We start from the raw sequence: 142,828 nt of genomic DNA, 5'->3' as shown, positions 1-142,828 counted from the left end.
AATAACAATCTAGAAATCAAGAAAATGAACTCGTGTGAAGTCTCTTTTTCCCTTTTCTTCCCAATAAGACATAAACACGACACTCCCCACCACTTTATATCTACGATTTTGGCTATCGATTTGACTATCCTCACCCCAAGATCAGAGGACTTACTTTCTCTAGGTTGAATGTGGGTCATGTTCATATTACTTTTTAAGCGTCTATTTCCACGGGCTTGATCCCGTGTCTTAGATGGAAGGTGCTTTCAGTCGGTCTTAAATATGGGAAATTAATATAGACATTTGATATGCCGTGGGTGTGTGCAGTCCAGTATTTTTTCAAAAAGTACAGTGGACCCACTTCATTGGATGATCCAAACCGTTCATTTGTTGCCCCACAACGTAAATAGGCTGTGGCTAATAAATCATCTCCCTTGGATCAACTTAAACCTCCGACTTGTAGAGGGACTGATTACTATATAAACCTCAACAGATTAGAGGGTTAGGATTGTCCTGTGAAGATTATTTAAGGGGTACAGCCTATTTACCCTTAACAGATTATAGAGTTAGGATCAACCAAAGAGATGATTTATGGGGTACAATCTATTTACGTCATGGCTCAAATGAGCGATTTGGATCATACTATGAAGTGGGCTCCATGGTACTTTTCGAAAAACACCGTACTTACGGGCACATGATGTAAAATCACTATTAAAGTATTAATATACATACCAGAATCCGTACATTTACATGTTGCCGATGTTGGGAAAGTTGCCTTATTTCCTACCCCTCGTGGGTTACTTGGGTGGGAAGGCAAAGGCAAAGAAATAGAAATTGCCTTTTGAGTTTTTTACAAAACCCTAGTATAGAGAGAAGAGTTTTTCCTCTTTAGGCTGCGGCAAGAGAGTGGTTGAGGTGTGTCGGCTGCCCCAAAGGGTAGAGAGAAAAAGAGAGAGAGAGAAATAGAAGGGAAGAGAGACAGAAGGAGAGAGAAGGAGGGAGAGAAATGGAGGGAAAGGGTTTCTTCTCGGGTTCCTCTCGGGGTATCTTCTTGGGTTTTCTCTTGGGAATTTTCTCGGGTTTTCTCTTGTGTACGATCTTGGGTTTGAGAAGCAAGGAAAGGGTTGCGGGTTTGTGGGTTTTGGTTTAATCCACTGTAATCCTTTTATATTGTTTTTTCTCATAGTGGAAGATCGTGTTTCTTGCCCATGGACGTAGGCGTGGCCGGACCACATGAAATCTTGGTGTTAATCTTGGGGCTTGCTTCTGTATTTTACTTTTTCGTTAAATTTGTGCACGATCACATTAGATTGCCCGGAGGAATTTCTCAACAGCCGATAATTTGAGATTTTTTGGGATAAATTGTGAGGTAGTGCTGAAAATCACAACATTGGACCGATATGGCCTATATATTGGGAGTTTGGGACCATCAAACCTTTTTTTATGGGCAAGCAAATAGTTCATGATATGCAGGGGGTTGCTGCATGAACAACTTGGTTTGGTACGTGTACCACTTTCAGCACAGTGCATTGGTTTAGATATGGTTGTTTATTTAGAATTCTTAAAATACCCTAATTAGATGACAAATTTGATCAACTTATCTATATATTGAAATAATATTTCCACCTTTTTGCTTGTTTTTTGCCACAAATGATTGCATTTTTACTCTCTTAATAAAAGGGGTGAAAATGATGTATAAGGGCGTAGAAATATCATTTTACAAGATATATATGTACAATTGGAACTCTAATAATTAATCCTCCATAAATTTATAATTTCTTATATCTTATTGTTCAGACCAGGAACCGAGACTAGGAACCGACACTGTTCTCTTATTTTTAGTACTAATTAGTATTAAAATTTAGTGTTATAAAAGAGAGTACCTTTTTAGGAAGTATTGTTTAAAGTACATACAGATGAACATCAATGCATGCAAGTACATACTATATGTAGGTAGAATAAAAACGGTATTCAATCCCTTTAGTAGAATCCATTGTTGTGGTTGCAACATCCATGAACTCTAGTGTGGTAGTAGTAGTTGCACCAATGACCGATGCATGCAGAGCCACTCCTACTTGGCCGTGGCACTAGACAGGTATAAAGCCTAGTACGCCAGCAAAGACAAGGGCAAATAGTTGGAGGAAGGAACTGCCACAAGGGCAGGGGTAAGGGCGGAGATGATAGACAATACCTATTTAATAATTAATTCTTTCTAATATCTCATAAAATGTGGCCACCGGTAACATTAATTATTGGAGCCCCAATTGTGTATATAGTTATTTTTCAAAAAATAAACTTGCCCATATTGCTAAGGGAAATGATATTTTTCCCAACTTGTCCCGCATCTGCACAGGTTTTTGCTTATCTTTTCTTGTAATTGACTTTAGTTTCAAGAGAAGTGAAACAAAAAGGAGTGGAAATGCATTCATTTTAAAGGAAAGACATATAAAGTGGGGGTGGATATATCATTTTTCCTATTGCAAATTACAACCCCAACTACTATTACATAATAGAATGACCTTCATTCAGTGGGCCAGCATCCCTCTGTCTCTCTCATTAGTCATTATAATAAGAGTAGCTTACAGTGACGTAGAGAAGGTTCACACCTTGAAAGTTTCTCCCGTGTTTTTATCTCTTGCGAACTGAATCGCGCGTTTTATTGTAACGCATCTAGAAGAATAGAGGAGTGGAGCTAGGTTTTATCGATGCGCTTGGATACTTGTGTGAGACAGAGGCCAAGATACCCACTACCCAACAAGGCCTAAATCTTTATCACGCATGAGGTGGACCCCGCACCTATACCACCCAACCTTTAGTAATAAAGGGAAATATGGCACCACTTTTCCAATTCATTCCTCTAAAATGTATAGTTCTCTTCCAACTCAATTACTATATTGTCCATTTCTCTTTCTTATATTTCTTTTCTTAACTTTGTTTTTTTATAAATATATTAAAGAGGATTACATGCACCTTTGTATTTACATTAGGGGTTTTTGCAAAAAAGAGTCTTCCCTGTTGACTATTTGCAAATAGAGTCGTGAAGTTTGAAATTTTGCAAAACAAGAAAAAGCGCCCGCCCGTTTGGGGCGGGGATTCCCCGATTTGAGAGGGGAAGGGGAAGGGGATGGAGTTGTCCCCGCCCCGCCCCGTTAATCAATGCCATTTTTTTGTATATTTTTAAGTGTTTTTTTTTAGGAAAACTACTAGAAACTCTGTGGATCGGCTACAAGATTCCCCCAAACGTAAACTTAGCTTGTCTTTTCCTTTTAATTAGCTTCTGAGAGCATTTTGGGAACTATAATAACCTTTTGACAGATGTTGAAATAATAAAGACAAGTTGAGTGTATGCAATTATCAAAAAATCGTAGTGCCAACATCGGTAGCCAAAACAAATTGCATTTTATTATTAAAAGTATGGTATGGCAAGCACCATACGCTGATCCAAACCATCCATTAGATGGGGCACACTCTAAATAGGTTGTGCCCCAAAAATCATTTCCATAGGTTGATCCTAACCCTCCGATCTATAGAGGAATACGATCATTCAGTACCTCTACAGATCGGAGGGTTAGGATCAACCTAAGGAAATGATTTTTTGGGCGCAACCTATTTAGGGTGTGCACCATCTAATGGATGGTTGGGATCATCCTATGGTGCAGGCCATACCTTACTTTTAATAAAGTCAGGAGTGCGATAATCAGAATACAGCAGTGCTCATAACATTTCCCAAAATTAATGATCCAAAATGGGGTTTGGATGTTGGGTACTCGAAGTGGCTATGATACCACTTGATCTAAAAACTTATGGGATGGTTGGGATCATCAAAGCGCCGTGGTCTTGGACCAATGGTCTATTGGACCAATGGTCTATAAGTATGTTATAGACCAACTTATGGGATGGTTTGCTATCTTCTGAAGAGTAAGAAATATATCTCCTCCGTCTATAAGTATGTTAGTTTATAACATTTTTATATATTGAAATTGCATCAAGTTGATTAGGGACACCCAATATTAGTGTATCAATGACTAAAGAGGGGGTGATGTTGGGGTGGGGCGGGGAGGGGATTTTGTCCCCGAAGGATGCGGGGAGGGGAAGGGGAGGGGGGGAATTCCCCGCAAAGGGGAAGGGGTAGGGGACCGCAACATCCGGCCCCGCCCCGCCCCGTTGCCAGCCCTAGCCATGGTTTGCAAATGGAGTAAATTCCACGGTCAAATCATGGAATTGAAACGGCATATTATTTTAGTTAGAAAAGGACATAAATACCCTTTATTTAAAGAGTACTAAGGGTAGCAGTATGATATTCCCACCTCTCCTTTGGATTTCGGGAATCTTGTGGAAAAGTTTGGAAAGAAAAATTGTAAAATTGGCCGCTCCTTTTACCCATGAAAAAAAATAACCTGAACCAATCTTGTTCGTTTTTTATTTAGAGGGACATTCAATTAAAGATGATATTCCTCTAAATTAACCATAATCACATTATTTCCCTCTAAATTGTGGGAAGAACAAAATTTTCCATCAGAAAAGTTTTTTCTTGCAATCCAAACAGGTGCGGGTGGAGTATTAGAGGAATTGTTTCAATCCAAACCATTCATTTGTTTGCCACATTGTGAATACCTTAGTACCCCATGGATCATCTCCATAGGATGATCCTAACCATCCGATTTATAGATGTTTTTTATATGTTGTTCCTCTACAAATCCTAGGGTTAGGATCATCCTATGAAAATGATCTATGGGGTACAACTTTTTTACGTTGCGGCCCAACAAATGAAATGGTTTGGATCTTCCTAAAAAGTGGGCCCACATACGTTTTGTTAAATACTAGACTTCACATGCACACATCACATGAGGTCTCAATTTTCAGTCCAACAGTGATTACTGATTCAAAATTGCAATTAGACCAAATTAATTTTAGATTTTGAGAATTGATTTTGAGTTCAAAACTAAATATCAGACTAAATGCAATTTTGATTCTAATAATTAGTTTTGGGCTCAAAATTGTATCTCACCGGCTTACATTTTGAGGTTTTTGAACCAAAAGGCTATTGGAAAGGATTTTTTATCGTTTTTTGGCTTGTTTTTAAATTTAAACAACATCAGGGCATGTCTGGCAGCCTTGAAAAAAATATTCCATGGAATAGGGAAGCAATTTAGAGGGAAATAATATGATTATGGTTAATTTAGAAGAATATCATCGTTAATTGAATGTCCCTCTAAATAAAAAACGAACAAGATTGGTTTAAGTTATTTTTTTTCATGGGTAAAAGGAGCGGGTAATCTTACATTTTTTCTTTCCAGACTCTTCCACATGATTCCAGAAATCCAAAGGAGAGGTAAAATGGACGTGTATAAACCTTCACAAATTAGTCCATTTTTGGCCTCCATAGTTTGAATGGTTAGGGGATGATCCTATGGATCTGATTTTTTGTGGACACCCTATCTATGTGAGGACCATTCAAATGAATTGTTTGAATCACCCAAACAATATGGGCCCCCACTATATTTTAAGCTAGTGTGTAGGTAACTTACCTACACAAGTGTGTAGGAAATGTTCTCTCATATATATATATATATGAGAAAACGGTTCCAACACATGTGTAGAGAGTTCTCTACACACTAGCTTAAAATACAATGGGGGCCCACATTGTTTGGGTGGTCCAAGCCATCCATTTTAAAGGACCTCACATAGATAGGGTGTCTACAAAAAATCAGATCCATAGGATCATCCCAACCCTACGATTTGTGGAGGTAAAATGGATGTCTTTAAACCTTCACAAATTAGTCCAATTTTTGCCTCCACAGTTCGAATGGTTTGGATGATCCTATGGATCTGATTTTTGTGGACACCCTATCTATGTAAGGGCCTTAAAAATGAATGGTTTGGATCACCCAAATAATGTGGCCCCCACTGTATTTTAAGCTAGTGTGTAGATAACTTATCTACACATGTGTGTAGGAACCGTTTTCTCATTATATATATATATATATATATATATATATATATATATATATATATATATATATATATATATATATATAAAATAGAGAGATTGTAATCCTTGATTTTAGGCATTTTTTTCATTCCATTTTAGGCTATTTAATCGAGAGAGATTGGAATCGTTGATTTTATAGTAGATTTGGATAGAGATAACATATATGATAAGGATTGCAATATTTTAGGACAATATTGGATGAGGAAACTATTTGATTGGATTTAGTGCCATGAAAAATAGGCAATAAATCATGTTAGAGGGATATCGATGCATAGGAAAGTTAAAAAAAAAAAAAGAGCAAAAAAAACATTTTCAATATTAAAGTTTTAAATTCCGGTTGCCACATCCCCTTAAAACGTTTTTAAATTACGTGTGATAGAGGAAAACGTGTGACACAGTGTGCCACATCACCTTAATGCGTTCTTAAATGTGCGTTATACACAGAAATTCAGTATATATAGATTGTAGACGTTTTTAATTAATTATTTTCTTATACACAGAAATTCGGTGTAAAGCTGAATGTGGGCGTGACACGTGGCGCAGCCTTAGCTTCCCACATTCAGCTTTACTTATATATATAGATTCTGTATTATCTCTTCCCTTAACGTAACCTTTTAAATAATCCAAAATGGTGGTAGCTTGGTTGAAACTTCTATATTGGGTCTAGGTTTGGAGAATGATAGATAGATCCAAACTCTCCATTTGAAAGGCCACAACATAAATATGTTGTGCCCAAAAAATCATCCAAACCTTACATATGGAAACCTCTATAGATCGGAGCTATAGAATCGGAGGACTCGGATCATCCTATGCGCATGATATTTTGGGCACTACATATTTACATTCTGGCACATCAAATAGGGGTGGCAACGGGGTGGGGCGGGGCTGGATGTTGCGTTCTTCATCCCCGTCCCGCCTCAAGAAAGATTCCCCGTCCCAGCATCGTGGGGAAAATCTAATCCCAATCCCCGCTTCGCACACTGTAGGGAAAAATTCCCCGCCCCATCCCCGCCTTTCTATAATAAAAATTTCTACTTTTTTTAGTCTAATTAAACACTTATTATATAAGAATCCAAATTTCTAAACAAAAATATAACAATTTATGGAAAGACAACCACTTATAGGGATATTTATGTAATTTTATAGATGAAGATTACAGGGCGGGTTCAGAGGCACCCACATCCTTGCGCCGTCCCGCTTCGGGGAATTTTTGCAATCCCCGTCCCCCTTCCCGTTTAAGTCGGGGCATCACACCCCGTGCAGGGCGGGGCAGGGCGGATCCCCGTTTTCGTGTGTTTAATTGCCAGCCCTAACATCAAATGGACGGTTTGGATCAGCTTATGGTGTAAGCCTTACTGTACTTTTCAAAAAATACTGGACAATACGGGCATACATACACCACAGAAAATCTCATAATTCCCTTCCTAAAATATCAGTAGCCTATAGATAAGGGCATTTAAGAACCAAAGGGCAGTTTTGTCCAACGGTCAAAACAGAACAAAAATGCAGCATCCGTTCCATAAAAACCAAACCCCACCCTTTCTCTGTCGTCCTACTTTCCTCTTCTTCTACTTCACCTCGTCCTTCTCTATCCTTCTAGAAAAGCGTCAAACAAATCAGAGAAAAGTAAAAGCAGACACCTCAGAAAAGGAAAGATTGAGGAAAAGATGCAGCCCCTGTAGAAAAAAAAAAATCTCCTATCCTTCTCGAACCCCGAAAAGTAAGTCTCCAAACAACCCACCTCTCTTTCCATCCAGATCGATATAATGCCTTACCTCATCACCACTTCAAACCCATCTCAAAATACAAAGATGAAGATGTTCGGATTGAATGAGCCCACCCAATTCGAATTTCTGGATCTCCCAGAATCCGATTCCGATGAAGCTCTCTCATTCTGCGACCTACCCATAACAGAAAATCCAGAATTCGAATTCGAAAACCCAAAAAACAGAGAGAATCAAGCCTCACAAGATCAAGAGCTCTTCGAATTCTTTAATGAATTCAATACAGAGATGTGCGATGCAAAAGATATCTTTCTCAGAGGAAAGATTCTTCCCTATAAAGCTCCAGAAATCGGGAAAACTGATTTTGATAATAAGAAATTAACGAAAAAGGAATCAGAATCTTCAAAAGTTGTTCAAAGTTCTAACTTGAAGAAAAGGAATGGCTTCTCAGTTTCGAGCCCAAAGACATCTTTTTCACAGAACCGAAATTCAACTTCGAAGTGTAGTGATTTTTCGATACGGAGAAGTGATTCTTCAAAGCCGAAATGGAAGAATCTATTTATGTTTGGATTGGTTAAGGCGCCCGTAGCCGTAGAGATGGAGATGAAGGATATTAGAAACCGTCAAAGAAGACGGAATCCGTCAACTTCTTTCATCTCGTCATTTGACAGTGGAGTAACGGTTTCCGTGAACAGCGATGAGGAGAACAAGAGCTCTTGGAAGTTGATTCGGGCTTTGAGTTGCAAAAGCCATGCAGAGAGCGCGGTGGTGGCGTCCTTGGTCGCTATTCGCCCCGCACGTGTCAGAACGTATTATTAAGTGGGAGATTTGGTATTAGCACCTTACTTGTTTTGATATTCCCACTCCCTATTAATTTCTAAACTCCCTTTGATTTAGTTACCCTTGTACATTATTTAACCCAGCAGTTGTTTTAGTTAGATGAGGTTATTATGGTGATAAACTCCATACCTCCCCCCTGGAAGAAGATAATATTCATATCGGGACCTCCTTTCGCATTTCAAAAAATGGCGCATCACCCATATATGGCGAGAAGGTAACTCTGCGGCTGACCTCCTCTCCAAAAGATCATTCCCATGGAAAGGTTGCCCCACCTTCTTCTTTCGGCCGTTGACGCGGGCCGAAATGGAAATCTGTTTTTAAGATTGTAAGCATTGGTTGCCTCTTTCACTTGTTCTTATTTTGAGATTTTCATCCATTTGTTTTGGCTTTTAAGGCCCTCCTGATGTACTTGCTTATTCATCTATGAACCTGGTTGGAGTCTTGCCTAAACCTAGCTTACCCATAAAAAAACAAAAAAGAAGGTTATTATGGTGATTTGAGAAAAGTTGGATGGTTGTAGTTGTAGTATGGAAATAGAAATGTGAGTAGGTTGTGGCCAACTAGAAATTAAATGAATATTCACGAGAACCCCCATGTATTGCGTGAAAGGTATTTATTGTTAGTTTGGATATTTATTCTGTTTTCATCCTAGAGGAATTTTAATTTATAACCAACCAAAAAAATAGGAATTTAATTTATATCTTGGCCGTCCCTTTTGTTTTAACCTTGGATAGACTCGTGAACAAGAGGAGGACAAGAAAAAGGTATTGTTTCCAACAGAATGACCCAACTACTCCTTTCTTGTAAATATCGTTTCTCCTAACCTTTAACTGAATGGCTAGGACTGTTTCTCATCAGCTGGAACATATCCCGCAATACCATTTTTTTCTGTTTTTTGTTACTAGTCCTTTCATATTAACTTATCATGGTTAAGAGAATCTTAACCATCCAATCCTAACGATCAACCTTTTCGGATTTCAAATGAGGAGGGACATTCATGCGTAATAAGGCAACAACCAAGGTTTAAAATTTCGGTTTCGATACCGGCTTCAGACCCTGAAATTTCAAAAAAATCTGGTACAAAACCCGAAACTAATATTTTATTCAATATTAAATTTCGGCCGAAATTATCAAAATTTCGGTGAAATATTAAATTAATATTTTTTTAAAAAAAATTGGGTCAAATTTTGGAAAAACCGAAATTTCAGTCAAAATAAATGACCGTTTCGGTGTCCGTCTCCATCGGATTTCGGTCGAAATTTAAAACCATGGCAAAAACTCACATGATCCTGGTCCCATGTCCGGTGAACATCCCATACTTAAGATTTAAGGCCTGAAAGAAATCAACGACTTAGCTTCTCTTGATGGAAACACAAGGGCCATTTATTTTCTCTTGGCATGAGAACAATAATGACATTGGAAAAAACCGCTGAGATAGGCTGTTCTGCATTGGAATCGAAATCCTAGGATAAGTTGTACCTGGGATTGGCTACTTGATGATTTTATCAGAAATAAAACCACTGAGATAGGCTATCCTGCTTGTTTAGTGTAACCAAGGATAAAATAAACTCCGGCTTCCTGCACACTTGGAGAACAGACCTGATCACCACAAACATGGCAGTAGGGCCAGCCTTCTTTTTTTCTTTGTTTTTTGAATGGCAAAGGTATTCATTAAAAAGGAAAGACTGAGGTGGTCCAAACAAATACACAGAAAAAGATGGATAAAATACGAAGCCAAAAATAAATAACAGGCCCCATCTAAGATAGGGGGCATGGAAATCAAACAGCTCCGGACCCACTTTAAAGACGCCACCCTTAGTTAGCTTGTCAGCTATGCTATCAGCTGACCTCCTCACGTGCTGAAAAGAAATTCCTGAGCCTCCCACTCTATCTTGAGTCTCATAAAACACTCTATCTTGAATCTCATAAAAGAAACGGGCAAATCTCCAAGGAAAAGCAAGGGAACCACTAAGCCAATGTATCACATTGAGAGAATCCCCTTCCACTACTACCTTGTCCAAATCAACTTTCACAAGAGCATGATCCTTGATGACCTGCTCGCACCTTTGCTTCACTAGAGTCTGCAACCCCTATAAGACCCGCAAAAAACCACCTCGCCGACCCAATTTCATCTCTAAGGAGGCCTTCAACTCATGAAGGTCCCAGATTACCCATGCTAGAGCCGTCAAAATTGGGGGCATGTGGCTCACAATCTTGCACAATCTTAGTACCCTACTCAGAGCCGAAGCAAATTACCCTCCATCCATGCCAAAGGTCAAAAGCAGACACAAAACTGAAACAGGGCACAATCTTCACCCAAGAGATCGTAAGGGCTATCACTTTTGAAAAAAGGAAAGCGGGTCTCTTAGCATGCCCTTTAAAGATGCGAGCATTTCTCTCATTCCAAATCATCCATATCATTGCAAGAAGATAGACGCTACACAAAATCTTTCCTTTCTTTCTCCAGGGGACCAACGACCAACTTTCCAATAAGTCTAATAATTTTGCTGGAAAACCCCATGACGTGCTAAACTTGCCCAGGAACCTACTCCACAGCTCTTCGGCAAACCTGCAGTGCAAGAACAAGTGATCGTTTCTTCGATGTCAATGCTATAGCACAGAGTTCAATGATCATCATTTCTCGCTTTCGCAAGAAATCCACAGTTTGAATTCTTTCGAGAAGAGTGGCCAACCAAATGCACATGCTCTAGGCGGCGCCTCTAGAGGATGCAGGGCAAGACACAAGGTGAAAGTAGAAGGATTTGACTGAAAATTCCCCAAATGAGTTCTAGATCCAAACCCTTTTATCCACATGGACTGTTTGATATAACACCCTTCTAGCAACTCAAGGAGCTAGGCCACTGAATTAAGTTCTCTATCAAAGAAGTTCCTTCTTAACGTTAGCATCCACACCTTATTTTTGCAGTGGTGTAAGGCCAGCTCTGTACCAAATTTTTTTATCTATCTTAAACCCCAAACCGTAAACCTAAACCCCCGCCTTATTCATTCATCTTTTATGAAGCTCTTGAAGTAAGCCACACCTCTGTTTAGCTTGCCAAGAAGATTTATCAGCAACAACAAACACATGAACCCAATTACCCCACTTCAATCTAACTGCCCCATGTCTGTTTTTAGGCACTTTATCTTTCATCTTTCATCTTCAACCTCACCTCCACAGCCTCTTTCCACAGACCAGCCAACGCATATATGGATAAGTCCCTGCATTTTCAGGCTCTACCTCCGGAAGCCTCTTTAGCTGCAAGCTTCCATATTCTCATATCACCACGAACATTATACCCACCAAGAAAAGAACCCACACACACAGCCACTGCTTAATCTTTTCCCAACTCTTTGCTTTTTCTTTAAATATCCGGATGTTTCTTTCCTTCCAGACGTGCCAAATTAATGCATACGGGTCAATCCTCTAGGTAGCCTGGCCCGTTTCTCCAAAACAGTCCACCGCCCCAGTTAAATAAGATATTCTTATAGATTTTTGAAACACCCAACCTGGGGAATCGAGATTGTTGATCTGGTGGGCAATCATAGGGCAACCCACATGGTCTTGGTCCCCTGCCAGACGAACACCCCATCTGTAAGATTAAGTTCAACAAAAACCAACACTTCAGATTCTCTTGGGGGAGCCCTAAACAAAGCCTAATATATCAAAGGCTAGAATCATTCGATCAACGCGGGCCAACAGCTACGGGACAGACTTGCGTTCGGTGGGATCAATGGACCCAATCACATCCACTTGGTACATCCGGGGGCCCAAAAAAAAAAAGGATAGTTAGGAAGTAGCTTAATGGGGACACCATCTTTAGCATCTCATGCTGCAAATATTGTTTATCAGTCTCTGTCCAAGCCAAGGTAGCGTTTTGACTTTTGGCTGTAGTTATCCAGTTTTGTCTAGCTGAAAACTTGGCAATTTTTCTGCAGTTTCCCAATACGACCATGTCAAAACCATTCTTTTCCTCACAATTATGGAAATGGCCAATCCTATATCATGAATGGGAAAAACCTTTGTTCGGCAGAATGCAATTGTTAAAGGTCAGAAATTAACAGGCAGCCTCGAGACAGGCTACCAAAGTTAGCCTCAGCATTGGAGCATTATACTCTGAAGTCTGATCACCTACTCTAAAACGGGCCATTCAGGTTTTGGGTGCATGCTTGACAAAGCCATTTTTGCTACAATCCAACAGAAAGCGCATTATCTACACCAACATAATTAAGTACAAAGCACATCATTGAGCCTGACTTTGCAAAAGATTCTGTGATGAAGATATTAGCTCTCATTGGTAACATTTAGTCCACCCCATTGAGAAATCAGATCTTCCTCCACAACACCACTACGTTTTTCAGAGTGATCTGACGCAATTCCGTCAAAGAAAAGCACTGTCTCCATAACTAGCCAATTCCATTAGGGGAAAAATAATCTATTCGTTCAGAGTAGTGCAGTAACTCATTTTTTATAACATCATACCAATATCACTTTACCAAACAAAAGATAAGATGTTTACATCATAACACTACTATTACCAATTCTCTCCTTTGCCACGATGACTTGGAACGTTTCTTTAACCTTATAGGTTGAGGTTTTGAGGATTGGTGCATGCAATTCAAAAAATCATAATATTACTATTTTTTGCAACAAGTTGCTCGATGATCCATCAGAATCGAGGTTTTGAGGATTGGTGCAGGCAATTCAAAAAATCATAATACTACTATTTTTTGCAACAAGTTGCTCGATGATCCATCAAAATCAAGATCAGAATCACAATTCAGCATCATATTCCCCTCAATGCATTGGCAGGCCAAGGCCCGACTAAAATCACTTTCAAGGCCTACAATCAAATATATACGACAGAAAAGTAAAAGCAATCCACAAAAAATGAACTAGAAAACCTATAATGATCCTACAGAGCACTCCTTAGCAAGATAAGATAATCCTTATTAGCTTTCCCATGGATGTGGTAAGAAATCTGAAGAGGAACAGAAACAGGTTTTTGAAAGAAAACAGAAATTTATTAGGAACAAACAAAAGATATTACACGAGAAAAAGATTGCATCACAACCAAAACATTCAAATGTAACCTCTCTTGCCAATGGATTGATACCTTTGGACTCTCTCAATACATGCATTAATGAAACAGCCAAACCCCTACAAAAATCTACATCTTGATCGCAAAATGAGCAAGCACCCAAGGAGCTTGGGCGACAACAAAGTGCCCACAAGATAACATTAGCTGAATCGCAGCCTTACACCCACCTAACTCAGCAAGAGTCACTTGATTGCTAGTAAGGAGAGCACGTACCACAGATTCATTAAAATCCACGAATAAATTGGACATGAGAAAGCCTAATTCACATTTATAATCTCTGATCCTAAACACTTTGCGAATTCCAATCGGGCCCGGATTTCCGGAACAGAATCCATCAAAACTTTTTTTTGAAAATTGACAAATATATTCATTCCAATAAAATTACAATGGGGACCAGTAGTCCCACCAGATTTACAAAGCATGAACTGCCCAGGAGCATTCTCCTTGGCCCAAAAGAAAAACCCATTACCCCTTCCATTACCCAATAGCCTCAATTAAATCGAATCCAGCAAAAAGTGGCATATTTGTGGGGCCCACTAAGTCAAGATCGTGACCTGCCACGTCACACCGATTTCTTCACGACAATCCAGCTGGCAAATTCGATTTTCAAAAATCCCTCTCGAAGGCCCAAAGCTATTGTGCGCCCCTAACTGTACACGATAGCCAACCACCCAACATCATCATCCGATCTCCGGTGGCCTCCACCTCAAACCACCACCAAACACCGGCAACTCCCCATTAAAAATATATCAAATACTTCCACCATCCTCTCCAAAACCTACTTCCACTAACCCAAAAATCAGAATCCTCCTTCCCACTAGAATCAAATCATTCATATCCCATCCGAAAGTATACTCCATGCCCTAACCCTAAACCGTAACCCTAAAGACCATAATACTCTCCTCCTTCTACCTTCAACACTCACCCTAACAACCCTAATACTCCCCTCCTCCTCCTTCAAACCCTAACCCTACATGGCTACTAATGCGTCTCATTGCCGTCGTCCACAACCTCCATCACCTCTACATCCAACCTCCTCCTTTTCCCCTGAATCCGGACACCCTGTTTCCTTACTTCGGCCCCTTCCACAACCTCTGACAACCCCCCCACCCAGTTTCTCCATCAACCTTAACCAGATTCGGCCCTTTCACCATTAAATCCGGCATTCTCGAGCCCAGATCCAGCCATTCCGCCCCTCCAGCCACTATCTCTGCAATTCCTGCAAAATCGGCCCATCTCCGGGCAACATCCGGCCACCATCTTCTCCCTTGCCTATCAAGAGAGAGAGAGAGAGAGAGAGAGAGAGAGAGAGAGAGATGAGTGAGTGAGTAAGAGAGATAGATTAGAGAGAGGGATAGATCTGAGAGAGAGAGAGAGAGAGGGCAAGACGAGAGAGAGAGAGAGAGAGAGAGAGACGCCTCCCTCCCTAGGGATTCTGTCGACCTAGGGAGGGAGGGAGAGAGCCGGTTCTGGTGTTATTTGGTTCTAAAAGAAATTCAAGGGCTGTTTTTAGAATCCATCAAAACTTAATTTGATGGTACCATACAGAGGCGGGTTTCACTTTGGAGTTTTCTTCTCCTTTGGCTTGCTTCCAAGAACAATCTCACTCCATACATCGTAGGTCGTGACCGCCAAAACTCTATGCACAAGTGTCCAAGGAAAGATCAAGGCCTTAAGTTTAGAGATAATCTTCCTCTTCAATATGCAGTCCTTTGATTTCATTCTTTCTACAGGGCCCAAGCCAGCGCAAATGGGGGATGGTCCAAAGAACATGACCCGTCTCGCAAGGTGGAAGCACCAACATTCCACCTAAAGGTTAGGAGCCGTTTGGATACGCAGATTTTAGAATCTTGGATTTCCTCAAAATCCATGGGAGACAGGAGAAGAAGGAGACCGTCCCTCTCACTTCATTTTAAGTAAGAAATCAAGGTTTAGAAATCTCTCCTCCCATCCCGAGATTTCTAAACCTGGAAACATGGGATGATCTCCTACTCTCTTGCTAATGGAAAGAAGAGTGAGAAATCAGAAAATGACGGCTGGTCTCCTTCTCTCGTCTCCCATCTACAATTTTGAGGAAATCCAAGATTCTAAGGTCCGCCTAACCAAACAGCCCCTAAAGGTACTAGAAAAACCCAATGCAGTCCATAGTCTATACCATCCTAGGTACTAGAAAAACCCAGTGCAGTCCATAGTCCATACCATCCAAGAACCATGCTCCAAATTTTCTTTGCCACCAAGCGATGAATAAAGAGCCAAGTGTTGGACCCCCATCCTCTGGCAGCCACACCACTACTTGATTTGAATTTTCGTTGGACTTTAAAGGTTGATTACCATGTAAAACTGGAGTGCATGCACATATGTTCCAAAATAAATTATGAGACAAAAGTAGTAGAAGCCAGATTGAATTTTGGTGAATGGTGCTCCATAGCAAGGCCGGGCAATAAATGGTTTGGATCATTGAACAAGTGGTTCCCCCACTTGTACTTGCCCATATTTTTACAAACCAAATATGCACCTACATCACTGAACAACTCATAAAAGTGAATCTTAGAAGTGCACTCCCATGCCTATATAAACCACCAACACGGATAGACACAAGTTGCTAAAGAACTACCATAAAAATCTAATTCCATGACCCCTTTAGGAGTCAACTTTCACCTTTACACAGATTAAATTCATCATTAGCAAACACCTTCTGTACCCTTAATAAATCAACTAGCTCAATGTGAAGAAATTTCTTACAGAAGCATCTAAAACTGTTTTAACAACGTAAAGAAGACACATACCCAAAGCCATTTAGCATATCATCCTCCTCCCACAACAACATACCAATTGAAAGAACCAAAAGACTCCACTACATCCACAATTTTAGAGGCACATGCATAGCAAAAAAAAGTGTCCCTAAATATCTTTTAGAACACTTTGGGTTAAGATGTTACGTGTCTGTGGCTCCACTTACAAATAATTCTTAGTGGAACAACAATCATACTTTTTATACAAATTGTGGTGTGATCTGGTCACAAAAACAATAGGATATAGAAGGACATTCTTGGTGGTCAATGCCATCTCTCTATCAGCCCTCTTCACATCATTATCTCTCATTTCACAGCATGCCCTGATGCTCATTTCTTCTCAACATCTCTCTAACAACTCTCTTCACATCATGATCTCTCATTTCATACCATGCCCTAACCAATGAAGATTAGATGTCAATGCCAGCTCTCTATCAGCTCTCTTCACATCATTATCTCTCATATCACACCATGCCTAATGCTCATTTCTTCTCAATATCTCTCTAACAGTTCTCTTCACATCGTTATCTCTCACTTCACACCATGCCCTAATGCTCATTTCTTTTTCTTCCATCAGGCAAGCCATATACTTTTGAGGTGTTTGTTTCCAATCCAATCACTTTTTTGTGAATGATGGTTTTTAATGCAATCATAATTATAATGAATGGATGAAACTAAATCCAGCTACCATTCTACAAAACTCAGTCATAATATGAAGTTTCAACTTAAGAAATACAGTTTCCCCCAAATTTTCTAAGTTGCACAAGGTAGCTAATTGTTCACCAAAACCTTCTATATTAATGTATATATTAGTAATCCAGTATAGTGTCATCTACAAGAGTATTTTGTTGATAGTATCATAGTTTCAAATGATCCTGTTGTTGCTCCCAACATTTAGTCTCAGCATTGCTAGGTACACCATATTTATGTAACTTTTCTTACTGATACTTTTGTAGCTTTCAAGTGAAGCTCAAGAACATATTAAAAAGGAATGTGTTCTTTGACTAACTTAAGCATTTGAAATGAAAAACTTTACACACACAGACAAAACTCCATATAGTTCTGATAAAATTAAAACAAACAATTTGCTCATAAATTTTGGCAGCTTTTACTCAATTTTCAATAACTATATAAGAATAAAAATGGTAGCCCCAAAGCAGTAACTGAGAACTGGAATTCTTCACTGTTTTGGATCAATTCCTATATGAGAATGAATCAAAATAAATTTTAATGATACCGGATTGATACCAATACAAGAATAGGATGGAGAGGGAACTGAGATGGCATCGTTGATAATAAAATTAAAAGATTAAAAATCTGATATGTGAAGAGCTCTGCATATAACCTACAAGATGTAAAATTCTCACTCCAGGGATGCTACAATTAATTGTCTCCATTCTGCCTTTCCTTTGGTTTCAGTAGTCTTCAGTTATTATAAGCGAAAGGGATACTACTAGTTATAACACAATGGACTGTTTACAGCAGGAAAAATACAAAAGTGATCATACTCCGCCAATAAAATTGTACCGGTGACAACTTTAATAAAAATCTAACCACGCTCGATCTGAGAGAATTCAGGTGCTACTCTCTTAGTAAAGTTTGCATCAGAGACTATAATTTTGCTAACAGAGATGTGAATTGCGCCCATGGATAGTTAAAGAAAAACATATTTGACAATGTAGAAAGCTATAGAAGGTACAGTTTATTAAGCTGGTTAAAAACATCAATAAAAAAACAAAAACTTTCCACGTAAGAATAGACTCAATACGGTTCATCAAACCAGTTCCAAAAAAAATTGCTAACATGTCCAAAAAATTCCCAGGACACTACAAATAATAGGAGAAAAGGAGAAAGGGAGAAAAGACAAAAAGCAATACACGCAGCAAGAAGGCAGCCATTTATCTGGATCAATTGCACATATAAATCCCACTTGCATGCCTGTGGCTAGCCAGATAAAAGTCCGTCTGATCATCGGAAACTGGCCTCAGAGTAACCCCAGATAGTGTACTAGCTCCTTGAACAGAAAATTTGACCAGTCCAACAACTTCAATTTCTTCCCCAGAAGTATTATTTGAATCTTGGTTGATAGGCATTCGCGCTCTTAGACAGCCCGGAGGACCCTTTAGAGGAACATCCTGGATATGCCATCTCAGTTCCCTCTCTGACCTATTCAAAATCGCTTTAGGTGACACCTTCAGCAATGTGGGGTCAACTGGCAATTTCAAAATAAATGTTACATCGTTTATGGGAGCCAGTAACTCTGGGTTGGAAGCATACTGTACCATCACAGAAAGCAAAGTCCCACTGTGACGCTGAATCAGACGAACCCTCAAAGGAATTGGAGTAAATTTCGGTTGCAAGCTATATTTCAAGATCGGTAAGGGCTCCTCGGCAGATGGAGTTCTCACATGAAACAAACCGTTTTCAAGGCTGCTTATTCGTGAACTTTGCATCACAAATCTCTTAACTCCAGCAGTACCTTCAACACGAAAAGAGAACACAGTCTCTTTCCCGTCTGAATTCTTTGGAGGCAAAGTTTTCAAATAGACCACGCCTTGCAAGCCCACCCTTGCAAGCAGCGACTCCCTGAATTCTGCACTGATCTCGTCAGAAATATACATTTCAGGGCCCTTCATTTCAGGTGTTTTCTTCACCAAAAGGTTTTCAAGAGGAATGCCAGTTCCACTCGCAGTAGCTGTAGATGCCCCTGTTGTGGCACTCTTTCCTGATTGCAACTCCTCTAGCCCACCTAGCCCCTGCGGCTTAGCAAACTTCATGGGTCCAACAAACTCTGATGCATCCAGACCTCCACCAAAAGCATCATTGAACCCTTCAAAAGCTTCCGAAAGAGTCGCCTCCTCATTGCCAAATTCAACCCCACCATAGTCCCCTTCAAAACCCTCCACCCCAATGAACGTCGATTGAGTAGCAGCAGCCGGAGGGAGAGTCGTGACATCAAGACCCGCCAGAGCTAATGTCAGATCAGAGGCAGATGCATCCTTGTTCTTCTTAAACCCCCCAACTAGTTCTTGAGGCTTATTAACCACATCACTCGCCGCAAAAGGATCCTTCTCCACATTGGATTCTTCATCCTTCTGCTGTTGCTGCTGCTGATCCTGCTGCTCCGGTAATGCCGAGCTCTGTGGAACGAGACTAGCCACGACCTCATCACCAGCTGCTATAGTCTCCAATGGCAGCTCGAAATACGCATTCGAGAAAACCTCGACATTCGCCTGGTGCTCAAAGGAGAGCACCTCAGCCCCACCGCTCCAACTCTCCGCCCCCCTCGCCCTAGTCTCAGCATCGATTGCCGAATGCACCATCTTCGCAATCCCCTCACCGTGCATCGATGACAGAATACCCGCGAGGCGGATGCTACTCACACCGCGGAGGACAATGTCCAATGCCATGTACACCTCTGCGTACTTACGATGGAGCTTCTCCGGGGTCACATCGACCCCGCGACAGGCGGTGACTACAACGCTCACCGCCTGATTCACAATTCCGATACACTCAAAGACATTATTGATACAGACATCGTCCTGATCGTCGACGGTGGTAATGCCAAGGACATAGATCCCGTTGACGAGGCGGTAGACTATGCGGTACTTGCTCTCCACGCCCACAATCACCTGCCCGCTGGATGCGGCCAGTGGATCGTCTCCGAGGGCGGAGTCCGCATCGTCTGCGGTGGTGGTGGGTTTACCAGATGAGAAGACGAGACGGGTTTGTCGGAAGGAGGAGAGGGTGGCGAGGGCTCGGGCCGGAGGGAACCATTCTCGGGTTTGGAGAAGAATGTCGGATCCATTGGAGGGTTGCAGAGACAGAGCTAGGCACGCCATTGTTTTTTTTTTTTTTTCTAGGGTTTTGGATCGTTCGAGATCTAGCTAGGGTTTGTTGTTATTTTCTGGTTCTTGGGAGGAGAGATTTGGGGGATTGTGAGAAGAAGTAGGGGTTTGGTCTAATAATCATGTTGTTGGAGGATGTGTTCTAGGGTTTGTTTGTGATTAGGATCTGAGAACGAATTTCTCTCTCAGAAGAAAAGGTGTGGAATTTAAAAAATGTGGAAAGAGAGGATTTTGTTTTCTTTTCGTGTGTTTTTTTCTTCTTATTCAGCAGTGAGGGGAGAAAGCGAGAAATAGGAAGAGAATATGAACAGGTGGTCGGAGAGAGATCCGATCGGTTTCTGATCGACTTTATATATTTTGAAGAGATGTTATTTACAAATTAGAATGCCCTCTACTTTCAAACTAATTACAAAGATCGGTAAAGTGATACTGTCAGTCGCGGCGGACATAGAGAGTGGTTCGTGTCACAACTCACAAATCACCACACCACACGTACGAACTCGGCAATACTCGTTGGAGATTTCTGTGTGCTCTATGCCTCTCGCGGATGTTTAGAGTTGCTCACTTTATGAAATTTTGTGCAACAAATAGATGGTCTGGATCATCCAAATCTAACGCGGGTGGCCCAGGCAACAGAGTTTTAAGGTGGGTGCTGATATCGAGAGTGGAACCAAACAAATCCCCACATGCCACTTAGAAGGGGTAGTTTTGCCATTTTAAGGATTAAAAGCAAAAAAACAACAACATTCTAACGTGTGACAGAGGCTATTTGTTAGGTTTCACACCCTCTCACCTCAACCCGGTTACCATTTTATTATTCTTTTTGAGGTTGAACCGATAGAGAATGGCCCATTCGTGGCCATTAGTTTATTAGAGAAATGATCAATTACTGTTACATACATGTGGAGAGTTGAAAAAATGACGAGAAAATGTTAGAGTTTTTAAAAAACACTAACAAATGCTACTTTATTAAAAAATGACTTTTTAGGACGGAAATACCCCTAACCTTTATCTTTCTCTTCTTTGTTTTTACACTTTATCTTTCCGGCGATAGAAGCCTTCTTCTCCGGCGAAACATCTTCATTTCTCCGGCATATGCTCATTTGTCTTGAGAGGTTAGAAGAAGTTCTCTAGAGACGCCCCTTTCTCATTTTCTTTTTCCTCCTCCAAATATCCAAAATCTCATTATCTTTGTAAGTATTTCCCCTTTTCTAGTGGCTGTAGCCAAAATCAGTTGCCCAAAGAGCTTTTACTAGGCAAAAGGGTAGTGGAAGCCAAAATGGTACTCGCACGGGTTACTCATAACCAAGAAATAGGTTACTTGAAGCTAAAATAATGTAACTCGAATAAAAAATCGATAGCTCAAACCCACAAAGTGATAGTCGAAGCCAAAATAACAAGCAAGGCACTCGAAGCAAAATGTAAGTTAGGCAAAAATGATAGTCAAAGCCCAAAAAATGCTAGTTGAAGCCAAAAAAAAAATTACTCCAAGCCAAAAATGATAGTAAAAGCCAACAAATATTTCTCGAAGCTAAAATATATTAGTTAAAGACGAAAAAAGTTCCAAATGTTATTGGAATTCAAAAGTTTTAGTCGTAGTAAAAAACATGTTAGTTAAAGCAAAAAACCAGTTATTCGAAGCCTAAAAAAATTTAGTCGAAGCGAAAAACACAACGGCGAATGTTACAGGAAACACATTTTTCACTTCGACCAAGTAAATTTTAGCTTCAAATCTCCTGTTTTGGCTTCGAGTACCTGTTTTTGCGTTGAGAAGAAGAGGGGGAGATCTCGAAATACTTAGAAGTTAAGAGAGGTAGTGGAGTTTTCCATTAGCCACAGTAACACAATAAAAAAATTATCAAATGGGGTTTCTCAACATGTCCATAATCCAATCTCTCCTTCTCATCTTCCCATTCTATTTTATTCCTCTGCTCACATGACGATATAAACACTGATAAATCGGTGCTCTTGACTTTCAAGAAAGGCATAGTTGTTGATCCTCAGAATCCCTCAAGACAAAGGAGCATCTGCCAGAGAAATAAGATGTTTCGCTAGAGAAAAAAGCTTCTATCGCCAGAAAATAAGGCCATTTCACACAAAATGCATCGGAGTAAAACCTAAAAATGAAAGAGTGTAAAACCTGCAACTAAAACAGTAAAATGGTTAAAACCAAGAAGAGAAAGATTAAAGTAAGTTGAGGAGTATTTTCGTCCTAAAAAGTCTTCTTTTAATGTATGCTAGTAAATTTTGGGACAGCTTATAAGAACAGTCTCTAATGGCTGTCGATCGTTACGCTTGGTGTTAAAGTGGAAGAGGACCCCTCACTTCGAGGTAGTTCACATAAAATCGTATGATTGTTAGATAATGGTCCATGAATTGAGTCATCTGTTGAGAAGAAAAAAAAAATTAGAAGCAAAGGAGGGTAGGATGAGGTTTGGGTCTCTACTAACACATGCTATTTGTTTCATTTCAGGATTATTAGGTTGACTGTTCGGCTGAATGCCAACAGCTTTTTCTTATTTACCGTAGGGATTATTAGATGACCTAGCGCACAAACAGATCTCTACCAAACTTTTTAATGTGTAGAGAAACAATACATGCAGATCCTCCAAATCAGTCTTACCATTGATGATTAACCAGCAAATAATCAGAGAGGACTTATTATAAATTAATTAGGAACAAAACTGATTTACAAGGGAATTGTCAATTAGGATTGTATTGAGAACGAAAACAAATAATTAGGCTTTAGACATCGAAAGAAAGAGATTAGAATTCATTGCGGTGGATCATGCTCATTAGAAATCAACATTATCACAGTTAATCCACCAAAAAACCATAGCATGATCCATAACCCTAAAAAGGGTTACATTGGTTAACATCAGAATCCATAACCCTAAAAAGAGTCACATTGATTAACATCAGAATCCATAACCCTAAAAAGAGTCACATTGATTAACATCAGAATCCGTAACGGTAAAAAGAGTTACATTGATTAACATCAGAATCCATAACCCTAAAAAAGCCACCATTTCTGAATAACCATCCCAAACAACCCAAAAAAAAAAAAAAAAAACTTTCTTCAAGGAGAGAATTTTTACAAATTAAGCAGAACTAACAATAACCTAAAACTAAAAGCACCACCAAATCAACCCCCAAATCCATAGAGAGTCCTGCCCTGGCGCTTGAGGGCATAGACAACATCCATGGCAGTTACAGTCTTGCGACGAGCGTGCTCAGTGTAGGTAACAGCATCGCGAATGACATTCTCCAAGAAGATCTTCAAAACCCCTCTCGTCTCTTCATAGATGAGGCCACTGATTCGCTTTACGCCACCACGGCGAGCAAGACGACGAATGGCAGGCTTGGTGATGCCCTGAATGTTATCTCGAAGCACCTTCCTGTGGCGCTTTGCTCCGCCCTTTCCCAACCCTTTGCCTCCCTTTCCTCGCCCCGACATCTCTGAATCGGTTTCTCTGCTCGAACTACTTTGTGTTTCTGCAGGGAGAAATTACAGACTTGGATGGGGGGTTTCTTACGTCTATGCCTTTTTATAGTTGCTTGTGTGGAGCGGTAGGCGTTGGATTAGGGGTGATCCGTGTGAGGGTACTTTTTTGTTTTGAACCGTTCGATTTCTTTCTTTGAAATTTGATTGGTTGAAGCGACAAGTCTCGGATTGATGGCGTTAGAAAACACAAAACCAAGGGAGAAAAAGCACACTGTTTCTTAAACTCTACGGTATGAAGACTTGAAGAGGTCGCCTGGTCGAAACTGGAAACCGGGAGGAGGAAATTAGTTGGTGAAAGTTCGTACATGCGAATGTAAGAAGTGCAACTCGGGTCTGGCTCAACCCGGAAAAAATGGGGTCGGGTTGACTTTTCCCAGCCCGGGTTGAGTTCGGGTCGGTTCCAGTTGAGGGTTTGGGCAACTCGACCCGAGTGAAATACGACATTTTTTTATGAGTTTTTTGTTTTTGCTTTTGTGAGCTTAAAAACTCGGTTTGGGTCGGGTTGAACTTTGGGTCGAGTCCGGTTCGGGTTGGAAAAAAGGGTTCCTCGGGTTGGGTTGAACCACATTGAGTTGAACATCGGGTTGGACCGGGTTCGGGTTGGAAAAAAAAGGGTTCCTCGGGTCAGGCCAACCCCCGAGTCGCACCCCTAGAATGTAATTGATCTACGACACTTGGAGCCACCAATAAGAAGCATATGTTCACCCCCAATTGGTCGTGGTGGTGGTGGTGGTGGTGGGGGGTGTGGAGAGGATTATTATGAGCACTAATTTTATAGTGCCAAGGCCTTTGATTCTCGAATGTAAAGCTCTTTTCGTGGGGTAAAATTTGACACCCAATCAAAACCCGTCACATGGCATCAAAAAGATTCATAGGCTGAAAACAGGGTAATTTTGACAGTCACATGGAAGTCCTAGAAACCCCAAAACTCACGGACCTATAAAGGATAAGCTTGGACACCAAAATTCAGGAAAACTTGCCCAATCTGGAGAGACTCTAGAAAAGGCAACATTCCTTTGTTTGCCTTGAACCTTACTCTATAAAAAGGGGACTAAACTCCAAGTCATGCATTCAACACTTAACTTTCATATTCATGAGCTCTCAAAGAGAGCTTAGCTCATACTGTTGTCGTGTTTGACTTAAGCATTAGAGAGTCCCCCGTAGTCCGACTCCAATTCTCTTTTCGATGCTCTTCTGTGTAAGCAGGTCGTATGAAATCTTCCTATGAGCTAGCTAAGCACGATTTGGTTTCCGAGCTCCACTCTAGATTTCAGCGGCAACCACCATGAAAGTTCTACACACCCAACAACTATTGTTGCTTTGCATATGCTTATGATCTCCAAGTCGTTCAAACCTCACACACGCTACTTAGTTTGCTCTTGTCGTGCTCTACTTTGAACCTATTTTTCATGATAAGCCTACATCACAAGTTCATTAAACGCAGAAGCTTGCCACTCACAAATCTGTCAAGTATCGTAATTTGACTGTTCAAGGCATAGACTTATGCCATGTACCAATCCACTAGGTCAAAGCCCCATAGCACCTTCTGAAACAACCAATTACTCCAAAAGCTTAAGCAGTTGGATATGGTGTTATTTGATCTTTTATACGTCAACACTCCCCCTCACATGTGGCCCCTCTATTTTTTGGGGTTGGCCTTACACGTGAACCTTTTAATATCAAGGAGTTGTGAGTTTTGAACCAGAACCTGTTGCCCTAATACCATGCGAAACAACCAATTACTCCAAAAGCTTAAGCAGTTGGAGATGGTGTTATTAATCCTTATACTTCAACACACCTAAAGCCATCTAGAAGTGAGGCCATGTCCAATTAGACTTTGCTTTGCCAAGCCCAAAGACTTAGGCACTCACACCACCGCATCAAGGGACCACCTGTAAGATCACAGGGTGAGGAAAAGAAAAAAAGGAGTTTGTTTCTTGTTTTTTTTTTTTTTTTTCTCTATTCAAATGTAACATAAACCTCTAACAGAGAAGTGAGGTGAGGGCCTCTGGACCGAATGAAACGACTCAACCCGTTACAGGCGTCCCTTCCTGCATCACTTTAGAAAACTCGCAGTCTGCACCAAAAGCTCTCGTAAGATACACTTACAAGTAAGACAATGTCATATTATGCCTTACACGCTCAAGTTAAGTTCTTGCACGACTCTTCAACCACACCACCAAGGTTCCGACCCACAACTTGCTGTGGTTGAGGGGTTAGAACGTCACAGGTTGTGGAGGCAACCACTCTGCTTAGCCAGGAGTGCCCAACATACATCTTGTGAATGCATACTTTTGGAGACGCAATGAAACAATGGACTTTTTTTTTCTTTTTTTAAAAAAATACGAACTATATCCCACGACACTAGGCAAACTGATACATTCACCCCTAGTATGTGGAATCAGAAATTTTATGCCACCCCTTTTTAATACCAGCTATATCCGAACCATACATCTATGATAAAATATACAATTTGACAAAAAAAATTAACCAGAGGAGTCAAAAATTGAATGGCGCCCTTTCAAAAATCATCAGCAAGGGCGCATCCATTGGATCCGCTTAATCAAATTGCATTTATAATAGTACTGAAACATGTTGAATCAAATGAATTATTAATGTATTTTGATTATGTGGATCCAACGGGGGCAGTCTTGCGGTTGATTTTTCCAATGCGCCCTTCAATTTAGCATTCAACAATGAACAAGATAATGTTAAGATAAACTTATCCTAGCAAGATGGTCCAATGGAACAACTTATCCAAGAATTTCTATCCCCGTGACAAAGCAACCAAATATGTGTGAATATAGATGGGGAGGGCCAGCAAAAATCACACTAATCAAATGCTTAAAAAAAATGCTAATGCTTCACATTCAATGATAATGGCCCATTGATCTAACGGCTGTGACCGGCTAAGATTATGCGTCACTCATTATGGGCCCCACCGTTGGAGGCTACTCAATAGTCAATAGTTCAGGGAATAAAAAGGGCTTTTCAGTAATATCATCCACTCCCGCCATTAAAAGTTTCAAAGCTTCAAGCGGGGGCGTGATTAAAAAAGAACCAAACTTCCCATTCTTCTTTCCAAAGATGCTCGAACCAGAAAATCTCCTCAGTCTCCAAACCCTAAAATGCACACTCGGTTGCCCGATCCTCGACCGCTTTCTCGATGGCGGAATCCCCTGCAATTCCGTTACAGAAATCTCCGGCGAGAGCAGCTCCGGCAAGACTCAGCTCTGCCTCCAACTTCTCCTCTGCGCCCAACTACCCATCTCTCAAGGCGGCCTCGCCTCCTCCTCCTTATACATCCATTCCGAATTCCCATTCCCATTCCGCCGTCTCCGCCAACTCTCCCTCTCATTCCTCTCCCAATCTGATGACCCTTGTGACCGCATCTTCGTCCACCCAGTCCAATCCGCGGATGAATTGCTCTCTCTATTAGACCGCATTGAAATCTTCCTCTCCAATCCCCCTTCTTCATTACCCGTCAAACTAATTGTGATTGATTCCATTGCTGCATTATTCCGATCGGAATTCGATAACAGTCCGGCGGATTTGAAAAGGCGGTCGTCTCTGTTCTTTAGGATTGCGGGGAAGTTGAAGTCGCAGGCGAATAGGTTTGGAATTGCGGTTGTAATTACGAATCAGGTTGTTGATTTGGTGGAGTCTGATGGGGTGAGTGGATTGAGGATTGGGAATTTTGGTTGCTTGTATTCGTCGGGGAGACGGGTTTGTCCGGCTTTGGGGGTTTCGTGGGCTAATTGCGTTAATTCGAGGTTGTTCTTGTCGAGGAGAGATGAGATTGTAAATGGAGATTCTGGCGGCGGTGGAACAAGGAGGAAATTGCAGGTAGTTTTTGCTCCCCATTTGCCTGAGTCTTCTTGTGAATTTGTTATTGTGAGAGAGGGAGTATTTGGGGTGGGTTTGTAGCATCTTTTGTTAGGTCAGAGGGGTGGGTTGTTGATGTTTGAATCTCTGTATTTATATGGGCTGTTAAATGTGAAGTGTGGAAGGGAAGGGAAATTTGTCTACTTGAAGATTTTGAGAGTTTGTTTCTGGGTTCTCATTCATTTGAACTGCCAGAGAGAACTGATCATGCAAAATAGAGGAGCAGAGTTTCCCTGGTAGATTTTTCTTTCCCTTTCTATTTTTGAAATGTTGAAATGCCTGTGAACATTACAGAATTGATAACATGTGTTTCGCTTATTGGAACATGACTAGTGAACAGCCAAATTTCTTTCTTCTTTATTTTCCTTAGTTCGTTTGTTATGGATTTCGAGAGCTAATTGTGAGTCCAAAACTGATTATTGGACTCAATTCTGATTGTTCACTAGTTGTTTAAATTCAGCACGCAACTTTCGTAGTTATACTTTATTTGAAACCAGTGTTGGCTTTTGTTAAATTTGCAAACTTGAAGGGAAAATCCGCACTCGCCTGTGGTATCAAAAGGTAAAATACTACAACATTTCTTACCCTTGAATTCCACTCTATGATTTATAACTCATAATATCTGCTAACGATTTAGACACTTTAATCATATATCATTTACAACAGTGCATTCTTTAAGCTTGTCACACCTCGATCATGAGTTGAGGCTTGAAAGGATTCTAAATGAGAAGCACAAGATGACCAGAAATTTACAAACCCAAGTACGCATTCTTGTAGATTTGTTCCACAGATGTAGCTGTAATATGATCTGTGGGTTTGAGTAACATGAGTGTAGCCTCCAAAGCCCCATGTCCTAGAACATTAGCTTGTATTGAAAAGAAGAGGACAAAAAAAAAAGAGAAGAAAATAAAATCCAAATATCATGTAGCAATGATGGCTGTGGTGACGAGTATCCCACAATCTTGACTTCAAGCATCTTCAGATCTGCTTGCATCCAATTTGGAGAATAAAATATGGTTGATTCCTTCTTTTCACCATTTGTTTTGGGGGAGAATGAGGAGAGAGAGAGAGACACATAGGGGGTCGATTTATCACTGCCCTTTGTTTTGGCCTTTACTGTACAATCCAGTGACTAATAGTAAGACCAGGAGGGCAAATGGGCAGTCCTGTACCAAGAGGAGTTCTGATCCACAAGCAGCATCTTCACAATTTCCCTCATATGGTGTGGGATTTTGAAACCTGCAGAGAACAAAATAAATAAGAGAACTAACATCATTTCTGAGAAATTTACTTTAAGATGCATAATATCACACACAAATATATGTACACATGATTCCACACGTATTGAGTAGGAAATTTGCCTGACCCAAATTTCGTGATGTGATTGCATATTTGCAACACTGGACTGCACAATTTCCATGCCATGCCATAAAATATAAGGCTTACTATACACCCATGTATTCATGAAAAGATTTAGTCACTAGCGCAAAACAATAAATTACCTTTATTCAAAAACAAAAATAAAAATGGGGGTTTCTTTTTTGAAATGGAAAAATGGGGGTTTCTCTAGTTAAGTCGTTAACCTTCATAGAACTACAAGGTATTCAGTGCTGGATGATTCAGTTTTATCTGGAGTGGTCACCATAACTAGTTGCAAATGAAAAACTAGTATTAATTGAATAGAAAATATGCTGTTATCTTTCAACAGTATCATCATCACCACTGCCATTAGATAAAAATCAGTCTTATTTAAAGTTAGAAGAACATTTTCACAGGTGAGATAGTGGAAATTCCATTATTCTATAGCTGATGGTATCAATTTAGCAATGCTTTTTCCCCAGGACCTATTGCAAGAAAGGGATAATGTGAAATTCCGAGTTGTCAATTATATCCTTTATAGAAATGGCAAATCAATTCGAGGAATTTATTACACAAGTATTCAATTAGTTCGTACTTGTTTAGTATTGAATTGGGACCAAGACCGAAATGGTTCTATAGAAAAGGTTCAGGCTTCCATTGTTGAAGTCAGGGCAAATGATTTGATTCGAGATTTCATAAGAATTGACTTAGTGAAGTCCCCTATTTCGTATATCGGAGAAAGGAATGATATGGCAGGTTTGGGATTGATCCCAGATAATGGATCAGATCACACCAATATCAATCCCTTTTATTCCAAGGCGAGGAGGATTCAATCACTTACCCAACATCAAGGAACTATCCGTACGCTGCTGAATAGAAATAAGGAATGCCAATCTTTTCTAATTTTGTCATTATCCACCAATAAGGAACATCAAAGAAATTAGGACCCACCATTTTTTTTGGAGAGACAAGAACCCAGCAATTTTGAGAAACAAGGGTACTGGTTTCAACCATTTGCAACAGCAGAGATTTGCATCATTGCCAAAAATGGTTAGTATATTATTGTGAAACAACCAATTACTCCAAAAGCTTAAGTTGTTCCAGTTGGTGTTATTTTAATCATTTATAGCCCTCCCCAGATCCCGCAATGGCGGGAGCCTCATGCACCGGGCCGCCCTTTTTTTTATACTTCAACACTCCCCCTCACGCATGGCCCCTTATAGCCCTCCCCAGATCCCGCAATGGCGGGAGCCTCATGCACCGGGCCGCCCTTTTTTTTATACTTCAACACTCCCCCTCACGCATGGCCCCTCTTTTTTGGGTTGGCCATACACGTGGAAATTTAAAATCAAAGAGTTGTTGGGTTTTGAACCTAGTATTTGTTGTGAGTCAATAGCTCTGATACCCTTTGAAACAACCAATTACTCCAAAAGCTTAAGCTGTTGAGTTGGTGTTATTTTAATCATTTATACATCAACAATTATTCTTATTTTTTGTCAAGTGTTTAATTTACAATATATGATATAGATACACAAGGTTGTTAAGAGTGAAGTACCTCTCACACTGACCAGTAACACTGAAATAACTCCTTCATAATGCATAGACCATAAACGGTACTGCACACAAATTAAGCAACTGTTAGAATCCTCTTCAACACTATTTAACCCATTTATCAATTTAAAAGTTTGATGGTCATAGCAGATATAACTGAAACACAATTTTTTTTCAAACAAAATTAACCCCCAAATGCTTCAATATTTTTTCATAAAGAAATTGGAGCAATAAACCACTGAAGCAATTCAACCGATTAAGTAGTGATCTGATGTGGTACAGAACCCTATGCCGTCCTTTAAATATGAAAGCGAAGATAATTGGGGTCTAGAGAGCTTTTCTGGGTGTGAAGGATCTAGATGTTTGGTTATTCTTGTTTATGGAGTTGAGGTAAATTTAACTGAATTTTTTTTGGGAAGGCAAAAGGAGCTATATCAAACAGAAAGAAGATTACAGCAGCCACCCCATGCCTAGAAAGGCAATGAAAGGGCCAAGAAAACAGATACAAGAATATACACAAGGAAAATGAAAAGCCTGCCCTTAAGGTGGGAGGAAATCAAACAACTCGAGACCCTCTTTAGCCACTCCCTCCCTAGCTAGCCGGTCTGCCTCGCTATTGGCTGACCTTCTCACATGATGGAAGGATATGGACCAGCCTTCAACACAATCCTGGATTTCATTGAACCAGTGCAAAAACCTCCAAGGAATGGGGCAGCTACCTTTTTTCCATCTTATAACGTCTATGGAGTCCCCCTCAATGACTGATCTGTCAAACAAATTGCGCTCCAAAGATCGCAGGCCCTATGAACCGTTCTGACCTCAGCCTCATTGGAGTCAGAGAAGGCCCATAAAGTAGCACTTGTCTCATCCCTTAGTATGCCTCTAACCCCTGCCGGACCTGGGTTTCCAAGACTAGAGCCATCAAAGTTGAACTTCAACAAACCCGGATTAGGTGGATCCCATGATGGGGCAGGATTCTCAACCTGCTCACTAGAGTTGCAAATCGTATTCCATTGATACCATACAAACCGACCCATGTGATAGTAAGGGCTATTATCTTTGTATACACAAAATGAGCGCCTTTGACCTCAGAGAAGGCCCACAAAGTAGCACTTTTCTCATCCCTTAGTAAGCCTCTAATCCCTGCCGGACCCAGGTTTCCAAGACTAGAGCCATCAAAGTTGAAATTCAACCAACCCGGATTAGGTGGATCCCATGATGGGGCAGGATCCTCAACCTGCTCACTAGAGTTGCAAATCTTATTCCAGTGATACCATACAAACCTGAAGCTCAGCCCCCCATTCCCCGCCGCAGAATTTCTTTCCTTCCATAGACCCATAAGAAGGCTAGTAGCACTACTTTCCAAAGAAGCTTACCCCTCTTTCTCCAAGGGGCAAAGGACCAACAATCTAGTAAATTTAACTGATTTTTAGGACTGATTCAGCTGGCTATTAAGTTGGGTCCCATTTGAAGAACGTGAATAGTACTTTTCTTCTAAATTGAGCTGTAGGGGTCTTTAGGCCCTTCGTTTTGGATAAAACTAGGCACTGGAAATTATATTTATTTTAGTTTAATACTATTGATTTTTAGTTGAAGTTAGGAGTATGTTTTAGTTCTGACAACCTCATCCAAAGAAAATGTGTAGAACATGTGCATCTTCCTTTTTTATTTTAGTTTATTTGAGAATACAAGCAGGTTTAGGAAAGTGAATTTAGGGTGCCTTTGAGAGTTAGTAATAAATAGATTAGAATGGAAAGCTTGGGTCACTGGAGGAGAAAGTTAGGGTTTTGAGGGCTTGACCTTTCTTCTCATGCGGAACCAAAAGGGAAGAAAACTAAATGTGTAGTTCGGATACCAAAAATTAGGGTTGCAACTCGGGTCGGGAGGGTCGGGTTTTCAAGAACCCTACCCTACCCTAGGAACTATCCCGGGTCAGGTTGGGTCGGGTTTTTTTTAAAAAACCCATGATTCTTAAACCCGGCCCTACCCGATATAGTTTCTCGGGTCGGGTCGGGCCGGGTCGGGTTTTTTTACATTTTCGCCTTTACCATGCTTGTAAATGTCATTTTCTCCATGAATGGGAATGGGAAGGCCACCAACTGTGAATTTATACAAATGGGAGCAGAAAGCACCTCAAACACTCAATCATCAACTTCAAAATTTGCTTTACAAACAGGTAAAAGAAATGCTAACATGTGAATTGAGACATGTGTGATGGTGCTTATGTTAAAAAACATGTCGAAGATAAATAAAAAGACCAGTTTCAGACAAAACAAAAGAAAAAAAGAGTTTTTGATCCTCTTCTCTAACCCTAGTAGCTTTTTTTATCCTCTTAATCAGTGTTTACACTTCATGTTTGTGGAAGGGATGTGAGGAGATGGTGCTTCATGAAGGGAAGTAGGGTTCTGGAACAATGCACTACCTTAGAAGGACGACAAACATAATTTGGGGGAAAAGGTAAACAACGAGAAGAGCAACAAGTAGCAAGTTCTTTGGGAAAAAGTTGAAGTATGAGAGCGACAGCTAGCACTATTGAGAGCTGACAGCTAGTATGATTTTTTTGACAGATATGTACGGGTAGGAAATGAAAGGAAATGGCGAAAGTAACCCCAATCAAGTTGAAGAGGTGGGAAGAACAACCAAAACATTAACATGACATGGAGGGAATTTAAGGACAAGATTGGAAAGAAATGTTTATTAACTTTAAAAAACGAAAAAGCGGGCAAGGAATGCGGGTCGGGTTTTTTCGCTTTAAACCCGGCCCTACCCGAGGCCTGACCATTTTGAACCCGACCCATGCCTTTTTCGGGCCGGGCTCAAGCGGGTCGGGTTTTACCCGACCCAAGTTGCAACCCTACCAAAAATGATGCAGAACCAAAGGGGAAAGGTTTTTTGATGATTAGGGTTTGGAATAAAATTGAGGGATGTAATATGATTCGAAATGACAGATATAAGTCCTAATATGCAAACAAAATGAAATTAGGGCAAATATGGGGTTTGAACACAATCAAACAATGAACAACCCAGATCTAGCGATCATGGGGTTGGAGATGTATATCTAAACCCTAGTTGAATGCGAGTTTAAGAAGAATGAAACCACTGAGAACTAGAAGAAGAATAGAATATAACTAATGGGATGAAAGAGATCAAAAATAGAAAACACCAACTAAAGAGTAGATATATGAAGAAAGAAATGGACAACTGGTAAAGAGGGTAGTTAAAACTAGAAACAAAAATTAAATAAGAAAATACATATAAGAACATACATATGTATGTTCAGGCAGTTTATGGTAAATGTTAAGAACCAGTTCGTGACATTCTTCAAATATGAATGTTCATATTGGAAATGTTCAGAACTTGATTTGCTTGATATAGCGTAGGCATAGAAGATCCAAATTTTTGATCTACTAGCCTCGGTGTTCTAATACAACCCAGATATAGAATAGGCATAGTAGAAAAAGATTTAAAATTTTACACACCAGTTCATGATAATGGGTCGATATATAGCAATGACCTGCCAATATGCATGTTTACCATTTTTGTTCTCACAGAAATAAAAGATAAAAACATTAAGAACCAGTTCATGACATTCTTCAGAAATGATCAAGTCATCCCACAGCTATTGTTAATTTTTTGAGAACTGAAGAGACTACTCCTACCCATACAAAATATGTTTCTAACAACAGAGGAATGAATTAAAAATTTAATTGTACAAGATTTTGCAAGTACCAGATTTATGATATTAGTTTGATCAAAAGTTGGTTGATATAGAATGGGCATAAGTAACACGTGTAGTTCAGGTTTAAAAGTTTTGCTTGCGTTACGAATTTTCCTCATGATTTTATAGAAATTATTACAGCCAATTCAACTGGAGCCACACAAGTCCTTGGGATTAGGGTTCTGTACAAGTTCAAGCAGCTCAGTTACTGAACGTACCAATTAGAAAAATAGTCAACATGAGCACCAAGGTGACTTGTAGAGAACGACTAAACTGCAGGTAATATTGTGAGCCTTGTACTTGTCGCTGAAATCCTCCAATGCGGCCAAAATGTTGCCAAACACGGGAAGTGTTGGAATATTCCGAACAGATACCAAAACAACTCCTGCTTCTTTCATTTAACAGATTCAGTCCCTGCTTGAAAACACAAAAACGAAAAACACCAGATCCAAGAGAAAATATTAGCAATAAGTTGAGGACCCAAAATGCTAAAATGGAACACATCTTTTTTTCTCTTAAACACAGTTACTGAGAAATAAAATCTGTTGTGAGTGGATTCCAGTGAACTATTCCATAGGATATTGATGGTTGACTTCCACATTCCTGAATTGTATAAAGTATAAACAGTATCCAAGCTGCTGAGAAGTATAGCATGAAATTCGAGGGCAATGGAATTCCAAATACTCAAGCAACCACAATTTGGTAGACTTTTTTTTAACATTATAGGCAGGCAGCCTTTATGAAAAAATAGTAAACTATCATTGTTAACAAAAGTAATTCCAATCGAAAAGATTCGAGGTGAATAAAGAACTGTTAATGTTACAACTGCTAGTTTATAGCACCAAACATAATTCTTCAGGAGCGAATTACATGCACAGATAATATGCATGGCATTAGTAAAGAGACATCTATGGAAAAATGGGTCTCACCTGAGTAAACCTAGTAATTCCTCTGAAGTCTCTGTAGCTCAATAATTGTTTTAATGGGAGATTCTCCTCACACTTTGCCTTCCAAAAGCTGGTTCTAGACCACCTTGATTTGGTTGGGGATTCAACACTCTTCAAAAGGCCACACAGATTAAATGCGGAACCAGGTGCCTTCGTGCTCACCTCTGGTGTCTTCTTCTGTACATCCTTGTCAGCAATTACAATCTTCCAAGCACCAATGTCTGGTGAACTCCATGTTCTCCTTTGCTCATTTAATCTCTCTCCATGTATGTGTATCTCATCCATGGTTTTGGGAAGTTCTTTCGCAGCTAATTCTACTACATACTTAGAATCCTTATTAATCGTTACAATTTCTTTGAAACCCTTTAGACATTTGGGTGCACCCCCTACTCTGACTGCACCCACACCAAGGTCTGCATTCCCTCTCTGTTGATTTCCACGAACATTTCCCTCAGAAGGTCTGATGCCGACACCCTCATTTTTCGTATCATGGGAGGTTCCGGACAGAAACACAGCGAGATCATCTCGTTCTTCTTCATCTAATTGTACCCATGGGAGAGGTGGCTTCCCTTCCTCGATAAATGAATCCCTTAACGCCTTTTCTATACGCGAGATTTGGTTTTCTAGCACGGTAACAAATTGCCTATGTCTGGCATTGGTATTATCCGCAGAACAATTTCCATGGCTATTTTTAACAGCCTTCTCAAACTCCTCCAACTGCTTAAGCCATTAACAATCATCATCAACACTCAGATACTTGTGAAAAGAAAATATCAGACTGAAGGAACCAATGCAAAGACAAGAACACCTTAAAAAGAATGAACAAACAAAAAAAGAAGAGAAAAAAACAAAGTCTACCACTAAAAACAAAACCAGGAACCGACCTGCCACTTGGTTGTGCCTATAGCAATATGGAGTTCCCTACATAGCTCCTCTGAATCATCTGATTTAAACCCGTCTCTTCGCTCCCGTTCCCAAGCCCGATACACAGATTCCAGTCTGAAAAAAAGGTTCACAAGGCCTAAAATCCCAGAAATTCACAACCCAGAACCCAAATCACCAGAAATTCAAAATTAAACAAATCCTTCTCCAAAATACCCAAATCAGAAACAATTGCACAACTGGAAATCCATAAGCATAAAAATAATAAATAAATAAAATAAATAAGGAAACATGTTGTGGTATGAAAACACCCCAAAACCAATTTTAAGAAAAAAGCCACCAAGCAAGGTATTCCAACCATAATCTGCAGCACCCAAATAATCAAATTCCAGAACAAAACATAGAACATACATATCAGCAGATTACTACAAACCAACAATACCCAAAATCATAATAACAACAATAAATAAATAACCAAACATGTTGTGCTATCAAAACACCCCAAAACCAATTTTAAGGAAAAAACAAAAAAAAACCCACCAAGCAAGACATTCCAACCATAATCTACAATACCCAGAAAATAAAATCCCAGAAAAGAGAACATAAAACATACATATCTGCAGATTCCTGCACCTCCTCTGCAGCAGAGAAGAAAACATCTTTCGTCCACCGATCAAAACTATTCTCAACCATCATTCCCATGTCTGCCCGAGTGCAACAAAGCGTGTGTTATGTAGAATTATAGAGCTCGGACAGACAAATAGGAGAATTCTCTTACTTTCCTCCAAAGCAGAGAGAAAGCAAGAGAACCCAAATGAAAGGAAAACCCAAAGAAAGAAAAACGTAGAAGGAAAAAACTGTGTTGGCTTCTTAGAGAGGGCACGAGCGAGAGTCGGCGGTTGAAGAACCAAAGAAAGTGGTTCGTCTATTCACAGCTATTCTGATTGGGAATCCAGCTACTTTTCTGCTTAGTGGGACCCACCACTTCCTACCTCGAGATTTAATAAGTGTCACAATTTTTCGCCCCCTTCCCTTAGGATTATGCGCCCTCCTCTTCAAGTGATTTGACGTCAAAAAGCGTTAAAAGTTTGCCCACAATTCACGTGCAAGGGGGGCGAAAAAATCAACTACCTTTTGTAATTGCTGCTGAACAACGCCAAGAATCTCCCATTCAGGTTTTAACCCAAATCTATCTCTCATTTCTCCTGCCAAATAATCATATGTCGCCATTAGAATAAGAAACAAAAAAAATGCTATTCGCACCTCCTTATCTTGATAACGACACTCCTCACTTCATTAGAAAGGACAGACACAATGGTCTGAAGTCCAAATTGCAAACTTGGCCAGATACATTGGTCTAAGGACACCTCTGATGAGATGATCCCGAGCCGTTATCCATCAAGCCTTAGGGAGTGAGTTTTCCAATGTTTGGTACACTCCCTTCCATGGATTTTTTATTCAAAATTGAAAGTTTTTCGCATTTTCATTTTTCAAGGAAAATCACAAACCAGGTAGACGCTGGAATTTAATTTCTCATTGAATATTTTCCATAGATCCAAACAACCTATTAGGGTTCTCCCAAGAAAAGCTGAATTATTGAGTTTTATAGTCCTTTTCTCATGCGGGCCACGGCAATCGCCTCACAACGTTCTACAAGATCAATGGTCTTGATTTAACATACATGCCTCCTATGCCTTTCATTACCATTGATTGTAAAAGTGACTTTTTTGGCTAGGTACCTTTATCTACGATGTTATCCCACTAAAAATAAGCCACAATCATATTATTTTTTTGCTTAAAAGAAATTTAAAAGTGAGGAGACGAGTGTCGTTACTAAAACAAGGGAGTGAGGATAGCATTTCGCTTAAAACAAAGACAGGTATCACGTAATATTCCTGTAACCACCACCACAACTACTCGTTTAATCTGATAATTATTTTTAGGGGGAAGATCCGTTTAGTGGTCCGCGAGCCACCATAGTCGGTGGCATGTGGAGCCCACAACTCTTATGTCTTATATTCTCTCCACAAACCAGGGTCCTATTTTCTCTCCATTGTTTTAATAATGATACTATCTCTTCACTTTACACCTCTCTCTTTAGTTATTAACGGCTGTTTCAATTTCCAAAAGGTCATCAACAGCCATCAGAAAACTGTTTAATTAATGGAGAAGCGTCATTGCCGAGACAAGTCAGGGTCCAAATGTATTTGAGAAAAACAGTGGGGGCCCACTCTGATGGAAGATCTGAACCATTCATTTCTTCAGCCCCAGCGTACATAGGCTGTACCTAGAAAACCATCTACATAGTATGATCCTAACCCTCCAGATCCTAGGATTAGGATTATCCTAGGAAGATTACTTATTCTAAGCCCAACAAATGAATTATTTGAATCTTCGAATAGATCGCACTGTATTTTTGTTTAAATATGCAGACACCTTATAAAAACTCCGCTCAACTACTCACGCTAATCTTCTTCTTTTTTTCCATTAGTTTCATTCTGTGAACGATATTTTCCTATTTTTAAAAATATACCATCATCTCCGACGGCCAGGCAAGACCCAAGTCGAACGAAGTCTCCCCTTCCGGTAATTTTAAATTAATTTTCTGGTGGCCGGCGGACATCCTTTCACTCTATGGACATTTCTTAGATGCTGTATTGGCCAAGCAAAAAGTAGTGGGTGTCGACAAATCCACCTATGTATTGGTCATGATCCATTAAGATCCCTTATCAGTCATATCCTTTTCAGAGTGCTCTTCGAGTCACAATGCATGTCAAATTGGATTGTCTATCAGAGTACCCTAGGTCCTACTTATGTTGTACACAGTTAAAGCTTTGGGCTGATGAAGGAAGATGGGTGAAATCAAGAGAGAGAGAGAGAGAGAGAGAGAGAGGAAAATCATTATTAAAACGCGAACAAAATGATTTATTTATTTTTTGGTGGGGTGGGGGGGGGGGGCATATAATAAGCTTACTATAACAGGTACCAAAAGCCATTCAGTGAAGGTTGACATCTTAAGCTTACTATAATATATAAAGACTTATCCAAAGAGTATTTTGATAACCTTCGAAGCAAGTAGCATGCCTTGTTTGAACTCTGTAGTAGTGTTTTTGGTCATCTTAAAGCGTTTACACGTACATACGTATCCAAAGGAATGATCCAGTGCAACTCCCATGTGTTGACAAGTGAATTCATAGACATTTCAGTCACCAATCTAGACCGTCCATCCGCTGGGACCCACCTCATTGTTAGTAGTATAGAATGTAGAAAAGTATTCTGCTGGTGGCTAATTATTAAAACATTCGAAGATAAGATTAAAAGCATATGTTTCAGGATTGTAAAATAATCTGATCAGGAGAAAAGAAAATTAGACATGATGCATATCTCATTAGTTTAAAAATTGGCAGGTCATTCATAGCTAAGCATATTGAAGAGTCAACAATTTTCTGGATATAGTTAATTTGACGGCCAAGATGGTCCATGAAATCATCATTTTGATGGGTCCCAGATAAACTCTGTGATTTTCGAAGTAACAGCCTCTTTCCAGCTTCAAAACAGATGAACATTGGCGGAGCTGGGCACGCTTCATAGCTCACACCAAGAGCCGGTGCTGGCAAGTCTATTCGAATGAGAATTTTACACTTGTCCAAATTTTCTGATTGTTTCCTCCGAAAACTCACCGATTAGAGACGGTCCAACAGACGCAGACCAGCAGAACAAGATCTCAAAACTGAAGAGATGATTCTTCTCTGTACATCTTTAAAGTCCAATGCTAACTTTATGTCCCAACTGGAACTCTCCCTGTAATGTTGAATGGAGGGAATTCAGATTGTTCAAACTTTTCAAAAAAAAAATCAAACTAGAAATGCATTGTAAAATTCTTTTGAGATATGTTTACCTGTCAATATCATCTAACCCACTGAGTCCCTCCAGCATGGGATCAAATATGGAGATAAGCAATTCCAGCACTGCCCTTTCATTGTCTTTGTTTATCTGTGCATGCACATGGCAATTTAAATAGAACAGATGAGCATAATCTCGACTCTCGTCCAACCCATATTAGAAAAGAAAATGGAAGTTAGTGTAAATGACACCAGATATGGTTCCCACGAATCCAGGGGTTGTTCATACGAATCATGTTGCAATTAACAGGTTACTTGAGCTGCATAAAATTAAAATTTGAAGAATAGAAGAAAATGAAGCATATAGAAGAACCTTACAGCAGTCCTTCCAGGAACATTGGGAGGGAGAATATTGTCATCATCTTGCAAAGCCCGCCGGAGATGTGCAAGTAGTGGGGGAGGCAACCCATAAGTACACAGCTGATTGCTGTTAGATAGCCATGTTCCCCGCACCATGTGGGTGCTCCAAACAGCTTCATCAGTCTTGGGTTGATTGACGGAATCCTCTGCGCAAGGGGCATCTATATCTGAAACAGAAAAAGTTCAATGTCTTAGGGTCATGGGACCTCTGCTTTCACTCACCTGCAACCATGGTGCAATTACTGAACTTTGAAAGTGATGTTTTCCGATCATATGCGGTGTTTTCACTACTGAAACAAGGTGTAAACACAAGGGACATTTACAAATTACAGGTTAGCCAGGCTGAGCAGACATATGGTTCAGCTCAACAAACTGTAGAGGTGAGGTCCATTGTTCTGTGATCTACTGGGGCTCACTTTGGACAAGCTGTGGGGGCCGTGCCCCCAAAAAAACCTATCGGATGATTCCAGCGATCAGATTAATGGGTTTCCTTATTGAATTGGATAATTGGCTATGTTCTTTTCAGCATCCACTTTGTACTGTGTTATAGGACAGAGAGAATTATCAAACCAGGAAGTTTTCGGACGTTGCCCACGCACGGTGCACTCATTGGTTGTTGGTTGATCTAGTTCACTAGACCATGAAAAAACACATGAACAGTTTGCTAGGCCAAATGAATTCGTACGTTTGCTCAGCCTGAGGATGCATATTCCTCTTTGTAAGGTTTTTTTGAGGAAAAATATAGCTCTTAGAATCTTCTAGGATTGGTTTTCCTACAAGAACTTGTGAATTTCATATTTTTCAGATTTTCAAAAATATGAGGATGTTTTCTTATCCCCTTGCCTAGTTTTAATCATTTTATAAATTGGTAGTTTGTCACATTTTTATTTAAAAACTATTATATGTAGCAACTCATCAAAGCATTGCAATGTTAGATATTGGACACATTAAAGAAACAGATGTAATACTAGGATGCAAATATATTGATTAGTTAACTTAAGCCACACTTAAAAGTAGTTTTTGATTGACTCAGTAGGCCAAAGTCAGACTCATGAGAAGTAAAACTGAGTCAACTCAGGGAGTTGATAGCTGACCCTAGCAGTTTTAAAATATTGGTCATAGCATGTTGTACCAAGCAATATGATATTCTTCCAGTAACGCTGATGTTTGACAGCATTTAAGGAATAGCTGGTAAGTATAGTCCCAACCATCTCAAAGAGTCATGGGCATAGCGGGTCAGAAACACGGGTTATTTTGATCTGTTTCAATAAAAGGAAATGTGTTAATGGTACAAAGTACAAAATACCAACAACAACAAGAAACCTACCCAATGGAATGACGTCATATGGGTTGTCCCCTTTTGGCAAGAAACCATAAAAGTTGACAAGATGAGAACCAGAGAAGCTCCCATAGCTAAGATAGCACTGCTCACCTCCTTTGCAAGGCCTCAATACCCGAAACTTTAAAGACTTTTCTGCTAAATCTACTCTACCATAGTGCAGTATGTGCGGGCATAGCTGCAATGGTGAAGAAATTAAAACCATGGTTTTAAATTTCATCCGAAACCCGAAATTGCGGTCCGAAATTACGGATTTCGGTTGGACCGAAACCGAAATTTTGGTGATTTGAAAAATCGTTTTTTTTTAAATATTATTATTCTGAAATTTCGGCTGAAATTTGGGAATTACTAAAATAATATTTTTTTTTATTACCGGATTTCGGCCAAGGGCGAAACCAAAACCGAAACTGAAGCTGAAATCTAAATCCATGATTAAAACAACTGCAAAAGACATTGTAACACTGACTGCAAAGTTACTTAGATAGCATACCGAGTGATTGAGAAAGCCCGCAATAGGAACCAAGCAAGTCCTCAACTTTCCGTCAGTGAAAATAACTTTCATGCTATTTGAATACCAGAGCTCACAAGCCCACAGAAACTGGTCCCATGTATATAGCTCTGGTCGAAATATATTTGGATAATTAGTGCATAATGGAGGACATAATGCATCGTATTGCTCGCGTAAGTGCTGGAATGAAATGATAAAGAAATGATGAGAGAAAGTTAGCCAATCCACTGTAAAATGAAGCAATAAAAAGTAAAGTGTGATAACCTCTCTTGCTTGCACTATCTCTTCAACTAGCAAAGTTCCCTCTAAAGCAGCAAGTGCATCAATCCCGAAACTCAACCCTGGAATATTTAAATAAAAATGGAATGAACGATGTAGAAAACCACCAGGAGCCATTAGCTCTACTAACATTAGTATCAAGTTTTCCCTTTTTTCCATTATCTTTTTAACCAACACTGACTAAAACAGTTAATTAAAATGAGGTAAAAGAAACTAAGAAGGAGGCGAGCTTGCCCAACACACTAGTAATTTTAAATGGGGGATGCAGAAGGCAAAAGAACAAGTCCTTTTATTAAAAAAAATCTAGGTGTGTAAAGGAAAATCAAATATACAACTGATATTACTGAAAGAATTTTGTACTGTGGTTTGTGAAGGGAAATGGAACAGGCATAACCTAAATCATAAAAGGCTACAATTACGGTGGGAGTTTCTCTATAGAAAGAAGAGACAAATAAATGATTTATTCTGTCTTTCATGGATCTTATCAGTATTTACTAATACTAGAGATTTGGCAGCGTCATTCATTTTGCTTAGAATATGTGAACTGGAGATATAGACCTCCTCCAAATCATTAACCTTGCCAATGAAGAATGATAAACACAGATCATTAAACTTGGCAATGATAAATGATAAACATCTGAACCTTGATTGAAGCCCATCCAATCCAATCAAGCACGCCCAGGTCGTAACAATAGGAAATGACAATAACTAAGAGAAGATCCCCAATCCCTCTAAAAACGTCCTACCTCCACTTCATTAAAGTCAACACCTGTCGAATTTCTTTCCAAAACTCAAATGCACGGAGAAATTGATAATCTCTTCTTTCATTTGTAGCAAATTACCAGCATGAGTTAGTGACTCAATAAAGCACATGCAAAAACTCTAGTAGTATGAATTATCAATCTAGGATAGTTACAAACATACAAAGTTAAAAGTTTAAAACAACCATGACATCTTCTCAAACAAAAAAGTAAAAAGGCGCAAAACTATTAGCAAAAACATGCTAATAGATTTCCCAATAATGCAAGATTAAATGTAAAAAAATCCAAAGGGTGAGTGCTAACTCAAGAAATATAGTTGATGGACATGCATGCTATATGTTCAGTGACTGTATTTCATGCAGGTTCTATAGTTGATCGACTCCTGAAAAGGAATTTAATTTGTTTAGCATGTCAAACTGAAATGACAATCTTAATTCTAAATGATCAATATCATTCTATAAACCCTGCATATAATTTTTTTACCACCCTTAATTTGTTTGCAGGTAGAGATGTATAGCCTGGTGGCAAAGATTTTTACTTCTTTCCCTTTGGTTTTGAGTTCGACTTCATGGGTAAATAATTCAGAAAAGTACAAATAAGCTGATACTAGTCCAAATTGTCATTTACCATGACCCAGATTTCCCCTCTAAATTGATTTGGTAGAGTGCCTTAGGGATGCAATCATGCAAGTGTATGCATCATATTTTACCTTGATTCGCTAGGCAATACAAATGTGATCAATCGGATACATTATAAACTGTAAACCTTCCATCAAGTATCAACAATCTATGCAATTTAAAGACATCGATTAATCAGCCATTAATAAGCAGACCAGTTACTACGATACAAGGCTTGTTAAAGACGTTATGATCTAAAAGTAAATGGATAAAGAGACAATGCAAACAACATAGAGGGGACTAGGGGTGGTTATTCGGTTTAAACCGAACCGAATAGACCGAAATTTGGTAACCGAAATAACTTCGATTACCAAATTTCGGTAACCGAAATTATCTGAAACCGAACTGAATAAAAATTCGGTTATTCGGTTATAACCGAATAACCGAATTGTGGGAGAAAAAGAGGGAAAAAATCAAAATCTCGGTTTAGATCGGAGGGCTAGGATCATCCGATCGAAATGATTTTTTGAGCACAACCTAATTAAGTTGTGATCAATCAAATAGACGGTTTTGATCATTCTACAGAATGCACATATAGCACTTTTTTTTGGAAAAATATGGTTTTCATCCATAATTTCGGTTATTCGGTTAACCGATTTTTATTTTTTTTGAGAAAACCGAATAACCGAATTTCCAAAAAAAAAAACCAAAACCGAACCGAACCAACCAACCAATTCGATTCGGTTATTCGGTTTTAACCGAATAATGCTCACCCCTAGAGGGGACCCTAGAACCTCTTAAAGAAGAAGGCAGGCATAACACATAATGCTACTGTTAGAATTTTTAGTGATTTAAAATTTAATAAATCAAGTTTGTTATATCTTTTCCTATTTATTAGGAAAGTTAGAAGGCATTATACGTTAAGAGATATTTTGGGGAAGTAGGAGAGATTTTAGGGGCGTGAAACCTATGAAACGTCTCACCCCTTAAATCTTTGTAACGGCTCTCTCTCTCTCTCTCTCTCTCTCTCTCTCTCTCTCTCTCTCTCTCTCTCTCTCTCTCTATTAAAATCTCTTAAAAAAACGGAAACATCCTTTTTCTCCTGGTGAAGACTCTTCTCCAAAAACTAAATAGTTTTCATAGAAAAACCCCCCATAGGTTGTTCTTGATTTCATATTTTATTTTTATCTTTTATTATGTTTGCGATTGACGAGTTCGTGGGATCAAGTCCCTGCATGGAATAGATCTTGAAGGATGGTTGAATCTTGGGAGCCAAACGCCAGTGAACCCAGTGCACACGGGGGCGTTTTGACTCTAAAGAGAGTAGGGGTGTCAACGGATCCACTTCGGGTCGGATCCACCTATGTCACAATCACGATCCATTCAAATTCCTTATCGGTCGGGTCGGAGTCGGATTGTTCTTCGGATCCTACTTTCCACGTCATGATCATGATCCATTTTAATTCGGACAGTCCATCGGAGTGTCCTATTATGTACCACTAAGCTAAGTAAACAATTAATTTTTTTAAAAAGAGATAGAATGGCAGTCCGCTATTAGTGTGTCTCTATGCATTTTCTTCAACTAAATTAAAATTTATCTATGTTTAATCTATGTGTATAATATTGCTTGTAAACAATAAAACTAATCAAAATTACATACACAAATAAAATGTATAACTATTATCAAATAATATGATGCATAAAGAACAAAACCCCTCTCTCTTTTCCTTTGTGAAAGTATGAAATGAAACGACTGAAATGAGTGAAATCGCATTCCCATCCAATTCATTAAGTGATAAGAGAGGTTTTGACCAAAATACCCTTCATAGAATGGTTAGCATTAACAAAATTTGGAGGGTATTTTTGTAAACCATTTCGGATCGCGACTATCCAATGGGCATCTGTGGCGTGCCCATACACAATCCAAAAATTTTCGGATCCCAGATTTGATGATCCGAAATATGCCCATGGATCCCATTCATATGTTTAGATCCCGTTCATTAACGTTCGGATTCGGACGATCGATCGGACCGTCTGGATCCATTGACACGCCTAAAAGAGAGCGTCATTTCTGACGTGCCTCGATCCATTAAAACAGGCTATTTCTAACCTTTCCTTGATCCATTAGATCTATATTAATTAATATTAACAGAAATTCCTAAAGATAGATTATTTGACAAATTTCTCCAACAACCTACATGGGTACAAGGACAAGTAATTGTTCATGAAATGTTGAAGGTGCCATTTAGATAAGGAATATGCTTACCTGTATTAAATTTTGTCGGCAAGGCCTCAAAGTAGAACTTGAATTTTGAGTTGGCATTGTACCTTTCCTTCATGCTCCACAACAACAACATTGTCTCAGCAGTGATCCCATCCATATCCTTCAATACATGAAACTACGGGCAAGAAATTATGAAGGTTTATGTACTAGAATAACATTCTAAACATGGAGAATTTATATGGTGGCTGGCCGTGCATGCTCATGCAGCCCCAAAAAAACAGTGGGTCCCACCATGTTTGGGTGATCTAAAACATTCATTTGTTGGGCCCTAATATAGATAGGGTGTGCCAAAGAAATTTTCTCCATAGTATACCTCCACATATTGGAGGGTTAGGATCATCCTAGGGAGACGATTTCTTGAGCACACTTATCTAGGTCAGGCCCAACAGATGAATGGTTTGGATCACCCAAACAAGGTGGGCCCGTGTTTTGTTTGGGCTGCACGTGCATGCACGGCTGGCCACCATATAATTTCTCCTAAACATGAAAGCTGAATAACAGAAGAAGAGGTCATGCTAAGAGTTTGATAAGGTTAATTTTTTGGGATGAACTAAAATAGAAACTAAGGTTTATTAAGGTACAAATTAGAGTTTATTAAGGTTGATGCAAGGGGTGAAATAGATCACATAGAAACGTTTAAGAGCAAAATAGGGGTTTAAGGTATATATATGAAGTGGTGATGTACTTTTGGGGAGGTCGATGAATAGTTACAAGATTACCCGTTTGGGTTTGGGGTTTTACCCAACTTCAATTATGTTTTGATCAAATATATTGTCAGTTTGTCACTTTATGTCCCTGTCTCTTATCATTGTTTCATCTATTGCATTGTTTGTGTGATTATTCAATTATCTAGCAAGTTTTCTACTTTTGAGGGATTCCTAGTAAATTTACTAGCATAAAAAATATCTGCTCAAATAGCAACTGGTTTAATTAATCGCAAACACTTGCCATAAAATCCTAACACTCGTAAATATTAAAGGAATATCTTGTCAACTCAAATTAAGTTTTCAGAAAGAAGCTGTTGTTGCCACCTGAAAAATTAGTCATTGCCACCCATATCAGTAATGTCTATATGTTAAAAAGTAAAAGTTTATCATATAGTATAAACTGACATGGGTGGAAGAGCCTTTTTTATGGCATTACCAGCTACCTTCATAAAATAGGTTCATATGTTTTTTGCATGTAAGAGAAGCCTCAAGATGTACAAGTAACAAACTACAATTGACTTCTGAAAAATTAAAAACTATGCAGCTATCTGTCTAGGTACTTCTGTCTAAGTTTCAAACTGCAATAGGTAAAGGTATCTATGAGACCTATAATCATGGCCCTGAATGCACCAAACACAAACGGACGAATCATCAAGAACAGAAGACAGGAAAAATAAGAGCTGAAAGATTACAAAATACCATGTCAGATTCGTAAACAAGCTCCTCACAAATGATGATAGACTCGGGGATTTCCAAAGCAGTGTCCCCAATGTTTATATCTGCTACAGCCACTGCTCCCCTTCCTGCCCCTTCAAAATCTACACGAAGGATTGTAAGAAAACAAGATCAAGACTGATGTATTGAAACTCAAGAGTATAACGTAAAATATGTAGAATGCAATGAAAAGTACTACAAAACTAGATCAATCAGATCACCAGAAGAACTTTCATGGTTTCTAGTACAAAATGTGATCAGATTATGTATAGAAAGGGAAGTATTGGCAGTGGTTATCGAAAAAGAAAGATGGAGTATCAAAAATTACATCTATTATTTTTCCCGTGTAGGTCAGCAGTTACAAAACCAATCCAACTTATGGCGTGAAGTCCATTGAATGGCACAACAAAAGTTAAGTGAGTATATACACTATATAATTCATAGTTTCAAAAATAATAATGTAAATATCATTCTGATCCATAGCATTGTCTCAAATCAAGCAGGGTAAACTCTGATCACTCGAATTGAAGTACTTGGGATGCAACCAATACTTTGGATGCCTATACACGATTAGAAAGATAGACAAGTGCCGAGGAGAGCATATCTGGAGTTTGGGGAGTTCATAACCTTGAGATCCCCAAGCCCAACTGATGCAACCACACAGTACAGAGTTAATTCTACGTCAAATTATTAAGATCTGCCAACAAGAAACTACAGGATAGACATTCACCATGGTGAGACAATCTGGATCTATGGGACCTGTATGCCATATCTAGGAAACAATATCCACCTCTGTGTGGTCAATAAACTGTAATGGATTTAACTATGATGTACTATTATGTTAAAGTTGGTGTTCATAAACTAAAACATTTTAGTGCTTTTTGTATGCATAGGACACCTCCAGTTTAGACTTTGAACCTTCCATTTTTATTTTTATTTTTGAAAATTAGACTTTAGACCTATTGAAGCTACCTATTAAAATTTCTTCCATAAGAACTTACAGTTTTATCAAACAACAAAACTGAGTGTAAATTCAAAGTTTCAAACTATATATGGCATCCAGAACAATACAACAATCAACATATAGGAAAAGGGAGGGGGAGGAACAATACAACACTGGAATGATGCCAGTATCTTAACTGCAATTAAATTTTATATACCCACAATCTATAGCATCAAATTATCTTTAAGCCCATGAAAAACCAAGGGCCAGCCCTAGAAATGGAAGAGCTGGAGTTTGCCAGGTTGATTGATGTTCTTCGTTGCTTCTGGTTAAGAGGCTGTGAGTTTAGATGTTGTGGCAGTGCTCACACCTTCATCTTCTCTCTTCCTAGTGTTTAGTCACAAATGACGGCCATGTACTTGCAGATTCTAAAAAATAAAAAGTAAAAATATGCTGTCGAAAACTCATGGGGATAGGAACAAAATGGTCTGTTTCCCCCTTCAAAAGATATGTATGTCCATGGAGGAAAATGAGTATAAGCCACTCCAAAAATTATGGAAGTGCTTAAATAATCATCTGAATAGTTCCTTGGAGATTTTTTTTTTTTTTTTAAAAGCATGCCTTAAAATGTGTCATATAAATCATACCCATAAAGCTGCAAGGACTATAACTAATAATTTACATAATATCAGAGCTTCAATTCTACTTGCAGTGAAGATGATCCTACAATAGAATCTCCAATACCATCCCTAGGACCCCGTTACCTGATATCCTTATACGATGGATTCACATATTTTTCAAGGAAAAATATGAGCAGCCAAAAGTAAAGTGGGGACACTGGCTCAATGAACCAAACCATGTATTTCATAGGCCTTGTTATGGATGGACCATGGAGAAAAATCCACCCCCATAGGATGATTCTAACACTCCATTGGATCATTGAGCAGCTAACCCCCACTGGTGCTTTTGGCTGCTGATATTTTTTCTTGGAAAAATATCCACATTCATTGTATAAGAATCCATTACCTGAAGACATTATTACAAATTACAGCTAAAATAACATAGTTTATCTGCCTGTGCAGGGTCACTTACCAAGCTTGGAAATTTTAACATATCTGCTACATCAACTTATCATTGAAATGAAGCAATCTTGGCATCTATAAAAATAGAGAACACTTAAAACCAACACTCCCGAGAGGTTAAATTCACTTCAATAAACATGTACACAAATACTTACAAGTTATCTGCAACTTTGATCTTACACCATGATCTTTTCCCCACTGTAACAAAAGTTCTTCAGCATCAGAGGTACATTTCTCAATGATCTTATTCGCAATATTCTTGCCACCTAATGATTTGATCATATCTACAGTCGCATCATGTAACTCTTGCAAAACTTGCACTCTGTCATCCGTAATACTCGGGAGCAATAAATTTATGACTGAGAGGACAGAATTGAGAGACTCCAGTTCATTCTTAGGGCTAAAGGGGCCAAACTCATCATCTCCAACAAAGTAAAGCTCTGTCTGCAATTATCATGGTTGCATTAATACTTCATGTAGAGAAGCTCTGGAAATGGAAATGAAAATGAAATTGATTGATAAGAAATGTAGTATCTCATAAGCACAGTGTACCTCATCTAAATGTAGGATTCTTGCGGCTCGAACCATTTCATCCAATACTTGGAGAGCCTCTTCTGGGGATGAGGACCTGGGAAATGGAATCTGAAACTCAAGATCAACATTCCTTGCACTTAGTAACTTCTGTCAAGAGAAAACATGAATGATTAGTACTGGAGATGCAAAACTTCAAACTTGCACATGATTTGAACACAAAACAAGAAATCATTTGAAAATACATAATCACAATGGCCATAAATGATCATTTTCTAGCCTTACGGAAAGCAAAGGCAAAAACAATATAAGAAAAATCATTGATGAACTACACAAAAACCAATGGCTCACAATCACAATGTTTCTTATTAAAAAAAGTTAATTAATTCTTTGTCAATTTCAGGAAGCACTCAATTCGACTAAAGTAAATCAACAACAAATGCCATATAAGCTCCAAATTATTCCCAACTTTGGAAGGGCAGTGACACCAAGAATGAAAAAGAAGAAGAAAAAAGAAAAGAGAGAGTGAGAGAGCATAATGACACAAGGGATGCCCAAATAAAACATAACTTCCTATAATGGCCTTTTACGCTTACAAACATAAACATATAAATTGATTCTTATTTGGTGCCTCTGCAAACATTATTATGAAATACCGTCTCTGCTTTAGTTTGTATGGTTAGTATAGATTCATATGGGGTATATAAGTATTAATAGGATCTATACTAACCATACAAACTGAAGCAGAGACGGATATTATCTGATTTTATTTTTTTCATTTCAATATAAATCCTAGCATTATTGTTATCAATTACCATAATGATATATCAAAGGACATTAGAATCCTAATAACAACAAATGCAATAACTAATCATTCAAAAAAAAATGCAATAATTACAAACCTTCTTTTTTTCGAACAAGGGGTCTTTTTCAGAGAGAGGTGGAAGAAGCAAGGAAATTGTACCAGTCCGCTTTGTGTTCCGAACAGGTGAAGGTAGCTGCAGCAAACACATAGTTCATTCAGCTCTATATTGGAGAACTATGAGAACATAATATATCCTCTCTATGGCACCAAAACGAAAAGGATCCAAAAACCCGCTATGGCACGGGGATCTTACAGAAGATAGTAGAGTTACTAGAGTTAGAATCCTGATTAGGGTAATTGTCACCCAATCGATTCTACCAAAAAACTACTGACAGTATGCAGGGAAAACCTCGGAAAATTGGTAAGAAATACAAGGGAATATGCCAAGTAGATTGGAAGTTTGATGGAAAGAAGATGGATTAGGGTAGTAATGCCCACCCTATATCGATTCCTTCGTTGAGCAAAACCCTATATCGATTCTACTAAAAAATTACTGACAGAAATTCACCTTCAAAAAATTGGTTAGAAATACAAGGGAATATGCCAAGGAGATTGGAAGTTTGTTGGAAAGAAAATGGATTATGTTAATGCCCACTCTACATCGATTGTACTAAAAAACTTACAGACAGTATGTAGGAAAACCTTCATAAAAATGTTTAGAAATACAAGGGAATATATCAAGCAGATTGTAAGTTTGTTAGAAAGAAAAAAGGTTACAATCATAAAGAGTGAAAATCAGAAAGCTTCTCCGTATTGTGTTAAGCTCATAACACTGCATTCAAAGTATTATGAGCTTAGCTTTTAAGAAAAGAAAAATAAATCCCCACAAAGTATAGCTGGGAAACAAGCGAGATTACATATTCGAATTTTCAACTACAAACGATTATAAGACGTGAGAGGGTGACCTGGGTTTGTTGCCGGCGAGAATCCATGATGTCGCAAGCCGAAGCGGAATCCAAAAGAATGCCTAAAGAGTATCAGAGAAATTATATGGTGTGTGCACGTACGTTGGATAAAATATCAACGGTAGCACCTTCTTACGAGTAAATAGGCGGACCCCATAGAGAGAGAGGTGGATAGAGGGTAGAAGTACAAGTGGGATACACTTATTCTATGATCCAAGCCCTTCAAATTTTCGCATATCAGAGGCCTAGCTGATGAATGGTTTGGATCATAGAATTAGTATATGATCAATCAAGAAGCCCTTATCATAGGCCACGCGTATGATCTCTTGAAAAGAACTTACTATATGCCTATATCATGTAAGGAAATAGGAGCAGGGAAGACTACAAAACCGTTTTATCATATGTTTCCAACAAAAATAGAAACGTAGGGCACGAGTTTCAAACATTGGAGTGAAAGGTTATGAGGCAACCATGGGACCCAAAGAAACCTTGCCTTTATGTTGCTTCAAGAAAGAAGACCGGTGACCCAAACCAGATCAGAAAGATAAGGCTCACATGCAATCCTAAAACAGAGATGTCAAGGCTTGAGAATTGCAATAGAAACTCTGAAACTCTATGGGCCATGAGCATTAGCCTTAACGAGCCCAAGGCCTTTTTGTTTGGCCCTGCGTGGCCCTGTTGCTTATCATGTTGGCCCCGTCGTTCGCCACATGGGCCCGTTGTAGGCCATCCTTGCCTAAGCGTGTGTAGAGGGGGAGTCAAGCACACTTCCTGTCTAGGGAAACCAAACCCGAAAAAGCACCTCCCTCCGGCTAGCCTTGCAAGAGCGGGTGTGCGGGAAAATAGAACTGACTAACTGAGCATCAAGGCTGAAGGAAGGTTAGTCAGTTCTATTTTGAGTCCTATAGTCGGTTTCGGTTATCAAAACACAGAGTGCTAAAATCATTTCCCTTCATTTAATGACTGCTAAATAAGCCTTTGTTTATATTTGGGTTATAAGAACTGATTGTGAGTCCAATACCGACTATAGGACTCAAATTTACACTTAATTTCAAGTCCAATGATTGGTTTTGGGCTCACAATCGGTTATCAAAATCCAAAACAAACAGGACCTAAGGGGTTAGAATCATCCAGGGGCGGATTGGATTCCACTCCAAGCTTACCTGTAGCAAAGCCTAGAAAATAAATGTTACGGATCATTGAACAAGTAGTGCCAACTTGTTCTTTTGCCGCTTATATTTTTCTTGGAAAAATATGTGCATACGTCATATAAGAACAACAGTGATATTCTTTTTTAGTTTAAAATAATAAGGAATTAGTATATATAAATAAAGAAAGATGGTCGTCTGATAATCGATCTAGTTGCTTAAAAAACGCCTAGACTCGTAATGCGCCCGTAAACGTCAAAGCATTAAGCCATACGTCACGCTTTCATTTATTTTTAAATAATATTAGACGTGCTTATAGTTGAATTTTGCATAAAATTTGAGACATAAAGAAAAACTAATTTGTGGCTTGATATCTCGTATAGCTTGATTTGCGCGTGGTAACACCCAAGCTATATATTTAAATCCTTTGTTAATTGAAAATACATTTCAAAAGAGCCTCTTGCGTGTCCATTATTGTATATATTTTTTATATATGTTTAATCTTTAAGTATAATATAAGATATAGCATTCATCTTCATCATTTCTATTTCCTGTAAGGGAGATGATTTTTTCACCCCCTCCCCTGTAGGATTATGTGCCCCTTTTAACGGAATTGTGGGCAGAATGATTTTTGACTTCAAATCAAGTTAACATGGGGGCGCATAATCCTACAGGGGGGGTATATAGCCTTTGGCGTATTAGTTATCATCTGCATACAATAAGCAATGAAGGCCCCATGTATGTATGGAATGCCTTCTGCGATGGTCCCTAGCAAATCCCATATTTGTATTATTAATAAGTTGCACGATGGCATATAGTGTATTCAGTAATGCAAATATGCCTAATTCACTCATTCATTAAATGGTTGACCGAACGGCCTTTGAAAGAATAAAGTTGGAACTATAATTTCTCTACCAAAAGTTAGGTCTAGTCCCACCACAACGCAAGGGTGTGCCACTCTTTCTAGTGCAAACTACGAAACCCCGGTTTAGGGAGCGAGATCTATGGCTGTGATAAATGTAAAGTTTCGAAAATATCCTCATCACCACTAAACTCATAATTAAAACATTCATTAGTTGCATAGGGCACTTTGGTCCATTAAATTTTAAGCGTAGAAAAGTCAAGATGAAAGACTAGAAAGCACGAAACTCCTAACCATTGCTTTACGAAGTGAAAGTTAGAAACCACGTGGAAATTGGACTTGGAATGCTAAAGGGAGGCCATTTCATCTCCCTCCCTCTACATATATGTGTATATAAGTGTATCACTTTCCATGTACAAGTTCTAAGGTCCGATAATGAAGATGAAGCAATTTGAATCATCATATTCCTTCATAAAGATCGTCTTTACACTGTCATCGTTCCTCATAGTCACCGTACTGGGCATCTTCGTTTGCTTGAGCGAAATCCAACTCCAGAGTCTAATGACACTCGGCCGCTCCACCTTCTTCTCTAGTTTCAGCTATCAAAACTTCAAGTCCACCTCTCGCTCACTAGATGAAAAATCTTCCTCCCCACAGCCAGATTTTCGATTACTCATCGGAATCCTAACATTGCCGGACCAATACCCACGTCGCAACCTTCTCCGCCAAGTTTATGGCATTCAAACACCCACAAAAGCCCAAATTGACGTGAAGTTCGTATTTTGCAACCTTACAAAGGATGATCATTTGGTCCTTGTGGCGCTTGAGATCATGCGTTACAATGATATTATCATCCTCAATTGCACAGAGAACATGAACTCAGGTAAGACGTACACATATTTTTCGAGCTTGCCTGACATATTGGATAGTTCCGATGGTGAGGCCTATCCTTACGACTATGTCATGAAGGCAGATGACGACATTTATTTTAGATTGGACAAACTTGTGGAGTCCCTTAGGCCCATGCCTAGGGAAGATATGTACTATGGTTTTGTGATCCCATGTGACGAGATGAACCCATACGGTCACTATATGGCCGGGATGGGGTACATAGTCTCTTGGGACTTGGTGGAGTGGATTCGGACCTCGGACTTTGCTAGAAATCATACAAAGGGCACAGAGGACAAGCTTCTAGGTGAATGGTTTGCAGCGGGCCACCGCGCAAAGAATAGATATAACACCAAGCCGGCCATGTACGATTACCCTGTAAATGTCGAGGGGGACAAATGCTCGCATGAGTTAACGCCGGACACGATCGCCATTCATCGCCTCAAAAACCAGGATAAATGGATCAAGACTTTGAGGTACTTCAATGTCACAAGCCAGCTTAAACCCTCTAAATTATACCATATCCCTTAGCCAAATGTTGTTGATCATTTTGTTATTCTTTTCACTAATGTCATCAACCTATTGATTCTTGGTGACCTTTCACTTTTAAATGTTGTTGGAGGCATTGAGAAGTTTTTCCTAGAGTGCAGAAGCTAGAATTCCAAAGGTAGAAATGGTTGAAAGTCAGATTCTTGGAGTGATGAGATGTAAATGAAATATTGTAGTATCATTTCCCTTACAGTATGTATACTCTGTTTCTTGGGAAGGTCGTTGAAGATATTTTTTAAGTCCAGTCTTTGTTAATGAGTTCAGACTCTCTGGTTTGGTGCAAAAGCATATTGAGTGCTTAATGGTTACGCTTATGTATAGTTAGTGAGGTTGCCTAATTTTTTAAGTGTGGATTCAAAGGGGCATACACTTGCCACGCCACCACATATTATTCCAAGTTGTGGAAAGATAACAACCCAATACATAGTGCGACATCTTTCCATTGCACACGAAGTTGGTTGGTGGCTGCCAATAATTTCCAATGTCGCTTAGAAGCCTTTGAAAGCATGTGTTAGAATCTCCATGGCGGCATTGTCGGTGTGGGTTTTCAGTTTCGAGGAGACATTGGAGAAAGGGAAGGGGAAGGTTTCGAATTTAAAAGATAAATCTCAAATGATCCAATGGAGTGGAGAAAGAGGGATTTGTATGTATAGTATAAATAAACAAAAAAAAAGGGCGGCCCAGTGCACGAGGCTCCCGCCATTGCGGGGTCTGGGGAGGGCTAAACAGGCACAGCATGAAAATTATCTTTTTGTAATTGGGAGATATACCCGAGTGAACTGAAGGGATAAGCGTAGTGAAAGGAGAAGAGGGGAGATTTTAATTTCAAATGAGGATACAGTCATAATCGTAGTTTTAAATTTCGACCGAAATCCTAAATTTTAGACTTCGGTGGGGACCGAAACCGAAATTTAGCGAAATTTCGAATTTCGGCCTTTACCAAAATTTTGGAATTTCGAGAATTTCGGTCAGAAATTTCAAGAAAATGCTATTTTTGAAAAAAAAAAAAAAAAGATAAAAAGAAACGTTACAAAATTTCGGCCGAAATCTTAGAATTTCGATCCCAAATTTTAGAATTTCGGAATTAAATAAGCTTTTTTAATTATTACCAAATTTGACCGAAATTTCAGGGGTTCGAAATTGGTACCGTAACCGATATTTTAAACCATGGTCATAATCATAAAAATAGTAGCTAACAGCATATGACGGAAATTGGGTAATGGGATGATTTAATTGGAAATAATTCTCCAAAATCCAAACTTTTTTTATAATTAGTAATTTTTAACAGCCAATTAGCCAATTTTTATAAACCAGGGACTAATTAGCAAAATTAAATCTCATATGATTATAAAGAAATGTGCACTTACAAGATATTTATGAACTAAAGAGATATATTATAAGGTTTTAGATAATCTTGGGTGACCACCCAAGTTTTCCTATTTATATCATTGGCAAATAACGTTTACAATAGTTTATAAATGATATACTTAATGGCTTCAAAAGAGACCTTGATGTAGGGGTGTTCGTTCGGTTATGACCAAACCAAATAGACCGAAATTTGATAACCGAAATAATTTCGGTTACCAAGGTTTCCAAAAAATGAACTGAAACCAAACCGATTAAAAATTCGATTATTCGGTTATAACCGAATAGTGGGAGAAAAAGAGAAAAAAAGGCAATATTTCGGTTTGGATCAGAGGGCTAGGATCATCCTATCGAAATGATTTTTTGAGCACAACCTAATTAAGTTGTGATCAATCAAATGGATGGTTTTGATCATCCTACGGAGTGCCCATATAACACCTTTTTTTTCAAAAAAATAATGGGTTTATTCATAATTTCGGTTATTCGGTTTGCCGAATTTTTTTAGATAACTGAACCCAAAGAATTTCCAAAAAAAATAACCGAAACCGAACCAAAAAAGGAAAAAACCGAACCGACCAAACCAATTCGGTTCGGTTATTCGGTTACGGTGGTATGTCACCACGCTTGATATTTGATCCAACAGCATCTCCTCAAAAAGTGAGCTGCTGTTGAATCAAACATCAACGATGGGATGATGGGTACATGTTCATATGGCACTTCATCATATAATTTCTCTGAAAATAAGATTAAATTAAATAATCACATTTCAAAATAAGAACCAACTTTTTTATTGTAGATCATCTACAATGGGCTCCACTGGATCACCAGTTCCAATTACCATTCACAGTGATGTGTATGGACGAGATAAAGGATCATCATCAAGAGGAGCACCAGGTAGGCATGTGGCAGTGATTTTGTCATTGTATCAAATGATCCCGACCAATTGATCTTTGGTACTGTTCATGGGGAGCACAGGCTGTGTAGATTAGGCCAGAAGAAACTGTCTTAATCTTATTTCTTTAGAAAGGGGCATAGCAGGCACAAGGCCACCCACGTAAATAGTTTTAAGTTGGGGCAATCCAATAATTTATCTAAATTTAATCGTATCAGGGAATATATACACAGAAGAATACCTGTAAAATATCTGTACAATGTCTTTAGCCATGAGCATTGTAAATTTGTAACCAATCAGAACAATGAAAAGCACTTGGATTTACATTTCTGAAAGTAAATAATTTGATGCAGATGTTGCAGAATTATGAAAAGTGAGGCTGGTGACTGATGTAGTTGAACCCATATTTACCAGAAGAGGCAAGGAGCAAGACACAGCACAAGCAGCGAAAAAGAGAAGAAAAATAAGCCATTTTTACAACCCAATTCGCATATGGGCTGACCAGAATCTGAAGTGCTAGCAGAAGTCCAAATAGAATATCCGTGAGAATGTAATAAGAAAAACCAGGTTTGATTCCCATGAGGTGTGTTACTTATGTGAGAGATGGCCGATCGTTGCTCCAGTTAATGCTAACATCTTATAGCTTTGAGTAGAGGTCTTCCAGCGCAGAGTATAAGGGCTCCGCAGCCTTGGGTCTGTCTACTGTCCCAATAAGAATGTCAGTAGTAGTAAGATATGGATCGCCATAGAAGCGTAAATTGGTATCCATCCTAGTTGCAACGAAATTGCCTTCCAACGAAACTCCCACAAAGGCACCTGCGATTTAGTTTTGAACATAACACCGCACCAGTTATCAAAAAGCCAAGGGTCCACATAAAAATATAAGCACACAAAATAAGATTTCCAGGCCATGCCCATACATACTTCCCCAATTTCTAGGTTTCTTCTAGGGGTGCAACTCGGGTCAGGTTGGGCCGACCAGAGGAACCCATTTTTCCAACCCGGACCTGACCCGATTTCCAACCCGACGAGGCTCGACCCGACCCGACCCGAGGAACCCTTTTTTTCCAACCCGATCCAATATTTTAAGCTTGAAAAAAAATAAAAAATCATAAATAATGGCGGGTTTCACTCGGGTCGGGTTGCCAAACCCTCAACCCAAACTCAACCCGGGTTGGGAAAAGTCAACCTGAACCAGACCCAAACTCAACCCGGGTTGGGAAAAGTCAACCCGAACCCGAACTCAACCCGACCTTTTTTCGAGTTGCACCCCTAGTTTCTTCATAGTTCATACCCTAAACTTCTGTATAGTTATCCTTTTTAGCTAGCCTAACATCTATAACAAAATATATTAGCCCAACTTTATATTTTAGCGGTAAACTTCAACAAAAAAAAAAATCTATAAAATATATATTTTAGCCCAACTCTCAAATCATAAAGTGCAATAAATCCTCATCATTTTTTTACTAATGATATCCAACACCGGCCCACCAGGTGCTTGAAAATGTTCAAATAGAAATATATAGCATGGCAAGCAATTGAGAGCACATTAAGTAATACGGATCATACGGCCACTGGCTTCTATCATAGACGAGATTCGTGACATAATACAGATCATACAGCCACAGATAACACATATGAGACGTTTTGCAAATTCTCTGGCAGATAGTTTGGCAAAGGAGGGAGTGACACGCACGGAAACTACAGTTACTGTCAAGGTGCCCTTAGTGCTGGAGTTAAAACTCCCTCTGTTGGTTGTTAATTTGGGTCTTCGATATCATGTAACCATTACGGGGACATCTTTTGTCCCTATGGAATGTATCTCTCTTTATGAAATAAAATCGTTATCTTTAAAAAAAAAAAAAGGAGCACATTAAGTAATATCACCTTTACTGCAACTGTAAGTATAACACATGCCAGATCCTGCATCTCCAGCTCGGAGGTCTGCTTCCAGCACTCTTCCTACGGGTCCTGCCGCAGCACTCAAACCAGCCCCAAGAGAAAAATGCATGCGACTACTAAATGTTTTCACAGTTTTAGAATCATGGAGCACAATGATAAAGTCTGTCAGCTCACCTCCGATCTGTACAATTATGCAGAAATGAGAAAATAATGTTTTTTTTTAATGTAAGAAAATAATGTCGTTCATGTGTGTAACAAATCAGGACTTGAATATTGATTTAGCCGAATTTTTCATACATAGTTGAGATAACAGAAGCCAGAAACAGGACATTTTATTACAGTGTTTGCTCATTTGTGCTTTAACATCTTAATGATTGTTGGGCTGCTTCGCAACTTTAAACACTATTCACACCTACTGGAAAAAATAGTGCGAGATAACAAAGGATAAAAAAAGCAAATTTTCATGAAAAATTAAAAAAACGTGAAATATGATTCTTCTGGGTTTAACATGCAGATTAGTGACTAAGTGGGTTCTTAAACATTTCATATGACCCTTTTTTATTTATTTATTTATTTATTTTATTTTTGGCTTCATATGACCCAAAATTGCTAGAATAAATCTGAACATAAAAAATGTATATGCTTATTGTATTTCTACCTGTGCTCCCCATCCTAAGCCAAGAGAGAGTATGGCAGAGGGTGCAGACCAAGATCCATCTGCCCTTCGAGCAACTACCAGACCAGTTCCAAGTTTGTAGGTAAGAAGCATGCCTGCTTTAGCAACCGTTAAAATGGCCAGTCCTTTAGCTCCTTTTAAGACTGCCGCGGGTATGGATCTCTCAGGATTCAACCTAATAACCTGCATATTTCAAGTAAAGGAATAGAAACCCTAAAATACACATGAAGTTCATGCAAATCTACTAGTAGAATCATACAGATTGCTCCAACATTTGAAAATGTGACCTCCATAAAAACCCTCATCCAAACTTTCTAACAAAGAACTCAGCAGGTGAAATTCACAAAACGAACTGTGATCTGAAGAAAAGATGCACCTGGCAGTAACTCCTCAAAGCATTTGCTGACTTGTATATATCATGCTCCATAGATAATCCCACAGGTGTATTTAACCACCCTCTCATAGACGTCCAATCCATCACATCATGCTTAGCTACCTGCATAGCATTGCTGATGGAGTTGATCAATACGCCTTGCAATGGATCAAGCCTATCATAGCAAGTGTCGCACACCCTCTGAGGGTCCCTCTTTCTGAACTTAATGGGTAACAAACATCTTCCCTTTGTGCATACTCTACAGAAAATACCTCCACAGAATCTACAATGATGCCTTCCACGAGTAAGGGGCGTGAAAGGAGAAGTGCACTGCATGCAGATCTTAGAAGAACTATCTGGCAACCACTCAGGGGGGTCTGCTTCCAAGACCTCTCTATAAGCACTGTAATGTATAGTATCTGGCTCGAGCAGTGGGGGTGCACTTGGTATGTAAACTGATGAATGCAAGAAACTATCTCCATTCTTTCCGGATCCAAGAAATGACATATTTGAAAGAGAATTCCCATGACCTTCAATACCAATGGGACCTTTGTTTTGGCCTGTCAGAATTGCTAATATCCCACCTATAACATTTTTTAAATTCACTTCTGGAGGAATTTTAGGCTGCATAGAAATACATGGATCCTCACTTGAATCATAATCTCCATCAAGAAAGTCAGACTCGAGAGATGATGGATAAGGATAATTCTGTTTCAAGGACATAGACCCTGATAGGCAAGGACTTCTGCCCTCAGGAGCAACCCAGACATCAGGTTCGTAGTCATCATCATAGTGACCTTTAGTATTCTCTTTATCAAGCTTAGAGAGTGAAGAAAATGAGACTCTTCCTTCAGATTTAGCCATGCATTAATGGTAAAAAAAGGACCAGATGCCACAAGGAATGTCTACTGCAGATCACAACAGGTTTACTTGTTAGGACAGTATATATGAAGCAACACAAATACACAATATTGAATCTACACAACCATTGGAGCAATAGTAAGAAATGCATTAGCACAACAGAAAAGAACTACTTGTTACACAAGCCAAAGGCCTCTCCCGAAGCAAGGGAATATATATATATATATATATTACATGAGAAAAGTGTTTCTAGTCTGCCGACTAGAGATCATTCTCTAGTCCGGCGAATAAAAAACATGGGTCCCACCTTATTTGCGTGATGCAAAGCATTCATTTGATGGGCCCTGACATAGAGAGGGTGTCCACAAAAAATCAGCTCCATAGGATCATTCCAACCCTGTGATTTGTGGAGCTTAAAATGGACGGCTATAAATCAGCACAAATCTGTCCATTTTTTTAGCTTCACAAATGGAAGGGTTAAGATGATCCTATGAAGCTGATTTTTTGTGGACACCCTATCTATGATGGGGCCTATCAAATGAATGCCTTAGATCACCACAAAAAATGTGGGGCCCAAGTGTTTTTGGTCGCCGGACTAGAGAATGATCTCTAGTCGGCAGACTAGAAAAACACACACACACACATGTTCGTTTCCTTCGTTATATGCTTTTTTCCAAGACATTTTTTTCAAAGAGTTTTTCCTCTACAAATTCGCGGGCGAGAAAGTCGGTTTCAGTAACAAAAAGTCAGCTCAAATGAATAGAGCGCTGAGGGTATTCTTGCCAGTTGTTAACTTAGTTCTTGAACCGGCCTTCAATAAAACGGCTTTTCTTTTGTTCGAATATATCCCGCCACACTGTCACTCCACTACATCTGAATCTGTCCTCTGACAACCAGTGACCCGGCTCAGCCCATAAATTGCTTCAATCACCCTAGTCCACAAATGAAGCCTTTCCTCTTCAGATCACCAGAGCCATTTTCCCAAAAGAGGTTTATTAACATTTTCCAAGCTTCTAATGCCCACTCCGCCTGACTATATAGGCCTGCAAACCTCCCTCCAACTAACAAGGTGGAACTTTCTCCTTTGATTGGAACCGCCCCATAAAAACCTTCTTTGAATCTGCTCAATTTTGTGAATCTTGCTCATGGGGCATTGGAATACTGATAGATAGTAAAAGGGAATGATGGCTATAAACGGGAATGATGGCTAAGACAACCTTGATTAAGGTTATCCACTTATCCTACCTCCCAATGAGACCAAATTGCGCTTCCAAGGGTCCAACCGGGGCTCCACCCTCTCTACAATTGGGTCCCATGCTTTCTTTTTCAGTCTCCCCATCTCTCCCTACTAAGTAAAACTAGTTGCAGTCCCGTGCGATGCACGGGGCGGCCGAAAAAAAAGAGATTTATAGCTAAAAAAGAAAGCTTTATAACATTTGTTTTTTTTTTTTAAAGAAAGAAGAAACATTCATAAGAAGATATAGAGAAAATTTCAAGAGAAGTTCACCCTAGAAAAATAAAAGGGAAAATCGATTAGAGAAAGAGTTGTCGAGAGATATCTAGAGAGAAATGGAGAGCTCTTTCGACACTTTTTGACGTCAAATTAGGTTAAAACGGGTGCATATTATCCTACGGGGGTGCGAAAAATCATTTTCCTAAAAGTAAACTGCCATTAAAGAATTTGTCAAATCAGATTCATAGCATGGCATGAATAAATTGGAGACACATGAAAGAACCAAGTAGAAACACATAAGAATTACATAAATTGGAGAACATAGTATCAAAGATTGAAAGAGTTTCTTTGCACCTTTTGAAGCACTAATATCAACGAACCCAATTCCACAATCAGCTACTTACGAATGTAAAAGGCTGAGAAGAGACAATTGAAGAATCTGCCTTAAGAGAAAAAAAACTGAAAGTCATTGCTCCATGTAGATGTTAGGATTTCGAAAATCACATATAGAAACTAATTAAGCTCCCTCCATCTCCTCTTGCGAGAGTCCAGCCGCAATGAATACATAAGTGTACTTATGCCATGTTTTTTTTTGGATTTTGAGAACTAATTGTGAGTCGTGAAATGATTATTGGTCTCAAAAGTAAACTTAAATTTGAGTACAATAATCAGTTTTCCATTCAAAATTACGTTTAATTTTGAGTCCAATAATCAGGTTGAATTTTTTAGTCCAATAATCAGGTTCGGACTCACAATCGGTAAAAAAAAATACAGGTTATTAATGCACGGGTTAAAATTAAAAAAAAAGTGTAATATAAAAAGGTTCAATCAATTTAAGACTGATATGAAATTAATCCTTGCGGAAAAATGAGGGCATAAAATTGGTACCAAGTTAGAACGGAAAAAAAATGAAGAGAAAGTATGGAAGAGAAGATAGGTAATGGGATGAATGTGTTGGATTGGAAATTATTTTAGAATACCAAAATTAGAAAGCAAGCTACAAATGGAATTTTTAAAGCATTCTATGTAAACATGTTTTTTTAAAGCGTTCAATCAAAACCCCTTGAATGACCCGCATGAAAAGGCCTCAATGCATTCAGACATTGAATCACTTGCAGCCTCTTTGTTGCCGTATCTACGGATCTACCTTGCTCAAGTTTGACTCATAACAAACATTTCAAAGGTTAGCATCCTTTCACTTCTAAGAGCATCTGAAATTCAATAATCATTTTTGGACTCATAAATCAATTCTCAAATCCAAAAGAAAACGAAAATTACTACAGCAACAAAAAGAAAGAAAAACAGAACAAATAAAATAAATATATCTAGCATTAAATTAAAAATAAGAAGCATGACTAAGGAAATATGGCGAATCTGAGACATGGAAAAAAAAGGTACTCACTTGTGTTAGAATCGATTCTAAATAAATTAAACTCCCATTATAAAGAGATAAAACACGGGCAAGTATCCTAATAAAAAAACTTACATAAAAAAAATGTGAGATTGTAGAAATTAAACTGTATATTCACAACTAATCAGGATTTTAGGTACCTTTTAGCTTTCGGGTGATCTTTTGGACGAACACGCAAAAATTCTAAAAATTTAGTCTTTCCCTTTCAAAAGGATGAGCTTCAAATGGCTGAAAAAGGGATGTAGAGAGTTGAAACGTAGGGATAAGTAGAAATTCCTTATTTATTTCCTAATTAATAGTGCATTATAGTTCCTTTTTGAGAAATTAGGAAAATATATGAAAATGGGAGTTTTTAGTAATAACCTAGTTAAATGGAATTGGAGAACGGAAAATGAGAATTAGAAGGAATACCAAAAGTTAGGAGGAAGCTTGCCATAAATAAATGTTTCCAAAAGAGATAAGCTTAAAATAGAGAGGGATTCCAAAAAGACCCTAACAAATATCTAAATCCAAGAAGGAAAGTGAGTAAAGAAAATGAATGCTAAAGAGTCCCATTAATATCAAATCGTGGGAGACGTTTATGGAGGAGAATTGACGTTAATGGAGAGGAGAATTCTATTTAAAATCGTTAGTGAAAGTTTTAAAATCTAATTGTAGATACGTTTTTATCTAGGGAGAATATGAAAGGATAGATAGGAATTCATACTCATTTTGTGCTTTATTTATGGCGATTATTTAGGGAAGAGAAAATTACGTGAGTCTTTTGGAATTGAGACTTTTTAAAATTGCGGGATGAGGAGGGGCTGACACGTGGCAGCACCACGGCGTAGAGGATTCCGCTTTACTTATATATATATATATATATATATATATATATATATATATATATATATATATATATATGTGTGTGTGTGTGTGTGATGGGAATTTATCTACCCTGCAACCAAGAACCCTCATCAGCTCAATGATTGCCTCCTCCTAGGTGTTAATACCAATCAGCCTTGATTTACTGAAGTTTGATCTCTCGCCTCTGATCAGCTCATAACACCTTAAAATCACCTTGAGATTAAGAACTTTCTCCTCTTCCGACGACCTAAAGATCAAAGTATCATATGCAAATTGTAGATATGAAACCACCATGTGCTACTCAAGGATTGAAATTTCGGTTTCGGTTTCGGTTTCGGCCTCTACCGAAAACGAAACTTTAAACAGAAATTTCGGTCATTTCGGCCGAAAATGATGCCGAAATCTGAAATTTCTCAATTTCGGTCCATACCGAAATCCGAAATTTCGGTCCCTACCGAAATCCGAAATTGATGCCGAAATTCGAAATTTCTCAATTTCGGTCTCCACCGAAAGTTAAAACCATGGTGCTACTCTCCCAGCTTAAAGCCTTCAATTAGATTTAGCTCTTTGCCTCTTTCCATCAGCCCAGCGAGGGTCTCTGCAATAATCACAAATAGGAAAGGGGAGAGGGGATCCCCTACCTAAAACCACACGATGAATTGAAAAAGCCTTTAGGCGAGCCATTAATGAGAACATAGTACCAAGCTGAAGAAATACACCTACTAATTCAAGAGCACCACCAACTCCCAAAACCCATCCTTCTCAATAAATAAAGGAGGTAATTCCACTCCACCCGGTCATAAGCCTTCTCCATGTCCAGTTTACATAATATGGCCTTCTCCTCCTCCTTTACATAGTGGTTCACAACCTCATTTGCAGTTAGCGCGCTATCAAAGAACTGCCTCTCCATGACAAAGGCTGAGTGGTTGTTAGATATAAGCTGTGGAAGGTTCAGAAGAAATTTCTTCAACGGGGAAGTGGATTGGGTGGCAAGTTTTATACAGAGACGCTAGAGGCCTACTACATAAAAAGGGCAGGCGAAGATAAACGGGTTTGGATACGATGCTCCTCTGGGATTTTTAGTGTCAAATCATTATACGCTCATTTGGCTATGAGCCCGGGCTCCTCGCTCATAGCCCGGGTGTAGGGCATTCTAGTGCCACCACAGGTTAATGCATTTGCTTGGACTGCTTTTCAAAACAAGATCCTCATGGTAGAGAAGTTGTGTAAGCGGTTGATAGTGGACCACCGTGCCCTGTGTGTACAAGCTGGGGAAACAGTGGATCATAAGTTTTTGCACGTAGCACGGCTAGAGAAGTATGGGGGGCGATCTTGAGTAGATTTGGCTTGGTGTGGGCTTTCCCAAATCAGTGATCAATCTTTTGGAAGAGTGGGCGTGTGTGCCCTTGCATTCTAAAGGGAAGACTCTTTGGGAAGCGGTTCTACTCGCCACTTTATGGGCTCTGTGGAAAGTAAGGAATGCCCTGGTTTTCAAAGGCAAAGCTATGTCACCTCATTTCATATATGTAAAAGTGATTGCCTTGTCCATTGCATGAGCTAAATCCCTTACGAGTTTTAGGTTTGTATTTGCTCATCAATTGTGGCAGGGTTGGAGAGATATTTGCTTTAGGTATGAGGAGAGGTTGGTGCCCTCACCAGAATGGGATCCTCCAAACCCCGGGCCCCTAAAATTGATCTTTGATGGTTCCAGTCTTGGCAATCTTGGACCAAGCGGAGTAGGTGGTCTTCTAAAGGGTAACCTGGGTGTTAAACGGTGGGCCTTCTAAGGCCTTATTGGAATGGCGGACTCGAATGAAGCGGAGGTTAGATTTTTTCAATGAAAGATTTTCTATAGAAAACTTTTTGTATATAAAATTTTTATTAGCGTGGAACCCACCATTTTACACCTAAGGTTTTGATGGGGTGCGTAGGTCCCACCATTTTACTCATGTTTTGTGCAGATTTGGCATGCCGTGGATCTTTCCCTCTTTTATTTCTTTTTTTAATGGCAGGGTCTTTCCCTCTAAACTCATCGATCTCTACGAAGGTTGGACACTTGTCCCATGAAGGAAGAAAGGGAAAATCCTATGAAATGTGACATTGCTTGCCATGATTTGGGTGCTTCGTAAAGAACGGAATGCTAGATTATTTAGAGGCTTTGTGAAGAGTGCTCGCTTCATTTTGTTGAAAGGTGTAGCTCCAACCATATCATGGGTGAAAACCCTTCTAAGTTTCAAGTCTTTCCCAGTATTCGATCTATGTAATGGATGGAAAGAGACTTGTGTTAGTTCGGAGCAGGTGAACATGATTTCACGGGATTGGGAGACGTGGGGCTTGGGACAACTAAAGCTTAAATTTGACGTATCTGGCATTGGAAATCCTATACCTGCTGGAATTGGATGTGTTCTCAGGGATGACGGCAGGTCCACGAGGTGGGCTTTTACAGGCCCAAAAGGGATAGTGGACTCCAATGAGGTGGAGGTTAGAGCGATCCTACAGGTTATCGGGTAGCCTGAGAATAGCATTATGGATCAAGTCATAGTAGAGGGAGACTCTATTAACATGATAAGGTGGCTTAAGGGGTCACACGCCTCACCATGGAGATTTACACAGTACGAGATTGCAGATTGTGTAGCCGGCTCATCCATTTCCTTCCAGCATATCAGCAGATCGACAAATAGCGATGCCGATTGGCTAGCTAGGGCAAGGATATCTAAGGAGGGTTTAGAAATGTTTGATTATTTCCCTCCGTAACGGCATATGCTGGTTGTATCTTTCCCTTTTTATCTTTTTTTTCTTCTCTTCTATTGTGTTGACCATCTCGGTCGCAGGGTTTCCAGTTTATTTCCTTTTTTTATTTTTTATTAATATCAATCTTTACCATTTAAAAAAATTATAACATTCATATAAATTTAGGTTCAATAATACAATTCAAGTAAAAATCCGAAAGGTTTAATTTGAATAATAAATCATAAGAATTTACAACGGAAATGATATCAACACTTCCATGTTTTGACTTTTGATATTTCCGCTAAAACTTCTTGTCTTTTAGTATTTAAAGGGCTGTCAAAAGGGTATTACAGTTCCCAAAAAGTTCTTACAAGCCAATTAAAATAGAAAAGACAAGCTAAGACCGTGGAAAGATCAAAACATGACAGTGCTGATATCATTTCCCTTTTCCAAAACAACGGTTGTAATGTTTAAGAGAGATAAAGAAGATGTTGAAAACAAAAAAATAAAGTGGTGACAGTCTATTTAAATTCAAAATTTTGCGACCACAATAATCCTCCTAATTTTCAATTCAAATCCTATGGCTCAATTGAAATCTTGGAAAATTGTAAATGGTTCGACTAAGATCTATTTGACAAAAGTTATAAATGACCCACGGTTCTAAATTTCAATTTCGGTCACAATCAATATGAAAACGTTTCGGTTTTGATACGGAATTTTGACTGAATTCTTGTAAAATCACAAAACCATTTCGCCATTTCGGTACGAAGTCACGGCCTAAATTCATGTAAGATTCTTCGCCACTGGTTTTTCTTTTTCTTTTTTGCCCTTTTTAGAAATATCTTAGAGGAATCTCGTTGTTCTTCTCTTTTCTGTGAGAGGAGTTGATTTTATCAAGGTTTTTGTCGAAATGTTGATATTTCAACAAAAAACTTTGCTTTTTTTTTTTTATTCGAAAGTTGCATGTTTTGCATATTTCAACCGAAATATTAACAAAATCCCAAAATTTCTAGCGAAACCTAGTATCTTCCAGAATCAAGGTGGATTTTGTATTGGTAGCAGCCGAATGTTTCGGCTGAAATTTAAAACCAAGAAATGAACTACACTACACAAAATATGGAAAGGCTTTTCATAGTATTCAATTGTTTTGAAGTTAATTTTATACAGGGTGAAGAGAAACCAAATGAATTAGTATGCAATATAGCATGTCTCAATTTTTCCAACCACTGATTGGTTTGACTGGTCGGTATAGTTCATCACTCTATATAGCCACAAAACAAAAATACTAAACTTAGAATGAAATTTGGAATAACATTGAACGTGCCCGTAGAGCCTAAAAAAGTATTTAATAATTGAAGCAATAAAGACCATTCATAAGAGGAAAAGACATCACTTTTGAGCCCAAACTATTAACAGTAAAACCATGCCTTTCCACAATATTTCCAACAAATGGATCTTCAGAACAGCAATGACTTCATAACATGAAGGAGAGGATCATTTGCACAGATGGGGAGATAATAACAAAACCCCAGTGAATCAAACATGAACTTAGAGAAAGATGGACATAGGTATGGGATTTTGATGCGAACATATCTTTAGCCGTTTCCTTCTATTTTCGTTGTAATATTTTTAGTAGTTTTCTTATTCTATGTAGAGCAAGAATGTTTTTAGTTTCGCTCTTTTATATTCAGCAATGGTATTTTATAGTAGTTGCCTTATGCTATTTTCAGTAGGAGATCTATATTGGGTAGGAAAGTCTTTATGATGAAAACAAGCTGTAATCTTTTATTTGGGCATCAATGAAAAACATCTTCTTCTTCTGCTATTCTTCTATTAGATTTTCACCAAAACAAAACAAATCAAACAATAAATCCTCACAAACCCTAACGGGAAAGGAGAAATGGGATATACGAGCATAATTCAAGGAAACCACGCCTTTCAACAATATTTTCACCAAAACGAGACAAATCGAGCAATAAATCCTCTCAAACCCTAACGATAAAAAGAGAAACATCACTTTTGGGCCCAAGTTATTGTGAGTTTATAACATAAACGGAAAGGATGGTTTGCACAGATGGGGAGATAATAACAAAACCACATGGAATCAAACAGAAAGTTGGGAAAGAAGTATGGGATTTTCACCAAAACGAAACAAATCAAACAAAAAATTCTCGTAAACCCTAAAGAGAAAGGAGAAATGGGATATAGGAAGAGATTTCGAGGAAATTACCTGGGGTTGAAGAACTCTGATATACCCTAACGATATCCCTTGGATTGATGCTCTCTCAATTATATTTTCTTCTTCGATCTGGGTTTCGAGGCCAATATTTTTTGTTTCTTATTCTACACTTCTAAGGATTTTTTACGTTTCTTCTTTTAGACTGGACAGATAAGCCATCTGTTATTTTGTGATTGATTGGGCGATGATATATTTTCAGCCCCCCCTCTAGTATGCATTCGCCCCAATTTTAACGTGATTTGACGTCAGAAAGCGTTAAAGTTGCCCCATGTTCGCGATAAAGGGGGCGAATGCATACTGCAGAGGGGGTGAAATATCAACGTATGGAAATGGGTGCAACTCAACCCCAATCCGAACGCGACCTGACCCGACTTCCAACCCCACGAGGTTCAACCCAACCCAACCCAAGGAACCATTTTTTCCCAACTCGACCCGACCCAAGTTCATCCCGCAAACCCGACTTTTAAGCTTAGTAAAAGAAATGATTAAAAATGCCAGGTTTCACTCGGGTCGGGTTGCCCAATCCCTCAACCTGAACCCAACTCTTTTCCAAGTGGAACCTAACCCGAGTTGCACCCCTAGTTCCAAGAGGTTGCCCAATCCCTCAATCTGGTTGTGAGGATTGTTTTATTTTTTTTTCATAATAAATAGTTGGTCTCAGTGGCTCCATGTGATTAGGGTTTCCCCCAAAAAAATCATATTCATAGGATGATCCTAATTCTCCTATCTATAGATAGACTGAAGAGACCATATAATAGATTGAAGAGTTCAGATCATCCCGTGGAGATGACTATTGCGGGGAAAGTCTATTTATATCGGGGCGACAGATGAACGTTTTGGATCTTCAAACAAGGTTAGCCCCAATGGATTTTCTAATAAATTTACGTAATATGGTGCTGTGTGCGTAAAAAGTTCACATATATATTTTTTTAAAGAATGCCACTTGGTTCCACTTTGTTCGAAGGTAAAAAAAGGTAGGACATCGTTAAAAATCTATACATATATGAAGGTTAGGATCATCCTATCGGGACAAGTTTTGGGTACAACCTATTTTCGTTGGGCCTAACATTTGAATGGTTTAGATATTTGAAAAAGGCGGACTCCACTCTATTTTATTTTATTTTTATTTTTAAAAAAAAAAAAATATATATATATATATATATAGAGAGAGAGAGAGAGAGGAAAAGGAGTGTGCGCTCAACCGCACGAAGCCTCCATGCGGTTGAAGAGAGAGAGTGATTCCAAATTTCAGGTCCCTTGGGTGCAAAACGACGCTCCCCTCCGGCCCTCTGCATAATCCTTCTTCGGCCGCCTCCTAAGGTTAGTTTCTTCTAACTTTTCTCTTTTTTTCTCTTTTTTTTGCTGAAAATGAGAAGCAAATCATGTGTGGAGAGGGTTTCGTATTATTTTTTTTCCGCATTATAAGAGGGTTTCTTCTGGTTTTGAGTAGTGTTCCATCTGCATTTTTTTTTTCAGTTCAAGAGGGTTTTGAGGAGGGTTTCATTACTCCGAAGAAAAAAAGCGAAGATGGCCTCTATTTTCTTGTCATAACCTGTAAAGAAGAGGGTTCCACAGCAGCCGCCAACTTCCACGATCAACTGAACGAAAAAGCTTGACAAAGGTTAGTGCGTTCTTCACTTATTTCTCTTTTTCTCTTTTTTTTTGCCCAAAGATCATGAATGATGTTGATTTGGTGCTGAAATTTTGGGTTTTGTTCAAAAATTTAGGGTTTCTGCACGAAGCTTTCGGCCTCTTCCACCATCCGCCAACATCCACGATCCGTGGGACGAAAAATCTCCACGGAGAGTCAAAGGTTAGTGCAAAACCCACTTATTTCTCTTTTTCTCATTTTTTTTTTGCGAAAAAATCATGAATGATGCAGATTTGGGGTTTAGATCGACATAAATGGTGCTGGAATTTTGGGTTTTGTTCAAAAAATTAGGGTTTCTGCACGAAGCTTTCGGCCTCTTCCACCATCCGCCAACTTCCACGATCCGTCGGACGAAATTTTTGGGTTTTGCAAAAAAAATTAGGGTTTCTGTTATTAGTTTAAGAAGGAAACCCTAATTTTTTGTTCTTGCAAAAATTAGGGTCTTGTTCTTTGTTTCTCTTTTCTTCTTTCTTTAAATTCCTCTTCTTCTTTTTGCTGCAAAAATCCTCAATAGTGCAGTTTTTTTCAATTTTGCTGCAAAAAAGTTGCAAATATTTAGGGTTTAAAGTGGTTTTTGTTCTTTGTTTCTCTTTTTCTATTTGTTGAAATTCCTCTCTTTTTTCTGCAAAAATCGTCAATGGTGCAGATTTTTTCGATTTTCTCTGTTTCTCCTTTTTTGTTCTTTCTGTTTTTCTCTTATTTTTTTAACGGTTTTAAGTTTTGGATGATTTCTTGTTAATGTTGTTCTACTTAATGCCACAATTTGGGACTGAGGTTTGAACAAGGTAGTCTTGTTGAGTGATTGGAAAATATTAGTTATGATATCCGTTAGGTGTAAACTGGAAATTGCATGAAGAAGATGTAGTATAACCTCTCTCTCTCTCTCTCTCTCTCTCTCTCTCTCTCTCTCTCTCTCTCTCTCTCTCTCTTCCTTTTCTTCTCATTTGCCCTTTAATTTGCTTTGGCTATCATGATCTGGTTACTTGAATGCAACCTATGGCTGTTTTTTATCATTCCATTATCAATTTGATGTAGTCAATATGCTATTTCTTGTTCTGTATTTTGCTCTCTCTATTTATGATAGTGGTAACTGATGATATCATTTCCCCTAATTTTTAACTCTCTCTATATAGTATTATTTGAGTGGGATGGCGCAAGTCTCGAACAATAGTTTGTTGAGATGGATCGATGGGTTGGAAAATGTCGAATTCATTAATCTTGGCATAGTAGGCATACAGAACTTACGCAATATTGCCTCTGTTCGTGTTGATTGGGGTTTGATTCGGGCTGCAGTAAGTGTTTGGGATCGTAACGTCCATGTGTTTCATTTTGGAATGCAAGAGCTTTGTCCGACTCATGAAGATATTTGCACGATGCTTTGCATTTTCCACGATGGTCCCATGTTCAAGCCTACTTTGAAGGACGGCTATGACAAGGCACTGAGTCATTTGATTGGTGTGCCAAAGAAGTCTTTAAGTCACTATCGTGATTCGAGTAGTATCTTCATTCCTAAACCAGTGGAAACCTTTTCAGCTAATAGACATCTGGATCAGGAGTATCGTCGTTGCAGTCAAAATGCCTTAACACTATGTGTATATTCGTTTATATTCGTTTTTTCTCTTTCCAGGTCGATCAAAGTCATCAGACTTGATCCCTTTATATTTTATAGACTTGGTTGATCAAGTTCGTAAAGGTGCAAATCTAGCACCTACTGTCTTGGCCGAACTTTTTGATAGCTTAGATACTGCTTGGTTGTTTCCACAATCAGACTTCCTGGGAAGTTCCATTGTTCTTTATGTAAGTATCATATTATTTATAAAACAATGTTTGTATGATGTGCTTGATTATGGGTAATTATTCCTGACTTTTGCTTTATTTAGGTCTGGTTAGTGGATAGACTACGAATTCTGGGTCCACCACCAGTGTCGAGACCGAGCCCCTGGATGAGGAGTTTTAATACTAGGGAGGTGTTGGTTTCATTCGATGACCCCTTCAGTTGGGCTATATGGCTTCAGGGTCGCAAAAGTACAGATATTGAATGGACTCTTCCATGGTCGTCGATTCCCTCTGCAGTCCTTGCGACTTTTGGTCATAACTGCATTCGTATAATGGGTTTCAAGAGCACTTCCTTTTACCTCCCTCAGCGGATCCTACGACAGTACTGTGGAGCCCAATATCACATAGCTACGATGGATGTTACGGTGGCCGACTCCTTTCGTCTTCAACCCCTGAACACGAGGAGAGTGAATGCGATTGCTCGAGATTGGAATCGGCGATCCATTGTCACCCTTGTAGCAGAAAACGCGCCCACCCAAGGAGAGGTTAGAGACTATTTTTTGGAATGGCTCGGGACTGGTGAGTCAAGTGATCATTGTCGTAGCATCCGCGGTGCGAGGGCGTAATTGATCATTGTTGTCTATTTGATGATGTATTTTGGTTGAAGGTTATTAGTTATATGTAATGGTTAATTACAATGTTCTATTAATATGATTATGAATCAGTGTTTTTACGGATTGTTCATTTATTCTGTTTATGTAATGGGTTGTTAACTTGCTGAGCGTACTCGTTGAATGCAAAATACCCTCGGGAATTCTCACGTAAGACGGTCTGTTGGATAATCCAATAGATTCGACACTGCGCATGGGGTACCCAACCCTGACCCTACACCTGAATGCACCCCTGCAACCCTACTTTCAATGTACCCCTGCAACCCTACTCTACTTTAAGACACACGGTAGAAAATATCTGTAATATTTTACCATTTCTTATTATGCTGATGAGCCATGTATATGTTGCATTTTTAGGTATAAAAAATGGACCCATCTATTGACAAAGTACATGCAAATGGTTTAATTGAGTGTGACAATGGGTTTAATCTCAGCGATGATAATTTAGTATGGGATGGGAATATAATTGACATTAATGATGGGGTGAATCTCAATTATGATGATCTACAATGGGAGGCTACTGATGGTAAAGACGGAGATGAGGGTTGTAGTCATACAGTTACTACTCCCAACAAGGTTGTCGGTGAGGATAGTATTGTGAATATGCCGTTTGAGGACCAGGTTTTTCAAACTTGGGAAGCTGCATATGAGTTCTACAATGCTTATGCGTATGCTGCTGGTTTTGGACTACGAAAATCTAGTACTACCATATCAAATTTAACAAAGACGGTGATATCGACAACGTTTGTATGTAATAAAGAGGGAGAGAAAAAGGAAAAGGAGAAGAGGGATGATGTTAAGGACTTGAGGGAGCGTCGCCTTGCCAGAATGAATTGTAAATCAAGGATGATCATCAAATTGAGAGATAAAGAGTGGAAAGTTACAACTTTTGACGACATCCATTCTCATGACCTTACTTCACCACTTAAAATGCAAATGCATCGTTCACATAGTCAGTTCCGTAAAAACAAAGGCTGTAAGAATTTGATTGAACAACTCAGTGGAAGCAATTTCAAGCCTGCTCAGATAAAGAATGCCATTAACTCTACTTCCAATGCTCCCGTGGTCTCAACAAATCAAGTTATTGCCCATTTGAGAGCAGTTAGGGAGAACAATATGGGTAAAGAAGCGGTGATAGTGGCGAACCATTTCCAAAAGAGAAAGTCTGAAGACCCGAACTTCTATTTTGAGTTGGAGTTAGACGCGAATGGGACTTTGCGTTCGATGTTCTGGGCTGATTCTGGGGCGAGAGAAGCATACCTTACGTTTAGTGATGTGATCATATTTGATGTGACTTATAAAACGAACAGGTTTAAAATACCGTTTGCACCGTTCACTGGGGTTAACCATCACAGGCAGTCGACTCTTTTTGGATGTGCACTTCTTGCCGACGAGACAGAGGAGACTTTCACCTGGTTATTTGAGTAGTGGCTCACGTGTATGTTTCGTAAAGCTCCATGTGCTATAATAACTGATATGGACGCGTCTATGCGAAATGCAATTCGAAAAGTATTTCCACATACCAGGCATCGGTTTTGTTCGTGGCACATAAAGAAGCATCTCCTTGAGCATGTTGCGGACATGAGAGATGTCGACACTGATTTCTACAAGGATTACAATCACTGGTTTTACAGGAGGGAAATAGAGGATTCTGAGACAGAATGGAAATCTCTGGCTGATAAATATGACATATGACATTGGTGAAAGTCATTAGTTAGGAAAAATGTGGGATATCCGCGAGCATTGGGTTCTCACCTATTGGAGAGACACATTCACAGTAGGAATGACATCTAGTCAACGGAGTGAAAGCATAAATTCCTTCTTTGATGGTTATGTTAACCAGAACACCTCCTTAGTTGAATTCTTGGGTCAATACGACAAGGCACTGGTTGAGGGGCGTAAAGCCGAATTGGAAGAAGATTTTAAGTCTAAAAATACAATTGCCAAAATGAACACAACTAGCCCATTGGAACGAAAGGCTGGGGAATTCTATACAAAGAAGATGTTCACCATATTCCAAGATGAGATGATGGGTAATTTTGCCTTATGGAAAGACAAGTTAGGAAAGAACGGCAATGTTGTGGAATACAATACAGGAATCAGGACAGATGACAAGAAGAAATACATTAGGGTTCTGTTTGACAGTTCCAACGATGTAACTGCGACATGTCAATGTGTTAAGTTTGAGAGGGAAGGAATATTATACAGACATATCCTTCACGTTATGGATAGAAAGCAAGTACCTACTATCCCCAAACGCTATTTATTAAAGATGTGGTCAATTGATGCAAGGTATCGAGCTGGGGGCACAACATCTGTAACCCAAGGAGATACTAGTGGCGTGAATGGACTGAAGAGGTGGTGTCTAATGTCAACATGACAGCAACTGATTGAAAAAGTTGGTAATGACGAGATTCTCTTCAAGAAGATGACTGATTTCTGTACAGAGCTTGCTATAGAAGTTGAAAAGAAGGAGAAGGAGATTGTCTCTCTGCAGAGTGACTTGGTAACAGTTGGTAGCCAAGTGCAGTCAAACATTGGTCCTAGTGAAATACCCCAGTCAAACATTGATCCCAGTCAAATACCTCTGTCAAACTTTGATTCCAATCAAATACTTGGGTTTACAATTCGCGACCCTGAAGTTGTAAGGACGGAGGGCAAGCCAAAGCGTGCAACGCGTCATGTATCTGGCATAGAGGCCACTCAAGCACAAAAACAGCAACGCCAGTGCTCAAAATGTGGGGGATATGGACATTACAGAACAAGCTGTCAAAAGAGGACTAAGGTTTGGAAACGTTATTATTGTTCTTGTCAATTTATTATGCTCCATTTTTTTCTTATTGATTTAAATCTCTAACACTGTGCTTGCTAATAGGTGGCTGCAAATGAGCAGCAAAATGCCGATACCCAAGATGGAAATGAGTAAGATGAAGAGAGTTAGACTCTTGCTGTTGTACTACTGTTGTTGTACGCTTCTTTATGGTATGAGATACCACCCCTCCCCCCTGTTGCTGATATTAGTTTAATGGTTGGATTTTTTTAAAATGTTCTTCTTTGTCATAGCAATAATTGTTATAGGTCCACTACTTATTAGCTTGATTAGTCTTTAATTGGGCTTTCTGTTTATCTTTTCTAGGTCTTCCACATATCGCATTTGTTTCCTTTTTATCCATATAGCTATTGTTTGAATTTGCGTTCCTGCAGGTGAATGGCAAAACAAAAGTTCTACGTTGTTTTCAAGGGAAGGCAAGTTGGTGTATTTGAAAATTGGCAGGATTGCCATCTTCAGGTCAACAAGTTCAGTGGAGCTTGTTATCAATCATATGGGACTACGCAGGAGGCAGATGTTGTCCTTCATGCCTATTTACATGGCAGTAGTGGGTGCGTACAAAATGGGAAAGAGGAGACCAGCGCTCACGGATATTCACTAGCGTCAACAACTTGTGCTAGGTCAACTTCGTCTTCTACTTAGATATGGTTCTTATGTTTGGTGTTCTTTTCATTTTACTGGACATGTGTATTGGCTGTAAATTTACTTCGGATTGTGTTTTAGTGGACATAGCCCACATGGTGATCAATCATCAATGGCTTAGTACAGGTTTGTATTTTTGTTTTATTATTTTTCTTGTTGAAAATACATGGATGGTATGAGAACACCATGTGCTTTCTAAGCAAATAGATCCAAGATTGTTCAAAAGTTTTATCGTATGGACGGTTTGGATCATCCTATAGTGTTGTCCGTATAGTAAATACTTAAACATGTCTTTAAGCAAATGTAAAACGGCTTCATTAATTGAACATTCTTAATGGTGTAAGCTCTCTTGAACAGCCACACCTTGTTTGATACAGCAAACGTTAGAACCTTCAAAAAATTGAAGCCGGGCATGAAGAGATTTCCTGCCTAGTGGTCTTTCTATCATTTAATCTTTGATTGGTGTCATTCATTTTGGTCCCGAAAGACTAAGGGAAGACTTTGAAAGCCATTTCCTAAAAATGGCCAGTGGTTCTGATAATTAACAGACATAAACTTTATTCAAGGGCTGACATTAAGTACACTGGTATAGATGGTCAAGCCAACACCCAAACAAACAACGAAAAATGCAAGAGATGAAAAATGCAAGAAATCCAAGAGCGATTGAGAGTGATTCAAGAGTGAAAAACGCTCATCCTCCATACAGAAAAGAGGTTTTCTTCGGGACCATAAAAGAAGAGGAACGGATCATAATATACAGCATATGATTCAACACCCTACGATTCCATTGAGTGTTCCCGTTGAGTACCATTAAAAAATAGGGAGATGATATTTTCACCCCCCCTGCATTACATGCACACCCCCTTATAACATGATTTGACGTGAATAAAAAAAAAGGGTGCCCCCATTGACTGTGGACCAATTCATTTTCATCCAGCTACCATTGATGAATTGGTCCAACAATCCCGATCCCTTCCACCCAATTTAGAAAAGTTTAAAAATAATAGTTGTTATAAGATGTTTATCCATATTTCTCCAAAGAAAATTATGGGCGTCCAAAGGTACAAGTAGAACAGCTAGTTCAACTACCGAGTTCAAAAACTCCATAAATTAATTCTCTCATGTATGCTCTTACCACCCAAATGACCTTCAAAATTCCTGCACTGTTGTTTATGATGGGGCTGCCTTGTGCATTTATGTTGGGCAGATGAATTAGAATTCATCTGAGATGCTGTTCTCTCTTACAAAAGTGATCTGCGAAAGTTTTCGGATTGACAATTGCAGTGGTGCAGTTGGAGAACAATCTCTTCATATGACATTGCTACTTGCAAATTCTAAACATCATATAGACTATGCATTCAATGTCAATGATCTGAGAGCAAGGCCACGCTCATAATTACTTGGTACATAGCATATTGACAATAACAATTGAAAAGGCAGCACAAGTTCTATCAAAAGAACATTACATATCCCCGTCTTCTATAGCCAATAACAATTAAAATAGTTTGTTTCTAAAATACCACACATCACAAATACTACATAGTGATGTCAAGATGCAAAATAACATCCTAGCAATGCCTACCATCCGATATTACAGCTTCAAAAACCAAAGAATCACAGCTGCCATAATCAGAATGAAGCCTAGCAGGCAGCAAATGCAAGTACAACCGGTATTGATCGCACCAAATGAAGGATCGATAGTGGGTCTGCAAAAACAAAAAACACCGAGTTAGTGACAATGGGCAGTGAGAAATGGCACCTTCTAAATGATTTTTTTTAAATGATGATATAAACTTTATTGTAAATGATGTAAACTTTTTTAAATGACAATGGGTGGTGAGAAAAACACCCATAATCCAAGGACTCATGATTTAAACTTTCTTCTAAATGATTTTTTTCCTGAGTTTTGGTTTATGTTCTTTTTTTCTTCAGCTTCTAAAAATAGTGACAATGGGCGGAGAGAAATGGCACCTTCATCTAGAAAGCAAGATGATGTTGGTAAAAATGATACATGGCAATTGGAACGGGGTTAGAAGCCAACTCTCAGTCAAATCATATAGATCTAAAAGGGCATATAATCATTAGGGAGCCATTCTGAAACACAAGCTCAACAATGTCATATTAGTTCTCGAACACAGAACCTTACAAACCTCATAAAATTAAAATCCATAACAGGAAACAGAAAGAAAAAGGACTGCTCCTAATAATCAATTTTTTTCTATGGAAACAGCCTACTAAGCCATAAATTGTATAACTCCAATTACATCAAACAGAAGAGGGGAGGGGAGCCTAGTTGGGACCCTAGTTGCATAACTCCAATTACATCAAACAGCCTACTAAGCCAAAATGCAGAAGCATTTCCCCCCAAACTACACGCCATAAAGCTTTTTTTTTAATAGACAATTCACAAACCTTGTCTGATAACAGAGGCATTTCATCAAACAGAAGAGGGGACCCTAGTTGGGACCCTTAAATTGCCTATGTTTGCCAAATCGTGTGAAGTGCAAAAAGGGCATGTTGAGGCCTTTCCATCTAAAGCCTACATAAACCATTACCAATCCATGAAAGGTGGGTTGGTTCCAGATTTTTTTTTCATTTACCTGTTTGATTAAGATTATGACAAGAAAATAGAGGCCATCTTCTCTTTTTTTCTTCAGAGTAATGAAACTCTCCTGAAAACCCTCTCGAACTGAGAAAAAAAAATGCAGATGGAACACTACTCAAAACCAGAAGAAACCCTCTTATAATGCGGAAAAAAAAATACGAAACCCTCTCCATACATGATTTGCTTCTCATTTTCAGCAAAAAAAAGAGAAAAGTTAGAAGAAACTAACCTTAGGAGGCGGCCGGAGAAGGGTTTTGCAGAGGGCCGGAGGGGAGCGTCGTTTTGCACCCAAGGGAGCTGAAATTTGGGACGAAGGGGGCGGAGATGAACGGAGATTTGGGCGGAGAATTTTCTCCTTGCCTCTGTTGTGACTTGTGAAAGAGAAAGGGAGAGACTTCCAAACGATTAGGATTTCCTCTCGAGGGTAGCGTGCGTGACGCACCCTCGATAACGCACGTTTTCTCTTCGCTTTTTTCAGGTTGGGCCCACTACCACAACCAATAGGAATCACTCTCTCTCTTCAACCGCATGGAGGCTTCGTGCGGTTGAGCGCACACTCCTTTTCCTCTCTCTCTCTCTCTCTATATATATATATATATATATATATATATATTTTTTTTTTTTATTTTAAAAAAATAGAGTGGAGTCCGCCTTTTTCAAATATCTAAACCATTCAAATGTTAGGCCCAACGAAAATAGGTTGTACCCAAAACTTGTCCCGATAGGATGATCCTAACCTTCATATATGTATAGATTTTTAACGATGTCCTACCTTTTTTTACCTTCGAACAAAGTGGAACCAAGTGGCATTCTTTAAAAAAATATATATGTGAACTTTTTACGCACACAGCACCATATTACGTAAATTTATTAGAAAATCCATTGGGGCTAACCTTGTTTGAAGATCCAAAACGTTCATCTGTCGCCCCGATATAAATAGACTTTCCACGCAATAGTCATCTCCACGCGATGATCTGAACTCTTCAATCTATTATATGGTCTCTTCAGTCTATCTATAGATAGGAGAATTAGGATCATCCTATGAATATGATTTTTTTGGGGGAAACCCTAATCACATGGAGCCACTGAGACCAACTATTTATTATGAAAAAAAAAAAAAACAATCCTCACAACCAGATTGAGGGATTGGGCAACCTCTTGGAACTAGGGGTGCAACTCGGGTTAGGTTCCACTTGGAAAAGAGTTGGGTTCAGGTTGAGGGATTGGGCAACCCGACCCGAGTGAAACCTGGCATTTTTAATCATTTCTTTTACTAAGCTTAAAAGTCGGGTTTGCGGGATGAACTTGGGTCGGGTCGAGTTGGGAAAAAATGGTTCCTTGGGTTGGGTTGAACCTCGTGGGGTTGGAAGTCGGGTCAGGTCGCGTTCGGATTGGGGTTGAGTTGCACCCATTTCCATACGTTGATATTTCACCCCCTCTGCAGTATGCATTCGCCCCCTTTATCGCGAACATGGGGCAACTTTAACGCTTTCTGACGTCAAATCACGTTAAAATTGGGGCGAATGCATACTAGAGGGGGGGCTGAAAATATATCATCGCCCAATCAATCACAAAATAACAGATGGCTTATCTGTCCAGTCTAAAAGAAGAAACGTAAAAAATCCTTAGAAGTGTAGAATAAGAAACAAAAAATATTGGCCTCGAAACCCAGATCGAAGAAGAAAATATAATCGAGAGAGCATCAATCCAAGGGATATCGTTAGGGTATATCAGAGTTCTTCAACCCCAGGTAATTTCCTCGAAATCTCTTCCTATATCCCATTTCTCCTTTCTCTTTAGGGTTTACGAGAATTTTTTGTTTGATTTGTTTCGTTTTGGTGAAAATCCCATACTTCTTTCCCAACTTTCTGTTTGATTCCATGTGGTTTTGTTATTATCTCCCCATCTGTGCAAACCATCCTTTCCGTTTATGTTATAAACTCACAATAACTTGGGCCCAAAAGTGATGTTTCTCTTTTTATCGTTAGGGTTTGAGAGGATTTATTGCTCGATTTGTCTCGTTTTGGTGAAAATATTGTTGAAAGGCGTGGTTTCCTTGAATTATGCTCGTATATCCCATTTCTCCTTTCCCGTTAGGGTTTGTGAGGATTTATTGTTTGATTTGTTTTGTTTTGGTGAAAATCTAATAGAAGAATAGCAGAAGAAGAAGATGTTTTTCATTGATGCCCAAATAAAAGATTACAGCTTGTTTTCATCATAAAGACTTTCCTACCCAATATAGATCTCCTACTGAAAATAGCATAAGGCAACTACTATAAAATACCATTGCTGAATATAAAAGAGCGAAACTAAAAACATTCTTGCTCTACATAGAATAAGAAAACTACTAAAAATATTACAACGAAAATAGAAGGAAACGGCTAAAGATATGTTCGCATCAAAATCCCATACCTATGTCCATCTTTCTCTAAGTTCATGTTTGATTCACTGGGGTTTTGTTATTATCTCCCCATCTGTGCAAATGATCCTCTCCTTCATGTTATGAAGTCATTGCTGTTCTGAAGATCCATTTGTTGGAAATATTGTGGAAAGGCATGGTTTTACTGTTAATAGTTTGGGCTCAAAAGTGATGTCTTTTCCTCTTATGAATGGTCTTTATTGCTTCAATTATTAAATACTTTTTTAGGCTCTACGGGCACGTTCAATGTTATTCCAAATTTCATTCTAAGTTTAGTATTTTTGTTTTGTGGCTATATAGAGTGATGAACTATACCGACCAGTCAAACCAATCAGTGGTTGGAAAAATTGAGACATGCTATATTGCTTACTAATTCATTTGGTTTCTCTTCACCCTGTATAAAATTAACTTCAAAACAATTGAATACTATGAAAAGCCTTTCCATATTTTGTGTAGTGTAGTTCATTTCTTGGTTTTAAATTTCAGCCGAAACATTCGGCTGCTACCAATACAAAATCCACCTTGATTCTGGAAGATACTAGGTTTCGCTAGAAATTTTGGGATTTTGTTAATATTTCGGTTGAAATATGCAAAACATGCAACTTTCGAATAAAAAAAAAAAGCAAAGTTTTTTGTTGAAATATCAACATTTCGACAAAAACCTTGATAAAAATCAACTCCTCTCACAGAAAAGAGAAGAACAACGAGATTCCTCTAAGATATTTCTAAAAAGGGCAAAAAAGAAAAAGAAAAACCAGTGGCGAAGAATCTTACCTGAATTTAGGCCGTGACTTCGTACCGAAATGGCGAAATGGTTTTGTGATTTTACAAGAATTCAGTCAAAATTCCGTATCAAAACCGAAACGTTTTCATATTGATTGTGACCGAAATTGAAATTTAGAACCGTGGGTCATTTATAACTTTTGTCAAATAGATCTTAGTCGAACCATTTACAATTTTCCAAGATTTCAATTGAGCCATAGGATTTGAATTGAAAATTAGGAGGATTATTGTGGTCACACAAATTTTGAATTTAAATAGACTGTCACCACTTTATTTTTTTGTTTTCAACATCTTCTTTATCTCTCTTAAACATTACAACCGTTGTTTTGGAAAAGGGAAATGATATCAGCACTGTCATTTTTGATCTTTCCACGGTCTTAGCTTGTCTTTTCTATTTTAATTGGCTTGTAAGAACTTTTTGGGAACTGTAATACCCTTTTGACAGCCCTTTAAATACTAAAAGACAAGAAGTTTTAGCGGAAATATCAAAAGTCAAAACATGGAAGTGTTGATATCATTTCCGTTGTAAATTCTTATGATTTATTATTCAAATTAAACCTTTCGGATTTTTACTTGAATTGTATTATTGAACCTAAATTTATATGAATGTTATAATTTTTTTAAATGGTAAAGATTGATATTAATAAAAAATAAAAAAAGGAAATAAACTGGAAACCCTGCGACCGAGATGGTCAACACAATAGAAGAGAAGAAAAAAAAGATAAAAAGGGAAAGATACAACCAGCATATGCCGTTACGGAGGGAAATAATCAAACATTTCTAAACCCTCCTTAGATATCCTTGCCCTAGCTAGCCAATCGGCATCGCTATTTGTCGATCTGCTGATATGCTGGAAGGAAATGGATGAGCCGGCTACACAATCTGCAATCTCGTACTGTGTAAGCCACCTTATCATGTTAATAGAGTCTCCCTCTACTATGACTTGGTCCAAAATGCTATTCTCAGGCTACCCGATAACCTGTAGGATCGCTCTAACCTCCACCTCATTGGAGTCCACTATCCCTTTTGGGCCTGTAAAAGCCCACCTCGTGGACCTGCCGTCATCCCTGAGAACACATCCAATTCCAGCAGGTATAGGATTTCGAATGCCAGATACGTCAAATTTAAGCTTTAGTTGTCCCAAGCCCCATGTCTCCCAATCCCGTGAAATCATGTTCACCTGCTCCGAACTAACACAAGTCTCTTTCCATCCATTACATAGATCGAATACTGGGAAAGACTTGAAACTTAGAAGGGTTTTCACCCACGATATGGTTGGAGCTACAACTTTCAACAAAATGAAGCGAGCACTCTTCACAAAGCCTCTAAATAATCTAGCATTCCGTTCTTTACAAAGCACCCAAATCATGGCAAGCAATGTCACATTCCATAGGATTTTCCCTTTCTTCCTTCATGGGACAAGTGTCCAACCTTCGTAGAGATCGATGAGTTTAGAGGGAAAGACCCTGCCATTAAAAAAAGAAATAAAAGAGGGAAAGATCCACGGCATGCCAAATCTGCACAAAACATGAGTAAAATGGTGGGACCTACGCACCCCATCAAAACCTTAGGTGTAAAATGGTGGGTTCCACGCTAATAAAAATTTTATATACAAAAAGTTTTCTATAGAAAATCTTTCATTGAAAAAATCTAACCTCCGCTTCATTCGAGTCCGCCATTCCAATAGGGCCTTAGAAGGCCGACCGCATAACACCCAGGTTACCCTTTAGAAGACCACCTACTCCGCTTGGTCCAAGATTGCCAAGACTGGAACCATCAAAGATCAATTTTAGGGGCCCGGGGTTTGGAGGATCCCATTCTGGTGAGGGCACCGACCTCTCCTCATACCTAAAGCAAATATCTCTCCAACCCTGCCACAATTGATGAGCAAATACAAACCTAAAACTCGTAAGGGATTTAGCTCATGCAATGGACAAGGCAATCACTTTTACATATATGAAATGAGGTGACATAGCTTTGCCTTTGAAAACCAGGGCATTCCTTTCTTTCCACAGAGCCCATAAAGTGGCGAGTAGAACCGGTTCCCAAAGAGTCTTCCCTTTGAATGCAAGGGCACACACGCCCACTCTTCCAAAAGATTGATCACTGATTTGGGAAAGCCCACACCAAGCCAAATCTACTCAAGATCACCCCCCATACTTCTCTAGCTGTGCTACTTGCAAAAACTTATGATCCACTGTTTCCCAGCTTGTACACACAGGGCACGGTGGTCCACTATCAACCGCTTACACAACTTCTCTACCATGAGGATCTTGTTTTGAAAAGCAGTCCAAGCAAATGCATTAACCTGTGGTGGCACTAGAATGCCCTACACCCGGGCTATGAGCGAGGAGCCCGAGCTCATAGCCAAATGAGCGTAGAATGATTTGACACTAAAAATCCCAGAGGAGCATCGTATCCAAACCCGTTTATCTTCGCCTGCCCTTTTTATGTAGTAGGCCTCTAGCGTCTCTGTATAAAACTTGCCACCCAATCCACTTCCCCGTTGAAGAAATTTCTTCTGAACCTTCCACAGCTTATATCTAACAACCAATCAGCCTTTGTCATGGAGAGGCAGTTCTTTGATAGCGCGCTAACTGCAAATGAGGTTGTGAACCACTATGTAAAGGAGGAGGAGAAGGCCATATTATGTAAACTGGACATGGAGAAGGCTTATGACCGGGTGGAGTGGAATTACCTCCTTTATTTGCTGAGAAGGATGGGTTTTGGGAGTTGGTGGTGCTCTTGAATTAGTAGGTGTATTTCTTCAGCTTGGTACTATGTTCTCATTAATGGCTCGCCTAAAGGCTTTTTCAATTCATCGTGTGGTTTGAGGTAGGGGATCCCCTCTCCCCTTTCCTATTTGTGATTATTGCAGAGACTCTCGCTGGGCTGATGGAAAGAGGCAAAGAGCTAAATCTAATTGAAGGCTTTAAGCTGGGAGAGTAGCACCATGGTTTTAACTTTCGGTGGAGACCGAAATTGAGAAATTTCGAATTTCGGTAGGGACCGAAATTTCGGATTTCGGTATGGACCGAAATTGAGAAATTTCAGATTTCGGCATCATTTTCGGCCGAAATGACCGAAATTTCTGTTTAAAGTTTCGGTTTCGGTAGAGGCCGAAACCGAAATTTCAATCCTTGAGTAGCACATGGTGGTTTCATATCTACAATTTGCAGATGATACTTTGATCTTTAGGTCGTCGGAAGAGGAGAAAGTTCTTAATCTCAAGGCAATTTTAAGGTGTTATGAGCTGATCAGAGGCGAGAGATCAAACTTCAGTAAATCAAGGCTGATTGGTATTAACACCTAGGAGGAGGCAATCATTGAGCTGATGAGGGTTCTTGGTTGCAGGGTAGATAAATTCCCATCATATATATATATATATATATATATAAGTAAAGCGGAATCCTCTACGCCGTGGTGTTGCCACGTGTCAGCCCCTCCTCATCTCGCAATTTTAAAAAGTCTCAATTCCAAAAGACTCACGTAATTTTCTCTTCCCTTAATAATCGCCATAAATAAAGCACAAAATGAGTATCAATTCCTATCTATCCTTTCATATTCTCCCTAGATAAAAACGTATCTACAATTAGATTTTAAAACTTTCACTAACGATTTTAAATAGAATTCTCCTCTCCATTAACGTCAATTCTCCTCCATAAACGTCTCCCACGATTTGATATTAATGGGACTCTTTAGCATTCCCTTGCTTTACTCCCTTTCCTTCTTGGATTTGGATATTTGTTAGGGTCTTTTTGGAATCCCTCTCTATTTTAAGCTTATCTCTTTTGGAAACATTTATTTATGGCAAGCTTCCTCCTAACTTTTGGTATTCCTTCTAATTCTCATTTTCCGTTCTCCAATTCCATTTAACTAGGTTATTACTAAAAACTCCCATTTTCATATATTTTCCTAATTTCTCAAAAAGGAACTATAACGCACTATTAATTAGGAAATAAATAAGGAATTTCTACTTATCCCTAGGTTTCAACTCTCTCCGTTTTACATCCCTTTTTCAGCCATTTGAAGCTCATCCTTTTGAAAGGGAAAGACTAAATTTTTAGAATTTTTGCGTGTTCGTCCAAAAGATCACCCGAAAGCTAAAAGGTACCTAAAATCCTGATTAGTTGTGAATATACAGTTTAATTTCTACAATCTCACATTTTTTTTATGTAAGTTTTTTTATTAGGATACTTGCCCGTGTTTTATCTCTTTATAATGGGAGTTTAATTTATTTAGAATCGATTCTAACACAAGTGAGTACCTTTTTTTTCCATGTCTCAGATTCGCCATATTTCCTTCTTAGTCATGCTTCTTATTTTTAATTTAATGCTAGATATATTTATTTTATTTGTTCTATTTTTCTTTCTTTTTGTTGCTGTAGTAATTTTCGTTTTCTTTTGGATTTGAGAATTGATTTATGAGTCCAAAAATGATTATTGAATTTCAGATGCTCTTAGAAGTGAAAGGATGCTAACCTTTGAAATGTTTGTTATGAGTCAAAGTTGAGCAAGGTAGATCCGTAGATACGGCAACAAAGAGGCTGCAAGTGATTCAATGTCTGAATGCATTGAGGCCTTTTCATGCGGGTCATTCAAGGGGTTTTGATTGAACGCTTTAAAAAAACATGTTTACATAGAATGCTTTAAAAATTCCATATGTAGCTTGCTTTCTAATTTTGGTATTCTAAAATAATTTCCAATCCAACACATTCATCCCATTACCTATCTTCTCTTCCATACTTTCTCTTCATTTTTTTTCCGTTCTAACTTGGTACCAATTTTATGCCCTCATTTTTCCGCAAGGATTAATTTCATATCAGTCTTAAATTGATTGAACCTTTTTATATTACACTTTTTTTTTAAATTTCAACCCGTGCATTAATAACCTGTATTTTTTTTTTACCGATTGTGAGTCCGAACCTGATTATTGGACTAAAAAATTCAACCTGATTATTGGACTCAAAATTAAACGTAATTTTGAGTGGAAAATTGATTATTGTACTCAAATTTAAGTTTACTTTTGAGACCAATAATCATTTCATGACTCACAATTAGTTCTCAAAATCCAAAAAAAACATGGCATAAGTACACTTATGAATTCATTGCGGCTGGACTCTCGCAAGAGGAGATGGAGGGAGCTTAATTAGTTTCTATATGTGATTTTCGAAATCCTAACATCTACATGGAGCAATGACTTTCAGTTTTTTTTCTCTTAAGGCAGATTCTTCAATTGTCTCTTCTCAGCCTTTTACATTCCTAAGTAGCTGATTGTGGAATTGGGTTCGTTGATATTAGTGCTTCAAAAGGTGCAAAGAAACTCTTTCAATCTTTGATACTATGTTCTCCAATTTATGTAATTCTTATGTGTTTCTACTTGGTTCTTTCATGTGTCTCCAATTTATTCATGCCATGCTATGAATCTGATTTGACAAATTCTTTAATGGCAGTTTACTTTTAGGAAAATGATTTTTCGCACCCCCATAGGATAATATGCACCCGTTTTAACCTAATTTGACGTCAAAAAGTGTCGAAAGAGCTCTCCATTTCTCTCTAGATATCTCTCGACAACTCTTTCTCTAATCGATTTTCCCTTTTATTTTTCTAGGGTGAACTTCTCTTGAAATTTTCTCTATATCTTCTTATGAATGTTTCTTCTTTCTTTTAAAACAAAAAACAAATGTTATAAAGCTTTCTTTTTTAGCTATAAATCTCTTTTTTTTCGGCCGGCTCGTGCATCGCACGGGACTGCAACTAGTTTTACTTAGTAGGGAGAGATGGGGAGACTGAAAAAGAAAGCATGGGACCCAATTGTAGAGAGGGTGGAGCCCCGGTTGGACCCTTGGAAGCGCAATTTGGTCTCATTGGGAGGTAGGATAAGTGGATAACCTTAATCAAGGTTGTCTTAGCCATCATTCCCATTTATAGCCATCATTCCCTTTTACTATCTATCAGTATTCCAATGCCCCATGAGCAAGATTCACAAAATTGAGCAGATTCAAAGAAGGTTTTTATGGGGCGGTTCCAATCAAAGGAGAAAGTTCCACCTTGTTAGTTGGAGGGAGGTTTGCAGGCCTATAAAGTCAGGCGGAGTGGGCATTAGAAGCTTGGAAAATGTTAATAAAGCTCTTTTGGGAAAATGGCTCTGGTGATCTGAAGAGGAAAGGCTTCATTTGTGGACTAGGGTGATTGAAGCAATTTCTTGGTTTTAAATTTCAGCCGAAACATTCGGCTGCTACCAATGCAAAATCCACCTTGATTCTGGAAAATACTAGGTTTCGCTAGAAATTTTGGGATTTTGTTGATATTTCGGTTGAAATATGCAAAACATGCAACTTTAACATGTCCGTTAAAGTATAAAAGATAAATAACACCTTTCTCCAACAGCTTAAGCTTTTGGAGAAGTTGGTTGGTTAACATGGTATCAGAGCCAATGGTCTCGAGTTCAAACCTCCCGGATAGCAAAAATCCACATGCGATGGTCAGCCCAAAGTGGGACCACATGTGCCACGTGTTTGCCAAGTGGGCCACACATGCGGGGGAGTGTTAAAGTATAAAAGATAAATAACGCCTTTCTCCAACAGCTTAAGCTTTTGGAGAAGTTGGTTGGTTAACAATGTCTAACAACAACAACAACAAGAGAAGGAGAGGAAGAGGAAGAAGAAGAAGAAGAAAAGAGAGGGAAAACAACACTTAGATGACACAAACTGTGTACGGCTGTATTATAAGGGCCTGTAATATATCGGGAATAAAAGTTCATAAATCATAATCAACTCTCACAACAGTCACCTTCCTTATTCAGTGGTAGTTAGTTCGGTTCATTTTTTGGCCTTGGCATTCTCTCAATAAAAAGATTTCAACGTTAAAATGATTCAGCAAGGGAAACCAGGTTCAAAAACAAGGTTCCTCAAGCTCCTGTCCAGTAATCCCTTTCGATCTCACAACTATGGACCTCAAGACCCCATAAATGCTTGCAAATTTTATCTATATTTCTATCTTACAGGGTAAAACCTCACCAGTTTTTTTTTTTTTTTTTAGAATTGCTGGCTTCCTTTTATCGAAATATACTAGCTAGATGGGTTTCTTGTTTTGGCCTTTTTGGCTTGTAAGTGGTCACCATTAGAGGGGAACCCAATCATTTACACAAGAACCAAACCAATAAAAAACATTCGCAGATACCTTTCTGGATCCACTTTGTAAGCTTAATCTCAACAGAAATTCGTCTTTTTAGGCCTTTCCAGTGCCTAAAATCAGCACCAATATAAGAGTTCTTCAAACCTCTACTCAACGGAATATAAAAGGAGCGCCAGTGAAAGGCGTGCTATATATGAAACGGATCCGAGTAAAAAGATATCCGAAAATCATTAGAAATCAAAATAGCTCAAGAAATTCAATCAGATGACCGTGAAAAGGTGAATTCTATATAAAGTCCACAAACAAACAAATCTCTAAGGGATTCAAAGAAAGTTAAGCAGAATCATCAGATCACAATGTTCTCAATGAATCCGAATAAAAGAAGAGCAAAAAAATAACCAGGATTATCATGCAATGTTTTCAGTGAATCCGATAAAAAAGAAAGCAAAAAAAAGCAAGATTATCACGCAAATAACATAAATCCTATTGCAGAGAGATAATTGAATCAGATAAAACATGAATGCGAAATAATCTAACTGATCGACAAATACAAAAAATGGAGAAATGAAAAGCACGGATCTGAATAGAAAAAATACATGAGTGAAAATGCGGAAAATTCAAGAAAGTCAGACTTTATTGAAGAATCTTAAGATGAGAATCGAGCGCTTACAAGGAGGGAAACAAATCGCTAAAGACCTAGTAAAGGGATCTGATAATTTTTTCTGTGGACAGATTTTCCATCAATCTTCATGGCAGATTTGAGATTTGCCTCTTTCCTTCCACCCCAAAACGTCGCCGCGAAGCAAAGAGGAATAGGCAATAAAAATAAATAAAGGGCGATGATAAATTCCCCCCTGTTAGTCCCTATTCGCCCCTCATTTACCGGGTTGTAAACGCTACAACCGGTACAGCCATTACATACACAGACTCTCCTGTATTTAAGAATAAAAAATAAATAGATGATAAATTCACACCCACTGTGGGATAATCCGCGCCGCTTCAAGGAAGATACGTGTCAGACCTTAACACTTTTTGACGGTCAGGGTGCGAATTATCCCTCAGGGGGCGCGAATTTATCATCACGCTAAATAAACACTTGCACCTACTTGTTCGAAATCCTAAGCGTTCGTTCGTTGAGTGAGGCGTAGACAGGCCTTGCCTGTAAAATCATCTCCGTAGGAACCCTCGATCTATTGACTAACTACACCATAAATTAACTTGTACGGATCGGAGAGTGTGGATAATCATATGGGGGTGATTTTATGGGAAAGGCAACCCAACGAACGAATGGTTTGGATATTCGACCACTAATAAATGCCCATTAAATAAACTCCTCCGGACCATACAAATGCTTGGCGAACCCAGCTTCAAATTAGACCCGGCAAGAAGTGATCCTATGGATCTGATTTTTTGTAGACACCCTATCTATGTGAGCTTTACTTTGTTGGAGATGATGAGTTTGGCCCCTTTAGCCCTAAGAATGAACTGGAGTCTCTCAGTTCTGTCCTCTTAGTCGTAAATTTATTGCTCCCGAGTATTACGGATGACAGAGTGCAAGTTTTGCAAGTGTTACATGATGCGACTGTAGATATGATCAAATCATTAGGTGGCAAGAATATTGCGAATAAGGTCATTGAGAAATGTACCTCTGATGCTGAAAAACTTTTGTTACAGTGGGGAAAAGATCATGGTGTGAGATCAAAGTTGCAGATAGCTTGTAAGTATTTGTGTACATGTTTATTGAAGTGAATTTAACCTCTCGGGAGTGTTGGTTTTAAGTGATCTCTATTTTTATAGATGCCAAGATTGCTTCATTTCAATGATAAGTTGATGTAGCAGATATGTTAAAATTTCCAAGCTTGGTAAGTGACCCTGCACAGGCAGATAAACTATGTTATTTTAGCTGTAATTTGAATTAATGTCTTCAGGTAATGGATTCTTATACAATGAATGTGGATAAGTTGTTTTCCGTCGCTTTTCTTCTTCTTCTTCTTCCTCTTCCTCTCTTTCTCTTGTTGTTGTTGTTGTTAGACATGTTAAATGTTAACCTGCTGGGGCAGTTATTTCTACCTTGGCATTACAAGCAACAAACGAGGGTGCACGATATTGTTTTTGGGTGTGCAGATATCGATCCCCTATATATAAATGTTGTTGAATAGGTGGCCTGCTCCGGTACTTGTTCTCTTTTGTAGGGTTTTTTGATGAATTATGTAACGCAACTTGTTATTGTATTTTGGCTTTTTCTTCTTAATCTTCTGAATGGATTTACTGAGACTATTTCATTTTGTGATGGCCTGCTGGAATTTTGGTCTAACTCCGTTGCAATTTTGTTGTTGAATTTCCTTCGAAATTCTCGATTTGATCTTTGATATTTGCTGACTTTAGATCGACAGGTTTAAGAGCTTGCACTTTCTTGCATCTTCTTAAAGACGTCATCTGATCTGCTCTTTTTGGGAAATTCTTGCCCTCTCCAGCAAAGATGTCCCATAACGATACCGTTCCTCTCCACCCTTCTTCCCAGTCAGACATTGATGAGATTGAAAACCTCATAAATGCCAGTGTTCAATCTGGACCTGCAATGGTATTGCCGGCAAGACCTCCTAGCCCTCCCAGAGCCTCCATTCCCGTCTCCTCATCCCCTTTTATAGCTTCAAATCTCCCACCGATATATCAGAAGCATTCAGCAGTTCCTGTTCCACCTGCTGCACTGCCCCCACAGCCTCTTCCAAATTCTCGTCCAAATATCACAGCCAGCGGCTTTGGATCAGCTTCCAACACTCTTACTGAGCCTGTGTGGGATACTGTGAAGAGGGATTTGTCGCGGATCATCAGCAATTTAAAACTTGTGGTTTTCCCGAACCCGTTTCGTGAAGACCCTGGCAAAGCTCTGAGGGATTGGGATCTTTGGGGACCATTTTTCTTTATCGTCTTCCTTGGTCTTACTTTGTCGTGGTCTGCATCTGTGAAAAAGGTATGAATTACATTTCCCTTTACAAGTATTTTTTTAGTCACTTGCTATTGGCCTTAAATTGCTGCTTGTTAGCTTAGTTGAGTACATTTACTTGCTGTTTCTAGTTCTTTGAAGATATTTCTCTAACAACCATATGTAATTGAAACGCTCTAATGCAATTGTGGCATTTATTTTCTTTTTATTAGGTTCTAATTAAAATAATTTTTCATTTTTTATTTTCACATTCCCCTGAAGTTGTTCTTCGCAATCAAGTTCATTTATCATTATGGTGTCGCGGACAGTGGTTTCTTTTTTATTGAATTTGCTCATATTTTCCTCATCGTAGAACCTGCCATAGCGATAGGTGAAATGCAGAGAGTAAGAATATTATCTCTGTTTGCAAGTAAAACAGGCATGCTTTTGTAAAAAAAAGCAAAACTATGCACTCTTGCAACGAATCAGTTCTGGCATTTGAAGGTACAGTTCTTCTGATTTCTAGATATTGTCTCATCACAATTTGCTTTGGTGCTTTGTATGTTGGTTACATGGTGAAATATTGTCGAGGTGAAATAATGTCAAACAAATGCCGACTCTGGTTTCTCTTATAAAATAATAATAGAAGATTCTACTATAGTAGCTGTATGTGTAAGACCAAACTTAGCCACTACAGCAAGGTGTCACTTATTATGTGATGGGGTGTAAAAACAGCAGCCTATTAGCTGCCGCCACGTGGCTAGAGGGGGGCCTACCGCAGACCAGCCTATTAGCTGCCGACACGCGTCTCGAGGGGGGCCTACCGCAGACCCCGCGTCAGCAGGGGTAGTTCGGTAATTATCGCAGAGTAGGTGAGCTTGAACCTATAGTTGGTCGACACCTGCCTTGGAGCATTAACTCCCCAACTACCCCAATTTTTATCTATAAAAGGGCTTCCAAAGCTCATAAATAAGGGTAATGTAATAACTTCTGACCCACCACTCTTAGACTCCCTCTGCACTCCTGCTCATACTGACTTGAGAGTCGAAGGGCCTGTCCGGAGTACACTCCGGGTTGGTCATTTTGACCTCGTTTGCTTCTGTGCAGAACACAGTTCATCAGGACTCTATTTCCCTCACTTCAGCTCCTCGGGCCCTCCAGCTCGGCTCTTACGTCATTGTCATATCTGTTAACCGATTTTAGGCCTAACAGATTGGCGCCATCCGTGGGACCTCAGAACTAAAAGCTGTTCTCAGATATCTCTAAAAAATGGCAGGGCGCAAGAGCGCGCGCATCCCTACTGCACGGACTACCCGAACCGTGCTGCCCCGCAGGACCAGGAGTGAGCGAATTGCCTCGCTGGTGGTGGCAGTTTCCGCTACCGCCGAGCAGAGTCCTGCTCGCTCGGAGCACCTCAACCCCATGCCCACTCCGGAGCAAGTTCAAGCTATTTTTCAGCAAATGACAGCTCTCGTTGATCAGTACCAGCAGCTACTCCAGGCGCCTCCCCAACCTCCTCCAGAAGCTCCTCGACCTGTCCAAGGAAGGCCAGATATTCATAGGGGAGAGTCATCGCGCCACGGTGAGGACCGAACTCATCACTCCACCAGACAAGTCCGTCACCCCACGGCCAGGCATGCACAGACGGAGCCTCACCGCCGTCGGAGGTCGCGGTCTCGCTTTGCGCAAAGGCGCCGAGCTCACGAAGAGCGCGCACCACAAGCAAAATCCCGGTCCCGTCGTAAGAGTCCGGAAAGCCACTCCGGCTCTGCGGTGAGCCAATCTGTGGAAAGAAACAGGTCACCAGACCGTAGAGCCGACCCGATGCTGCAGAGAATAGAAGAGATGGATCACATAATTGAAGAGCTGGCTAAGGATCAAAGCCGGCCCGTTTCTAGGGCGTTCTTAAGTAGAACGCCGTTCACCGACGACGTCATGGGTGCCCCAGCACCCAGAGGGTTTAAAATGCCAATTGTCCCGCAGTATGATGGGACCACTGACCCCGTGGACCACTTGGAGACGTTCCGGACAATGATGCTCCTCCACGGTGCGTCGGGTGGCTTCCTTTGCAGAGCATTCCCGACGACCCTGACCGGTGCGGCCAGGGACTGATACTCAAGGATCAGACCGAACTCCATCAGCAACTTCGATGACTTCGGGGAAGATCTGGTCCGTCACTTCATGAGCAGCCGCAGGCCAAGGAAAACAACAGCATCCTTGATGGCCTTGCGACATGAGGATAATGAACCTCTCAAAGCCTTCGTCGCAACTTCAACAGGGAGGCACTCCAAGTGCCAAATCTAGACCCCTCAGCCGCTACAAACGCGCTTCTCGCAGGTGCTAGATCTAATGATTTTCGCCGAGCAGTGGCCCGCCGGAATCCGCACTCCCTAGCAGATCTAATGGCTGGGGCGGAGGAATATATATCAGTAGAAGAGACCCTGGCTGCCCTGGACTCAAATCGGAGGAGAACCTCTGAAGACAAGAACCAAGACAAGAACCCTGCTAAACAGCGTAGGGATGACAAGGCCGTTAGAAGAGAAAAGTCCCCCCAAAGAAGGGAGGAGAACTTCACCCCTCTCAACACCTCCCGAAGACATATACTGGCCGCTATCAGCCGAGAAGAGTTCATAAAGTGGCCAACCCCAATGATCTCCAAGGGAAACAAGAGAGACAAGTCGAAGTACTGCCGGTTCCACAGGGACCACGGCCACGACACGGACGAGTGCTGGCAGCTGAAGGAGGAGATCGAGCAGTTGATCAGCCGGGGCTATTTGAAAAAATGTCCGAAGTGACACCCACAGAAGTGAGCCCAAGGAGAAAGGTCCCCAGGGCCGGAGCTCTCGGCGGTCTCAACCGCCCCCAGCCCGGGGACAATCTCCTCCGCCGCCTAGTCCACAACCAGAGGCGCACCGCTCCCAACCAAGGGGAGTCATTGGCACAATTATGGGTGGTCCGGCAGCTGGGGGCACCTCTTCTGCTGCTCGAAAAGCATACGTACGCCAAGTCAATGCCGTGCACACATGCGGCAAGAAGACGAAGACAGAGAATGAGATCTCCTTCTCGGATGCGGACCTCGACAACCTGATATTACCGCACGACGACGCCCTGGTTCTAACAATGCTCGTCGCAAACTGGGAGTTGAAGAAAATCCTGGTAGACAATGGGAGCTCGGCCGACATTTTGTACTATCATTCCTTCGAAAGAATGATGATAGGTGACGACCGCTTAAGGCCGGCGTATTCAGATCTTTTCGGCTTCTCTGGAGAGGTCGTCAAGGTAGAGGGACAAATCGAACTTCTGGTCCTCGTCGGAGAGCCACCCTTGCCAAGCTTTCGCCATGGTCAACTTCCTAGTAGTGAGGGCCACTTCGGTCTATAACGCTATTTTAGGACGGCCTGGCCAGAACCTAATCCGCGCCGTCGCGTCAGCCTATCACTAGAAGATGAAGTTTATTACGCCAAACGGTGTTGGAGGAGTGAGGGGGGACCAGCCGCAATCTAGGGAGTGTTATGCAATGGCACTGAAGGGCAAGGATGCGGTGGAGTCGTTGCCAATTGAGTTACTCGAACTTAGGGATGAAGCCCAGGGAACTCAGCCCGCCGAGGACCTCATCTCCATCCCCTTGTGCAAAAGTGATGAGGAGAAGGTCGTTCAGATCGGCTCCTCTCTGGACGACGACACCCGGCACAGCCTCGCCCAATTCCTTCAGGACAACGCAGACGTCTTTGCATGGGCCCCCGCGGACATGCCCGGTATAAACCCGGAGGTCAGTACGCACAGGCTCGGTGTTGACCTAACCTGCAGGCCGGTGAAGCATAAAAGAAGACACTTCGCCCTCGAAAGGCGGCAGACGATAAAAGAAGAAGTGGAGAGGCTCCTGAGAGCTGACTTCATTCGAGAAATTCAATACCCGGACTGGTTGGCAAACGTAGTCCTGGTGAAAAAGGCAAATGGGAAATAGAGAACCTGTGTTGACTTCACTGATCTGAATAAAGCCTGTCCCAAGGACAGCTACCCGCTCCCAAAGATCGATCAGCTCATTGACGCCACAGCAGGTCACGAGTTATTGAGCTTCATGGACGCCTTCTCCGGATATAATCAGATCAGAATGTATGAGCCAGATATACCGAAGACCACCTTTGTAACAGACCAGGGGACCTACTGCTACCACGTCATGCCCTTCGGCCTGAAAAACGCCGGGGCCACATATCAGAGGCTCGTAAACAAGCTCTTCCGGAATCAGATCGGCCGCAACATGGAAGTCTATGTCGACGACATGCTGGTCAAAAGCCGAAGTGCGCGAGATCATGTTTCCGATCTGGAAGAAACATTCCAAGTCCTGAGAGAGAGCACAAGATGAAGCTCAATCCCACCAAGTGCACCTTCGGCGTCAGTTCGGAAAAATTCCTAGGGTTTATGGTTAGCCAAAGAGGGATAGAGGCCAATCCTGAAAAAATCAAGGCCGTGGTGGAGCTCACTCAACCAAAAACCATCAGAGAAGTGCAGCGACTGACAGGGATGGTAGCCGCGCTGGAGCGCTTCATCTCAAAATCTGCAGAGAGGTGCCTCCCTTTCTTTAACGCAGTCAAGGGACTCAAGACCACGCCCTGGACAGAGGAATGCCAGGCCGCCTTCGAGGAGCTAAAACAATATTTGTCCTCTCCACCGCTATTGACAAAGCCGGAGCCTGGTGAGGAGCTACTCTTGTATCTGTCTGTAAGCCCCCTGGCTCTGGCAGCAGTTTTAGTTTGCGAAGAGCACAGCCAACAAAAACCAGTCTACTATGTTAGCAAAGTCCTGCACGATGCGGAAGTCAGGTACCAGCGGGTCGAGAAGTTGGCCTACGCCCTGATTATGGCAGCCAGGAAGTTGAGACCGTATTTTCAAGCTCACACGATAAAGGTCATGACTGACCAGCCACTCAGGCAAGTTCTCCATAAGCCGGACACCTCAGGACGACTCGTGAAATGGGCCGTGGAACTGAGTGAGTTTGACATCCGGTACATGCCAAGGCCCGCAATCAAGGCTCAAGTACTAGCAGATTTCGTAGCTGAATGCTCCATCCCCCAGCATATCACCGAACTTGAAGTCGCCCAAGCCCCAGCGGCGGAAAAGGCAAGCGCGGCTGAGGAGCTAGCAGAAGATGGAGATGGTACAGAAATCATCCCCGTACCACCAGCGGAGCAGGGTCCTTCAACCGCCGAACCGCTCTGGGAAGTGCACGTGGACGGATCTTCGAACAAGGTTGGCTGCGGAGCCGGTCTGGTTCTAACCGGGCCGGACAGCTTCACTCTAGACTACGCCTTGAGGTTCAGATTCCGTGCATCCAACAATGAGGCTGAATATGAAGCCCTCCTCGCCGGAATGAATCTTGCAGTCCAGACTGGCGCCCAAAGATTGAAAGCCTACTGTGATTCCCAGTTGGTCGCAAACCAGATTCAAGGAACATATGAAGCCCGCGACGAGCGTATGATCAAATACCTCTCCCAGGTCCGACAGTTATCCACCAAGTTCAAAAGTTTTGAGGTCGTCAGAATCCCCAGAACAGAAAACACAAAAGCAGATGTGCTGTCTAAGCTGGCCGCATCCGGATACACGACTCTCGGAAATATATGTATGGAGTTTCTACAGAAATCCAGTATCGAAAGAAAGGCCGTTGAAGTCATGCAGGTGGAACACGAGTCCTGTTGGATGGACGGGATCGTCGACTACCTGCGTAGTGGGAAACTACCCGAGGCCAAGAAAGAAGCCCGCAAGGTGATACAAAGAGCAGCCCGTTTTTCACTCAATGGCGAGAACCTGTTCAAAAGGTTCTACACCCTCCCATACTTAAAGTGTCTCCGGCCCAGCGACGCCACGTACGCCCTGCAAGAGACACACGAAGGTATTTGCGGGGAACATCTGGGGGGCAAGGCCCTGGCGATCAAAGTTTTGCTGAGAGGTCTGTACTGGCCGACATTGAGACAAGACGCACTAACCCTGATCAAGAAGTGTGAGAGATGCCAGAAGTTTTCCCCCACCATTTATCAGCCCGCTGTATCTATGGCTCCAATCATCAGCCCACTACCCTTCGCAATTTGGGGGATGGACATCTTGGGCCCCTTTCCACCGGCCTCCGGAAGGCGCACCTTCGTAGTAGTGGCCATCGATTATTTTACCAAATGGGTGGAGGCTGAACCTCTAGCCCAGATCACCGAGCAGAACGTGCAGAACTTCTTTTGGAAGTCGGTGGTCTGCAGATTCGGGATCCCTCGCATCTTGATAACAGATAACGGTAAACAGTTCGACTGCCGAAACTTTCGGAAGTTTTGCTCCGACTTGAAAATTGAGCAGAGGTTCACTTCAGTAGCGCACCCACAGACCAATGGGCAGACAGAAGTGACGAACCGAATCCTACTGCAAGGGATAAAGAAAAGGCTGGACGAAAAAGCTTGCCGATGGGCAGATGAGCTTTATCACGTCCTATGGGCGTATCGGACCACCCCGCGCACACCAACGGGTGAATCACCATTCAACCTGTCCTTTGGAACAGAGGCAGTAATACCGGTCGATGTAGGCACCCCGTCCCCTAGAGTCACCAACTTCAATGAACAGCTCATTGGTGACGGGCTCCGCGCAAATCTCGACTTATTGGAGGAGGCCAGAGAGGAATCCCGAATAAGAGTCGCCGCCTACAAGCAGAAAGTGTCCCGCTATCATGACTCCAAGATACGTCCCAGAGAATTCCGAGTAGGGGATCCGGTCTTAAGGAAAGCTGCTATCTCCCAACCCAAGAAGGTCGGAAAACTCTCCCCAACCTAGGAGGGGCCTTACCGAGTAAAAGAGGTGGTTCGTCCGGGAAGTTATAGACTGGAAACACTCGAGGAACAGCTATTACCCCATGCCTGGAACTCAAAGAACCTTCGCAAATACCATCAATAGCGAGCTACCCGGGGCAAAAATGACTTTGTTAATATATACTGAATGTGAATGAAAGAAGCTCTTTTGCAAATCTCTTCGTACTCATCAAATTGGAAACCCAGTTCACTAAAACTAGAGTACTTGACGCTTGGTTCGCCACGGCTCGTCTCCGCAAAGACCGGGAGCGCACTCCTGGTCCGGAACCAGTCCGGATGCAAAAACCAAAGCTCATTGGAAACCCAGTTCACTAAAACTAGGGTACTTGACGCTTGGTTCGTCATGGCTCGCCTCCGCAAAGACCGAGAGCGCACTCCTGGTCCGGAACCAGTCCGGATACAAAAACCAAAGCTCCTTGGAAACCCAGTTCACTAAAACTAGGGTACTTGACGCTTGGTTCGCCACGGCTCGTCTCCGCAAAGATCGGGAGCGCACTCCTGGTCCGGAACCAGTCCGGATGCAAAAACCAAAGCTCCTTGGAAACCAGTTCACTAAAACTAGGGTACTTGACGCTTGGTTCGCCACAGCTCGTCTCCGCAAAGACCGGGAGTGCACTCCTGGTCCGGAACCAGTCCGGATGCAATAACCAAAGCTCCTGAGAAACCCAGTCCACTAGGATCAACCTAAGCCCATGACGCCTGTCTGGAGCAATATCAACACAGTATACGGTCAAACAGTATAAACCAGAGACAGACAAGCGGAGAAGAGATAGACAATAAAAGTTTGCTTTCCATTCATGAGTTAGGGCCTCGAAGGACCATTACAAGGATAATGCCTCACCAGGTTGTTACAAAAGTTGGGCCTCCAAGGGGCCATTACAAAAAGAAATCAAGAAATCGCCAAAAAGAGAGAAGGGGAGCTCAAGGGGCCTCCTTACTACCATCCCGCGCCGAATTTGTCCCCGGGGCCAAGGGTGCGGCCGTTGTGGCCGGCTCATCACCACCAATCGTCGGTGGGTCAGGAAGAACCATTCTGCTCAAATCCACGCCCGGATTGGATTCCTTGACCTGCCCAAGGCAGTCAAAGAACCCTATCTTGTAGGCCTCGCTGGACAGAGTAAGGAGTTCGTCCTCCTTTCCTTGAACGGCTGCCGCCTGCCTCTCTCGGGCTCTCTCTCTCTCTGAGCGTTGAGGGCTTCCGCCACCTTCTCCTTCTGCGCGGGCAACTGAGCGGTAAAATTCTCCTTAAGCCGCTTGTTTTCCTCGGCCGCCTTTTCGACGGACTTTTGCAGCTCTTTCGCCTCCAGTGTCAATCTCCCGTTCTCCTCCTCAGACTTGGTTATAGCCTCAGAGAATTTCTGGCTCTTCTCCCTGAGGTCGTTATAGTACAGTAAGATCTGCAGACCAAACAGTGTTAACACAAGAAAGCGAAACAAGAACTGAAGAATAAACGAGCACTCGAGGGCCATCTCACCTGGTAAGCAGACGAAAAGATGGCCTCATCAGCCGTAGCTAGCGGTTTGCTGAGGACCTGGAGTTTGTCATTACTAAGGAGGACTTTGCTGAGACGCTCCTTAGCTACCCGGCTCTCTCCAAGGCCGGTGTCATTCTTTTGAACGGCCCAATTGGGCCGAAAAATATGGTCTCCGGACCTTGACGGGGGGGGAAGGGTCACAGCAGATGTCCCCACCGACTTCGAGGACCCTGCACCCCGGCCAAAGGCGCCTACCAATTTCACTGAACCTTTGGCTTTGGGGGGCGGCGGAGCGTCCTTTGTTGAGGCCGGACTCGCTGCCTCTGGGGCCTTTCTTTTTTGGCCCTGATGGACCTTCCCAAAGGCCCCCTTCCTCATTTTATCTACATAAGACTGCTGCTGCATCTCTGAAAGATAGACAAACAAAACCAGTCAGAAACAAGGAAAGGAGGAAAAATAAGTTTTAGACAAGACTAGCCACGTACGTGCCGGGGTCGCAGTACTAAGGCCCAGCTCGACCAGAACCTCCTCCTCTTGGAAGTCCGAACAATCTGTGGGCCCCTCACGGTCCAGCACCTCCCGGAGTAAAGCAAGCGTTCTCACATCTTCACCCTCAAGAAACGGCTTGCGACTCATCGCGACTGTATCCGGGGTGCCCCATGTCAAAGGAACCGGCCAGGGCTCGCTGGACTCCCTGTCCTCGACGTAGAAGAACCTGTTTCTCCACAAGTGTATCGAGGAAGGGATACCAGTGATCATTTTTACCTCCGGGCGCTGGCTAATGTAAATCCAACCCCCGCCCTTGTGCCTCTTCAATTGCGCACACGCGCGGAACAACGGCACTGACAAGTTCCTCTGAAGCCTGCCCCGAATGAGGTATACGAACCCTGTCAGCAGCTTTCATGAGTTTGGCGCTACCTGAGCCGGAGCCAGCCCGTAGTATCGAAGCACCGAGGCGAAGAATGGGTGCAGAGGAAATCTGAGTCCGGCCCTCAACGACTCATCGTATATGCAAACGTCAGAGCTCTCGTTGCAAGCCCTATCCCCCTCCGTTGCCTCCCTCAGCCCGAACCTGGATGGAATACAATACTTATCCCTAATCACCGCCATTGTGGACTCATCCAGGTAATTCTCCTCGTTGAGAGCCTATATGTTGTATTTGGGATTGGCATCCATCCGGGCTCTCGTCACGACCTCAACGGCCTGGCCAGGGAGAAATGTTGTGGACCCCTCGCCGGCGTCACTACCAACACTCCCCTCTACTAGGACGTAACTATCCGTCGGAAGCGGAATGGTGTTCAAGTCCAATATCACTTCGTCCTCCACTTCCTCATCACTACCTATGATATCCACACTGACATCGGGACTTGCCATTTTCTGGGCTGGTGACCAGGCAGGCCTATCCTCGGTTCTAATCGACGATCTAGACCCTGAACTACTAGAAGACGACTACCCCGAACTCGACTCAGAACTAGAGCTACTACTTGACATGAAAGCAGGAAAAGAAACGAATGAGACGCGCTGAGAAAATTACCGGTCAGAATTGAAATCTCCCGGTATCGAACTGAAAGCTCCCAAATCCGCCGCCGTTCACAACCACAAACTACACGAGCCGAACTGGCAGAGATTAAAAGCAGAGAAAAGGAGGAGGAAAGTAAAAAGTGAAAAATGAAAGGTAAAAACCTCCTTCTTATAGGTTTTTTCTGAGGCGGTGTGCATTGAATGAAGGGCACATTTCGAGGACGCTTGAATGGTGCCAAGTGCCTTTCATTTATCACGGGCGCGAACTTCGGGGCAAGGGCGTAAGTGAAAATACGCGCGTATCTCCAAAAGACTAAGGACATTCATGAAAGTGCTCGTGTAGAGGATAGCTCTCAAAATAATTTGAGTTCTACGACAAAAAGCAGTCCGGCCCAAGCCGGACTGGATATGACGCGTCTCGCTAAACGACAAAAAGCAGTTCGGCCCAAGCCGGACTTGATATGACGTGTCTCGCTAAACGACAAAAAGCAGTCCGGCCCAAGCCGGACTGGATAGGACGTGTTTCGCTAAACGACAAAAAGCAGTACGGCCCAAGCGGGACTGGATATGACGCGTTTCGCTAAACGACAAAAAGCAGTCCGGCCCAAGCCGGACTGGATAGGACACGTTTCGCTAAACGACAAAAAGTAGTCCGGCCCAAGCCGGACTGCCAATCTCCTGACTGGTAATTTTCGGACTGCTCCAAATTCCGGGCTGCTCCAATTTCCGGACTGATAAGCTCCGGACTGCTCCAAATTCCGGACTGCTCCAAATTCCGGACTACTCCAGATCTCCGGACTGCTCCAAGATCCGGACTGCTCCAAATTCCGTACTGATCCAAATTCCGGACTGATAAGCTCCAGACTGCCCCAAATTCCGGACTGCTCCAATTTCCGGACTGCTCTAAGCTCCGGACTGCCCCAAATTCCGGACTGCTCCAAATTCCGGACTGATAATTTCCGGACTGCTCCAATTTCCGGACTGCTCCAGATTTCGGACTGCTTCAAATTTCGGGCTGCTCCTGATTTCGGACTGCTCCAAGTTCCGGACTACCTCACAGGCCGGACCTCGACCACTATCAATCGGAGATGTACTCTACCACATTTCCCCAAGTCACCATAATAACTTGGAGAACTGGGGGGCAACTGATGGGGTGTAAAAACAGCAGCCTATTAGCTGCCGCCACGTGGCTAGAGGGGGGCCTACTGCAGACCAGCCTATTAGCTGCCGCCACGTGGCTAGAGGGGGGCCTACTGCAGACCAACCTATTAGCTGCCGACACGCGTCTCGAGGGGGGCCTACCGCAGACCCCGCGTCAGCAGGGGTAGTTCGGTAATTATCGCAGAGTAGGTGAGCTTGAACCTATAGTTGGTCGACACCTGCCTTGGAGCATTAACTCCCCAACTACCCCAATTTTTCTCTATAAAAGGGCTTCCAAAGCTCATAAATAAGGGTAATGTAATAACTTCTGACCCACCACTCTTAGACTCCCTCTGCACTCCTGCTCATACTGACTTGAGTGTCGAAGGGCCTGTCCGGAATACACTCCGGGTTGGTCATTCCGACCTCGTTTGCTTCTGTGCAGAACACAGTTCATCCGGACTCTATTTCCCTCACTTCAGCTCCTCGGGCCCTCTAGCTCGGCTCTTACGTCACTGTCATATCTGTTAACCGATTTTAGGCCTAACATTATGTATAGTAGCTATTGGATATGGGAATGAGCGTTGGCCACTATAGTTGCCTTCCAAGTAAGTGTTTAACCAAGGAGTAATGATTGGAAATTGAATTTGGGATATAAAATGCTCATGTGCATCAATGAAGAAACTAATGTATAATAAAGTTTTCTTCAAAGTTCTCTTGAATTTGAGGGGTTTGGTTTGATTATAAGCACTAATATGGACTTATGGCGCACGCAATGACTTTACTCGCGCACACACTTATATTGTGTTTCGGCATGGTAATGGTTGCTCACACACCTAACTACCGGCACCACTTAGTAAGTCATATTGTGTAATTGGAGTCTGTCAAATTTCAAGTGCGAGTCTTTTGACAATGGTATTGGTTGCCTACAAATGTTACTTCTGCCAATACTTAGTAAATCATATGGTGCAATTGGAAGATCTCCAACTTCCAGTCTAAGTATTTTGACACTATAGAGGATGTAGAATGAACATATATATTCCAAAAAATTTCCGACTACTATAGCAGGACTTGTAACTTTCCCAGAGAGCGGGGCCAATTGTGATGCAGAGAAAATATTATTTCCACCAATATATCTTGAAGTTACATCTAATTTTCTCTACTAAACTTTCATAGAGGAAGGGAAAGAAGGAAAAGACCAGGAGGAGAGGGAAGGAAAAATAAGGAGGGTGCCGGGGGGGGGGGGGGGGGGGGGGGTGGTGGTGGGGAGCAAATTAGGGTGCAACTCGGGTCAATTTTGTGGAATTCGGGTTGAGCTTTTACCTTAAAATCGGGTCGGGTTCGGGTTGATTCCTATTCATTTTTTCAGCAAAGGCTCAACCCGACCCGACCCGAGTGGCAAATGTGGGGGAGGGGGAACTTTCTGTTGGATCATCTTCAATTAGGGTTTATTTGGGAATTAAGGGGGTTTATAAGAGAAGGGGAGAAGTTAAGTGGTGTGCCATAGGGTTTTGGATCTCCCTCCATTGTTATTAAGTGCTGATCCTAGTGGATTATGTACTTCGAATAGAGAGATATTGTACTTCGAATAGAGAGATATTCTGAGTTCACATGCCTTCCATTTACCATCTTTAGAATCATTCCATCATGAAATGTTTCAAATAACACCTTATAGAATAAACTAGGAAATGTGGAGTCGATATCTCAACTACATCCATGCAATTGTCATCTTTTATGACATTCGTTTTTTTTAATTTTTGGATTACAATGAAATCTTCATTAGTAATAAAAGGGATAAAAACAATGCCTGATTGAGATGATCAGCCCAGGACAGCTCAGCCAAAAATACAGCAACATATAGGCTAGCTGGCTACAAATATGACCTAGTAAAGTCTATGAAATTCAGGCATAAAGTCTCTAAATGCAAGTTTTTCACTAGAAACACCTTATTTGATTCTATCAGCTTCAGCGCTGGCTTTCCTCTTAATGTGGCAGAAATGAATGTGGTGTCCTGCAAGTCTATCAAACACTTCTTTGATTTTGTCTGCAAGTTTCCAAAGAAAGCCCACTCCCTGCTATTAAAAAAAAAAAAAAAAAAACCTCTTAACGTGGCAGAAATGAATGCGGTGTCCTGCAAGTCTATCAAACACTTCTTTGATTTTGTCTGCAAGTTTCCAAAGAAAGCCCACTCCCTGCCATTCAAAAAAAGAAAGAAAAAAGGAAAGCCCACCCCTTATTTATTCCATCTGATCACATTTAGAGAGACACCTTTGATGTGCGGTTCATCACTCAAGAATGTGATAAGGAGTCTAACAACTTGCCTAAGGTCTCTTTTGCTTCAGAAGAGTTTTTCCCTCCCATCGGATCACCAAAAGTGAACGAACCTTGCTATTTTCATATATAATGATACATTCTGTGACCATTAAGAAAAAAAGGATACATTCTGTACCTGCTCATCCCGGTTTCCCCCGACTTTTAGCCATCAAAATTCATTTTTATACTACCCACTAGTGGTGTCTTCCACCTGGGAACAATCTTTTGTTATGGAACAACATAGGACAACCCATTCCACCAGTCTGTCGATTGCCATCTTCTTTAGCATCTTTTCAGTTGCGATCTTCGTCTCGAAGGATCACTTATTCCCGTCCATCTTGAGCATCCTTAAAGCTGCTGGAAGGTGAAGGCTCCATAGTAATCTGCCTCTTTCCATTCACACCCTAATCTTCCTAGCTGCAATGAACATGTCTATCGACTTAGGCCAATTACACCCTTATCAACCTAGCTGCAATGAACATGTGTATCGACTTTGGCTTCACCCACTTGCACTCCGAACACTGAGACAATAAAGTTCCATATCTCTGCTGCTGCTGGACAATGGATTAGGAGATGATTAACATATTTTCTGAGGCATATTACTCCGAACATTAGACTAGGATGAGTTAGCTTTTCATTATTGAATGCAAATCATTGGCATATACTTTTGTAACACTCGGTTTGCAGGACATCCACCACGGATAGATTGATTTAAGGTTTGTTTGGGCATGGCTTACAGTGATTGGTTTGTGGGTAAACCATCAATCTTCCATCAAAGTCAAATGATGCAAGATAAGTAGAGCTTTTCCTTTTTATTGTGGGCCATTGGATATGCTCTCTTTAGTTGTAGATTTGCAAGGCATCACTACTGTGGTTGGCCAATGTAAAGGTATTTTGTGCAACGACCATCCTTGATGGGTTCTCTGGAATCGATGGACCATGTCTCAAAACCCTCTGCCATTAGACTCCTTCGTCAAACTCATAAGATGCAAAGACGGTAGAGTATTCTCCTTTGAAAATGTGGAGTTTGGCTATATAATTGTTAGAAAAGGAAATTCGGAGTGTGGCTGTATTCTTTTTAACCATCATTTGCGGGGCTTCTCTGAGGGAACTCTCTGATATGTCTTTCTCGCATGCTCAGCCATGGTGGCTTACTTGAATGATAATCTGTCCAAACTCTCTTGTGTTAGAGTCCTCCATTAAAATAACAGAGAATGCTATGATTAGTAGACTTTTCCCTTTGATGCAGATAATTGGCAATATTTTTTATTAACATTTCTGTTATTATTTTTTGATAAATTGCAGAATATATATTATGATATTATCAGATCCTGTCAACATAGAACATATATTACATATAGCCGGATCAGTAGGTACATTAAAAGTTTAAAACTACATAAAATATACGCTATTAATACCAAAAACAAGGAGGGAAATTAATTAAGGCTTTGTCCTAGCATCTATCCATATCCCATAGGGTCCATCACCAATTTCCTTTTTCTGAAAAAGAGAATGTCCTTTTGCTAAGGTAATTTTTTTAATATTCAACATACTAAAGGTACCAGGTGAGTTCCATATGCCTCATTGCCACTTTAGAATCATACACCTCTTATTTTATTCTCAGAAACATATCTAGATCTACAGCCTCTAGTGTTCATAGATTTTTTGCAGATTATTCTAACAAACTAGTAAGTATGCATTTCTTACAGAAGTGATGAAGACAATAATATAGTGGTCCTGATTTGTAGCTTAATTGGCACAACCTACAAAAGCTCAATCTTCATGATGAAGCCAAAGAAAATTTTCCATTAAGACATTATTCCAGTTTTGATAACTTAATCTCGTAATGCTTCTTAGGGAAAATTCAGAAGCAGCACCTTTCTTGACCACATTAACATTTTGATAAAGCTCATCATGTCAACTGCCTTGTCATGATATAGTTTATGAAATTTGTGTTGTTCAAGACACTTGTCCACTGCATACATGCGGTTTACCTGTTATATTTGCTTGAGAAAGTTACATTGTTTAACATCATTTGCTTATTTGTCTGCACTGAATTTTTATAACTGTATCTTTTTTTTGACTGTATCTTTTGCTTGTGATCTTCCAGTCCGAGGTTTTTGCTGTTGCATTTGCTGTCCTCGCAGCGGGTGCTATAATTCTCACTCTGAATGTTTTACTGTTGGTAAGCTGCTCTTACTCCTAAAGCGGATTTTTCCATTCCTTGAAAAATGACTCCCAAAAGCACGGGCGCGCGTGCACGCACACTCCTCTCAGTCTGAACATACACCTGAGACTTAACAAGGTTGCTTTCTTTCAGGGTGGACACATTATCTTCTTCCAAAGCCTCAGTCTTCTGGGTTACTGCCTGTTTCCTCTGGATGTGGGGGCACTACTATGCATGCTGAAAGACAATGTCATAATCAAGGTAATTGTGGTGGCCATAACATTGGCATGGAGTTCTTGGGCAGCATACCCATTCATGAGCGCTGCTGTCGCACCAAGAAGAAAAGCCCTTGCTCTGTACCCGGTCTTCCTCATGTATATCTCTGTCGGTTTTCTTATCATTGCAATAGATTAAATCATGAGGCGATCGATGGTCATCAAGCCTATAATCAGCACGAGTCTTACAGAAATTCTTCTGCGATTAAACCCTTCAAGCTCGCACACAGGGGTAGACATTTCACGTGTTCTCTTTTTCTTTGGAGGTGATTCTTGGTATTGGCTCTGTTGTGATCTTTTGTTTTGAAAACTTGGTTTCCTTTTAGTACATGTTGGCCCAACCATCGTTATGTTTTGCTTGGTCTTATGGGAACACCGTATTGTATGTGGCCTATGAGCGTTACTCTAGTTTGGATCCATTATCATATATAGAACTGCTATTCTGAAGTCTGTCTTGGTTCTGGATATATAAACTTATTATTATTGACTGCTTCTAGATCGATATAGAGATGTGACTGCTACTGTTAAAATTTAAATGGAAAATGCTAAAAAGATAGTCAATTTTATGGTCCTTCCTAAAAGATGCGTATTGAGTGGGCCCTACTTTTGCTTGTTTACGTGATCAGATCCGTTGAACCAAATGGCAACCATAAGTTTGCTGTTGAGAACTACTTGATCTGATGATCCTTGTCCCGTGACCCATCAAGCCTCATTTAGGGTTTTTCCGGTAAAAGCTAAATTTTTTATTTTTGTATTCCATTATCTTATGCATGGGATGTCCGTTCACGATGGGAGACCAAGGCTATGTTGGTCGCCTCGTGATGTTTTACAAGATCAACAGTCTTGATTTTACTTACATGCCTTTCTATGCCCCTGTGCGGTCCTGAAAGTTGCCTTTTACCATTGACATGTGACTTTCTTTGTGGTTCTCACATTGCAGAAGGGACAAAACTGCCTATGCAATTGCATTTGAACAATTGCATCAATTCATAATCTCTCTCAACCCAATTCCTTCAATCAATCTGTCACTTTTTATGATTTCTCAGTACAAAGATTTCCCAATCCAGAGTGAACAGTTTGTGATTGATCCAATTTAGCACATTGTGCTCTTACCGAAGGTGACCGGAATTACATCCTTCTAACAGAGGTCGAAGAGTATCCACAAAGACTCAATTCTCACCCCAAACCATTTTACCATATAATTTCAAATTCTTATCAATATTGCTATCCAACTCAAATTCCTTCTCAACTTCTTCACTCGAAGCACACTTGTTCACTAAGATGTATTTATTCCTCTCTAGCAAGTCCAAATTGTTAATTTTTTGCAGCAAAAGCCTGTCAATAGGGGAAATTGGGGCATCCAAATCCTCCATCAAATCTCCACCGCCTCTCCAACTGCAAAGAAAGAGTAAAAATAACTTCACTGGAAAAATACCTTGAGCATCCACCGCCCAAATGTCCACCGTCTTTCCCAAACCTCTTTAACTATATGCAAAATGTTGAGATTACAATAGAGTTTTTTCAAGTGAATAATGTAACACTTAAGTTTTGGTTGAATTCTCCCACATCGAACTGAGCTACACTTTTTAGTTTTCTCCCGCATTAATTGAGCTTGAGGTTTCTGCATTTATAAAGTGTAGTTATGTGTACATATAATATATCTAACATTTTAAGATCCCTAAAAAAAGAAGGATAAACAATGAAACCAACTAAGAGAGAAAATGATCTCCTAACTGGACTACATGCTCATGTGGCATCCATGTTTGATGTCTCTTAAGAGTATAAAATGATTTGGATGAATTACTTGGTGAAGACATCATCCATTTGATCAAAGGTGGGAATGAAGTGAACGTCCAGGTCTTTCTATACATACATCTTTGGCTCTAATAAAGTCAGAGTCAACGTCAACATGCTTTATGTGAGCATGGAGATTGAATTCGCTGTGAGGTATGTGGCACTGTGTTGAACTAGAGAACTGGAGGTGTATGAAGACTAAAGCCCAGTTAGCGCAGAAGGGATTGAAGCCATACGACGTTGGCAGAGTGTTATTTAATCCTTTATATTTAAACTCCGCGGTGGTGGAAAAGGGAAACTCATGCTCGTCAAAGATAACTTTACGAGAGAAAGAGTTGTGGCCAGTGGGTAGGCGGAGGTGTCGATATCTATGGTGAATGGAATTGTAACTGATGAACACACTTGGTGGTCCAAAACTGAAGCTTGTAAGCATTGTGCGGGTGTATTCACAGGTAACATGCACAGACAAAACATTACAAAGCCATAGTTGGGGTGCCGATAAAACTTACCATTCGAGAGGCATGCATTTGTCAACATTAGGAGACAGTAAACGATTAATGACATTTGTGAATGCATCAACCCAGTAGGGGAGGGGAGCTGGTATGTGCCAGCAAATTATGTGCCGTGTCCATGATGTGCCGCCTGTTTTGCTCAGCAATACCATTCTGCCTGTGCGTGTAGAGAAGTTTTGGTTCAATTCTCTCACATCTAATTTAGCGTAAGATTAATGTATTTATGAAGTGTAGTTATCTCTCACAAAAGATGAGTTCGTTTCACCTTTGTCGTGATGAAGCAATTTAAGCGCCTTTGCTAAATCCCTGGCTGTCCGATAGGTTCGGCGGTCGAGATTAGATAGAAGAAAAGCTTCTGAAATTGGTAAGTGGTTGCCCTTCCTTCCCTATCATAAAAGCACTCTCCTCTCCACCTATTCCGATACCCTCCGATATTCCCATCCTCTCCTCGCTATCGTTGGCATCGTTTGACTCGTACCTGGCCGCCACTACGTCTTCAAAACCCCTGTGACTGTAGTCAGACCAGGCATGTTAGAGGCTAAATCCAAGATGAAAATGGTCGGATATTAGTGCCTTACTCATGTCGGGTGAGAATATGCGATGCAATTGAAACAGAAGCCAAAGCATTGTTGTGAGGTCTAAGTTGGGTTTCACTGCAAAAGGAATTGGACATTAATTGTAGAAGGGGATTCTGCCAATGTCATATCTTGGGCCAGCAATAAAGCAGTCGGGCTGTGGAATAAGGCTTCAATAGTGGACGAAATTAGGGACCTGGTCCAGGTGATCTCACTCAGATTCCAACATGGAAGGCATTTGGTAAATGAGGAGGCAGATGGGTTGGCTAAAAAACGGAGTGGAAAGGTAGAAGACATTGATAGCATTTTGATGATAGCAAAAGGAGGCAGTAAGGGAAGTGATGGGGTCCAAAATCTGCAACCAATCGGCTGTTGACACGTGGCCCTCAGAGGGACCACTGCAAAGCCAACACCTGTCCCTGCTAGGTATGACACCTGGACCAATCGGGGACTTCCACCTGCCCCTCCTAGGTATGAGACCTGGTCCATACAGGGGCTACCACCTGTCCTGGACAGGTGGCTCAGAACCACTATAAATAGCCTTCACTTGTGCTAAGGTGAGGGATCTGAGACAAAAAACCCTAAGCTTTTTGCTCTGACATTGCTCTGCACTCCTGCTCATACTGACTTGAGTGTCGAAGCGCCCGTCCGGAGCACCACTCCGGGTTGGTCTTCTGACCCTTTGTATCTTTGTCTGTGCCCTTGTGCAGCGCAGGACTCTATTAGCCCTTCAGCTGTGGCTTGCCAGATCAGCCCTTCCGGCCCTACCATAACCTGTTACCAATTTTAGACCTAATAGATTTGGCGCCATCCGTGGAACCCCGGAACAAAAAGCTGTTCGGAACCTCACTCAAGCAATGGTAGGGAAAAACGGAAAGCATGTGCCAACCTCCCGGACGACCCGGGCTACGGCCCCCCGCGAAGGCAGAAGCGAGCGACTGGCCTCGCAGATAGAGGCCGGGGCGGTCGGGGAGCAAAGTCCGACTCGCTCGGACCGCTCAGACCCTACCCCGACCCCAAGGGAGATGTGGGCCCTTTTCCAAGAAATGACCGCTGTGATTGCGCAGTTCAGGAATCCGGCCCCCGCACTCCAGCAGCACCCAGTCGAGGCTTCTCAGCCCACCCAGAGGAGGGAAAGCTCCCGCAGAGAGCACACGCCCTTGCCCCGGGAACAGACTCGTCACTCCACAAGACGAGACCACCTCTCCCGGGACAAGCATGTGCGCCCCGAGCCTCGCTTACATCACCGGTCACGATCTCCTTCCGTACAAAAGCATGGTAGCGGGAGAGACCCCGTGCACGGAGAAGGATCGCGGCACCGGCGAAGGAGTCCGGCCAGTCAGTCCGGCTCTGCTATGAGCCCGCCGGCAAGAAGAGAGAGGCCCGTCCGCTGGGCTGAGGAAGGAGACGACCCGATGTTACGAAGGATCCAGCAGATCGACCACCGGATTGAAGAGCTCGCCAGAGAGCAGGGCCGGCCTGCCTCCCGGATCTTCACAAGCGCTCAACCATTTTCGGACAGAGTGCTCAGCGCGGAGGTCCCCGCGGGCTGGAAGATGCCGCAGTATGACGGGACCACCGACCCCGTGGACCACTTGGAGACTTTCAGGACTACAATGCTCCTCCACGGGGCGTCGGATGGATTCCTTTGCCGGGCATTCCCCACCACATTGACTGGAGCCGCGAGGGACTGGTACTCGCGGCTCAAACCCAGGTCCGTGGACAATTTTGATGACTTTGGGGACGACCTGGCCCGTCATTTTATGAGCAGCAGAAGACCCAGGAAGACGACGGCTTCGCTGATGGCCCTCAGGCAGGGAGATGATGAGGCCTTAAAAGTGTTCGTTGGTCGCTTTAATAGGGAAGCCCTCCAGGTTCCCAACCTGGATCCCTCCGCGGCCACGAATGCCCTTCTGGCCGGCGCCCGATCAACTGACTTCAGACGAGCAGTGGCCCGGCGCAATCCGCAGTCCCTCGCAGACCTGATGGCCGGGGCGGAGGAGTACATCTCGGTAGAGGAAACTCTCGCCGCCCTGGACTCTGCTAGCAGAAGAAGGCATGAGGAGAAGAACCCTACCAAGCAGCGTAGGGATGATAAATCTCAGAAGAAGGAGAGAAGCCCCCACCCGAGAGAGCATTACACGCGGCTGACCGCGTCCAGAGCACGTATCCTGGCAGCCATTCGGGAAGAGGATTTCATCCGGTGGCCGGAGAGGCAGACCTCGTCGGGGAAAAAAAACATGTCCCAGTACTGCAGGTTCCACAAGGACTACGACCATGACACCAATGCGTGCATTCATTTGAAGGAGGAGATCGAGCAGCTGATCAGCAGAGAGTACCTCGGAAGGTACTTAAAAAATAATGACAACAGAAGAGAGCGCAAGGACAAGCCGAGGAACAGAGGCAGAAGCCCCCGGGGCGCTCAACCTCTGGACGACCGCATCCAAGCTCCTGCCCCGGCCAGCCCCCCTCCTCAGGTACCTCAACCTCAACCTCATGGTGTTATTGGTACCATTTCAGGAGGGCCGACCGCAGGAGAAACCTCTTCATCAGCCCGCAAGACTTATGCCCGGCAGGTCAACGCCGTCCATACCTGCAGCAAGGAGGCCAGGCTAGAGAACGAGATATCCTTTTCAGATGCAGATCTCGACGGCCTGATCCTCCCGCATGATGATGCCTTGGTCATCACCATGCTGGTGGCGAACTGGGAAATGAAGAAGATCTTGGTCGACAACGGGAGCTCCGCAGACATCCTCTATTATCACACCTTCGAGCAGATGCTGATCGGAACTGACTGTCTGAAGCCGGTCAACTCTGACCTGTTCGGGTTCTCCGGAGAAGTTGTCAAAGTTGAAGGGCAGATCGAGCTTCTAGTTCTTATCGGGGAGCCGCCCTGCCAGTCCTTCGCCATGGTGAACTTCTTGGTGGTAAGGGCCAAGTCGGCCTACAATGCTATCATGGGACGCCCCGGCCAGAATCTCCTCCGAGCTGTTCCCTCCGCCTATCATCATAAGATGAAGTTCACTACACCAGGAGGTGTAGGGGTTCTCAGAGGGGATCAGCCACAGTCGAGACGGTGCTATGTAGCGGCACTGAAAGGGAAGAATGCGTCCCTTTGTACATCGATGACTACCTGAGGGTTGTCCAGATCGGCTCTGCCCTGTCAGAGGCCGCGCAGCAAGATCTTGCTCAATTCCTCAGAGCCGATGCTTGAAGGCCTGTAAAGAATCTCTGTAATTAAATTTCAAAGAGAAATAAAGTGGAGTTGTCACTAAACTGTGTCCCTCACTTTTGAGTCACTAATATATGCCAGCTCCTCCAAAAAGACTCTTAAGTGTTTGCAGACTTAGCTCTCAGCCTAAGTGTTTGCAGACTTAGAGAACGGCAGTGGTGCACTCCGGCGCGTCCAATTTGGTGTGGAGATCAGTTCCAACCATGGACTCGCCCTAGTGGAAAACCACCTCAAAGACCTGCCCGGCCTGGCTGTCCAGCGCCTAAGCCGGACAGGATATGGCGCAATCGCTAGACGCCAAAAGACCTGCCCGGCCTGGCCGTCCACAGCCTAAGCCGGACAGGATATGGCGCAATCGCTAGACGCCAAAAGACTCTAAGTGTTTGCAGACTTAGCTCTCAGCCTAAGTGTTTGCAGACTTAGAGAGCGGCAGTGGTGCACTCCGGCGCGTCCAATTTGGTGTGAAGATCAGTTCCAAACATGGACCCGCCATAGTGAAAAACTACCTAAAAGACCTGCCCGGCCTGGCCGTCCACAGCCTAAGCCGGACAGGATATGGCGCAATCGCTAGATGCCAAAAGACTCTAAGTGTTTGCAGACTTAGCTCTCAGCCTAAGTGTTTGCAGACTTAGAGAACGACAGTGGTGCACTCCGGCGCGTTCAATTTGGTGCGGAGATCAGTTCCAACCATGGACCCGCCCTAGTGGAAAACCACCTCAAAGACCTGCCCGGCCTGGCCGTCCAGCGCCTAAGCCGGACAGGATATGGCGCAATCGCTAGACGCCAAAAGACCTGCCCGGCCTGGCCGTCCACAGCCTAAGCCGGACAGGATATGGCGCAATCGCTAGACGCCAAAAGACTCTAAGTGTTTGCAGACTTAGCTCTCAGCTTAAGTGTTTGCAGACTTAGAGAGCGGCAGTGGTGCACTCCGGCGCGTCCAATTTGGTGTGGAGATCAGTTCCAAACATGGACCCGCCATAGTGGAAAACCACCCAAAAGACCTGCCCAGCCTGGCCGTCCATAGCCTAAGCCGGACAGGATATGACACAATCGCTAGACGCCAAAAGACTCTAAGTGTTTGCAGACTTAGCTCTCAGCCTAAGTGTTTGCAGACTTAGAGAACGGCAGTGGTGCACTCCGGCGCGTCCAATTTGGTGTGGAGATCAGTTCCAACCATGGACCCGCCCTAGTGGAAAACCACCTCAAAGACCTGCCCGGCCTGGCCGTCCAGCGCCTAAGCCGGACAGGATATGGCGCAATCGCTAGATGCCAAAAGACCTGCCCGGCCTGGCCGTCCACAGCCTAAGCCGGACAGGATATGGCGCAATCGCTAGACGCCAAAAGACTCTAAGTGTTTGCAGACTTAGCTCTCAGCCTAAGTGTTTGCAGACTTAGAGAACGGCAGTGGTGCACTCCGGCGCGTCCAATTTGGTGTGGAGATCAGTTCCAACCATGGACCCGTCCTAGTGGAAAACCACCTCAAAGACCTGCCCTGCCTGGCCGTCCAGCGCCTAAGCCGGACAGGATATGGCGCAATCGCTAGATGCCAAAAGACTCTAAGTGTTTGCAGACTTAGCTCTCAGCCTAAGTATTTGCAGACTTAGAGAACGGCAGTGGTGCACTCCGGCGCGTTCAATTTGGTGTGGAGATCAGTTCCAACCATGGACCCGTCCTAGTGGAAAACCACCTGAAAGACCTGCCCGGCCTAGCCGTCCAGCGCCTAAGCCGGACAGGATATGGCGCAATCGCTAGACGCCAAAAAACTCTAAGTGTTTGCAAACTTAGCTCTCAGCCTAAGTGTTTGCAGACTTAGAGAACGGCAGTGGTGCACTCCGGCGCGTCCAATTTGGTGTGGAGATCAGTTCCAACCATGGACCCGCCCTAGTGGAAAACCACCTGAAAGACCTGCCCGGCCTGGCCGTCCAGCGCCTAAGTCGGACAGGATATGACGCAATCGCTAGACGCCAAAAGACCTGCCCGGCCTGGCCGTCCATAGCCTAAGCCGGACAGGATATGACGCAATCGCTAGACGCCAAAAGACCTGCCCGGCCTGGCCGTCCATAGCCTAAGCCGGACAGTATATGGCGCAATCGTTAGACGCCAAAAGACCTGCCCGACCTGGCCGTCCATAGCCTAAGCCGGACAGGATATGACGCAATCGCTAGACGCCAAAAGACCTGCCCGGCCTGGCCGTCCATAGCCTAAGCCGGACAGGATATGGCGCAATCGTTAGACGCCAAAAGACCTGCCCGACCTGGCCGTCCACAGTGTTTGCAGACTTAGCTCTCAGCCTAAGTGTTTGCAGACTTAGAGAGCGGCACTGGTGCACTCCGGTGCGTCCAATTTGGTGTGGAGATCAGTTCCAACCAAGGACCCGCCCAGTGGAAACCCACCTTGAAGATTCTAAGTGTTTGCAGACTTAGCTCTCAGTCTAAGTGTTTGCAGACTTAGACCTCCTCAGCTCAGCTCTAAGTGTTTGCAGTGTTTGCAGACTTAGACCTCTGCAGCTCAGCGGTGGTACACTCCGGCACGTCGGCAATGGCTTGGAGATCAGTTCCAACCGAGGACCTGCCCTAGTGGAAACCCCACCTTGAAGATTCTAAGTGTTTGTAGACTTAGCTCTCAGTCTAAGTGTTTGCAGAATTAGACCTCATCAGCTCAGCTCTAAGTGTTTGCAGTGTTTGCAGACTTAGACCTCTGCAGCTCAGCGGTGGTACACTCCGGCACGTCCGCAATGGCTTGGAGATCAGTTCCAACCAAGGACCCGCCCCAGTGGAAACCCACCTTGAAGATTCTAAGTGTTTGCAGACTTAGCTCTCAGCCTAAGTGTTTGCAGACTTAGAGAGCGGCAGTGGTGCACTCCGGCGCGTCTAATTTGGTGTGGAGATCAGTTCCAACCGTGGACCTGCCCCAGTGGAAACCCCACCTTGAAGATTCTAAGTGTTTGCAGACTTAGCTCTCAGAGAAAATGAGGTCATCTCAGGCCGACCAGAAAATGAGGTCATCTCAGGCCGACCAGAAAATGAAGTCATCTCAGACCGACCAGAAAATGAGGTCATCTCAGGCCGACCAGAAAATGAAGTCATCTCAGACCGACCAGAAAATGAGGTCATCTCAGGCCGACCAGAAAATGAGGTCATCACAGGCCGACCAGAAAATGAGGTCATCTCAGGCCGACCAGAAAATCTGGTCATCTGAAGAAGACAAAATTCTGCCTGGCCGAGCCGCCCAGAAGGCTTAGCCGGACAGGATATGACGCGTTCGCTAGAAGACAAAATTCTGCCCGGCCGAGCCGCCCAGAAGGCTTAGACAGACTGGATATGACGCGTTCGCTAGAAGACAAAATTCTGCCCGGCCGAGCCTCCCAGAAGGCTTAGCCGGACAGGATATGACGCGTTCGCTAGAAGACAAAATCCTGCCCGGCCGAGCCGCCCAGAAGGCTTAGCCGGACAGGATATGACACGTTCGCTAGAAGACAAAATTCTGCCCGGCCGAGCCACTCAGAAGGCTCGGCCGGACAGACCTCCAGTGCAAATTCTGCGCGGCCGAGCCGCCAGAAGGCTTAGACGGACAGACCTCCAGTGCAAATTCTGCCCGGCCGAGCCGCCCAGAAGGGCTCGGCCGGACAGACCTCCAATGCAAATTCTGCCCGGCCGAGCCGCCCAGAAAGGGCTCGGCCGGACAGACCTCCAGTGCAAATTCTGCCCGGCCGAGCCGCCCAGAAGGGCTCGGCCGGACAGACCTCCAATGCAAATTCTGCCCGGCCGAGCCGCCCAGAAAGGGCTCGGCCGGACAGACCTCCAGTGCAAATTCTGCCCGGCCGAGCCGCCCAGAAGGCTTGGACGGACAGACCTCCAGTGCAAATTCTGCCCTTCCAGGCCGCCCAGAAGGCCTAGACGGACAGACCTCCAGCGCAATTTCTGCCCTTCCAGGCCGCCCAGAAGGGGTTGGATTTATGGCAGTAAGCTTTCTTGCTTCTCCAAGCCGTCATAAATGGCTCGGAGAACCAGGGGGCAACTGATGGGGTCCAAAATCTGCAACCAATCGGCTGTTGACATGTGGCCTCAGAGGGACCACTGCAAAGCCAACAGCTGTCCCTGCTAGGTATGACACCTGGACCAATCGGGGACTTCCACCTGCCCCTCCTAGGTATGAGACCTGGTCCATACAGGGGCTACCACCTGTCCTGGACAGGTGGCTCAGAACCACTATAAATAGCCTTCACTTGTGCTAAGGTGAGGGATCTGAGACCAAAAACCCTAAGCTTTTTGCTCTGACATTGCTCTGCACTCCTGCTCATACTGACTTGAGTGTCGAAGCGCCCGTCCGGAGCACCACTCCGGGTTGGTCTTCTGACCATTTGTATCTTTGTCTGTGCCCTTGTGCAGCGCATGACTCCATTAGCCCTTCAGCTGTGGCTTGCCAGATCAGCCCTTCCGGCCCTACCATAACCTGTTACCAATTTTAGACCTAACAGGAAGTAAGGGACAGAACTTTGGAATGGGCTGTCCTTGTGTCCCAAAATCTATGCCAGTTGAGAGCGTGTTCTCTGTATCAAAGGAGTGCCTCCACAAGCCCTGTAGCATGGCGGAGGGGCTACATACACATGGGCTTATCAATCAGCAATATGTGCTTAACCGAGAAGGATTGGAGGTGCAATTCAGGGTTCAGGGCTGCCACCGTTTGGATCCTCAGCTTACTGGTCATTAGTTGCTGGATTTCTGCGAACCTATTGGTTGATATAATGGAAGCCAGCACAAGCATATTTGGGGTAGAATTGTTGATCACCTATAAAATGGAGCATGTTAAGCTGCTTCTGTTTAGTCTTTTTTTGGGATTTCACTGTAAAATCATTGTATTGGTGGGACACCTTGTCCCCCATGACGTACATTGGCTTTCACATTAATAATAGTTTCGTTAATCTCTCTGAAAATATACGAAGCATGGGAAAGCATAGCTACAGTTCCAGCAGCACTGCTAGTGACTGTTCCAGCATCTTGAGCCCACAAGCTGAACTCTGTGCTTCTTCACCAGGAAGGAGACGAGGGAGGGGGTGAGTGGAGATGAAAACCAGCAAGCATTAAAGGAGGGTTGGAATTGATCGCCATTTTTCACCAGGGATCGTGGGGATCGCCATTGACACCTGCCGTTTTCTTGGATCGTCGCTGAAGCCTTAATCCTTCACCCACGCATGCTTCATTACATCATAAAAAATCTGATTGTAAGCGGATGGTCCTGCAAATGGTGTACTGACCTCTCATGTTCCATAATCCTATCCCCAACCACAGAGGCGTACAAGCTTTTACTCCAATCTCTACATTTTTTTTTGATAGAGGAAAAATCCGAAATGCTCCATTCTCTACATGTGGGTGCCAGTCGTAGGGTTTAGAGTAAGATCTGCATAAGGGAGGATAACTGCTTGCCAATTTTAGAGGTTTTTCTCTCTATCTAATCGACCGCTGAACGTATCAGACGGCTAAGGATTTAGCGAAGGAGCAATGGAGGTGAAATGGGGTTTTCAAGAAGTGCGGAACATGATCTAACAAGCAAATGGTGACTGGGTAAGAGCATTACCATTGCTTGGGTAAGAGCGGTGCCTAGCTTTCTGTTTGTATCGGCATATGACCTATGGCAAGGATGATCAGAGGTATGTAACAATAGGGAAGTGAGACTGGTCATAAATCAGGATTGGGGTAATGCCGAGCAGAGGTTATCTAATGTTCAATTTTGATGGCACCAGTTTGGGGAACCCGGGCCGGCAAGTAGGCAGTCTTTTAGAGATGAAAGCAGAAATATGTTGTGGGCCTATTCAGGGGCCCTGTTTGGATTGCCGACTCTAATGAGGCGGTGATTAGAGCGGTCTACCAAGGAGTCAAATTGGTGGATCAAGAGCTCCTAGACAAGGTTATAGTAGAGGGTGGCTCTTTGAACGCGATAAGATGGTTGCAAGATAAGACCGTTATAGTAGAGGGAAGTTCTGTTTAGCTTCAAGATCTTCGGTGAAGATCGCAAAAGGTTTCTTTTTGGGTGGCTTCAATCAAGATTCTTAGTAACAAAATGAACCAAAAGTAGGGCCAAACTGAGAGTTAGCAGTATAGACAAAGATGGATTTGTGATCTTCTAGGAAGATTGTAAAGATGGAACTTATGTATGGAATGGTGGGTGTAATGGGAAAGAGAATAGTTTTTGGAGCTCTTGTTTATCAGGGCCTGGAGTTATCTCATAGGCCATCATACGATGAAGTTTTAGGGGGACTTTCGTCCCTCCTCTATGTAAATTTCGTATGAATATTAATACAATCTGTCATTTTTCTAAAAAAAAAAAGATGGTTGCAAGGCCTGCTCATTGTGGTTTGTGTGGTGGAATGATGAGATCTCGGATTGAGTGGCAGGATCCTCCATTGTATATCTTGTAAGAAGTTCGGCTAATAGTGAGGCTGATGGGCTTAGCTTGGGAGGAGATCTCAACTTCTGAGTTGGAAGTTTTCGATTTTCTTCCTTGATTTTTTGCTACTTGTATTGTTTTTCTAGGAATCTATGTTTCTCCTATATTAATTGAAATCATTACCTTTCAAAAAGAAAAAAAAAAAAAAAACAAGAAAAGGTGACCTGCGTGTGATGGGCTGTCAGCTCAACCTAACAGTTACAAACAGCCATTTTCTGGGCCCCACATGTGCTAATGGATGTGATCGGGTCCGCTACTCAGACCCACTAGCACAATTTTGCTTAGTAAAAGAGTGATTGGAATTGAACCTATGTTGATGCCCACAAGAATCTTGTCTTTATTTAAGGTTAGGCGTTGAAACTAGAGTTTTTATAATGTGAAGGCTATATGGGATTTCGTCTGATTACGATGTCAAAAATGATAGAGATGTGGATAACTTCCTGTCCAGATACGAGGTGTTCTTCATCTCTCTCTTACTTGGTTTCATACTTTATCCGTCACTTTTTAGTTTTCTTTTGTGAGGCCATTTCGCATCCCTTTGTATTATGGCGTCCAGATTATATAAAGAAAAAACCATCCGGTAACCGGTTGCGCGCTTCCGATTGTAGGGCCCACTTTATAGAATGATCCAAACCATTCATTTTGTTGGGCCACAACGTAAATAGGCTGAACCTTGCAAATCATCTCCACAGGATGATCTTAACCTGCCGACATATTGAGGTTTCTATAGTTTGCAGTCCCTCCACAGATTTGGAGGGTTGGGACATGGAAATGATTTTTTGGGGGCAAAACCTATTTACGTTGTGGGCCTTGTGGCCCAACAAATGAACAGCTTGGATCATCCTATCAAGTGGTCCCCACGGCACTCTTTGAAAAACACTCAAAACTTGAAGCGCACACCATATAAAACCTGTTTCAAACCTGATTCGTGGCCTTTTTTTCTTCCACTTATTTTTCAAATGCATTTATGTGGTAATGGGGGTACCCCATAAGTGTCGCCCTTCATGTTTGATCCAAGGACAGTGACTTCAAGAGCCGGCCTTAATATTTCATCAAAGGACAGCCCGTGGATCAAATTTCCCGAAATGCCGCTACCCCTGAGACCCTGTTTGTTTATACATAGTACCATCTACTCTCAAAATGTCCCTCAACACATAATTTCTGAAAAATTAAACACAACCAAGTAATCCAAACGAAGTCGTCAAAGAATGGTTTCACTTTTCAAACACATGTACAGAACCAACCAAAAAAACAAAGAACTCTGAAACCCGGATATGACTATTTTAGGGAAATGTTATCAGCACTACTGTATTTTGACGAGGGCACTCCTCGGCCCAAATCATAGGATGATCCAAACCGTCAATTAGATGGGCCACAGCCTAAACAGCTTGTTTCCCAAAAATCATTTCCATAAGTTGATCCTAACCCTCTATAGATCGGATGGTTAGGATCAACCTATGAAAATTATTTTTGAGGCACAACCTATTTAGACTTTGGCCCATCTAATGGACGGTTTGGATCATCCTATGGTGCGAGCCATACTGTACTTTGCATAAACTGTAGAGTGCCCTCATCAAAATACAGCTGTGCAGATAACATTTTCCAAACGATGTTCCGTCACGGAAGTGTATTCCTTTTATTCGCGAAGAACAAAGATAAAGAGGCGTGTCAAATAAAGGAAGTAACTCCTCAACTCTATGATTGATAGGTGGAGAAAATTGGTACTGGCTAGAGAAAAATTGGTACGGGAGAAAATTAGTATTGGAAAAAGACGGGAGAAAATTGGTATTGGAAAATGAGTAAAGGGCAGTTCCTGACGTGAAATGGAAATGGTGGAAAAAGGGTTATTTTACAGCTTTCAATGCTTTACAACCTTTCATGTCAGTAAAATCTGAAGCAACTGAAATTAATTTCTCAGAGAAAACTGGAGTCTCTCTTGATTTACAGTACGGCTGTGGATTTTGTCAAGTGGGGGATTCTTTCTTTTTCAGCTTTCTTGCTGGCCTAGCTTTACTTGTCTGCATGGGTTTTGCATGGGGACAATGATGAGGGAGTCAGTGATGAAACCCAAAAATGATTCTGAGGATAAACGATGCTGTCATTGGATAGAGAGACATTGAAGGGAGGGTTGTGAGGCTGTTTTGAAATTTTCACTTACTTCTCAGTGCCTTTTGCTAATGACCCTTTCTTTTCTTTTCCTTAGTTTCAACCTTTTTTTTTTTTTTTCCTGGTTACTGATATTGGCAGAACCGTATTTTGATAATTGCACTAACTGACCTAGTTTCTACTATTTGATTAGCTTCAAAGGTTGTGACTCACAATTTCCAAAAAAGCTCTCACGAGCAAATTAAGAAAGAAGCGACTATGTGACGTAGTGCAATTATCAAAACATGGTAGTGTCGATATCAGTCACCATTTTTTAAAATCTTCTTCTTTTAGCCATTTGTAGGTGTCATATTTAATAAGGCCATAAATAGCCACCATATCATGGCTAATCTTACTGGTTTCTTCTTAAAATAATGGGAGAATCATGTTTTATTTGTACAAAATTAAAGACCTGTTCAAGAGGCTGAGACAGTTGTGAAATAGACACAGGTTTTACACAGAAGACCCTTCAGACTCCTGCGTGAGAGACAAAGACGTCTAAGGGGCCAAGTTTTCAGCCTAAAAAGGGGGCAGGAACCAAGGAAAAGTAAGTGATTGAGGAGAGAAATCAAAACAAGATATCTTCTTAATAAATCTACACGCATTCCGATCACCATTCATCTGTTTTTTTTTTAAAATTTCTTTCCTCTTATTTTCTGATAAACCGCATGCATACATCTCTATCAAGGATATTTTTTACCTAACAAAGCCCCTATTTTTAGAACGTTTTTAAATACCATTTATTATTAACAGATCTGCAACATCAGGCCCCCCTAACCCTATTCATTTTCTCTTTCCAACGCATATCTCCTTTCACGCTTCCTGTGCAAAAGATGATAAAAATATACCCATAAATTTCAAACACCCTGAAAAAAATAATTTCAGTCTGAATTCCAAAGTACTCCAAAAAGCCAGCAAAAATAGCACACCCTTTTCACCTTTCTCACAACTTTTTTTTTTTTTTTGCTTTTTCTATTCACCAAACACCCCACAAAATCCATCCTCTTCCAATAAAACTACCCTTTCCCTGTTCTTCTATCTCTTGTATAAACTTCACGCCACAAAAGCTCAGAAACAGAGGAAAAAAAAACCCAGAGAAAAAACAGAGGAACCCAACTCACCTGCAAGACCCTCTACCATTTTCCAAACCCATCTCACCAAACGCCAGAAAATCCTTCCTTTTTCCGTGTAGGATGAAAGAGTTTTGGACATCCCTAGCCTCTCTAATGGGCGTATTCGCCTTTTGTCAAAGCCTCCTTCATGCCGTCTTCCCACCCGAACTTCGTTTCGCTTCCGTCAAACTCTTCAACAGAATCTTCCACTGGTTCTCCTCTTACTGTTACTTTGACATAACGGAGATTGATGGCGTTAACACTAACGAACTTTATAACGCCGTTCAACTCTACCTAAGTACCTCTGCCTCTTTAACAGGATCCCGTGTTAGCCTCACCCGCGCTCTAAATTCCACCTCCTTCACATTCGGCCTCTCAAATAACGACCGTTTAACGGACACCTTCAACGGCGTTACTGCCTGGTGGGAGCACGTGGTAACTCAACGTCAATCTCAAACGTTCTCATGGCGTCCTCTCCCTGAAGAAAAAAGGGGTTTTACTCTCAAAATCAAGAAGAAAGACAAAACCCTAATTGTCGATTCTTATCTCAATTTCATCATGGAAAAAGCAAACGACATTCGAAGGAAAAATCAGGACCGTCTGTTGTACACAAATTCAAGAGGTGGGTCCCTCGATTCGCGTGGGCAACCGTGGGAATCTGTGCCGTTTAAGCATCCGAGTACTTTTGAAACCCTAGCCATGGATCCTGTGAAAAAAACTGAGATTATGGATGATCTTCGAAGCTTTGCTGATGGGCAATCTTTTTATCAGAAGACTGGTAGGGCTTGGAAAAGAGGGTACCTTTTGTATGGCCCGCCGGGGACTGGAAAATCTAGTATGATTGCTGCAATGGCTAATTACTTAGGGTATGATATCTATGATCTTGAGCTTACTGAAGTTCATACGAATTCGGAGCTTAGGAAGTTACTTATGAAGACTACTTCTAAGTCTATTATTGTTATTGAAGATATTGACTGCTCTATCAATCTGTCTAATCGGAAGAAGAAACCCCGGAATGAGGGTTCTCCGGCCCGACCCGATGGAGGTCCGGTAGAAATGAGAGGTGGGTCCGATGAGGGCGGGAATTCTATTACGCTTTCGGGGCTTTTGAATTTTACTGATGGGTTGTGGTCTTGTTGTGGGAGTGAGAGGATTTTTGTGTTTACTACTAATCACATTGAGAAATTGGATCCTGCTTTGCTACGGTGTGGGCGAATGGATATGCATATATTCATGAGTTACTGTTCGTTCTCGGCTTTGAAGATTTTGTTGAGGAATTACTTGGGTTTTGAGGGTGATTGCGATGATGGGTTGTTGAAGGAATTGGAGGTTGTGATTGATAAAGCAGAGATGACGCCTGCGGATATTAGTGAGGTTTTGATTAAGAACAGAAGGGATAAGGGTAAGGCAATGTTTGAATTGTTAGAGGCATTGAAGAATAGGGCAGAGAGGAGAGTTTCGAGGGAGAAGAATCAGAGTAAAGAGGAGGAGGAGGAAACAGAAGAGCAAGAGAAGAGGGCATTGGAGAGCCCAAAAGATGAGTCTTTGGAGGATAATTGCAAGGAAGGAGATGGGGAAGAGAAAGTTGAGGAATAGTTTGAAGAATTTTTTGAAATTTTGTTTGTGGGGTGAGTTTCTAAGATATGGTAAGAGAGCTTTCTTTCTTTTTTGGGTTTGCTTATTTTGTTCTGTTTTTATTTAAATAATTAGAAATTATAATATAATATGATATCTTAATACTTGGAGCTTTGCGTACATTGGCGTGTGAGTTTTTAATTTCTCTTTATCTAATTTATTATTTTATAAGGCATCTCTACTATCTACTGCACCTACCTGCATCAAAGGAAGATGGTATCATCAGTCTTTTGTTTTGGTATCGGCACTCTTATTTTAATTTTAAATTTGTGTGACACTATGCAGTTTCTAACTTGCTATTGGCAAATGCTCTCTCACCAGTCTCCAATAGACTGCAAACTTGTTATAAGCCTGTGAATAAACATCTACTCTTAAAATGCCCCACCATAGTTAGAATAAATATTCCCATAATACGAGTTACATGATCTATTTCCATAATGCCCATGCCCTTGATTTTACATCTCCACACCCCAGTGCTCAGATATTCAATGTTTCAATGGGTGGTGAAGACTGAATGAAGAGTTGAAGATAACTAGGACACGTGAAGAGATATGTAAAAGGTGGGAAAACGTTTACCTTTGGTTTTTATTTTTGTGGAAAGGGTGATTTCTGAGTCATCTGCTTTTGAGTTTTACATGATACTGATGCTCCCGTTGGCGAGACATGGAATAACACGTGCCGCATTTAGGAGCATAGATCCGAGGATCCTACACATTTTCCGGGTAGAATAATATAGCCGTTGCTTTATAATTTTTGGGTATTTCAAACCCCACCCATTTGCTGGCCACGTTGGGGATTTGGATGGTGAAAGTTACAGGCTGGAGCCCTCTCCGCCCCCTCCTTATGATGAAGATCATGTTGAGATTTTGTGCTGCTTTGCTTTTTTGGGGTTTTAATAGTTCCCCTTGTCGGAAACTGATTAGAGTTTAGACTAACCAGCCTGTCGGCGGCCAGTAATAAGTTTTAAGATTGATGAGGGGGGTTTCACTTTTATAGTTTTATCTACCAAACCAAAGGGCATGAAATTATTAGGCTGTTATGGTGGTACTGACCTACTGATGAGTGATGGCTAGGCTAATCGGATTCGGATTCGGCAATACCCGTGATTGAGCAAGTCAAATTGGAGTTTTTATAAGGTGTAAGCCCTTATAGTCCCTTCTTTTTTCAAAAAGTAGCTTAAGGACCGCATCATAGGATGATCCAAACTGTCCATAAGATGGAACACAACTCAAACAGGTTGTTCACCAAAAATCGTTTCCATTCCCAGCCCTCCGATCTATCGAGGTTAACATAATATGCAGTTCGTCTATAGATCGGAAGGTTGGGATCATCCTATGAAAATGATTTTTGGGGAACAATCTATTTACATTGTGTTCCGTCTTATGGACGGTTTGGATCATCCTATGATGCGGTCCGTACTGTACTTTTTGAAAAATAAGGGACTATAAGGGCTTACACCATATAAAATCCCGTCAAATTGAATCCCTACTGCTACTGGCTCGTTTATTGGGCATGAGTATAGGTAGAGCCGCCTGTGTGTTGATCTAAAGCTATCATCATTATGGGTGGTTCATGATCCAAATGTTTCATGCAACATTTGATCCTGACCCTCCGATGTGCGCCCTTTAAATGGATGGCTAGAAAATAGAATGACAATGCCCTACATTTATGTTTGAAGTCTTTAGGAATCAGTAGTATGAAGGGAAGTCTCCTAAGTCCCAAACATTTTGGATTAGATGGAGTGCTGATTTTAATTTTTCAGTGTGGTGGATATAGATAGAAGATGTGTGGGAAAACCATGTGGAGCCATGAGATTGGATTTTTGTGAAATTACCTCCGAAAACCTCACTAAAAATTCTAACTTTTTACAAAATTTTAAATGAGTAAAAAAATAGGTACTAGGACACTTAGTTGGATGCACTGATTCTTAATGGGACCATAACACAAGCATAGACAGTAGGATTCATGGATCCAAGCCATAGAATGTTAGGATCCATGGATCTCGTTAGGATTGAAATATGGGATTTTTGCAAAAGAAGTCTTCTACTTTGCTTTATTTGCAAAAAGAGTCCCTATTTTGTCAATTTGCAAATAGAGTCGTCACGTTTGAATAAATTTTGCAAATCAGGTCGTGCAATCAATTTGGGACCAAAATAACCATGGTGGATTTTCTAAACTAATAAAAAGACCAAAATGTCCTTATATGTGAGAAGACAAAAATTACCTTGTAAAAAACCAAAATGCCGGTGATATATTTTGATACGGTGAGTGCCATCAACTCAACTCAAACCCATGCACTGGGTGGAGCCCACCATTTGCCTCATATTTTGATGGGGAAGGACTCACGTATCTCCACTTGAGCCCATGAATAGGGTGGGACCCATCATTCTACACCTTCTTTTGATCGGGTGGGCCCATTTTTTTTTTCTTTTTTTTTCTTTTTTTTTTCCTTACATTCAGGTCATGGGCCAAGAATACTGTATATATAGAAATGATACCTCACAACCTTGATTCGAAACATATCATCGACCGTATGGGTATTTTGGTCTTTTTACAAGGTAATTTTTGTCCTTTTGAGGTATAAGAACATTTTGGTCTTTTATTAGAGAAAAAACAATCCACTAGGGTGTTTTGGTCACAAATTGATGGCGTGACCTGATTTGGGAAACTCACTCATATGTGATGACTATTTGCAAATCGTCAAACTAGGAGACTCCTTTTGCAAATAAAGCAAAGTAGAAGACTTCTTTTGCAAAAACCCCTTGAAATATAGAGACAAATGCATACATAGGTAGATCTGATCCTAAATGGGTCCATTTACAGCCTTAATTCACTACTGATTGCTTCCATGAGGGGCCACAACACAAGGCTTGGCTCTAAGATTTCAAAGGTCTCTCATACCTTGCCTAGGTAGGGGTCGAAAGGCCTAAGAGCGATAAGAGGTTTTAGAAAGGTTGTTGGCTGAGTGCACTTGGGTTGGTGGAGAGGATATATCATAGTGCAACGTGTGGGGAAAAGAGACGAGGGGCTGTGTGGATAGATACTTTTTCGTGGAAAACACTTTTTAACGTAGTGCAGCCGTGAGGAGAGATCGTAGTGCAACCGTGAGGGATTTTCACTCCTCCTGGATTACGCATGAGCTTCCCTTATAATGTGATTTGACGTTAAAAGTGGGCAACTTTAACACTTTTTTGACTTACCAACTCCTCCAATAGCTTAAGCTATTGGAGAAAGGCGTTATTTTATCTTTTATACTTTAACACTCCCCCGCACGTGTGGCCTATTTGGCAAACACGTGGCACATGTGGTCCCACTTTGGGCTGACCATCACATGTGGATTTTTGCTATCCGGGAGGTTTGAACTCGAGACCTTTGGCTCTGATACCATGATAACTTACCAATGGTTACAGGGGGGGCTCGTACGTAATGCAGGGAGGGTGAAAATATCTTCACGCTAACTATTGAAAATTGTCTTAATCCGTTTACGTTGAAAGAGAGGAGCATTTATATGGTGGCCGACCGTCAAACAACTAGGGGAAAGAGAGAAAAAACTCTCCGTGCTTGATTTTTTATCCAGGTCAAATCCCCTTTTTTGATTTTCCCTTGACAAAAAATCAAGGGGGTCGATATTTTCTCTCCCTGCCTTTTATATGTAAAGGGCGGCCACCATATAATTTCTCGAAAGAGAGATAGGTAGCCCTTTTAAGAAAAATCTCTTGTTGGTTCAAGTATCGGAGAGGAGCACCAAGAATCACCCATATAAATCTAAGTCTTCTTCTTGTTATCTTTGTGAACTGAATGAGTTTTTATATGTTGTAAGCCCTTATAGTCACGTATTTTTCAAAAAGTATTGTACGGACCTCTTCATAGGATGATCCAAACCATCCATATGATGGAACACAATGTAAATAGTTCGTGCACCAAAAATCATTTCCATAGGATGATCTAGCCCTCTGATCTATTGAGGTTTCCATAATATGCAGTTCCTCTATAGATAGAGGGCTTAGATCATCATATATAAATGATTTTTTGTTGCACAACCTATTTACATTGTGGCCGATCACATGGCCTGTTTGGGTCATCCTATTAAGTGGTCCCTACACAGTACTTTTTGAAAAATACGGGTCTAGATGGGCTTACAGCATATAAAATCTCTAAATATTGAGTTACATTATAAATTGGGCAATGATAAATTCTCACCCCCCCTAGATAATTCGCATCCCTTTAAAGGAGGATATGTGGCAGACTTTTAACACTTTTTAACCTGAAATGGGTGTGAATTATCCTACTGGGGTGCAAATTTATCATCGCCTTATAAATAAGAAAAGGGAGATGATATCTCCCCGTGCCGCGGCGCGCAGTACACATTTGCCCCCGCCTTTTAACATGATTTGACGTCAAAAAGCCTTAAAGTTGCCCACTGTTCACGTTTTAAAGGGGGCCGAATGCATACTGCAGAGGGGCGAAAATATCACCTCCCTAAGTAAAAACAGTTTATATTCATCAAGAAAGCCTCCGCAAGTAAAGTGCTTAGGACAGTTAGCAAGTGCCCCTGCCTGTCCCCCTTTCTATTTGACTGCACTCTCTCCCTTATCTCGTTGTATAGTAGATGACCAGGACCTATCCTTTAGCCCTCCTTTCTCACCACATGACTCAGACCTATCCTCTAGACCTTCTTTGTCACCGACTCTATCTATGGGACATCTTCGTGGAGAAGAAGACAATGAAAGATTGACAAGAATGATTCGCATAAGGATTTCTCTTTTCAATGTGTTTGTTTTTGTTAGAATTTTTAAACAAAATAATAAAAAGATTTGAAAAGTCAAAGATGCTTTTTCTTTTTGTTTAAAAAAAATTTGGAGGGAAGATTCAAATTATGTTTCCCTCTCTTGTTTTAAAGCAAAAGACTTTTGCATATGTGGGGACTTGAACCCAAGACCTTGGTGAGTGTGCTTGTGGTGTGTTTTCAAAACTAAAACCGTTTTTGTCTTTTAATGGTAATTAAGAGAGAAACGTTTATGTCTTTTAATGATAATTAAGAGAGAAACGTTTTTGTCTTTTAATGGTGATTAAAAGAGAAACGTTTTTGTCTTTTAATGGTAATTAAGAGAGAAACGTTTTTGTCTTTTAATGGTGATTAAAAGAGAAACGTTTTTGTCTTTTAATGGTAATTAAGAGAGAAACATTTTTGTCTTTTAATGGTGATTAAAAGAGAAACGTTTTTTGTCTTTTAATGGTGATTAAGAGAGAAACATTTTTTGTCTTTTAATGGTGATTAAAAGAGAAACGTTTTGGTCTTTTAATGATGATTAATTATCCTCCAACAGTCATATTCTCATCTATAAAAAGAAGAGAACAGCACCATTGGAGATATAGTTTTTTACAGAAAAAACATCAAAGTTTCTGCTTGTCTTCTTCTTTTCCTCCGTTCTGATATGAGCACAGTTCTACGGTGATTCTGGGTGGACCAGTCAGCGAGTGCACGTGGACTGGAGCCAACTTTGGCTGTTTTATCTTGGAGCATCGGTTCGCGGATCCCGGTTTGCACCGGTAGGGGGCGGATACGATTCTTAAGGAGAATGACCAGTGGCACGACTCAGCCTTCTTCTTCTCGATCTGTTTTACAGAAACGTTTTCTACAAAAGCTAAGTACTGATTTATTTACATTTCTAATTTCTGGAATCAATCAAGCCATATATCAGACCCTACTGGACAACATCTAATTTGTCCAACAATCTTAAGAATCGTATCCTTCAAATCAGATCATATGGCTTCTGATAATCCGAACCAACTTCTGTTGATACCATCTCTGTTGAGAATTCCAATCCAACGGTTGTTCGCACCTCTGTTGTGAACAGAATTCTCAACACCATTCCAGATTTTTCCAAGATCGAACGCCTTACTGGATTGAACTATAAAAGATGGAAACAACAGATCTTGTTTGCTCTACAACAAATTGGTGCCGCTTTTGTTCTTACACAATCAAAACCATCTGAAGATTCTGCTGATTTTGAAAACTGGAATAATGCTGATTATATTTGCAAGAACCATCTCTTGAATGGTTTGTCAAATGACCTTTATAACGTATACTATTCATTTGAACATGCTGCTGATCTTTGGAATGCATTGGTAACTAAATATGATTTAGAGGATGCTGGAAATAGGAAATATGTGATAGGGAATTTTTTAGACTTTGCTATGGAAGATGGGAAACCTATATCTGCTCAAATAGATGAGTATCAGTTCATAATTGGAGAATTGGCTAAGGAAGGTATGAAGTTACCTGACACATTCGTGGCTGGTTCTCTTATTGAGAAACTGCCTTTGTCTTGGAAAGATTTAAAAATCGGAATGAAGCACAAGACAAAGGAATGGACCTTAGACCAAGTAGTTGTTCGGATTAAAATCGAAGAGAAAAACAGACTAAAAGATAAGCAACAAAATGCCAAAGAGTATACCTCTAAGGCAAACATTGTTGAGACTAAGAATGATGGGTCTAAGAATCTGAAACCGAAGAAGAAAAAGAACTTCAAGAAATTTGGACCCAAAAAGAAAGGAGTCTGTTTTGAATGTGGAAAACCCGGACACTACAAGAAGGACTGCCGACACCGAAAGACTGGTTCGTCCAGTGCCAAGGTTAATTTAACCGAGGCAGATGTGATTGCAGCGGTTGTGACTGAGGTAAATCTGGTGGAAAATCCAAAGGAGTGGGTTCTGGATACTGGTGCTACCAAGCACATTTGTGGAAACCGAAACTCCTTCTACAACTACACCTTAGTTAAGGAAGGGGATCAAGTTTTCATGGGGAACTCACAGACCTCAAAAGTCGTTGGTAAGGGCAAGGTCTTGCTGAAGTTAACTTCAGGGAAAGTACTTGCACTTCAAGAGGTGCTGCATGTGCCGGATATACGGCGTAACTTGGTGTCTGGTGCGATCTTGAACAAGAATGGACTAATGCTCACTTTTGAAGCAGACAAGACAATCATTAGCAAAAATAATGTATTTGTAGGGAAGGGCTACAATGCAAATGGTTTATTTGTTCTTAATATACTTGAAATCCTGAATGAAAAAGTATCTTCTTCTTCTGCTTACATTGTTGAGTCCTTTGATATTTGGCATGGTAGATTAGGACATAGAAGTGCATCTTACATTAAAAGACTTTGTAATTTAGGTTTAATAAATGAAAAAAATGAACCTAGTAAAGAAAAATGTGAAATATGTGTTGAAGCAAAATTCACAAAGAAACTTCACTTTAGTGTTGAAAGAAAATCTGACTTATTAGAGTTAATTCATAGTGATCTAGCTGATTTTAGAAATCTTGAATCTAGAGGAGGTAAAAGGTACTATGTGACCTTTATAGATGATTACTCTAGATACACTAAAGTATATCTTCTTAGAACTAAAGATGAGGCTGAACAAGCCTTTATCAAATATAAAAATGAAGTGGAAAATCAGTTAGATAGAAGAATTAAAAGACTTAGAACAGATAGAGGTACAGAATACTCTATAACTAAGTTCTGTGATGATAATGGTATTATCCATGAAACCACAGCCCCGTACCAACCTGAATCAAATGGTATAGCAGAACGAATGAACAGAACATTAAAGGATATGTTTAATGCTATGTTGATAAGTTCTGGTTTACCCTTGAACTTCTGGGGGGAAGCACTTCTTTCAGCTTGTTATATATATAACAAGATACCTCCAAAGAAAAAGGGTCAAATACCATATGATCTCTGGTATAACAAAATGCCTAACTTATCTCATTTGAAAGTTTGGGGTTGTTTGGCTAAGGTTGGAATACCAGAACCTAAGAAAAGAAAACTAGGACCTAAAACATGTGATTGTGTATTCATAGGATATGCTCAAAATAGTACAGCCTATAGATTTCTAGTTTTGAAATCAGTTGAAAATATCCTTGAATATAACACTATAATTGAATCTAGGGATGTTGAGTTCTTTGAACATCACTTCCCTATGAAGAAAGAAATTCCTAAAGAACCTAGTAATGATTCAAGAAATCAACCTGAAACTGAAAAGGAATTGGATTCTGAGTTTCAAGAACTCAGAAGAAGTAAAAGACAAAGAAAAGAAACAAATCTAGGAGATGGGATGTTCACCTATCTAATAGATAAAGATCCTGTAACTTCTCTGAAGCTGTAACATCTCCAGATGCTGTATTTTGGAAAGAAGCTATTAAAAGTGAATTAGATTCCATAATAGAAAATCACACTTGGGAACTAGTGGACCTTCCACCTGGAACAAAAGCACTAGATAGCAAGTGGATATTTAAAAAGAAGCTAAGACCTGATGGGACAATTGACAAGTTTAAAGCAAGACTAGTAGCTAAAGGCTTTAGACAGAAAAAGGAGATAGATTATTTTGATACCTATTCTCCTGTTGCTAGGTTGTCCACCATTAGGATATTATTAGCTATAGCTTCTATTCATAAATTGGTAATACATCAAATGGATGTAAAAACAGCTTTCTTAAATGGAGATTTAGAAGAAGAAATTTACATTAAACAACCTGAAGGATTCATTGTGTCTGGTCATGAAAACAAAGTTTGTAAACTAATTAAGTCACTGTATGGTTTGAAACAAGCACCTAAACAATGGAATGACAAATTTGATAGTGTCTTAATTACAAATGGGTATAAGATAAATGAATCCGACAAATGTGTTTATAGTAAGTTTAATGGGGATAAAGGTGTAATACTTTGTGTATATGTAGATGATATACTAATTATTGGTACTAATTTGGACATAGTAAAATCTACTAAGAGATTTTTAATGTCAAATTTTGAAACCAAAGATATGGGTGAAGCTGATGTAATCTTAGGGATGAAGATCATCAGAAAAGAAAATGAAATAATATTGTCTCAGTCTCATTATGTAGAGAGCATTCTAAGGAAATTTGGACAATATGATAGTTCACCTGCAAAGACACCTTTAGATTGTCAGGTACACCTAAAGAAAAACAAAGGTGAGTTGGTATCCCAAAAGGAATACTCAAGTATTATAGGTTCAGTGTCATATTTAATGAAATGTACTAGACCCGACATTGCACTAGCAGTTGGAAAACTCAGTCAACACACACATAGACCAGGACATGAACACTGGCGGGCTTTGACTAGGTTGTTGAGGTACTTAAAAGGTACAATAAATTTTGGACTGCATTTTAGGGGGTTTCCTGCTGTCTTAGAAGGCTATAGTGATGCGAATTGGATCTCTGATTGAAGAGATTCAGTGTCTACCAGTGGATATGTATTCACCCTTGGTGGTGGTGCGATTTCTTGGAAATCGGTTAAACAAACTTGTAGTACAAGTTCTACTATGGAAGCAGAATTTATAGCCTTAGCCCTAGCAGGAGCTGAAGCCGTATGGCTCAGGAATTTTATGGCAGATGTGCCTTTATGGCCAAGGCCGGTTCCCTTAGTGTCTTTACACTGTGATAGTCAAGCTGCTTTAGCCAAGGCCAAAAGTAAGACCTATAATGGCAAAAGAAGGCATATACGCCTGAGGCATAATTTGGTAAAGCAATACTTGAGTGAGGGAACAATAGCACTCGACTTTGTAAGGTCGGAGAGGAATCTGGCAGATCCTCTGACAAAACCACAGATAAATGTGGACCCCGATCCGGGACGGGCGTGGAGGGACGTGCCCCCGCGCGAGTCTCTAGATCATCCACGTGAAGGAGAGCCCCACCAAGGAACCCTCGAAAGAGTGCCCCTCACAGCATGAGCGGCGATGTAAAGTGAGATACCTCTCGATTCGGGAACTAGCCAGGATTCGAGACGCACCTTAAGCAAAGAAAGAGTCGCCATCCAAGGAAGTGGGCCCTGGATCCCATGCTGTGCTCTGTCGCAACAGATAACCAGAGATACAAAGGGTTCGTGCCTGATGACGAATGGGGAAGGGATTAGGCGCCCCCAATTCGCCCAAGTGCTAGCACCTGGTCTCTTATGCCATTTATTATTAAGTTTGAAGAGTTTTGGGAGAAAATCATGTGAAATGGGAACGAATATCTCCGAGATAACGTCTAGCTAATCATGCATGTCTCGGAGATGAATAAGAAGCACACACAAAAGAAATGAAAGATATGTCGCCTAAGAATAGTTAGATTATATGTGACATGCCTAATTGGTGTCTAAGTTCTGGTGGACAAGCACATGCATGCTACAGCTAAAGGTATAGGATCTGTACATGAAAATAAGAAAACACAGCAAAATACGCAACACACGACTCAACAAGACAAATCCTAAAATTCTAATGTAGGACTTGACTCGGACCAGGATGGCCATCCATCCTAGCTGCACTACGTATCCCGGCCTCGGGAAGAATCAGAGCCAACGTAGTTCGGTGTCCTATGCTAAACTACAATGCCTAAACCTCTAGGACCGCTATCCTAGACTCGATCAACTAGACTCGACTAGTTTTTAAAGCTTTTTCTGCGATTGCTTAAATTCAAGTGGATTGTGATTTTTAGGACTCTCTATATGTCCTAACTAATGCAGGTTGTTTAGCCTTAAGCTAATGCAGGTGGGCCCTACATCCTATGTGTATCTAGGCTGTGCAACATAAAGAAAACCATGGGCTGACTATATGCTTCCTAGTCTAGCCATCGGTTCGACTAAGTGTCTGACCGATCGACTCGAGGCCTCCTAACTCTAGGGACACTCACACGACAGGACACACCACATCAATACAAATCAAGACCGACTCCTAACTCTAAAACACCCTAAATATCTAGGACAGACTCCTAACTCTAGGGGAAGATCTTTTTGAAAAGGTTTTGAAGTTTTTTGTATTTTTTGGAGGTTTTGAAGTTATGAAAAATGGTGAAAGTTATGAGAAATATTTACAAAAAATGGTGACTGAAAATGGTGAAAGGGTGTAAAAATGGTGTCTAAAAATGGTGACTGAACTCAGGGTGCCAGCAGCACGCCTGAGCTGCCTACGTACCCCTCAGCTAGGGATCAAGCCATCCGTAGTTCGGACTGATTTTCCTAACTACACTCTAATGACTCGAGATTTTTGAGATTTTTGATTTTTCAGATGTTTTTGAATTTTTCGACACAAGAGGACAAAATCCTATCATCATACGGGTAGGGAGACTTCTGGAATCCCGCAAAGGTTGGATAGCATCCTATGCTTTGCGGGGGAACGAACAGGAAAATAACTCGGCAAGGGTTGGACAGCATCCTATACCTTGCAGGAGCGGGTAAAGATCACGACTTGATGAGAGGATGGACAGAATCCTAACCCCTATGATGATAGGAAAAACTCCTGGACTGACTGAAGGACTGACTCCTGTGCTGAAGACTGTTATAATTACTATTTATAATTACTATACAAGATTACTATTCAAAAAAACTATTCATAATTACTATTTATAGGTACTATTCAAAACTACTATTCATAATTACTATTTATAAGTACTATTCAAAACTACTATTCATAATTACTATTTATAAGTACTATTCAAAACTACTATTCACAGTAGGACTCGTTGATGTGGGACCCGCTGTTGTGGGACCCGCTGCGGGACCCGCTGATATGGGACCCGCTGATGTGGGACCCGCTGTGGGACCCGCTGTTGTGGGACCCGCTGTTGTGGGACCCGTTGTGGGACCCGTTGTGGGACCCGCTGTGGGACCCGCTGTGGGACCCGCTGATATGGGACCCGCTGATATGGGACCCGCTGTGGGACCCACGGATGTGGGACCCGCTGTTGTGGGACCCGTTGTGGGACCCACTGTTGTGGGACCCGCTGGGACCCGCTGTGGGACCTACTGATGTGGGACCCGCTGTAGGACCCGTTGTGGGACCCACTGTGGGACCCGTGTAGTGCAAAGAATGAATAATTAAAAAAAAAATGAACTTACGCCACAAGAGATCCAGGAAGGTGTTGACAGAGTCGTGCTTGTGTGGGGCCCGCTGATGTGGGACCCTCTGATGTAGGACCCGCTGATGTGGGATCCGCTGGAGGTGGGGCCCGCTGGAGGTGGGGTGGAGGAGATGTGGATGCCGGTGGAGCTCCAGTGGTTGGTTGGGAGGATGCCGGAGAAGGTGGTGGTGATCGGTGGATGGCCGGTCGGAGATGGGTTTGGCCTCGCCGGATTCCGGCTGGATTGCCGGAGGAGAAGACTCTCTCTCTCTCTCTCTCTCCCTCTCTCTCTCTACAGATCTCTCCTCTCTCTCTCTCTCTCTCTCCCCTCTGCAGATCTCCCTCTCTCTCCCTCTCCCCTCTGGTTTTTCCCCTTTTCTTTTTCTCTGGTTTTTCCTCTTTTTTTTTTTCTCTCTGGTTTTTCCCTTGCTGTTTTTCCACCCGTTTTTTTTTTTTTTTGTTTTCTTTCTTTCTCTGCGAGAGAGAGAGATCAGAAGACCCATGATGACGAGTCATCATGAGGGGAGAAAATGAGAGTCTTTTGTCCCCCTCTTGTCCCCCCTAATTCCCTTAAATTTTGCAAAAAAATAAATAAAAAAATAGAAAACAATTTTCAAATGGCATCGGATGCCATACGAAAACCAAAACTACTCATTACGCCCATTTTTAAAAACGAAGAAAATGATGACCGTCCTTATTCTCTCTTTGACCACATAAGCGGGTCCCACAACAGCGGGCCCCACACAAGCGGGCCCCACGCAAGCGGGTCCCACATCAGCGGGCCCCACATCAGCAGGTCCCACACAAACGGGCCCCACAAAAGCGGGCCCCACAAAAGCGGGTCCCACACAGGCGGGTCCCACACAAACGGGTCCCACACAAGCGGGCCCCACATTCTCTTTTGCTCGGATTAATTTCATTCATTTTCCGTCTGACCTCGGGATTTTATTCGAATATGCGGGTTTAGGGCCTTGTCAAAATGGGGTGTCTACAGATGCCCCTCTTTGGCAGAGTGTGCTTGTCGCGCGAATGTCAAAGCTGAACAGACAACACATTTTGACTGGCCCAAAATTTATTTTACAAAGATTGAACTCGTGGAGGGAATAGATGTCTCAGGGGTCTCACTCGAATTGGAGGGAAGGGATGCCTCAGGGGTTTTGAATGAAAAGGATTTTGATTATTGGCTTGATGCTCTCAAAGATGCTCTCAGAGAGACTTTCGTTTTAAAATTTCACATTCAACATGACTTAATATTAATTTGGTGAAATGCTGGACACATAACTCAGCATTCAAAACATATTGGTGAGATAGCCTCCCACCAGAGAAATAACTCGAGTAACACATCGGTCACACTCGAGTAACACATCGGTCACACAGGTATTCCTGACTCCGCACTTGGGTGACGGCACACTGTGGAACGACGGACCATGACTTGACAACAAAATAACTAGAGAGAGTTGTTGTCCAGCTTTTCACCAAATTAGACAAGGAAGAACAACAGTTGAATGAAAATTTTGATCAGGGGTCCATGGTAATAAGCCATGAAGAGCCTTGCAGAAAACGAGGGTCCACGGTGGTGAACCGTGAAGAGCCAAGCAAACGGGAATCGAGGGTCCATGGTAGTAAGCCACGAAGAGCCTCGCGGAACGAAATTTATTTATATTTTTTTATTTTTAGGAAACTAGAAATCGAGGGTCCACGGCAACAAACCGCGAAGAGCCAAGCCATAATCCGGGGTCCGTGGTAATAAGCCACGAAGAACCTTGCAAGAAAGATATTGAGTGATTAATGGATTAGAAAAACTGAGAATCAAGGGTTCATAGCCATAAGCTATGAAGAGCCAAGAAGTAATCGAGGGTCCACAGTGACCAGCCGTGAAGAGCCACGCAATGAATCTAGGGTCCATGGCAAGAAACCATGAAGAGCCCAGCAGAAAGGAATTTAGGGTCCACGGCAATACTCCGTGAAGAGCCAAACATTGAATTTGGGGTCCATGACAATAAGCCATGAAGAGCCCAACATGCAGAAACAAATGATATGTAAAAGATATGAATGGAAAGACTATGAATAGTGGGTCCATGATATTTCTGGAAGGACATATCACGAAGAGCCAATCGGGGAGCATGGGTCCATAGTATACCTGAATGGTAGACCATGAAGAGCCAAGAAGTGATCGAGGGTCCACGGCAACAAACCGTGAAGAGCCACGCAATGAATCTAAGGTCCATGGCAAGAAACCATGAAGAGCCCAGCAGAAAGGAATCAAGGGTCCACGGCAATACTCCGTGAAGAGCCAAACATTGAATTTGGGGTCCATGACAATAAGCCATGAAGAGCCCAACATGCAGAAACAAATGACATGTAAAAGATATGAATGGAATGACTATGAATAGTGGGTCCATGATATTTCTGGAAGGACATATCACGAAGAGCCAATCGGGGAGCATGGGTCCGTAGTATACCTGAATGGTAGACCATGAAGAGCCAAGAAGTAATCGAGGGTCCACGGCAACAAACCGTGAAGAGCCACGCAATGAATCTAAGGTCCATGGCAATAAGCCACGAAGAGCCTAGAATGAAATTTGGGGTCCATGACAATAAGCCACGAAGAGCCCAACAAGAATAACAAGTAATGGAGATGAATGAAATGAGCATGGAGAGCGGGTCCATGATATATCCTAAAGGACAGATCACGAAGAGCCATTCAGGGAGCAAGGGTCCATGATGTGCCTGCCTGACAAACCACGAAGAGCCTTGGAAGGACAGTGATATTGCTGAGAATTGATTGATTTCGAATGATGATTTTTTTTTTTTTTTTTTTTTTTTTTTTTTTTTTTAGACTGATTGCCTCTTGCCGAGGAAATTGGGAGTATGAGTTCCTTGCTGAGAATTGGACTCAGATAACTTGCAGGGATTTGGATATTGACCATTTTTTCTGATTTTGCCGGGGATTGAAGGCTGCGCGAGCAAATTCTAGACTCCGCTTGGGAAACTGATTTTCTTAGAGAATTGACTCTTCTGAAGAGAGGACTCAACTGAGGAGTTTAGAGGTTAGGCTTGAGATGTGCTTGTACCCCTCTTATCCTTACTTGCTTGAGACATTGTTACTGATTGCCTTTGTGCGCTTGACATCTTTTATGACGCAAGTCATAAAAGATGCCCCTAGTATATTGTGTTTCCATGACAGGAGTTTTAAGGAGGCATGGCAATGATGGTTGAAGAAAAGATGCTTCGTTTCATGAAGGCTCGAGGATGCAAAGTTCTTTTGTATGGAGAGAATAGGACAATAACCATGATGGCTGAGTCTGGAAATCTCTTCTTTCGCATGGCTCACTTTTGGAGGCTTAAGGTCTCGGGTAGGTTTGAACAAGATGTCTCCCGCCCCTTCTGATACCTAAACCAGGATTTACTCTGAATTTTCTTCGCAATTTGGAGGACACGCTCCCATTCTTCTAGCACCCGACAGTTTGGACTTTGCAAGGAAAGGGAACACAAATATGAAGGAGGAATAGATTTCCAAGGACTCGGTCAAAGAAGATTCTTGTTGTTCGGAGGACTCGACTCGCTTTCGACTCACTCTTGGATCTGATGTGTTATTTTTCAAGGGTATGGCTTAGCCACTCTTAGAGTATTTCGAAGACCGTGTCAAGAGGCACTATTCTCCTTTTTCGGTGTTTATGTCATGATTATTATCCCTTTCGGATTGCTCGGTTTCAATGCCCCTAGTTTAGATGAATGTTAAAGTAAGCTTGCTGGCACTACTTGGACTCCAAGATTTTACCCTGGTTGAAGACTGTTTCTCCACCTCAATGATTCGCTTTTTCGTTGGAAGTCATTGCCATTGACCAGATTGCCTTGTCAGGTTTTCAATCTGGCGGACCGCTTGCCCTAACTTTTGCCTGGTTCGCCCTTTCGGGTTTTCAATCCAGCGGGCTCGATACCCTAACTTTTGCCTAAGCTGAATTTTCAGTTGTCAACTTAGCGGGTAAATGACCCTAAATTTTGCCTAGACCGCCCTCCCGGGTTTTCAACCTAGCGGGTCTTCAAACTCCATCATTTTTTCTTCTTGACTTTGAACCTCTGCTTGTTCACCAGAAGGACTTTCTAGGCGGGCTTGGGTTCAAAAGGGTTAGATATCGGAAGTTCAAACGATTTGGATCGAATCTGGTCTTGCCAGACTACCTACGTACCCCAAAAATGGAGGATCAGATC

The 142,828-nt window shown here is 41.2% G+C and overlaps 11 protein-coding genes across 25 annotated transcripts; 6 read left to right on the top strand and 5 right to left on the bottom strand.

The window, feature by feature from the left end:
* Positions 1-18,111: 18,111 nt before the first annotated feature.
* Positions 18,112-20,606, bottom strand: LOC143879693 (uncharacterized). The gene has a single exon (XM_077382199.1). It carries the CDS (start codon positions 20,266-20,268, stop codon positions 18,334-18,336), a length of 1,935 nt encoding a protein of 644 aa, XP_077238314.1. The 5' UTR covers positions 20,269-20,606; the 3' UTR covers positions 18,112-18,333.
* A 2,594-nt stretch (positions 20,607-23,200) lies between these two features.
* LOC143878366 (histone H4) lies at positions 23,201-23,817 on the bottom strand. Its single transcript, XM_077380659.1, has one exon. The coding sequence runs from the start codon at positions 23,729-23,731 to the stop codon at positions 23,420-23,422; it is 312 nt and encodes a 103-aa protein (XP_077236774.1). The 5' UTR covers positions 23,732-23,817; the 3' UTR covers positions 23,201-23,419.
* Positions 23,818-26,815: 2,998 nt separating this feature from the next.
* On the top strand, positions 26,816-28,127 carry XRCC3 (homolog of X-ray repair cross complementing 3 (XRCC3)). The gene has a single exon (XM_077382198.1). The coding sequence runs from the start codon at positions 26,867-26,869 to the stop codon at positions 27,704-27,706; it is 840 nt and encodes a 279-aa protein (XP_077238313.1). The 5' UTR covers positions 26,816-26,866; the 3' UTR covers positions 27,707-28,127.
* A 158-nt stretch (positions 28,128-28,285) lies between these two features.
* Positions 28,286-37,029, bottom strand: LOC143879691 (uncharacterized). 2 transcript variants are annotated; one of them, XM_077382197.1, is made up of 6 exons: positions 36,735-37,028; positions 36,124-36,238; positions 35,222-35,956; positions 34,511-34,706; positions 30,579-30,639; positions 28,286-28,903 (listed from the first exon to the last, which is right to left on the bottom strand). In XM_077382197.1, the coding sequence occupies exons 1-5, from the start codon at positions 36,821-36,823 to the stop codon at positions 30,614-30,616; spliced, it is 1,161 nt and encodes a 386-aa protein (XP_077238312.1). In that variant the 5' UTR covers positions 36,824-37,028; the 3' UTR covers positions 28,286-28,903; positions 30,579-30,613. The 2 variants fall into 2 exon arrangements, with proteins under 2 accessions (XP_077238312.1, XP_077238311.1); XM_077382196.1 differs by lacking the exon at positions 30,579-30,639 and having other exon boundaries at positions 36,735-37,029.
* A 2,382-nt stretch (positions 37,030-39,411) lies between these two features.
* Positions 39,412-52,140, bottom strand: LOC143879690 (SET domain-containing protein). 4 transcript variants are annotated; one of them, XM_077382193.1, is made up of 12 exons: positions 51,919-52,140; positions 51,051-51,146; positions 50,170-50,298; positions 49,773-50,061; positions 47,578-47,696; positions 46,154-46,220; positions 42,495-42,571; positions 42,213-42,410; positions 41,711-41,900; positions 40,342-40,550; positions 40,020-40,114; positions 39,412-39,922 (listed from the first exon to the last, which is right to left on the bottom strand). In XM_077382193.1, the coding sequence occupies exons 1-12, from the start codon at positions 51,943-51,945 to the stop codon at positions 39,805-39,807; spliced, it is 1,614 nt and encodes a 537-aa protein (XP_077238308.1). In that variant the 5' UTR covers positions 51,946-52,140; the 3' UTR covers positions 39,412-39,804. The 4 variants fall into 4 exon arrangements, with proteins under 4 accessions (XP_077238308.1, XP_077238307.1, XP_077238306.1 ...); XM_077382192.1 differs by having other exon boundaries at positions 46,154-46,286; positions 50,170-50,295; positions 51,919-52,138; XM_077382191.1 differs by having other exon boundaries at positions 46,154-46,286; positions 51,919-52,136.
* A 2,160-nt stretch (positions 52,141-54,300) lies between these two features.
* Positions 54,301-55,604, top strand: LOC143878365 (Galactosyltransferase family protein). Its single transcript, XM_077380658.1, has one exon. The coding sequence runs from the start codon at positions 54,364-54,366 to the stop codon at positions 55,345-55,347; it is 984 nt and encodes a 327-aa protein (XP_077236773.1). The 5' UTR covers positions 54,301-54,363; the 3' UTR covers positions 55,348-55,604.
* A 2,185-nt stretch (positions 55,605-57,789) lies between these two features.
* LOC143879688 (uncharacterized) lies at positions 57,790-70,262 on the bottom strand. Of its 3 annotated transcripts, none has more exons than XM_077382188.1 (6): positions 70,105-70,262; positions 63,242-63,326; positions 60,577-61,481; positions 60,183-60,383; positions 59,510-59,705; positions 57,790-58,438 (listed from the first exon to the last, which is right to left on the bottom strand). In XM_077382188.1, exons 3-6 carry the CDS (start codon positions 61,435-61,437, stop codon positions 58,260-58,262), a joined length of 1,437 nt encoding a protein of 478 aa, XP_077238303.1. In that variant the 5' UTR covers positions 61,438-61,481; positions 63,242-63,326; positions 70,105-70,262; the 3' UTR covers positions 57,790-58,259. The 3 variants fall into 3 exon arrangements, with proteins under 3 accessions (XP_077238303.1, XP_077238304.1, XP_077238305.1); XM_077382189.1 differs by having other exon boundaries at positions 63,242-63,330; positions 70,105-70,250; XM_077382190.1 differs by lacking the exon at positions 63,242-63,326 and having other exon boundaries at positions 70,105-70,248.
* A 4,315-nt stretch (positions 70,263-74,577) lies between these two features.
* Positions 74,578-75,906, top strand: LOC143878733 (protein FAR1-RELATED SEQUENCE 5-like). Its single transcript, XM_077380977.1, has 2 exons — positions 74,578-75,626; positions 75,738-75,906. Exons 1-2 carry the CDS (start codon positions 74,578-74,580, stop codon positions 75,904-75,906), a joined length of 1,218 nt encoding a protein of 405 aa, XP_077237092.1.
* Positions 75,907-75,934: 28 nt separating this feature from the next.
* Positions 75,935-76,591, top strand: LOC143878731 (protein FAR1-RELATED SEQUENCE 5-like). Its single transcript, XM_077380976.1, has one exon. It carries the CDS (start codon positions 75,935-75,937, stop codon positions 76,589-76,591), a length of 657 nt encoding a protein of 218 aa, XP_077237091.1.
* Positions 76,592-81,880: 5,289 nt separating this feature from the next.
* LOC143879687 (protein YIP4b-like) lies at positions 81,881-109,728 on the top strand. 9 transcript variants are annotated; one of them, XM_077382183.1, is made up of 5 exons: positions 81,881-82,038; positions 88,717-88,801; positions 93,101-93,597; positions 108,947-109,021; positions 109,157-109,728. In XM_077382183.1, exons 3-5 carry the CDS (start codon positions 93,106-93,108, stop codon positions 109,415-109,417), a joined length of 828 nt encoding a protein of 275 aa, XP_077238298.1. In that variant the 5' UTR covers positions 81,881-82,038; positions 88,717-88,801; positions 93,101-93,105; the 3' UTR covers positions 109,418-109,728. The 9 variants fall into 9 exon arrangements, with proteins under 9 accessions (XP_077238298.1, XP_077238297.1, XP_077238293.1 ...); XM_077382182.1 differs by having other exon boundaries at positions 93,020-93,597; XM_077382178.1 differs by having other exon boundaries at positions 93,012-93,597.
* A 14,815-nt stretch (positions 109,729-124,543) lies between these two features.
* On the top strand, positions 124,544-126,847 carry LOC143879686 (P-loop containing nucleoside triphosphate hydrolases superfamily protein). Its single transcript, XM_077382177.1, has one exon. It carries the CDS (start codon positions 125,174-125,176, stop codon positions 126,686-126,688), a length of 1,515 nt encoding a protein of 504 aa, XP_077238292.1. The 5' UTR covers positions 124,544-125,173; the 3' UTR covers positions 126,689-126,847.
* Positions 126,848-142,828: the final 15,981 nt, after the last annotated feature.

Source organism: Tasmannia lanceolata, unplaced genomic scaffold (genome assembly GCF_043159265.1).
Source record: "Tasmannia lanceolata isolate RefF3 unplaced genomic scaffold, GAP_Taslan_0.1 ptg000006l, whole genome shotgun sequence".
Taxonomy (NCBI): domain Eukaryota; kingdom Viridiplantae; phylum Streptophyta; class Magnoliopsida; order Canellales; family Winteraceae; genus Tasmannia; species Tasmannia lanceolata.
This window is presented reverse-complemented; position numbering and strand designations above follow the sequence as displayed.

What these genes read in the sequence shown, in the direction of transcription:
- LOC143879693 (XM_077382199.1), bottom strand. Translation starts at nt 20,268, where the DNA reads ATGGCGTGCCTAGCTCTGTCTCTGCAACCCTCCAATGGATCCGACATT.
- LOC143878366 (XM_077380659.1), bottom strand. Translation starts at nt 23,731, where the DNA reads ATGTCGGGGCGAGGAAAGGGAGGCAAAGGGTTGGGAAAGGGCGGAGCA.
- XRCC3 (XM_077382198.1), top strand. Translation starts at nt 26,867, where the DNA reads ATGCTCGAACCAGAAAATCTCCTCAGTCTCCAAACCCTAAAATGCACA.
- LOC143879691 (XM_077382196.1), bottom strand. Translation starts at nt 36,823, where the DNA reads ATGGGAATGATGGTTGAGAATAGTTTTGATCGGTGGACGAAAGATGTT. An exon ending in TAGGCACAACCAAGTGGCAG is followed by an intron (nt 35,957 to 36,123) that starts GTCGGTTCCTGG and finishes TGGCTTAAGCAG; the next exon opens with TTGGAGGAGTTTGAGAAGGC. An exon ending in GAATTACTAGGTTTACTCAG is followed by an intron (nt 34,707 to 35,221) that starts GTGAGACCCATT and finishes GTTTTCAAGCAG; the next exon opens with GGACTGAATCTGTTAAATGA.
- LOC143879690 (XM_077382191.1), bottom strand. Translation starts at nt 51,945, where the DNA reads ATGGATTCTCGCCGGCAACAAACCCAG. An exon ending in GAATCCTACATTTAGATGAG is followed by an intron (nt 50,062 to 50,169) that starts GTACACTGTGCT and finishes TGATAATTGCAG; the next exon opens with ACAGAGCTTTACTTTGTTGG. An exon ending in CGGGCTTTCTCAATCACTCG is followed by an intron (nt 41,901 to 42,212) that starts GTATGCTATCTA and finishes TCACCATTGCAG; the next exon opens with CTATGCCCGCACATACTGCA.
- LOC143878365 (XM_077380658.1), top strand. Translation starts at nt 54,364, where the DNA reads ATGAAGATGAAGCAATTTGAATCATCATATTCCTTCATAAAGATCGTC.
- LOC143879688 (XM_077382188.1), bottom strand. Translation starts at nt 61,437, where the DNA reads ATGGCTAAATCTGAAGGAAGAGTCTCATTTTCTTCACTCTCTAAGCTT. An exon ending in GCTTAGGATGGGGAGCACAG is followed by an intron (nt 59,706 to 60,182) that starts GTAGAAATACAA and finishes ATAATTGTACAG; the next exon opens with ATCGGAGGTGAGCTGACAGA. An exon ending in TACTTACAGTTGCAGTAAAG is followed by an intron (nt 58,439 to 59,509) that starts GTGATATTACTT and finishes ACTAAATCGCAG; the next exon opens with GTGCCTTTGTGGGAGTTTCG.
- LOC143878733 (XM_077380977.1), top strand. Translation starts at nt 74,578, where the DNA reads ATGGACCCATCTATTGACAAAGTACATGCAAATGGTTTAATTGAGTGT. An exon ending in ACAGAGGAGACTTTCACCTG is followed by an intron (nt 75,627 to 75,737) that starts GTTATTTGAGTA and finishes TCCACATACCAG; the next exon opens with GCATCGGTTTTGTTCGTGGC.
- LOC143878731 (XM_077380976.1), top strand. Translation starts at nt 75,935, where the DNA reads ATGTGGGATATCCGCGAGCATTGGGTTCTCACCTATTGGAGAGACACA.
- LOC143879687 (XM_077382183.1), top strand. Translation starts at nt 93,106, where the DNA reads ATGTCCCATAACGATACCGTTCCTCTCCACCCTTCTTCCCAGTCAGAC. An exon ending in GGTCTGCATCTGTGAAAAAG is followed by an intron (nt 93,598 to 108,946) that starts GTATGAATTACA and finishes GTGATCTTCCAG; the next exon opens with TCCGAGGTTTTTGCTGTTGC. An exon ending in CTCTGAATGTTTTACTGTTG is followed by an intron (nt 109,022 to 109,156) that starts GTAAGCTGCTCT and finishes GCTTTCTTTCAG; the next exon opens with GGTGGACACATTATCTTCTT.
- LOC143879686 (XM_077382177.1), top strand. Translation starts at nt 125,174, where the DNA reads ATGAAAGAGTTTTGGACATCCCTAGCCTCTCTAATGGGCGTATTCGCC.